We start from the raw sequence: 116350 nt of genomic DNA on the forward strand, positions 1-116350 counted from the left end.
CAAAGATGGGCAGACATGTTGAGTTCTCCGATTTAGGCTGAGGCATCTGTGGGAAACATCGCGGGAAACAGCAGTCACCCCATTTTAATATTTCGCCGGTGTGCCAGGATAAGATTGGGTTGTGTTGGACGAACCATGGTAGGCCCAGGATGATATCAACCCCAGATTCTTCAAGGATAAGGAGATTAATTTCTTCTATGTGTAGTATTCCCACTCGTAATTGTAATGGGCCAACACAGCGTTTAACAAGACGGCGGGACAGGGATTTACCTGTTATGGTTTGGACTTGATAGGAGGTTTCAGTGGCGATGGTCTGGAGCTGGAGCTGTTTGCAGAGGGGTCCTGAGATAAAGTTCCCCGCAGAGCCGGAGTCCAGGAGGGCGGTGACTGATAGGGAGTGAGCACCAATGATCAGTTGGGCATGAGTGGTAAGGGGTTTCATCTGGGGAAATTTGGGTCGAATACCACTCACCATCAGCCGGGATGGACGGATGTTGCACTCTGTGATCCGATGGGTGTTGTCTCCACAATACAGGCATAACCCCTTTTGCAAACGGCGGCGCCTTTCAGCAGGTGTGAGGTGAAATGAGTCAGTGAGCATGGGTTCAGGTGAGTTTCTAGTAGGGTATGTCGAGACGGGTGGAGCGTTAGGTTCCAACACTTCGTGGGTTTCTTCAACGCAGGCTTGCATTCTGTTGGAGCATCGTATCGCCATTTGAATGAACTTCTCGAGGCCATAGTTGTCATCATACGCCGCGAGGTGTAGACGCACAGAGGGGTTCAATCCCTGGCGGAATACTGTCAGGAGTGCAGGCTCGTTCCATCTGCTCGCCGCCGCTAGGGTGCGAAATTTGAGAGAGTATTCATGGATTGTGGATGAGCCCTGTCGCAGCCGATGCAGCTGTTCGCCCACGGTGGAATCTCCTGGAGATAGACCAAAGACTTCACGAAAATGAGCTATAAATTGTGAAAATGAGTGAGTAGCAGGACCGGCTTGGGACATAATTGTCTCTGCCCACTTCAGCGCCGGTGAGGGATGTGATGACAAAGGCGATTTTGGAATGTTCGGTGGTGAACATCTGAGGATGAAGATCAATAATTAGAGAACATTTCATAATGAAGCCGTTGCATTCCTCCGGCTGACCAGAGTAGGGCGCTGGGGTGGCCATGGGACTGGCGAACAACACAGGCGAAGAAGAATTGATGGCTGGTGGATTCGGTGGAGCGGGAGGTGAAGCCGGTGGTGCAGTTTGGGTGAGAAGTCTCTTTAAGGTGTCTACCAAGTCTTGAAATGGATCGTGAGTGCTCATGATGTTGTCTGTGTGGTCCGATCTTCTGTTACGGAAGCAGGCGGACACAGAGGTAAGTGATAACAATGTGCCTTTATTTACAGTGAATGTGCTGGAGATCGTGCTGAGAGGTGAGTAGGTGAACTTGAGGTTGGATGCCCGGGGATCTAACGACTGAACTGATATTGTCCTTTGCTTCACAGGTATGACAGGACGAGACTTGAGAGGATAGCCGGAGCCAGACGAGATGAGTCCCCAACAGTGGCGAGACTGCAGACAGGGGAGACAGACGGAACGGAGAACAACAGGTTAGACAAACAGGTAAGTTGAAGGTAGGTATACTCATCGGCTTCTGGAGACGTAGGAGAGGAGTCCACATTGAAACAACGAGATCGGACGCTGGGGTGAATCTGGTGAGTGTCTTAATAGTGCTCCTGATGATGACAGTGATGAGGTGCAGGTGTGAGTGGTTCAGAACGCAGGTGAGGCTGATCGTGGAAGTTGAGTGGGGGGAGAGCCTGGCCGTGCTGTTACAGTGGGAGATCAACATTTATTTTAGACTGCTGAAAGCAGCCATACCTGGAATTGTAAAAGACATTTTGTTCAAATTGCTTTCTACTCTTTCATCATAACAGGAATCTTGATCCACCTCATTCTTTACACATTTCAGCTTATCTTAAATGAGATCTTTGTGAAGCCAACACCTTTTTGGCCTTTCTTGGTCTCTTGCTCTTTACACAAATGGTTCTGAATTAAATCCTGTAGATTAATCTTCCATGTAACACATTTAAGTGAAGCAGGACTAATGTCATATATCAAAAGGTATTCAGCTAAACTGGAAAAATGAGCATAATTCAATGAACAAATTATATAGGCCTACTATATATGAGATACTTGAAAAACAAAACTGTATGGAAATAATATAGCTTTTACTATACGAAACTCTAATGTAATATAAATATAATATAAATCTATATTATAATACAAATTACTTTGTTGCAAACCCACAATGACCACTTATCAATGTATTTAATAGCTTTTTACATACTTTTGAAAACTATCTTTTTATATGTATTATCTTTATAATCATTATAAAGAAAACAATTTACATTTTTGGGTGAAATATTCCTTTAATGTATTATCTGTAAAAACCTTGCATCTTAACAAAAAAATACCTATCCGTGAGTAATGAATGCTATGCACTGGAAACTATGCTGTTCAAAAAGGACCCCACCTTTCCCCTAAATTTATTCTTTCCATAATTATAGCCTTTAAAAGCCTTTGTCTGCGGTGGCTTTTCTGATTTGCAAATCTGTCGCCTCTATACTATCAGTTTAAACACTAGCGTTTATTTATAATCTGATAATTACAAGGACATGACAATAAGAGAAAAGTGCATCATAACATATTTTACCAAAGAACATAAACGTATTTGCCTCTTTACATTAGTTAATCTATAAAACAATGTACAATTCCAGAAAAAGGTGAGAAAAACTACAAACAAACTACTTAATAAGAAAATAAATTGTGCACACGTGTGATTATAAATAACCAAAGGTGACATGTCAGGTTTAATTTCTTAGTCATTAAAAATGACAATGAACAAAGTATAAAAGTAAAGGGTGGAACTTTAGCAGACTTTCAACCAAAAAGCTTAAAGATCAGTTATCATCAAAACATTCAGGTGAATAGATGGGGTTTGTCAGGCCATTTATAGGCTGTTGTAATTGTTTATCCTTTTGTTATGCATTTCCGTATTCTGTATTTGCGTATATGAGAGTCTGAGTCACTTTGCATCCGTTAGCGTTCTATGTCACACTAGAAGTTTCACGTACAAATATTTTTCAATAGCTGACAGATCAAGTCTTAAGTCAGTATTTGCCGTATACCCTCTTGCATTAATAAGTAATTTACAACATCCTAAAAAAACTATTTGCAACATCCTACACTAATGGTTCAGTTAGAAATTTGCGTAACACTTTCTATGAAGCCCATATTTATAATACATTATAAGGGTATTTGTAAGGCGTTATAAGGAATCCATAATGCATTATAAAAACCTTATAATATGTTATATATCTATGTTATATATCTTATGAATATTCAAGAACAGTTTTAATGTATTATAATATTTACTTATTAGTGATTATAGCTTTTAAGAGTATGATGATTTATAACACAGTGAACTTGTTGCATCCACTTAAGTTACAATGGATTATATTTCTCATGGTTATAAAGTATTGCAAGACTCATATTTTGCCACCTTTACTTAAAGGCATCAATGATTACTTATAAGGATAGTAATAATAATAATATTTTTTTATACAGTATCAGATCAGATGAATGCATAAATTTTTTTATTTTATTTTAATATCAGCTTGATTATTTTGATGGTACCCTTTAGACAGCTGTCGATAAGTAACTCTGCAACTGCATGTCAACTAGCAGTCATTGCAGTATTAGTAGGATTAGTAGTATGATCTGCTAAATATTGTCACGGTGCACACACGAGGGAGGAACCAGGAACACGCAGACGAGGATACAAACTCAAATAACATACTTTACTGAAGAACATCAAGGCAGGGCAAGACAAGGCAGGACCAAAACACAGACAGGAACACCGGGGAGTAACGAGTAGACCAGACGAAATCTAACTAAACAGACAGGACTAATATACACCGGTAAATCATAGCTAACGAGACAAACACAGCTGAACAGAATGAACTACTAATGACATGACAGGAAACAAACCAAATATGGACACAAGGGGCAGGAACACATGACACACACACGACAGTTCCCTGACATAACTCCCCCCTCCCGAAAGGCTCGTCCCGAGCCTTAACAGTTCCATCGGGGAGGGGGGGTGGGCGCTCTGGAGGCCTCTCAGGACAGACACGGACCACAGGACAGGGACCTCCAGAGCGGAACAGACAGACAGGACCCATGGCGGAGCAGGGAGCTCAGGAGGCCATGGCAGGTGGTAACTGTGGCCATGACATCCTTCTTCAGCCCACCCACTCCACCCAGAGCTCTACTACCCCCCCCCAAAATTTCCATGGGGAATCCAGGGGGTATCAGGAGCCCTCCGGGGCTAGACAAACAAAACAGTACAAGACACGACATGAAACCCTCCAGGGTCAGACAAACAGGACAGGACATCCCACAGGAACCAGAAGCCCTCCTGGGCTGGCTAGGAAGCTGAGGCTTCCTCTGGGCATGACGAGGAGTCAGGGGCCCTCACAGGGCCCCTCAGCGACCTCCTCCACTTCTGCGACAGGGGGGGCAAGCGGCTGCGACTGGCCTCCATGGCCACAACTCAAGGAGCCGCCTGCCCCAGACGAGTCTCCATGGACAAGACATGGTAAGTTAAAATGTTCCTGTGGGCACAACGAGACATACATACGGCACTCCTGGCCGTGACGTGTGGACTTCATCCACGGAGAGGGTCATGGCGGCCGATGGGCATGAGTCAGCGGCAATCCGGCGGGCCTTGAGTCAGAGGCTGGCCGGCGGGCATTGAGTCAGAGGCTGGCCGGCGGGCATTGAGTCAGAGGCGGATCGGCGGCGTGCACAGGGGAGCCGCGGACGGCGGCGTGAACAGGGGAGCCGCCGACGGTGGGTGGGCCTTCCCCACGGACGGCGACGTGATCTCCCGCGAACGGCGGGGTCGGTGAGCCGCGGAAAGCGGCGTGATCTCCCGCGAACGGTGGGCTCGGTGAGCCGCGAATGGCGGCGTGACTTGGGGAAGCCGCCGACGGTGGGTTGGCTTTCCCCACGGACGGCGGACTTGATCTCCCGCGAACGGCGGGGTCGGTGAGCCGCGGGTAGCGGCGTGAATAGGGGGAGCCACCGACGGCGGGTTGGCTTTCCCCGCGGACGGCGGCGTGAACTCCCGCGAACGGCGGGCTCGGTGTGCCGCGGACGGCGGCGTGAACAGGGGGAGCCGCCGACGGCGGGTTGGCTTTCCCCGCGGACGGCGGCGTGAACTCCCGCGAACGGCGGGCTCGGTGTGAGCGGCGAGGTTGGGAGCAGCGGACGGCGGCGGAACATCTCCCGCGATCGGCGGGCTTGGTTGAGCCGCGGACAACGGCGAACTTCTCCCGCGATCGGCAGGCTGGAGGGATCGCGGCCAGCGGACTCGCGGCACTTGCGGTAATCCTGCCGAACTCCCACGCCGACTTGCAGTGGGCTAAGGCGGGATGTCGAGTGGCGACTTCCATGCCGCGAGAGACAGACAAAACCGGAACAAACAAAAGACTTTTCAAAAACTGAAAACAAAACGAGGTGAAGGGGCGCCGCTTACGGTTTAGGTCTGGTCTTCTGTCACGGTGCACACACGAGGGAGGAACCAGGAACACGCAGACGAGGATACAAACTCAAATAACATACTTTACTGAAGAACATCAAGGCAGGGCAAGACAAGGCAGGACCAAAACACAGACAGGAACACCGGGGAGTAACGAGTAGACCAGACGAAATCTAACTAAACAGACAGGACTAATATACACCGGTAAATCATAGCTAACGAGACAAACACAGCTGAACAGAATGAACTACTAATGACATGACAGGAAACAAACCAAATATGGACACAAGGGGCAGGAACACATGACACACACACGACAGTTCCCTGACAAATATATGCTAACACTATATTTTCATGGTTCCCCAACAGACAAACTGACTATAAGCAACTTTGCAAGTATGTCAACATTCTACCTACAGTAACCTTAACCTAAGCCTACTAATACTCTAATGAGAGTTAGTTGACACGTAGTTGCAAAGTCTCTTATAGTCAATAGACTAAGGGGACCATCAAAATAAAACGTAACCTAACATATAAACACTCAAATAAAACTCCACACCTAACCACTTACAAGATGTACTATGTACTATAGTAAGATACTATACTATATCTTGCATAATGTCAAGGTATATAGTCCATTATCAATGTAAAAGTAGATTTAATATGGTGTTCATTGTGTTATAAATAATCATAATCTTAAAAGTTCTAACCACAAATGCATAAGCATTATATTGTATTATAATTGTTGTTATGATTATTTATAAGATGATATTGTCAGGGTTCTGGACTCTTTATTCCTTGTTTTTACCCTGTCCTTCCTGAGATTCCTTATTTGGTTGTTTTCCTGTTTGTAGCAAATTAGCTCAAAAGGGAAATATTTATAATTAATAATAACTAGTTATAATTAATTGTGAATATTTAGGTCAGATCTTAGAATTAGCTGTAGCAGAATCAATATTACAATGATTTAATCTGTTCGTCCACCGACAGTATAATCATTGATCAATTCTAGGAAAGATTATTTTCCTGGCCAAGAAAGAATAACTTTCCTACTTCATACAGTACAAGCTTTAACTTAGCATGTAGTATATATCAACATTCAGAGACTCCGAATTGTGAGCAGCACACAGAGGCAAACAATTGTGAATATAATGAATTTAATAAATGAAACTACAGCTAACAGGGCGCTAGTGCGCATGTGTGAGGTATAGACGTGATTGGCTTGAGCTCCTCTTTGTGGTCTCTACAAAGTTATTATCTTACCGTGTTTTATTTAGTTTTTCGCTTTTAAAGTGTGTTTACTTGTTTCATTTAGCATAAACTCTTAATGAGACCTGAAAATGCCGAAGCCGAGTGCCTCTAATAAAGTTAAAAGCGCTGACGATCATGTCACCGGAGCTAATGCTAAAGCTAATAACTCACCTGACAAGGCCAAGAAAATTCCAGACGCTGCTCTCGTTATGCGTCGGGAGATATGTAGGGAGATGTCGGAGTCAATTTTTCAAGGAGTGAATGCCCGCTTTGACGCTTTTGAACTCAACATTCAGAAGCTTGAGACTTCTCAGGCTGAGCTACAAGCCCGTGTGGCCAATCAAGAGTTGGCGACCAGTGACTTCGAGGCGAGGATACAGAACTTGGAAACAAAGTATTCAGAACTGTCTAAACAAAACAGTCAGCTCCGTGTTAAAGTCCTGGATCTAGAAGCTCGGTCTAGAAGGCACAATATTAAGATCGTGAGGATACAAGAAGGAGAAGAGGAAGGTAAACCACTGAATTTGTTTCAAGGCTGATTCCACAATTGCTTGGGGAAGAGCATTTCCCGGTTAAAGTGGATCGAGCGCATCATTCTCTTCAGCTGAAACCTGCCGCGGGCGAAAGGCTGCGCACAATCCTAGTGCGTATCCATCATTTTCAAGAGAAGGAGCTGATTCTGCGTCGTGGGAGATTGCAGCCATTGGAATACAAAGGGAAAAGGGTCCTGATCTTTCCGGACTATACTAATGCAAAGCCTGCGCAAAAAAATGAATCAGGTTTACTCTGCGATATCCAGGTAGGCTGCAAATTCAACATCAGACGGCAGGGGCGCCTACAGTTTTCAAGGATCCGATGGAGGCAGCACAGTTCGTGGAAGGATGCGGTGAGAATTCAGGGGACTAGATCCATGCTTGAATTATCTTCCTGTGCCACTGTAGTGTCTATATAGATATACAGTTGAAACCAGATATTTACATACACTTCAGAAAAAAACACAAAAACTTTTTTTTCTTTACTGTCAAACATTAAATCAGAGTAAACTTTTTCTGTTTTATATCAATAAATATTAACATATTTTTTGCATTTGTTAAATGTCAGAATCGAGCGAGGGAGAATTTTTTTTATTTTTTTTTATCACTTTCATCAAAGTCAGAAGTATACATACACTTCCTTAGTATTTGGTAGAATTGCCCCGAAACTGTTTCACTTGGGCCAAACGTTTTGGGTATCCTTCCACAAGCTTTCTACAATAGTTTGCTGGAATTTTGGCCCACTCCTCTTGACAGAACTGGTGTAACTGGGTTAGGTTTGTAGGCCTTCTTGCTCGCACTCGCCTTTTCAGTGCCGCCCACAAATTTTCTATGGGATTGAGATCAGGGCTTTGTGATGGCCACTCCAATACCTTGACTTTGTTGTCCTTAAGCCACTTTGTAACTAATTTGGAGGTATGCTTGGGGTCATTGTCCATTTGGAAGACCCATTTGCGCCCAAGCTTTAACTTCCTGGCTGATGTCTTCAGATGTTGCTTCAATATATCCACAAAATTTTCTTTTCTCATGATGCCATCTATTTTGTGAAGTGCACCAGTCCCTTCTGCAGCAAAGCAGCCCCACAATATTATACTACCACCCCCATACTTCACAGTTGGGATGGTGTTCTGAGGCTTCAAAGCTTCGCACTTTTTCCTCCAAATATACCGTTTATCATTATGGCCGAACTGTTCAATTTTTGTTTCGTCAGACCACAGGACATGTCTCCAGAAATTAAGATTTTTGTCCCCATGTGCAGTTGCAAACTGTAGTCTAGCTTTTTTATGGTGTTTTTGAAGTAATGGCTTTCTCCTCCCAGAGTAACCTTTCAGCTCATGGTGGTACAGGACTCGTTTTACTGTGGATAAGGACACTGTCTTACCAGTTTCAGCCAGCATCTTCACAAGGTCTTTTGCTGTTGTCCTGGGGTTGATTCGCACATTTTGCACCAAAAAACGTTCCTCTCTGAGACTCAGAATCCGTCTCCTTCCTGATCTATTTTTTTGTTCAGTTTTTACAGTGTATTTTCTTGCTGCAAGTTACTTGTGTGCTCAATTTTATGACTCCCCTTTTTCCCTATGGTTATGCAGAGGTCTTCTGGAAGAGTATTGGCTGAGGGAATAAATGTGACTTTGGTCTCTTGGAATGTTAAGGGGTTAGGAAATGCTATAAAGAGAGAAAAAGTATTTAGACATCTTAAATCCTTGTCAGCAGATGTGATTTTTTTTTACAGGTGACTCATATTAAACCAACTGTGCAACATAAGTTAAGGTGCAGCTGGATATCACAAGTTGATCAATCACCGTTCACTTCTCATGCTCGAGGTGTGGCCATCCTCTTTCGGAAAAATATTCCATTTCAGTTTTCCTCTATGGTCACAGACCCCCATGGCAGATATATTATAGTTTCTGGATCCATGAACTCTTTGCCTTTGACCTTCCTGAATGTTTACGGTCCAAATACTGATGATCCTAACTTTTATAAAAAGGTTTTTGATTTACTCCCTGATGGGAGTAATTCTAATATAGTAATCGGGGGTGACTTGAATTGTTATTTAGACCCTTATTTAGACAGATTATCTACACGTCCCCCACCTGGAATTGCATCAGTACAGGCTTTAAACAATTTGCTCAAGTGCAGAAATCTGGTGAATATTTGGAGAATTCAACACCCGACTGATAAAGATTATTCCTACTATTCACATGTTCACAAATCTTACAGTAGAATAGATTACTTTTTAGTTGCTTTTCAGTTAATTTCCTGTGTTACTGAAACCAAATATTACAGTATATTAATCTCAGATCACAGTCCCCTTACCATGTCTATTGATCTTTCTCTTCCTAAGCAGTCTTATTCCTGGCGTTTCAATCCATCTCTGCTTGCTGACAGTAAATTTGTAGACTATATTACCACCAAGTTAATAATATTTTAGATTTTAACGATAATGGGGAGGTGTCAAATTCTATACTTTGGGAGACTGTAAAGGTGGTCATGAGAGAAACGACTGCCAGAGATACAAAGTGCTCTTCCTATTCTTGAATTGGCATACCAGGTATCAAAATCATCTGAAGATTACAACAAGATAGTGAAACTTAAATATGAGTATAACTGTATCCTTGGTGGTATCTTCTGTTTTTCTGTGTTTTTTTAGGTTTCTGAGAAAACACTCCAAATGTAACACATCTGTTGGGTTGTACTTCTGTGTTGTTAGATACACATTATAAAAGAAGGTGTGTCTGTGTGTACGTCTGTCCATCAATGTGTCAAAGACGATGATGTGATAAGAGTTTGTGCGTCTCCACCCAAGAGTAGAATAATACGATACAATATGATTGTGAAAGAGGGATAATTTGTTTGTTTGCTAGACGGCTCGTTTGTGTGTGAGCATAACAGATTCTGAATGTGTTCACACCCTAAAACAAATAGTCTGAAAGAATGACAGAGAATAAAGAGAAATGTTTTTAGTCAAAATAACTTCAGAGAGAAGTTTTGAAAATTTTTTAGGTCTGTTTTAATCATGATAATTACATTAAAAATTATTGCTAGAGCATGTTGACCCAACACAAAGTAAGAATAAAGTAGAATCTGCACACCAAATCAAATTGCACTTTTTAAAAAACACTGGGTTTCATGATTGTGTCAAATAATTCCTATCTTTGGGAAACCAGAAATTGAGTCAAGTGATTATGACTTATGGTTAAACAGGTCTTTGAAATAAATAAGCATTTTTTTCACATGAACACATCAAATATTATATCTACTTTATACCTTAATAGTGTGCTTTTTTTCCTCGTTATACATATTTAGGCCAAGGTGTGGCCTCTGTGACTTGTCTTCAGAATGTGCAGAGAATTCTATTGAGAATTCTCTTCCTCTTTCCTCTTTCACATACTTCCTTACTTATTTATTTGTAATGATTCACAATATTATACACAAATTATTAATTTAATTTTCACAATACAGCACTTTTTATTTATTAAACAAATGCTTTTTATATACATTTTAGAGAACAGACAATCACATTTGTCCCACCTCATGACATAACATTGTGAATGTCCTTCAAAAGTGTAACATTTCCATATTTCGATAAGTCAGTGACCTGCTAGCAGGCTTTCAGTCATTAGCTTCTTTTACATAATTGCTGAATCAGTCGGTATAGGTGTGACACCCTCAGGGCCATAGCTGGGGTATGCGGGGCCCTGGTGCAGGTTGTACCTGTGGGCTCAGGTTAAAATCGTGTTCAGTTGAAATCACATTTCGGAAATGTGGAGGAGGGGGTTGAAACTGCCGGGGACTCCTAGAAGCATCGCCACCCTCTCTCCCAGAGTGACAGCCCTGGAGGACACCCCCAAACAAAATCAAGTTGTTGCAAGTCTATTAGTGGGACTCAGGATGCTGCTTTGACTTGGCATTCTAATGCCTGTAAAACAGATGTGGGACCACACTCCTTCACTGCAGCCATGGTGGATTTCATTCCAGGGCTAGCATCAAAGCCACCTACAGTATTTCCCATGATACAAGTGGCTACATAAGTGGATTTTACTCTATATGTTTTGCCTTGAAATTCCATTCTGCCTTTTTTTCTAAATAATTGAACCTGAAATAATTGAGATACCCAGTTTAAGGTACTCTTTTTCAGGTTTATGAAAACCTGTAATGCATCATTTCCAATTTAAATTTTCCTAAAATAGATATTCATTGGGGCTTCTTCTTCAACGTGTCTTCATCTTATAAGTGAAGTACTACACATGCCACTATACTGATGCAGGACTTTTCTGTAGAGGGGGAGGTGCTGATGTGCAAGTTTTCAAGTTCAGTTGTACTCAGTTCTGTGAGTTTTTCCAGCTCATTAAGTTTTGATTTTTTCAGATTTCATTTCCCACATTGTTCCAACACACCTGCCTGTCTTCAAGTAACCCTGAACACATTGGGTGCTTCTCGATTGAGTCCCCCATTAATAGAAAGTCAGTTAATATAAATTTTTTTTAATATAAAGTATTCTTCAAATTATAATTTTAATAGAATTTTTGTGGATACATTTATAATAGTCAACATTTGAAATGGATCAAAACCTTTCATCAAAGTTGTCCTAAGACAAGAACGGGATTTGGTTTTAGGTTTTAGGACAACTTTGATGAAAGGTTTTGATCCATTTCAAATGTTGACTAGTGTATAAGGTATCCATATGTGCTTATTAGACCATCTCATTCCAGCGTTTAATGTTGAGCAGGACTCTAGACTTGAAGTCTCTGAAGGACTGGACTAGGAAGGATGCAAAGATGCAGCCTTCCATTTGAGAAGCTTGATTAGCTGGTTCAGGTGTGTTTGACTGGGGTTGAAGCTGAAATCTTCAAGACTCCTCTCCAGGAGCAGGGAGGAGACCCCTGGACTGTAGGTATGTTGAACACTTTACCTGGAAGATAAAAGTTGAATGTTTAAATCTGCATTAGAAACACCATGATCATCAGTGTCAAAGGCTGTAGTTAGCTCTAAAATGTGGCTCCAACAACTCCACCCTTGTCTAGTTTAAGTCTAAACTGCTTGGGGTGTTCTAAAAGTATTACTGTTAGAATGGGTGTTATTTGGTCACATGCCTTTTAAAGGCCTTACTGTGGGAGACTCTCTGATCTATAGTTGTTTAGCTCTAATGGATCCCAAGCTTTGTAAATAGCTATTATGATGTCTTTTGAAAAAAATCCTTGAATTGATAGACCTATTATAGGTATTTTAATTTGGAATAGACAAACACTAAATATTTTTTGGCAACACTTGGTGAATGTAACTTTTACTATGTGGAGCTTTCCCTTACTGAGTGTTAATATTCCTTTACTTTGCAGATCTGCAGTATGTGAGATAGGAAATATAAAACCGATAACAAATTATGAGGTAAATTATATTGACTTCATTTCATCATATAAATTTGCTTTATACTGCATTAATGTTTTATAATTCTAATAATCTGTTCCTCCACTCCAACAAGATCCTCAGTGTCACGAATCCTGGCCATGAACTTCCATTCGCTCACCACCAGAGGTCACTCGCTCATTGCATGGACTCTTGCACTACACTACAGTACTGGCACTTCACCATTGGACTACAGTTCCCATCATCCATTGCACTGACGACACACACAGCTGATTTCACTGATCACACAATCACACACCTTTATAAACCATAGACTTCCTCTTCCTCTCGGCCGAGTATTGTATTGCGCTTATCACTCCACTAGTGTTAGCTGCCTTACTGAGCCGTTCTGTGTTTGGTTCCAGTATTGTTCTGCATTTATAACTCCTAGTTTTAGCTGCGCTACGGAACCCACTTTCTTGTCATAGTCTTGCCTTGTGTGTTTTTCTAGTGTTTTGATTCTTGCCCGCGTTTCCTGGATTTACCCCTTTGCCTTGCCGTTTGGACTCTGTTTGCACCTCTCTTGGATTACTGCTCGTATACCTGGATTATCTCTCTGCCTGGCCCTGTTGGATATTGTTCACCGATCGTCGACTCTCGCTAGCCCTAGGATTGCTCTGTCTTGCCTGTACCATACCTGTTTGCCATTGATTGACCCTGCCTGTTTATTGACTATGTTTATAAATAAAAGCTTGCACTTGGATCTGCACGTCTCACGTCTTGTTCGCCCCGTTACATTCAGCAGTAACACATCTCATGATGTTTGCCTAAATCAAACTACTCTAATTTATAACCTGCTTCACAAAAGTTTAGGTTTTTGGAGTAAGCTGCTACTGTTAGAAGTAGCCAGTGTTTTTGGAACAGAAGGTTAGCAGAATGGGCTACCAAGGCCTTTCTATATTATACTACACAGTACTTACTATACAACAACATGACAATGTCAGTCACTGTAGAATATATATATTATTTGCCATTGCGAAATATCAACTTTCCACAGTATTTGAGTTTTTAGAAAGAAACTAAACGAAAGAAACGTTTTTGTTTATTTTGTATAAATTTAGGCTTGCTTCAAGTGAGTTCTTTATTTTGTAGGAAGTGCATAAACTATGAAACACATTTACCAAATTAATTCTTAGATGTAGGCCTATACAAGTCATATGACTTCAATAAGGGGCGAATTTCAAACGTCTTTTTTTGCGCCCTTGAAGGGCACTTCGGGAAGGGGACGCCATTTGTAGGGACGTTCCAAACGAAAGTGAACAACTTAATCCCTTCCAGAAGTCCGTTAGCGAAGGGAACATGTGATGGTCACTTCACGGAAGTGATTTCCGTTTGTTATCATGTGATCTTCAGTTAGGAGATCTTGCTATGCATTTTAAAGCAAAGTTGGAGTTAATTTTGACTTTGCATACAAACGTAAGTAGAATAGCTAATTCAATTTTTCTTATTTTCTTGTAACACAAAATATTTTCGTCAGTGAAAGAAATATGATTTAAGACTGTTTAATTTGAAAAAGTTTAATAGTAAATAAGACACAATTAAACACTATTTGAATAAAATAATAACAATAACAAGGTAACATTTTGTCCGTCAGTCCAGGGAGTTCCAAACGCTTATACGAGACAGTAATGCCCTACACCCTTCAAAGAACACACTTCAAGGGCTTTGCCCTTCGAAGGGAGTAGGATGCTCACTTCCGTTTGGAATTCGCCCCAAGATGTTGCGCTCACAGACATATGTAATGTTTTTTTTTTTTTTATCTTTGTATATTCAATTATTAGCATAACTGGATTGTTTCATCGGTATAGGGCACAAATTAAATGTAACCTGACTCAGTAGACTGAATTAATTATGTGGCATTTAGGCTACAATTTCGTGCACATTGAGGTAATTACACTTTTCATTTAACAGACAAGATATTTCTTGAACAAAATGCACCCAGCACTACACTATAATTTGTATTATATTTATGTTTTTATATTATATTATATTACATTTTTATTTATAGTTTATTATTTATTTATATAATTAATTTTTGTTTTCATGAAAGATTTGTTTTTGAAAGTCATATTCTATTGGACACATACCTTACATCTTAGCTTCAGATAAAATTTTAAGTTACAAACGAAAATATGATACCAGCTCTGGCCAACAAGTAGACCTATTTTTATTAATGTAAATGTTATAGATTTATAACAGGTAAACTTGTTTAACAGATAACAGTTATTTTGGAGGTCTGAAAAGTATTTGTGGGGGCTTTTTATTTATTTTTTATTTTATTTGCAATTCGACGTTTGTAACTGCCTAACAGATATGCCTTTTGTGATTGGCCTTTGCGGTTTGTAATTTCAGTTCTATCCTTTCAAGACATAAAGGCATTTTTAACGTAACTTGCTGGGTCCACCCTTTATTGTTGACAGAGTTAGAACGTAAATCAGATGCTGCAGTGCACGCTACGTCACGAAAATGACACCTGTTACACTACCACACCTTGCCTTACAACGTCAACACACCGTATATTTACTGGCCCGACTGTTGTCTTGTCAGTCTGTAAACTTTGAGCGAAAACGCATCACATAGAGCATTGCAAGGACTATCATAAGGAATATTGTTCGTTATTCATGGTTATGACTTTGAAGAGCGGGAGAAGGTAGGTCACTGAATAAATTAAATATTAATTTTTAAAAGAGCTTTTCAATATTATATCATGAGATCGATATAGGCGTACATTTTAATACTATTCATTTTAATTTGCATGCGTTACAGTAATATATATATATATATATATATATATATATTTTTTTTTTTTTTTTTTTTATTATTATTATTTATTTTTTTATAGGTAAAGAAAAAATATTTTCTAAAAAAAAAAATCGTTAGGCAAATATAACTGGGGGGGGGGGGGGCGTCATCCGCTTTTGCTAAGGAACATTGTTATCCAGGGTCTCCTAAAGCGCGCGTAAGGTTACACTGGACACTTGGCATCACCTAACCAGAGCCTCCACCAGTGCCAAATCTATTTCATGCATCTATATATGCATTTCATATTTGATTAAAAACATTCGCTTTGCGACATTCGCTTTTCTGACAAATTGCGAATATATAATTATTATAATTTTCTTGTAATCTGAACAATCTGTTCATGTCATCATTAAAATGACAGGCATAACATTTTGCTGCATAATGTAATAAAAATAACGTTGTAGTAATGTTGTAGTTGAGTACAGTATATAGTAATAATTCTTTTAAATTTACAAAAATTTGACCCTATGTCGTTACAGCTCTATCGCTCTATCTATCTATCTATCTATCTATCTATCTATCTATCTATCTATCTATCTATCTATCTATCTATCTATCTATCTATCTATCTATCTATCTATCTATCTATCTATCTATCTATCTATCTATCTATCTATCTATTTATATATATATATGTGTGTGTGTGTGTGTGTGTGTGTGTGTGTGTGTGTGTGTGTATTGAGAGGTTCAGCACTGAATGATCCTCTCAGCAACTCAGCACTGAAAAAAAAAAGAATCATTTAAACACTTCTGATTGGCCAAACATTCAAGAAATCAACAGATATGTCTGTTATTGGCTTCACTGTTCAATGCTGCTAGAACCCTTTGTAAACTTGAACCTTTGATGCTCTCCAGAGCGCAAACACAGACTCCCATGTATGTCTGGATTAAAAGTAAGATGTTCAGATGTTTGGCAAAACCACGATTCATCCTAGATAATTCTACCTGAAGCAGTCTGGTTTCATAAACTGTTCTTGTGAAGAGTAGGACACGCACCTATAGAGAAGCATTTTCATTGGCTGGAGTCTTCAGGTATTATGACAGTCACAGAAGTCAACATTGCCCAGCTGTAGACAAAATATCCTGTGACGTTTTTATTATTTATTGGGCTAAGTTATGTGCGGAACTCAGATCGCTGATCAAAAAGATTACTTATTTGAAGATATTCCTTTATGAAGGGTAAAATTATTCATCGTACAACAATTAAAATAATATCTAAATGTCTTGTTTTCTCTTTCAGCAGATTTTTTCTTTCTAAGCAAGATGGCGCAAAGAAAATTGTATTCACACTATGTAAGTATTGTAAATGTAAAATGTAATTTATTATGTCTGGAACATGTCTATACAATATTTATGGAATAATATAGTATGCGTTCTACAGTTTGTCCTGGAATATTTCTGTTTTTGGCTAACTATATAAAAAAAAATGAATGAAAGATTTTACAGGAATGTGTTTCTCTTTACAGTGTGTTTGTGGTGTGCTAGTCATTCTACCACTAGAGTTGGGTAGGTGGTTGTTTAGATTTCAAATATGTAACATTACTATTCATCTAATTATAAACATGTTTTTGTAAAAGGTTATAATATATTAAAAGGTATAATATTTTTCTTAAAAAAAAAAAAAATCCAGTGCTTCAGCAACGGAATCTACAACTTCAGGATACACAGCTTCAGAAACCACAACTGTATTTCCCACTTCAACCTCAACGCCATCAGATACCACATCTACAACAACGAGCGATCCAACAACATCAACAGCTGTAACTTCTGAATCCACAACTCTTACTTCAACAACAATGCCTACAACTTCAGAGAGTTCAACAGTGGAAACCACAACTACAGCCTCATCAACCACATCGACAACAACGAGCGATCCAACGACATCAACAGCTGTAACTTCTGAATCCACAACTGTTACTTCAACAACAGTGGCTACAACTTCAGAGAGTACAACAGCGGAAACCACGATTACAGCCTCATCAACCATATCTACAACAGCGAGCGATCCAACAACATCAACAGCTGTAACTTCTGAATACACAACTCTTACTTCAACAACAGTGCCTACAACTTCAGAGAGTACAACAGTAGAAACCACGACTACAGCCTCATCAACCACATCTACAACAACGAGCGATCCAACAACATCAACAGCTGTAACTTCTGAATCCACAACTCTTACTTCAACAACAGTGCCTACAACCTCAGAGAGTACAACAGCGGAAATCACGACTACAGCCTCATCAACCACATCTACAACAACGAGCGATCCAACAACATCAACAGCTGTAACTTCTGAATCCACAACTCTTACTTCAACAACAGTGCCTACAACTTCAGTGAGTACAACAGAGGAAACCACGACTACAGCCTCATCAACCACACCTACAACAACGAGCGATCCAACAACATCAACAGCTGTAACTTCTGAATCCACAACTCTTACTTCAACAACAGTGCCTACAACATCAGAGAGTTCAACAGCGGAAACCACGACTACAGCCTCATCAACCACACCTACAACAACGAGCGATCCAACAACATCAACAGCTGTAACTTCTGAATCCACAACTCTTACTTCAACAACAGTGCCTACAACCTCAGAGAGTACAACAGCGGAAATCACGACTACAGCCTCATCAACCACATCTACAACAACGAGCGATCCAACAACATCAACAGCTGTAACTTCTGAATCCACAACTCTTACTTCAACAACAGTGCCTACAACTTCAGTGAGTACAACAGAGGAAACCACGACTACAGCCTCATCAACCACACCTACAACAACGAGCGATCCAACAACATCAACAGCTGTAACTTCTGAATCCACAACTCTTACTTCAACAACAGTGCCTACAACATCAGAGAGTTCAACAGCGGAAACCACGACTACAGCCTCATCAACCACACCTACAACAACGAGCGATCCAACAACATCAGCAGCTGTAACTTCTGAATCCACAACACTTACTTCAACAATAGTGCCTACAACTTCAGAGAGTACAACAGTAGAAACCACGACAACAGCCTCCTCAACCACATCTACAACAACGAGCGATCCAACAACATCAACAGCTGTAACTTCTGAATCCACAACTCTTACTTCAACAACAGTGCCTACAACATCAGAGAGTTCAACAGTAGAAACCACGACTACAGCCTCATCAACCACATCTACAACAACGAGCGATCCAATAACATCAGCAGCTGTAACTTCTGAATCCACAACTCTTACTTCAACAACAGTGCCTACAACTTCAGAGAGTACAACAGCGGAAACCACGACTACAGCCTCATCAACCACATCTTTAACAACGAGCGATCCAACAACATCAACAGCTGTAAATTCTGAATCGACAACTCTTACTTCAACAACAGTGCCTACAACCTCAGAGAGTACAACAGCGGAAACCATGACTACAGCCTCATCAACCATATCTACAACAACGAGCGATCCAACAACATCAACAGCTGTAACTTCTGAATCCACAACTCTTACTTCAACAACAGTTCCTACAACTTCAGAGAGTACAACAGCGGAATCCACGACTACAGCCTCATCAACCACACCTACAACAACGAGCGATCCAACAACATCAACAGCTGTAACTTCTGAATCCACAACTCTTACTTCAACAACAGTGCCTACAACTTCAGAGAGTACAACAGCGGAATCCACGACTACAGCCTCATCAACCACACTTACAACAACGAGCGATCCAACAACATCAACAGCTGTAACTTCTGAATCCACAACTCTTACTTCAACAACAGTGCCTACAACTTCAGAGAGTACAACAGCAGAAACCACGACTACAGCCTCATCAACCACACCTACAACAACGAGTGATCCAACAACATCAACAGCTGTAACTTCTGAATCCACAACTCTTACTTCAACAACAGTGCCTACAACTTCAGAGAGTACAACAGTAGAAACCACGACTACAGCCTCATCAACCACATCTTTAACAACGACCGATCAAACAACATCAACAGCTGTAACTTCTGAATCCACAACTCTTACTTCAACAACAGTGCCTACAACCTCAGAGAGTACAACAGCGGAAATCACGACTACAGCCTCATCAACCACATCTACAACAACGAGCGATCCAACAACATCAACAGCTGTAACTTCTGAATCCACAACTCTTACTTCAACAACAGTGCCTACAACTTCAGAGAGTACAACAGAGGAAACCAAGACTACAGCCTCATCAACCACATCTTTAACAACGAGCGATCCAACAACATCAACAGCTGTAACTTCTGAATCCACAACTCTTACTTCAACAACAGTGCCTACAACTTCAGAGAGTACAACAGTAGAAACCACGACTACAGCCTCATCAACCACATCTACAACAACGAGTGATCCAACAACATCAACAGCTGTAACTTCTGAATCCACAACTCTTACTTCAACAACAGTGCCTACAACTTCAGAGAGTACAACAGAGGAAACCACGACTACAGCCTCATCAACCACACCTACAACAACGAGCGATCCAACAACATCAACAGCTGTAACTTCTGAATCCACAACTCTTACTTCAACAACAGTGCCTACAACATCAGAGAGTTCAACAGCGGAAACCACGACTACAGCCTCATCAACCACACCTACAACAACGAGCGATCCAACAACATCAGCAGCTGTAACTTCTGAATCCACAACACTTACTTCAACAACAGTGCCTACAACATCAGAGAGTTCAACAGTAGAAACCACAACTACAGCCTCATCAACCACATCTACAACAACGAGCGATCCAATAACATCAGCAGCTGTAACTTCTGAATCCACAACTCTTACTTCAACAACAGTGCCTACAACTTCAGAGAGTACAACAGCGGAAACCACGACTACAGCCTCATCAACCACATCTTTAACAACGAGCGATCCAACAACATCAACAGCTGTAAATTCTGAATCGACAACTCTTACTTCAACAACAGTGCCTACAACCTCAGAGAGTACAACAGTGGAAACCATGACTACAGCCTCATCAACCATATCTACAACAACGAGCGATCCAACAACATCAACAGCTGTAACTTCTGAATCCACAACTCTTACTTCAACAACAGTTCCTACAACTTCAGAGAGTACAACAGCGGAATCCACGACTACAGCCTCATCAACCACACCTACAACAACGAGCGATCCAACAACATCAACAGCTGTAAATTCTGAATCCACAACTCTTACTTCAACAACAGTGCCTACAACTTCAGAGAGTACAACAGCAGAAACCACGACTACAGCCTCATCAACCACATCGACAACAACGAGCGATCCAACAACATCAACAGCTGTAACTTCTGAATCCACAACTCTTATTTCAACAACAGTGCCTACAACTTCAGAGAGTACAACAGCAGAAACCACGACTACAGCATCATCAACCACACCTACAACAACGAGCGATCCAACAACATCAACAGCTGTAACTTCTGAATCCACAACTCTTACTTCAACAACAGTGCCTACAACTGCAGAGAGTACAACAGTGGAAACCACGACTACAGCCTCATCAACCACACCTACAACAACGAGCGATCCAACAACATCAACAGCGGTAACTTCTGAATCCACAACTCTTACTTCAACAACAGTGCCTACAACTTCAGAGAGTACAACAGCAGAAACTACGACTACAGCCTCATCAATCACACCTACAACAATGAGCGATCCAACAACATCAACAGCTGTAACTTCTGAATCCACAACTCTTACTTCAACAACAGTGCCTACAACTGCAGAGAGTACAACAGTGGAAACCACGACTACAGCCTCATCAACCACACCTACAACAACGAGCGATCCAACAACATCAACAGCTGTAACTTCTGAATCTGCAACAGTGCCTACAACTGCAGAGAGTACAACAGTGGAAACCACGACTACAGCCTCATCAACAACACCTACAACAACGAGTGATCCAACAACATCAACAGCTGTAACTTCTGAATCCACAACTCTTACTTCAACAACAGTGCCTACAACTTCAGAGAGTACAACAGTAGAAACCACGACAACAGCCTCCTCAACCACATCTACAACAACAAGCGCTCCAACAACATCAACAGCTGTAACTTCTGAATCCACAACTCTTACTTCAACAACAGTGCCTACAACTTCAGAGAGTACAACAGCGGAAACCACGACTACAGCCACATCAACCACACCTACAACAACGAGCGATCCAACAACATCAACAGCTGTAACTTCTGAATCCACAACTCTTACTTCCACAACAGTGCCTACAACTGCAGAGAGTACAACAGTGGAAACCACGACTACAGCCTCATCAACAACACCTACAACAACAAGTCATCCAACAACATCAACAGCTGTAACTTCTGAATCCACAACTCTTACTTCAACAATAGTGCCTACAACATCAGAGAGTACAACAGCGGAAACCACAATTACAGCCTCATCAGCCGAATCTACAACAACGAGCGATCCAACAACATCAACGGCTTTAACTTCTGAATCCACAACTCTTATTTCAACAACAGTGCCTACAACTTCAGAGAGTACAACAGTAGAAACCACGACAACAGCCTCCTCAACCACATCTACAACAACAAGCGATCCAACAACATCAGCAGCTGTAACTTCTGAATCCACAACTCTTACGTTAACAACAATGCCTACAACTTCAGCGAGTACAACAGTGGAAACCACAACTACAGCGTCATCAACCACATCGACAGCAACGATCGATCCAACAACATCAACAGCTGTAACTTCTGAATCCACAACTCTTACTTCAACAACAGTGCCTACAACTGCAGAGAGTACAACAGTGGAAACCACGACTACAGCCTCATCAACCACACCTACAACAACGAGCGATCCAACAACATCAACAGCTGTAACTTCTGAATCCACAACAGTGCCTACAACTGCAGAGAGTACAACAGTGGAAACCACGACTACAGCCTCATCAACAACACCTACAACAACGAGTGATCCAACAACATCAACAGCTGTAACTTCTGAATCCACAACTCTTACTTCAACAACAGTGCCTACAACTTCAGAGAGTACAACAGTAGAAACCACGACAACAGCCTCCTCAACCACATCTACAACAACAAGCGCTCCAACAACATCAACAGCTGTAACTTCTGAATCCACAACTCTTACTTCAACAACAGTGCCTACAACTTCAGAGAGTACAACAGCGGAAACCACGACTACAGCCACATCAACCACACCTACAACAATGAGCGATCCAACAACATCAACAGCTGTAACTTCTGAATCCACAACTCTTACTTCCACAACAGTGCCTACAACTGCAGAGAGTACAACAGTGGAAACCACGACTAAAGCCTCATCAACCACACCTACAACAACGAGTGATCCAACAACATCAACAGCTGTAACTTCTGAATCCACAACTCTTACTTCCACAACAGTGCCTACAACTGCAGAGAGTACAACAGTGGAAACCACGACTACAGCCTCATCAACAACACCTACAACAACGAGTGATCCAACAACATCAACAGCTGTAACTTCTGAATCCACAACTCTTACTTCAACAATAGTGCCTACAACATCAGAGAGTACAACAGCGGAAACCACAATTACAGCCTCATCAGCCGAATCTACAACAACGAGCGATCCAACAACATCAACGGCTTTAACTTCTGAATCCACAACTCTTATTTCAACAACAGTGCCTACAACTTCAGAGAGTACAACAGTAGAAACCACGACAACAGCCTCCCCAACCACATCTACAACAACAAGCGATCCAACAACATCAGCAGCTGTAACTTCTGAATCCACAACTCTTACTTTAACAACAATGCCTACAACTTCAGCGAGTACAACAGTGGAAACCACAACTACAGCGTCATCAACCACATCGACAGCAACGATCGATCCAACAACATCAACAGCTGTAACTTCTGAATCCACAACTCTTACTTCAGAAACAGTGCCTACAACCTCAGAGAGTACAACAGTGGAAACCACGACTACAGCGTCATCAACCACATCTACAACAACGAGCGATACAGCAAAATCAACAGCTGTAACTTCTGAATCCACAACTCTTACTTCAACAATAGTGCCTACAACTTCAGAGAGTACAACAGTAGAAACCACGACAACAGCCTCCTCAACCACATCTACAACAACGAGCGATCCAACAACATCAACAGCTGTAACTTCTGAATCCACAACTATTACTTCAACAACAGTGCCTACAACCTCAGAGAGTACAACAGTGGAAACCACAACTACAGCCTCATCAACAACGAGTGATCCAACAACATCAGCAGCTGTAAGTTCTGAATCCACAACTCTTACTTCAACAACAATGCCTACAACTTCAGAGAGTACAACAGCGGAAACCACGATTGCAGCCTCATCAGCCAAATCTACAACAACGAGCGATCCAACAACATCAACAGCTGTAACTTCTGAATCCACAACTCTTACTTCAACAACAGTGCCTACAACGTCAGAGAGTACAACAGTAGAAACCACGACAACAGCCTCCTCAACCACATCTACAACAACAAGCACTCCAACAACATCAACAGCTGTAACTTCTGAATCCACAACTCTTACTTCAACAACAGTGCCTACAACTTCAGAGAGTACAACAGCGGAAACCACGACTACAGCCACATCAACCACACCTACAACAACGAGCGATCCAACAACATCAACAGCTGTAACTTCTGAATCCACAACTCTTACTTTAACAATAGTGCCTACAACCTCAGAGAGTATAAAAGTAGAAACCACGACAACAGCCTCCTCAACCACATCTACAACAACGAGCGATCCAACAACATCAGCAGCTGTATCTTCTGAATCCAAAACTCTTACTTCAACAACAGTGCCTACAACTTCAGAGAGTACAACAGCGGAAACCACGACTACAGCCTCATCAACCACACCTACAACAACACGCGATCCAACAACATCAACAGCTGTAACTTCTGAATCCACAACTCTTACTTCAACAACAGTGCCTACAACATCAGAGAGTTCAACAGCGGAAACCACGACTACAGCCTCATCAACCACATCAACAACAACGAGCGATCCAACAACTTCAACAGCTGTAACTTCTGAATCCTCAACTCTTACTTCAACAACAGTGCCTACAACCTCAGAGAGTACAACAGCGGAAACCACGACTACAGCCTCATCAACCACATCTACAACAACGAGCGATCCAACAACATCAACAGCTGTAACTTCTGAATCCTCAACTCTTACTTCAACAACAGTGCCTACAACTTCAGAGAGTACAACAGCGGAAACCACGACTACAGCCTCATCAACCACACCTACAACAACGAGCGATCCAACAACATCAACAGCTTTAACTTCTGAATCCACAACTCTTACTTCAACAACAGTGCCTACAACATCAGAGAGTTCAACAGCGGAAACCACGACTACAGCCTCATCAACCACATCTACAACAACGAGCGTTGCAACAACATCAGCAGCTGTAACTTCTGAATCCACAACTCTTTCTTCAACAACAGTGCCTACAACTTCAGAGAGTACAACAGCGGAAACCACGACGACAGCCTCAACAACCACATCTTTAACAACGAGCGATCCAACAACATCAGCAGCTGTAACTTCTGAATCCACAACTCTTTCTTCAACAACAATGCCTACAACTTCAGAAATTACAACAGTGGAAACCACGACTACAGCCTCATCAGCCACATCGACAACAACGAGTGATCCAACAACATCAACAGCTGTAACTTCTGAATCCACAACTCTTACTTCAACAACAGTGCCTACAACCTCAGAGAGTACAACAGTAAAATCCACGACTACAGCGTCATCAACCACATCTACAACAACAAGCGATCCAACAACATCAACAGCTGTAACTTCTAAATCCACAACTCTTACTTCAACAACAATGCCTACAACCTCAGAGAGTACAACAGTAGAAACAACAACTACAGCCTCATCAACCACACCTACAACAACGAGCGATCCAACAAAATCAACATCAGTAACTTCTGAATCCACAACTCTTTCTTCAACAACAATGCCTACAACTTCAGAGAGTACAACAGTAGAAACAACGACTACAGCCTCATCAACCACACCTACAACAACGAGCGATCCAACAACATCAACAGCTGTATCTTCTGAATCCACAACTCTTACTTCAACAACAGTCCCTACATCCTCAGAGAGTACAACAGTAGAAACAATGACTACAGCCTCATCAACCACACCTACAACAACGAGCGATCCAACAACATCAACATCTGTAACTTCTGAATCCACAACTCTTTCTCCAACAACAATGCCTACAACTTCAGAGACTACAACAGCGGAAACCACGACTACAGGCTCATCAACCGCATCTACAACAACGAGCGATCCAACAACATCAACAGCTGTAACTTCTGAATCCACATCTCTTACTTCAACAACAGTGCCTACAACTTCAGAGAGTACAACAGTAGAAACCATGACTACAGCCTCATCAATCACATCTACAACAACGAGCGATCCAACAACATCAACAGCTGTAACTTCTGAATCCACAACTCTTACTTCAACAACAGTGCCTACAACCTCAGAGAGTACAACGGCGGAAACCATGACTACACCCTCATCAACCACATCTACAACAATGAGCGATCCAACAACATCAACAGCTGTAACTTCTGAATCCACAAGTCTTACTTCAACAACAATACCTACAACTTCAGAGAGTGCAACAGCGGAAACCATGACTACAGCTTCATCAACCACATTGACCACAATGGGCATTCCAACAACTTCAACGTCTGTAACTTCTTCAGAATCCACAACTATACCTACTTCTTCAGAAACAACTGCTGCTGTAACATCCGTAATTACACAATCCTCAACTACTGAAATTTTCACAACCACAGTGGTGAGTCCAGAAACCACAACTATTACTTCAACAGTGTTTCCTACATCTTTAAAAAGTTCAACAACAGAAACCACAACTACAGCTTCATCAACCACACCAACCAAAACAAACGATCCAACAAGTTCAACAGCTGTAACTTCAGAATCCACAACTCTTACTTCAACAACAATGCCTACATCTTCAGAAACAACTGCACCTGTAACATCATCAATAATTACTGCTTCCTCAGCTGCAGCTGTACCTTCCACTGTGACTTCAGCTCCTATGTCATCTGAAGCTCCAAATACAACAGCATCTCAAACCACTTTGTTTCTTGCAACCACTTCTACTGGAACTCTCACATCTGCTGTTGTGACTTCAGAATCAACAACTCTTACATCTACAACAATGCCTACAACATCAGGAAGTACAACTACATCTGCAGCAAGCACAACTGCAGCTTCCACAACCACAGAGGGACCTTCCACTACTGTGACTACAACTTCCAAAACTACAACTGAATCCTCAACATCCACGGCATCCTCAGCTGCGACAGTGCCTTCTACTACAACATCATCTCCAACCCTATCTGAATCTCCAGTTCAAACCACATCAACAGTTGTCAATCCTGCTCCAGTAAGGTCTACAACTTCTGAAAGTACAACTGCACATACAACCTCAACCTCAGCTACCACAATGGTACCTTCAACTGTTACATTAGCTGCAACCTCATCTGAAGCTCCAAGTTCAAAAACGGTTGAAACCACAATGACATTTGCAACCACAACTACTGAAACCTCAACTCATACTTCACCAATAATGTTTACCACTTCAGAAAGTACTCCTGCACCTGCAACATCCACCATTACAGCTTCCTCTTCTATGACTGTTCCTCCCACTGCTTTGTCATCTTCAGTCTCATCTGAAACTGCAAGTACAACAACACAAGGTCTAGCCACATCCTCAATTACAGCCACAACAACATCTGCAATTTCATCAACAACAGTCAAAACCACACCTTCAACTGTAACTCTGTCTCCAGCTACATCAAGTTTAGATACAGCAACGAATAACTATCCCACAACTGAAAGTCCAGCTTCAATTCCAGGCACAAACACTCCTACAGTGGCAAAAACAACTGCATTCCAAATAACATCTGCACCTCTATCAAGCACAACTATTGCTTTCACTAATACAGCTCCAGCTCTAAGTCAAGCAACACTCCTTACCACAACAAATGCACCTTCAATAATCACAACTGTATCTCCGGAGACCATAACTATTGCTGTAACAATTATGCCTATCTCCTCATCACATGTAACTATATTCCCAACTTTAACTCCAACAAAAACAACTGAACCACCAAGAACCCCAAGTGCACCCGTTACAACCATGACTGTTCTTCCCACCACTACCATTCCAGCGGATATCTCAGCTACAGCTCCAAGCAAAACAACAGCCACCATTCCAAGCTCAACTGCAGCTCAAACAACAGCTGCATTTCAAGTGACAACAGGAGATATTATAAAAACAACTGTAGCTTTTACCAGTACATCTTCTGCTCCAGCCACACTTGCACATTCAACCAAAACAACTTCAAGCCCAAACATGGATTTAGAAACTACAACTGCATCGACAACTACCACTGGAATTATTACAGGTCTCACTAATACAGAAGAATTTCTAGTAGTCCCAATAACATCAGGTCCAAACACAAATACGTCAACATCACCAGCATATACAATTCCAGGTCACACATCCATAAAAACAACACCAGCTGAAAATCTTACTAGCAATGCTACACCTCTCAACAACACAACAAAAGCAGATTCATTTGTAACACTTCAAAGTACTTCAAGTTTACAACCAGAAACTTCAAACATACCCAAAACATTGCCATCCAATGTGTCTGGTGCAGCAACAGTCACAACCAAATTGATATTCTCATCCTTGTCATCCCTGCCCACTGAAACTATGGTCCTAGGTGCTATCAGTACTCTTCGTAAATCTAGAGAGTCCCAATTCAATGAATCACTGAAGATTATCAGTTTTACCTATCAGAGTAAGTTTCTTCATTATGAATGAAGTCATTTAAATTATGAAAGTTTCTACCAGTGAAAACTGTCAAATTTTAACTAATCGAAACTGGATATTTCTTTCCGAACAGAAATCTCTGAAACTTCCTATGCTGTAATCTTTAACATTATTTTGAATAATATCAGCATGCCTGAGGATCCTGAGCTAAGAAACAGAAGTTATGTGCAAGTGCAAGATGTCGTCAATAATGCAGTAAGAAAGCAGAAAATTAACCCATTAGGGAAGTTTGGTACCAGTGTAAATTTTCACTAGAGGTTGATGAATGGCTTGGTTTTATTTTTCCCTGCAGCTGAACACTCTTCTGAATGAACCTGGCAAGCAAGGTTTTGAACCTAAGTCCTCCAACTTCACGTAAGAAGCAAACTCACTTCACAATCTTTATTTCATGTGTCATCACATTTTAACTTGGAAGCCATGAAAAATAAGAATTACTGAAGAAAAAAATAAACATCAAACATTTTTGAAGATGTGGATTAAAGTCCCTGACAGATATCTCCTATTTGTCCTGTAGGAGCACTTCAAACCAGATTGATGGCAGGATGGAATATACCTTCCAGGATGGAGATGCCATACAACCAGTCAGCTTCCTAAATGAGTTACGTCTGCCAACAACTACAACAGTGTTTCCAGAAACAACAACCGGTTTCTCTGTGACTCCCTCTAACCTCATGTAAGTTTTGTTTTTCTGTTTTGAGAACAAATTAAAATGGAGATGTAATTTTATTGCAAACACTTGATGCACATTAAACAAACTGGGTTTTATTTACAGATCTGGTTCAGCAGTGGTCATAAGCAAGCTGGTGTTCAACTCCTCATCTTCAGTCCCCAGTGAAGATCTGGTCCTCAGAGCTATCAACAGTCTCCGTACTTCCAGAGAGTCACAGCTGAATGAATCAGTGAAGGTGGTGAATGTCACCTATCAGAGTAAGTGTCATCCTATAAAGTTGTAAAGCTTCTGAATGGGAATCAGACAAACAATTATGAATGGAAAGATTTGACCAAAAAATTAATTATGATTTCCTTTCCACGCAGAAATCTCAGAAACCTCCTATGCTGTGGTCTTTACATTTAACCTGGTTATCATCACCATACCAGAGGTCCCTGAGCACAGAGACGATGCCTACCCGCAAGTGCAGAGTATCATCAATAATGCGGTAAATATTTAAAAATAAACAGAATGAAAAAGGTTTTAGTCCAATGCCAGTCTTCACGAGAAGTTGATGAATGGTTTGATATTTTTTTCTGCAGCTGAACACTCTTCTGAATGAACCTGGCAAGGAAGTTTTCAATCCCAAGTCCTCCAACTACACGTAAGACTCACTTCACAATCTTTATTTTTTGTGTCCTCACATTTTAGCTGGGAAGCCATGGAAAATAAGAATTACAGGAAAAAAATCTAAACTTTTTGAAGATGTGGATTAAAGTCCCTTAAAGATATCTTCCGTGTGTCCTGTAGGAGCTCTTCAACCCAGATTGATGGCAGGATGGAATATACCTTCCAGGATGGAGATGCCATACAACCAGTCAGCTTCCTAAATGAGTTACGTCTGCCAACAACTACAACAGTGTTTCCAGAAACAACAACCGGTTTTTCTGTGACTTCCTCTAACCTCATGTAAGTTTTGTTTTTCTGTTTTGAGAACAAATTAAAATGGAGATGTAATTTTATTGCAAACACTTGATGCACATTAAACAAACTGGGTTTTATTTACAGATCTGGTTCAGCAGTGGTCATAAGCAAGCTGGTGTTCAACTCCTCATCTTCAGTCCCCAGTGAAGATCTGGTCCTCAGAGCTATCAACACTCTCCGTACTTCCAGAGAGTCACAGCTGAATGAATCAGTGAAGGTGGTGAATGTCACCTATCAGAGTAAGTGTCATCCTATAAAGTTGTAAAGCTTCTGAATGGGAATCAGACAAACAATTATGAATGGAAAGATTTGACCAAAAAATGAATTATGATTTCCTTTCCACGCAGAAATCTCAGAAACCTCCTATGCTGTGGTCTTTACATTTAACCTGGTTAACATCACCATGCCAGAGGTCCCTGAGCACAGAGACGATGCCTACCCGCAAGTGCAGAGTACCATCAATAATGCGGTAAATATTTTAAAATAAACAGAATGAAAAAGGTTTTAGTCCAATGCCAGTCTTCACGAGAAGATGATGAATGGTTTGATATTGTTTTCTGCAGCTGAACACTCTTCTGAATGAACCTGGCAAGGAAGTTTTCAATCCCAAGTCCTCCAACTTCACGTAAGAAGCAAACTCACTTCACAATCTTTATTTCATGTGTCATCACATTTTAACTTGGAAGCCATGAAAAATAAGAATTACTGAAGAAAAAAATAAACATCAAACATTTTTGAAGATGTGGATTAAAGTCCCTGACAGATATCTCCTATTTGTCCTGTAGGAGCACTTCAAACCAGATTGATGGCAGGATGGAATATACCTTCCAGGATGGAGATGCCATACAACCAGTCAGCTTCCTAAATGAGTTACGTCTGCCAACAACTACAACAGTGTTTCCAGAAACAACAACCGGTTTCTCTGTGACTCCCTCTAACCTCATGTAAGTTTTGTTTTTCTGTTTTGAGAACAAATTAAAATGGAGATGTAATTTTATTGCAAACACTTGATGCACATTAAACAAACTGGGTTTTATTTACAGATCTGGTTCAGCAGTGGTCATAAGCAAGCTGGTGTTCAACTCCTCGTCTTCAGTCCCCAGTGAAGATCTGGTCCTCAGAGCTATCAACACTCTCCGTACTTCCAGAGAGTCACAGCTGAATGAATCAGTGAAGGTGGTGAATGTCACCTATCAGAGTAAGTTTCATCCTATAAAGTTGTAAAGCTTCTGAATGGGAATCAGACAAACAATTATGAATGGAAAGCTTTGACAAAAAAATGAATTATGATTTCCTTTCCACGCAGAAATCTCAGAAACCTCCTATGCTGTGGTCTTTACATTTAACCTGGTTAACATCACCATGGCAGAGGTCCCTGAGCACAGAGACGATGCTTACCCGCAAGTGCAGGGTACCATCAATAATGCGGTAAATATTTAAAAATAAACAGAATGAAAAAGGTTTTAGTCCAATGCCAGTCTTCACGAGAAGTTGATGAATGGTTTGATATTGTTTTCTGCAGCTGAACACTCTTCTGAATGAACCTGGCAAGGAAGTTTTCAATCCCAAGTCCTCCAACTTCACGTAAGATGCAAACTCACTTCACAATCTTTATTTTTTGTGTCCTCACATTTTAGCTGGGAAGCCATGGAAAATAAGAATTACAGAAAAAAAATCTAAACTTTTTGAAGATGTGGATTAAAGTCCCTTAAAGATATCTTCCGTTTGTTCTGTAGGAGCGCTTCAACCCAGATTGATGGCAGGATGGAATATACCTTCCAGGATGGAGATGCCATACAACCAGTCAGCTTCCTAAATGAGTTACGTCTGCCAACAACTACAACAGTGTTTCCAGAAACAACAACCGGTTTCTCTGTGACTCCCTCTAACCTCATGTAAGTTTTGTTTTTCTGTTTTGAGAACAAATTAAAATGGAGATGTAATTTTATTGCAAACACTTGATGCACATTAAACAAACTGGGTTTTATTTACAGATCTGGTTCAGCAGTGGTCATAAGCAAGCTGGTGTTCAACTCCTCATCTTCAGTCCCCAGTGAAGATCTGGTCCTCAGAGCTATCAACACTCTCCGTACTTCCAGAGAGTCACAGCTGAATGAATCAGTGAAGGTGGTGAATGTCACCTATCAGAGTAAGTGTCATCCTATAAAGTTGTAAAGCTTCTGAATGGGAATCAGACAAACAATTATGAATGGAAAGATTTGACCAAAAAATGAATTATGATTTCCTTTCCACGCAGAAATCTCAGAAACCTCCTATGCTGTGGTCTTTACATTTAACCTGGTTAACATCACCATGCCAGAGGTCCCTGAGCACAGAGACGATGCCTACCCGCAAGTGCAGAGTACCATCAATAATGCGGTAAATATTTTAAAATAAACAGAATGAAAAAGGTTTTAGTCCAATGCCAGTCTTCACGAGAAGATGATGAATGGTTTGATATTGTTTTCTGCAGCTGAACACTCTTCTGAATGAACCTGGCAAGGAAGTTTTCAATCCCAAGTCCTCCAACTTCACGTAAGAAGCAAACTCACTTCACAATCTTTATTTCATGTGTCATCACATTTTAACTTGGAAGCCATGAAAAATAAGAATTACTGAAGAAAAAAATAAACATCAAACATTTTTGAAGATGTGGATTAAAGTCCCTGACAGATATCTCCTATTTGTCCTGTAGGAGCACTTCAAACCAGATTGATGGCAGGATGGAATATACCTTCCAGGATGGAGATGCCATACAACCAGTCAGCTTCCTAAATGAGTTACGTCTGCCAGCAACTACAACAGTGTTTCCAGAAACAACAACCGGTTTTTCTGTGACTCCCTCTAACCTCATGTAAGTTTTGTTTTTCTGTTTTGAGAACAAATTAAAATGGAGATGTAATTTTATTGCAAACACTTGATGCACATTAAACAAACTGGGTTTTATTTACAGATCTGGTTCAGCAGTGGTCATAAGCAAGCTGGTGTTCAACTCCTCATCTTCAGTCCCCAGTGAAGATCTGGTCCTCAGAGCTATCAACACTCTCCGTACTTCCAGAGAGTCACAGCTGAATGAATCAGTGAAGGTGGTGAATGTCACCTATCAGAGTAAGTGTCATCCTATAAAGTTGTAAAGCTTCTGAATGGGAATCAGACAAACAATTATGAATGGAAAGCTTTGACAAAAAAATGAATTATGATTTCCTTTCCACGCAGAAATCTCAGAAACCTCCTATGCTGTGGTCTTTACATTTAACCTGGTTAACATCACCATGGCAGAGGTCCCTGAGCACAGAGACGATGCTTACCCGCAAGTGCAGGGTACCATCAATAATGCGGTAAATATTTAAAAATAAACAGAATGAAAAAGGTTTTAGTCCAATGCCAGTCTTCACGAGAAGTTGATGAATGATTTGATATTGTTTTCTGCAGCTGAACACTCTTCTGAATGAACCTGGCAAGGAAGTTTTCAATCCCAAGTCCTCCAACTTCACGTAAGATGCAAACTCACTTCACAATCTTTATTTTTTGTGTCCTCACATTTTAGCTGGGAAGCCATGGAAAATAAGAATTACAGAAAAAAAATCTAAACTTTTTGAAGATGTGGATTAAAGTCCCTTAAAGATATCTTCCGTTTGTTCTGTAGGAGCGCTTCAACCCAGATTGATGGCAGGATGGAATATACCTTCCAGGATGGAGATGCCATACAACCAGTCAGCTTCCTAAATGAGTTACGTCTGCCAACAACTACAACAGTGTTTCCAGAAACAACAACCGGTTTCTCTGTGACTCCCTCTAACCTCATGTAAGTTTTGTTTTTCTGTTTTGAGAACAAATTAAAATGGAGATGTAATTTTATTGCAAACACTTGATGCACATTAAACAAACTGGGTTTTATTTACAGATCTGGTTCAGCAGTGGTCATAAGCAAGCTGGTGTTCAACTCCTCGTCTTCAGTCCCCAGTGAAGATCTGGTCCTCAGAGCTATCAACACTCTCCGTACTTCCAGAGAGTCACAGCTGAATGAATCAGTGAAGGTGGTGAATGTCACCTATCAGAGTAAGTGTCATCCTATAAAGTTGTAAAGCTTCTGAATGGGAATCAGACAAACAATTATGAATGGAAAGATTTGACCAAAAAATGAATTATGATTTCCTTTCCATGCAGAAATCTCAGAAACCTCCTATGCTGTGGTCTTTACATTTAACCTGGTTAACATCACCATGCCAGAGGTCCCTGAGCACAGAGACGATGCCTACCCGCAAGTGCAGAGTACCATCAATAATGCGGTAAATATTTTAAAATAAACAGAATGAAAAAGGGTTTAGTCCAATGCCAGTCTTCACGAAAAGTTGATGAATGGTTTGATATTTTTTTCTGCAGCTGAACACTCTTCTGAATGAACCTGGCAAGGAAGTTTTCAGTCCCAAGTCCTCCAACTTCACGTAAGATGCAAACTTACTTCACAATCTTTATTTTTTGTGTCCTCACATTTTAGCTGGGAAGCCATGGAAAATAAGAATTACAGAAAAAAATCTAAACTTTTTGAAGATGTGGATTAAAGTCCCTTAAAGATATCTTCCGTGTGTCCTGTAGGAGCGCTTCAACCCAGATTGATGGCAGGATGGAATATACCTTCCAGGATGGAGATGCCATACAACCAGTCAGCTTCCTAAATGAGTTACGTCTGCCAACAACTACAACAGTGTTTCCAGAAACAACAACCGGTTTCTCTGTGACTCCCTCTAACCTTATGTAAGTTTTGTTTTTCTGTTTTGAGAACAAATTAAAATGGAGATGTAATTTTATTGCAAACACTTGATGCACATTAAACAAACTGGGTTTTATTTACAGATCTGGTTCAGCAGTGGTCATAAGCAAGCTGGTGTTCAACTCCTCATCTTCAGTCCCCAGTGAAGATCTGGTCCTCAGAGCTATCAACACTCTCCGTACTTCCAGAGAGTCACAGCTGAATGAATCAGTGAAGGTGGTGAATGTCACCTATCAGAGTAAGTGTCATCCTATAAAGTTGTAAAGCTTCTGAATGGGAATCAGACAAACAATTATGAATGGAAAGATTTGACCAAAAAATGAATTATGATTTCCTTTCCACGCAGAAATCTCAGAAACCTCCTATGCTGTGGTCTTTACATTTAACCTGGTTAACATCACCATGCCAGAGGTCCCTGAGCACAGAGACGATGCCTACCCGCAAGTGCAGAGTACCATCAATAATGCGGTAAATATTTTAAAAATAAACAGAATGAAAAAGGTTTTAGTCCAATGCCAGTCTTCACGAGAAGATGATGAATGGTTTGATATTGTTTTCTGCAGCTGAACACTCTTCTGAATGAACCTGGCAAGGAAGTTTTCAATCCCAAGTCCTCCAACTTCACGTAAGAAGCAAACTCACTTCACAATCTTTATTTCATGTGTCATCACATTTTAACTTGGAAGCCATGAAAAATAAGAATTACTGAAGAAAAAAATAAACATCAAACATTTTTGAAGATGTGGATTAAAGTCCCTGACAGATATCTCCTATTTGTCCTGTAGGAGCACTTCAAACCAGATTGATGGCAGGATGGAATATACCTTCCAGGATGGAGATGCCATACAACCAGTCAGCTTCCTAAATGAGTTACGTCTGCCAGCAACTACAACAGTGTTTCCAGAAACAACAACCGGTTTTTCTGTGACTCCCTCTAACCTCATGTAAGTTTTGTTTTTCTGTTTTGAGAACAAATTAAAATGGAGATGTAATTTTATTGCAAACACTTGATGCACATTAAACAAACTGGGTTTTATTTACAGATCTGGTTCAGCAGTGGTCATAAGCAAGCTGGTGTTCAACTCCTCATCTTCAGTCCCCAGTGAAGATCTGGTCCTCAGAGCTATCAACACTCTCCGTACTTCCAGAGAGTCACAGCTGAATGAATCAGTGAAGGTGGTGAATGTCACCTATCAGAGTAAGTGTCATCCTATAAAGTTGTAAAGCTTCTGAATGGGAATCAGACAAACAATTATGAATGGAAAGATTTGACCAAAAAATGAATTATGATTTCCTTTCCACGCAGAAATCTCAGAAACCTCCTATGCTGTGGTCTTTACATTTAACCTGGTTAACATCACCATGCCAGAGGTCCCTGAGCACAGAGACGATGCCTACCCGCAAGTGCAGAGTACCATCAATAATGCGGTAAATATTTTAAAATAAACAGAATGAAAAAGGTTTTAGTCCAATGCCAGTCTTCACGAGAAGTTGATGAATGGTTTGATATTTTTTTCTGCAGCTGAACACTCTTCTGAATGAACCTGGCAAGGAAGTTTTCAATCCCAAGTCCTCCAACTTCACGTAAGATGCAAACTCACTTCACAATCTTTATTTTTTGTGTCCTCACATTTTAGCTGGGAAGCCATGGAAAATAAGAATTACAGAAAAAAAATCTAAACTTTTTGAAGATGTGGATTAAAGTCCCTTAAAGATATCTTCCGTTTGTTCTGTAGGAGCGCTTCAACCCAGATTGATGGCAGGATGGAATATACCTTCCAGGATGGAGATGCCATACAACCAGTCAGCTTCCTAAATGAGTTACGTCTGCCAACAACTACAACAGTGTTTCCAGAAACAACAACCGGTTTCTCTGTGACTCCCTCTAACCTCATGTAAGTTTTGTTTTTCTGTTTTGAGAACAAATTAAAATGGAGATGTAATTTTATTGCAAACACTTGATGCACATTAAACAAACTGGGTTTTATTTACAGATCTGGTTCAGCAGTGGTCATAAGCAAGCTGGTGTTCAACTCCTCATCTTCAGTCCCCAGTGAAGATCTGGTCCTCAGAGCTATCAACACTCTCCGTACTTCCAGAGAGTCACAGCTGAATGAATCAGTGAAGGTGGTGAATGTCACCTATCAGAGTAAGTGTCATCCTATAAAGTTGTAAAGCTTCTGAATGGGAATCAGACAAACAATTATGAATGGAAAGATTTGACCAAAAAATGAATTATGATTTCCTTTCCACGCAGAAATCTCAGAAACCTCCTATGCTGTGGTCTTTACATTTAACCTGGTTATCATCACCATACCAGAGGTCCCTGAGCACAGAGACGATGCCTACCCGCAAGTGCAGAGTACCATCAATAATGCGGTAAATATTTTAAAATAAACAGAATGAAAAAGGTTTTAGTCCAATGCCAGTCTTCACGAGAAGTTGATGAATGGTTTGATATTTTTTTCTGCAGCTGAACACTCTTCTGAATGAACCTGGCAAGGAAGTTTTCAATCCCAAGTCCTCCAACTTCACGTAAGATGCAAACTCACTTCACAATCTTTATTTTTTGTGTCCTCACATTTTAGCTGGGAAGCCATGGAAAATAAGAATTACAGAAAAAAAATCTAAACTTTTTGAAGATGTGGATTAAAGTCCCTTAAAGATATCTTCCGTTTGTTCTGTAGGAGCGCTTCAACCCAGATTGATGGCAGGATGGAATATACCTTCCAGGATGGAGATGCCATACAACCAGTCAGCTTCCTAAATGAGTTACGTCTGCCAACAACTACAACAGTGTTTCCAGAAACAACAACCGGTTTCTCTGTGACTCCCTCTAACCTCATGTAAGTTTTGTTTTTCTGTTTTGAGAACAAATTAAAATGGAGATGTAATTTTATTGCAAACACTTGATGCACATTAAACAAACTGGGTTTTATTTACAGATCTGGTTCAGCAGTGGTCATAAGCAAGCTGGTGTTCAACTCCTCATCTTCAGTCCCCAGTGAAGATCTGGTCCTCAGAGCTATCAACACTCTCCGTACTTCCAGAGAGTCACAGCTGAATGAATCAGTGAAGGTGGTGAATGTCACCTATCAGAGTAAGTGTCATCCTATAAAGTTGTAAAGCTTCTGAATGGGAATCAGACAAACAATTATGAATGGAAAGATTTGACCAAAAAATGAATTATGATTTCCTTTCCACGCAGAAATCTCAGAAACCTCCTATGCTGTGGTCTTTACATTTAACCTGGTTAACATCACCATGCCAGAGATCCCTGAGCACAGAGACGATGCCTACCCGCAAGTGCAGAGTACCATCAATAATGCGGTAAATATTTAAAAATAAACAGAATGAAAAAGGTTTTAGTCCAATGCCAGTCTTCACGAGAAGTTGATGAATGGTTTGATATTTTTTTCTGCAGCTGAACACTCTTCTGAATGAACCTGGCAAGGAAGTTTTCAATCCCAAGTCCTCCAACTTCACGTAAGATGCAAACTCACTTCACAATCTTTATTTTTTGTGTCCTCACATTTTAGCTGGGAAGCCATGGAAAATAAGAATTACAGAAAAAAAATCTAAACTTTTTGAAGATGTGGATTAAAGTCCCTTAAAGATATCTTCCGTTTGTTCTGTAGGAGCGCTTCAACCCAGATTGATGGCAGGATGGAATATACCTTCCAGGATGGAGATGCCATACAACCAGTCAGCTTCCTAAATGAGTTACGTCTGCCAACAACTACAACAGTGTTTCCAGAAACAACAACCGGTTTCTCTGTGACTCCCTCTAACCTCATGTAAGTTTTGTTTTTCTGTTTTGAGAACAAATTAAAATGGAGATGTAATTTTATTGCAAACACTTGATGCACATTAAACAAACTGGGTTTTATTTACAGATCTGGTTCAGCAGTGGTCATAAGCAAGCTGGTGTTCAACTCCTCGTCTTCAGTCCCCAGTGAAGATCTGGTCCTCAGAGCTATCAACACTCTCCGTACTTCCAGAGAGTCACAGCTGAATGAATCAGTGAAGGTGGTGAATGTCACCTATCAGAGTAAGTGTCATCCTATAAAGTTGTAAAGCTTCTGAATGGGAATCAGACAAACAATTATGAATGGAAAGATTTGACCAAAAAATGAATTATGATTTCCTTTCCACGCAGAAATCTCAGAAACCTCCTATGCTGTGGTCTTTACATTTAACCTGGTTAACATCACCATGCCAGAGGTCCCTGAGCACAGAGACGATGCCTACCCGCAAGTGCAGAGTACCATCAATAATGCGGTAAATATTTTAAAATAAACAGAATGAAAAAGGTTTTAGTCCAATGCCAGTCTTCACGAGAAGATGATGAATGGTTTGATATTGTTTTCTGCAGCTGAACACTCTTCTGAATGAACCTGGCAAGGAAGTTTTCAATCCCAAGTCCTCCAACTTCACGTAAGAAGCAAACTCACTTCACAATCTTTATTTCATGTGTCATCACATTTTAACTTGGAAGCCATGAAAAATAAGAATTACTGAAGAAAAAAATAAACATCAAACATTTTTGAAGATGTGGATTAAAGTCCCTGACAGATATCTCCTATTTGTCCTGTAGGAGCGCTTCAACCCAGATTGATGGCAGGATGGAATATACCTTCCAGGATGGAGATGCCATACAACCAGTCAGCTTCCTAAATGAGTTACGTCTGCCAACAACTACAACAGTGTTTCCAGAAACAACAACCGGTTTCTCTGTGACTCCCTCTAACCTCATGTAAGTTTTGTTTTTCTGTTTTGAGAACAAATTAAAATGGAGATGTAATTTTATTGCAAACACTTGATGCACATTAAACAAACTGGGTTTTATTTACAGATCTGGTTCAGCAGTGGTCATAAGCAAGCTGGTGTTCAACTCCTCATCTTCAGTCCCCAGTGAAGATCTGGTCCTCAGAGCTATCAACACTCTCCGTACTTCCAGAGAGTCACAGCTGAATGAATCAGTGAAGGTGGTGAATGTCACCTATCAGAGTAAGTGTCATCCTATAAAGTTGTAAAGCTTCTGAATGGGAATCAGACAAACAATTATGAATGGAAAGATTTGACCAAAAAATGAATTATGATTTCCTTTCCATGCAGAAATCTCAGAAACCTCCTATGCTGTGGTCTTTACATTTAACCTGGTTAACATCACCATGCCAGAGGTCCCTGAGCACAGAGACGATGCCTACCCGCAAGTGCAGAGTACCATCAATAATGCGGTAAATATTTTAAAATAAACAGAATGAAAAAGGGTTTAGTCCAATGCCAGTCTTCACGAAAAGTTGATGAATGGTTTGATATTTTTTTCTGCAGCTGAACACTCTTCTGAATGAACCTGGCAAGGAAGTTTTCAGTCCCAAGTCCTCCAACTTCACGTAAGATGCAAACTCACTTCACAATCTTTATTTTTTGTGTCCTCACATTTTAGCTGGGAAGCCATGGAAAATAAGAATTACAGAAAAAAATCTAAACTTTTTGAAGATATGGATTAAAGTCCCTTAAAGATATCTTCCGTGTGTCCTGTAGGAGCGCTTCAACCCAGATTGATGGCAGGATGGAATATACCTTCCAGGATGGAGATGCCATACAACCAGTCAGCTTCCTAAATGAGTTACGTCTGCCAACAACTACAACAGTGTTTCCAGAAACAACAACCGGTTTCTCTGTGACTCCCTCTAACCTCATGTAAGTTTTGTTTTTCTGTTTTGAGAACAAATTAAAATGGAGATGTAATTTTATTGCAAACACTTGATGCACATTAAACAAACTGGGTTTTATTTACAGATCTGGTTCAGCAGTGGTCATAAGCAAGCTGGTGTTCAACTCCTCATCTTCAGTCCCCAGTGAAGATCTGGTCCTCAGAGCTATCAACACTCTCCGTACTTCCAGAGAGTCACAGCTGAATGAATCAGTGAAGGTGGTGAATGTCACCTATCAGAGTAAGTGTCATCCTATAAAGTTGTAAAGCTTCTGAATGGGAATCAGACAAACAATTATGAATGGAAAGATTTGACCAAAAAATGAATTATGATTTCCTTTCCACGCAGAAATCTCAGAAACCTCCTATGCTGTGGTCTTTACATTTAACCTGGTTAACATCACCATGCCAGAGGTCCCTGAGCACAGAGACGATGCCTACCCGCAAGTGCAGAGTACCATCAATAATGCGGTAAATATTTTAAAATAAACAGAATGAAAAAGGTTTTAGTCCAATGCCAGTCTTCACGAGAAGATGATGAATGGTTTGATATTGTTTTCTGCAGCTGAACACTCTTCTGAATGAACCTGGCAAGGAAGTTTTCAATCCCAAGTCCTCCAACTTCACGTAAGAAGCAAACTCACTTCACAATCTTTATTTCATGTGTCATCACATTTTAACTTGGAAGCCATGAAAAATAAGAATTACTGAAGAAAAAAATAAACATCAAACATTTTTGAAGATGTGGATTAAAGTCCCTGACAGATATCTCCTATTTGTCCTGTAGGAGCGCTTCAACCCAGATTGATGGCAGGATGGAATATACCTTCCAGGATGGAGATGCCATACAACCAGTCAGCTTCCTAAATGAGTTACGTCTGCCAACAACTACAACAGTGTTTCCAGAAACAACAACCGGTTTCTCTGTGACTCCCTCTAACCTCATGTAAGTTTTGTTTTTCTGTTTTGAGAACAAATTAAAATGGAGATGTAATTTTATTGCAAACACTTGATGCACATTAAACAAACTGGGTTTTATTTACAGATCTGGTTCAGCAGTGGTCATAAGCAAGCTGGTGTTCAACTCCTCATCTTCAGTCCCCAGTGAAGATCTGGTCCTCAGAGCTATCAACACTCTCCGTACTTCCAGAGAGTCACAGCTGAATGAATCAGTGAAGGTGGTGAATGTCACCTATCAGAGTAAGTGTCATCCTATAAAGTTGTAAAGCTTCTGAATGGGAATCAGACAAACAATTATGAATGGAAAGATTTGACCAAAAAATGAATTATGATTTCCTTTCCATGCAGAAATCTCAGAAACCTCCTATGCTGTGGTCTTTACATTTAACCTGGTTAACATCACCATGCCAGAGGTCCCTGAGCACAGAGACGATGCCTACCCGCAAGTGCAGAGTACCATCAATAATGCGGTAAATATTTTAAAATAAACAGAATGAAAAAGGGTTTAGTCCAATGCCAGTCTTCACGAAAAGTTGATGAATGGTTTGATATTTTTTTCTGCAGCTGAACACTCTTCTGAATGAACCTGGCAAGGAAGTTTTCAGTCCCAAGTCCTCCAACTTCACGTAAGATGCAAACTCACTTCACAATCTTTATTTTTTGTGTCCTCACATTTTAGCTGGGAAGCCATGGAAAATAAGAATTACAGAAAAAAATCTAAACTTTTTGAAGATATGGATTAAAGTCCCTTAAAGATATCTTCCGTGTGTCCTGTAGGAGCGCTTCAACCCAGATTGATGGCAGGATGGAATATACCTTCCAGGATGGAGATGCCATACAACCAGTCAGCTTCCTAAATGAGTTACGTCTGCCAACAACTACAACAGTGTTTCCAGAAACAACAACCGGTTTCTCTGTGACTCCCTCTAACCTCATGTAAGTTTTGTTTTTCTGTTTTGAGAACAAATTAAAATGGAGATGTAATTTTATTGCAAACACTTGATGCACATTAAACAAACTGGGTTTTATTTACAGATCTGGTTCAGCAGTGGTCATAAGCAAGCTGGTGTTCAACTCCTCATCTTCAGTCCCCAGTGAAGATCTGGTCCTCAGAGCTATCAACACTCTCCGTACTTCCAGAGAGTCACAGCTGAATGAATCAGTGAAGGTGGTGAATGTCACCTATCAGAGTAAGTGTCATCCTATAAAGTTGTAAAGCTTCTGAATGGGAATCAGACAAACAATTATGAATGGAAAGATTTGACCAAAAAATGAATTATGATTTCCTTTCCATGCAGAAATCTCAGAAACCTCCTATGCTGTGGTCTTTACATTTAACCTGGTTAACATCACCATGCCAGAGGTCCCTGAGCACAGAGACGATGCCTACCCGCAAGTGCAGAGTACCATCAATAATGCGGTAAATATTTTAAAATAAACAGAATGAAAAAGGGTTTAGTCCAATGCCAGTCTTCACGAAAAGTTGATGAATGGTTTGATATTTTTTTCTGCAGCTGAACACTCTTCTGAATGAACCTGGCAAGGAAGTTTTCAGTCCCAAGTCCTCCAACTTCACGTAAGATGCAAACTCACTTCACAATCTTTATTTTTTGTGTCCTCACATTTTAGCTGGGAAGCCATGGAAAATAAGAATTACAGAAAAAAATCTAAACTTTTTGAAGATATGGATTAAAGTCCCTTAAAGATATCTTCCGTGTGTCCTGTAGGAGCGCTTCAACCCAGATTGATGGCAGGATGGAATATACCTTCCAGGATGGAGATGCCATACAACCAGTCAGCTTCCTAAATGAGTTACGTCTGCCAACAACTACAACAGTGTTTCCAGAAACAACAACCGGTTTCTCTGTGACTCCCTCTAACCTCATGTAAGTTTTGTTTTTCTGTTTTGAGAACAAATTAAAATGGAGATGTAATTTTATTGCAAACACTTGATGCACATTAAACAAACTGGGTTTTATTTACAGATCTGGTTCAGCAGTGGTCATAAGCAAGCTGGTGTTCAACTCCTCATCTTCAGTCCCCAGTGAAGATCTGGTCCTCAGAGCTATCAACACTCTCCGTACTTCCAGAGAGTCACAGCTGAATGAATCAGTGAAGGTGGTGAATGTCACCTATCAGAGTAAGTGTCATCCTATAAAGTTGTAAAGCTTCTGAATGGGAATCAGACAAACAATTATGAATGGAAAGATTTGACCAAAAAATGAATTATGATTTCCTTTCCACGCAGAAATCTCAGAAACCTCCTATGCTGTGGTCTTTACATTTAACCTGGTTAACATCACCATGCCAGAGGTCCCTGAGCACAGAGACGATGCCTACCCGCAAGTGCAGAGTACCATCAATAATGCGGTAAATATTTTAAAATAAACAGAATGAAAAAGGGTTTAGTCCAATGCCAGTCTTCACGAAAAGTTGATGAATGGTTTGATATTTTTTTCTGCAGCTGAACACTCTTCTGAATGAACCTGGCAAGGAAGTTTTCAATCCCAAGTCCTCCAACTACACGTAAGACTCACTTCACAATCTTTATTTTTTGTGTCCTCACATTTTAGCTGGGAAGCCATGGAAAATAAGAATTACAGAAAAAAAATCTAAACTTTTTGAAGATGTGGATTAAAGTCCCTTAAAGATATCTTCCGTGTGTCCTGTAGGAGCTCTTCAACCCAGATTGATGGCAGGATGGAATATACCTTCCAGGATGGAGATGCCATACAACCAGTCAGCTTCCTAAATGAGTTACGTCTGCCAACAACTACAACAGTGTTTCCAGAAACAACAACCGGTTTCTCTGTGACTCCCTCTAACCTCATGTAAGTTTTGTTTTTCTGTTTTGAGAACAAATTAAAATGGAGATGTAATTTTATTGCAAACACTTGATGCACATTAAACAAACTGGGTTTTATTTGCAGATCTGGTTCAGCAGTGGTCATAAGCAAGCTGGTGTTCAACTCCTCATCTTCAGTCCCCAGTGAAGATCTGGTCCTCAGAGCTATCAACACTCTCCGTACTTCCAGAGAGTCACAGCTGAATGAATCAGTGAAGGTGGTGAATGTCACCTATCAGAGTAAGTGTCATCCTATAAAGTTGTAAAGCTTCTGAATGGGAATCAGACAAACAATTATGAATGGAAAGATTTGACCAAAAAATGAATTATGATTTCCTTTCCACGCAGAAATCTCAGAAACCTCCTATGCTGTGGTCTTTACATTTAACCTGGTTAACATCACCATGGCAGAGGTCCCTGAGCACAGAGACGATGCTTACCCGCAAGTGCAGGGTACCATCAATAATGCGGTAAATATTTAAAAATAAACAGAATGAAAAAGGTTTTAGTCCAATGCCAGTCTTCACGAGAAGTTGATGAATGGTTTGATATTTTTTTCTGCAGCTGAACACTCTTCTGAATGAACCTGGCAAGGAAGTTTTCAATCCCAAGTCCTCCAACTACACGTAAGACTCACTTCACAATCTTTATTTTTTGTGTCCTCACATTTTAGCTGGGAAGCCATGGAAAATAAGAATTACAGAAAAAAAATCTAAACTTTTTGAAGATGTGGATTAAAGTCCCTTAAAGATATCTTCCGTTTGTTCTGTAGGAGCGCTTCAACCCAGATTGATGGCAGGATGGAATATACCTTCCAGGATGGAGATGCCATACAACCAGTCAGCTTCCTAAATGAGTTACGTCTGCCAACAACTACAACAGTGTCTCCAGAAACAACAACCGTTTTCTCTGTGACTCCCTCTAACCTCATGTAAGTTTTGTTTTTCTGTTTTGAGAACAAATTAAAATGGAGATGTAATTTTATTGCAAACACTTGATGCACATTAAACAAACTGGGTTTTATTTACAGATCTGGTTCAGCAGTGGTCATAAGCAAGCTGGTGTTCAACTCCTCATCTTCAGTCCCCAGTGAAGATCTGGTCCTCAGAGCTATCAACACTCTCCGTACTTCCAGAGAGTCACAGCTGAATGAATCAGTGAAGGTGGTGAATGTCACCTATCAGAGTAAGTGTCATCCTATAAAGTTGTAAAGCTTCTGAATGGGAATCAGACAAACAATTATGAATGGAAAGATTTGACCAAAAAATGAATTATGATTTCCTTTCCACGCAGAAATCTCAGAAACCTCCTATGCTGTGGTCTTTACATTTAACCTGGTTAACATCACCATGCCAGAGGTCCCTGAGCACAGAGACGATGCTTACCCGCAAGTGCAGAGTACCATCAATAATGCGGTAAATATTTAAAAATAAACAGAATGAAAAAGGTTTTAGTCCAATGCCAGTCTTCACGAGAAGTTGATGGATGGTTTGATATTTTTTTCTGCAGCTGAACACTCTTCTGAATGAACCTGGCAAGGATGTTTTCAATCCCAAGTCCTCCAACTTCACGTAAGATGCAAACTCACTTCACAATCTTTATTTTTTGTGTCCTCACATTTTAGCTGGGAAGCCATGGAAAATAAGAATTACAGAAAAAAAATCTAAACTTTTTGAAGATGTGGATTAAAGTCCCTAAAAGATATCTTCCGTTTGTCCTGTAGGAGCGCTTCAACCCAGATTGATGGCAGGATGGAATATACCTTCCAGGATGGAGATGCCATACAACCAGTCAGCTTTCTAGATGAGCTTCGTTCACCGACAGGTTTGTCAAAACTGACAATGGATTGCAAATGTTGTAACCGCAAGCTTCTTCCATTAATCATTACTTTCTTTTACAGCCTTAACAACAGCCAGTACTCTGACAACTGCTCCAGTGATAGTGTAAGAGCAGTGATTTCAGTTTGGTATTTACTTTTTTCTTTAATTTTTATTTTAATTTCCTACCTTAATGTATATTATTTATCATCTTTGTAGGCGTGGCAGAGCACTTATATTCATTCGCCTCGTGTTTGTCACACTGGGCCCCCTGCCAAATCCAGATAAGATTCTTGAAGTGGCCAGCACTCTGCTGAACACACGTCTCTCAACTAAACAAGACACCACAACACAAGACCTGAGTGATTCTGTGAACTTTGTCAGTGTCAATTATACGAGTGAGTTTTTCTCTCCTGGCTTTGCTTCTTTTTGTTCTGAATATGTCATTAAAATTCTAATGTTGTAGATCTGTAGCTTTTATAGCTTATTTTGAAGAAAAAAAATAAGTAAAATTAACAAAGAAATAATATTAAGGATAAGGAATGCATAGTGAAATTTCACCACCCACATATAACCACACAACTAATTCATTTTATTGTATGTTTTTAAGAAATAAATGAGACGGCCTATGCTCTCAACTTTGGATTTGAAATCAACAATATAACCATGACTGAGAAACCTGAACTCAGGAATGGCACCCACTTGGTAATACAAGACTCTATAAACTCATTGGTGAGTTTGAGACAGTAGTCTTTTACAAACACTTTTTTTTCTTCTTCTCTCTCTCTCTCTTTATCTCATTAACCTTAACCTATTTATGAACAAATTCATCTATTTCAGCTGGGTAAGATCCTCCTCAGTAACTCCTCAGCTCCTCTCATTAAGTTCCAAGCAGCTGATTTCACGTAAGTTCTGACTCACTTTTTACTTTAATTTGAGCAAATATATCCTGATGACTCTTCTTTGGTGTTAGTTGGGAAGTTTAAAATAATTTTTAGTTATTGACTTTAGTTTCTCATTGCATATTTTAATCTCCCCACAGGGGTAATTCTACTGTGATTCAGGCCAAAGTAGAGTATGTTTTCTCACCAAGTGAAATCATGCAACCCAGCATCTTTGTTGAATTTCTTACCGGAGGTATTACCATATTCACACCTGCTGCACTATCAACCATCTGTTACCTCACAGTTTATATGGCTAAACTGACAATTAGATGTTAAACTTCCATTTTTTTTTTTTAAGTTCTCATGTTTTATATGTCTTACACCAAATGTTATAATTGAAAATCCGATTCTCCTTCATTCATGATCATTTTCTTTTACAGCGAGCACTCTGACAACAAGCACAACTTCACCACCGATCTTGTAAGACCAATGAGTGATTTGTTTTAAAAAGCTAGTTGTTTTCATTTTTTGTGTTTATATTCCAATTATTTATCATCTTTTTTTATGCAGGAGTAGGAAGGCAATTATTACGATTCGTCTCGAGTTTATCACACTGGGCCCAAGACCAAGTGAGAATAGTGTTCTAGAGGTGGTTAAATCTATACTGGCCAAAAATATCACAACTAAACTAACCACCAGAACAGTAATCGTGAGAGAACCTGTGGCCTTGGAGAATGTCATCTATTTGGGTGAGTTTTGCTCTATTTTCATGCTCCATTTTTGTTGTGAATATAACATTTGTATGCAAATGGTGTATCTGTTGTAATCATGTATTCATTATTTATGACTTCCTTTGAAGACAAATTATAAAAAAGTCAATAATTATGCATAATGAAAATGGATAATGAAATACCATGACCCATATATAGTCACACAACTAATTATATTTGTCATATATTTTAAAGGAATTAATGACACTGCCTACGCACTCATCTTTGCATTTGCAATCAGCGAAGTATCACTGACAGAGTCAAGAAGGAATGAAACCTATCAAGAAATCCAAAAGAAGATAAATGACTTGGTGAGTTGGAGAGGCTTGGATAATGTTGTCCTGAAATTGCCTTATTTTAATCATTAACCTATTGTTTTTTAATTGATGCACTCTACAGGTTATCCAGATCCTGAAGGACCCATCAGTTAAACTGCTCATTCCAGCCATTTTCAAGTTAGTTCTGATCCACTGCTTTTTACTTTGTCTTGAGAAGAAATGTTTAAATGAATTGAAAGAAACTGCTTTTATGATACATAGGTGAATGAATGGTAAGATCATTTTAGATATTTCCTTTTGTTTCTCATTGTACGTTTTAATCTCTCCACAGAGATAATCTCACTGTGATTGAGGCCAATGTTACGTATGTTTTCTCACAACATAACAATAACATGGCTGCCGGTTTCCTGGTCGGTACCCTTTTCACAGTTTTTACCACACCAGTTCCAACCACCGTGCACACTACAATCTCAAACAATGCTACAAACTCAGCATGGATTGTGGCTATCATTGTCCCCTGTGCTATTGTCATCGGGCTTGTACCGTGTTGGATTCTCCTTTGTGTAAGTATTATGATGACTGAATGTCAAATATGTGCGTTGGTAGTGAAGCAATAAACAACAGATGTGTTATTCTTACGGTAAAAACAGACATAGATCCGCCTTTTAAATGTGGTATATAATTGTGTATGTACAGCTGATTAAAAGTGTTTTTAAAGTGTATAAAACTCCCTTCTATGATGCTAAATCACTTTGTCTGTATTCTGTGTTTAGTGTTTGCTGTGTGGTTGCTGTGCAGCAATCAGGAGACGTTGGCACAGAAGACAGTCGTACAATGTACAGTACACAACTCGACACAGCCTCTTCTAGAGACTTCAGAGATATTTCACTAAAACCGGACTGAACACCAACAAAAACATAAAAACCATGGATTTTGGATACTCAGGATGCAATTCAATACTGTCTCTTTTGTAATAATGAAAGTACAATATTAATGCTTCTTTAATAAATTATTTATTTTATTATGCTGGTATTGCTAGACAAACAGGTTCTCTATAAAATGTTCCTAAATGTGATATTTAAATTTTTCCCATAGTGTATAATGAAATTGAATTGTTATTTATTTGTATTTATTGTAATATTCTGTTTACGTTTGCAATTAATAAGCTTTAGCAAATCATTAGTCTGCTTGACATTACACAGTTTAATTTAAAGGGACAAAGGTAGAACATTGGAATTAAAACTAGTATTTATTCATACTCCATGCACTTTATAAATGGAAAGGTAAAAATATAAAGGTAAAGCAAGCTCATGATGTAAAGGAAATTTAAATCAAATTCATGTAAGACTTTGGCATGAACATGTTAAACTGCATAAAACTGTAATAAAAAAATACTATAGATCAATAAAGAATACAGAACAATAGAGAAGTTTGTTTTTTTCTTTGTAATGCAAATATGAAGGCTACTCATTATTGGCCTTAGTCTTGAACATCAAAGCTGTTTATATGCACTGTAAAAACAAAAAAAGAGTTGAGCTAACTTAAAATTTTAAGGCAACCAGCTTCAGCAAATTTTTGAGGTTTCTCAACTTGTTTTAACTTCATTGCTCAGGTCAAGTAAAGGTTTAATGTCAGATGTGCAACAAAATTGCAGTCAGGCTTCTTTGGTTAGGTTAAAATAAAGTGAAATACAATCAAATACATAAAATAAAATAAAAATAGTTGTCTTGCAGTAATAAATACATAGTGGTAATGATACATGAAAGACAGAAAAAAAAGTCAACCATGAATGCAATAAACTGCATTTAAAATCTATGTATTTTATAATTGATTTCTGTAAGTTTCTTTTATGGCAAGACATCCCAGGTGAATAGGATAAAAAAATGCATGCTCCCCCAGTTGATTGATTGTATTGGGAAATCGCATTATTTATTTTGCATTAGAAGTTTTTTTTTAAATCTTAATATAAATAAATATGAAAATTAGCATACTTTTCCAGAAAATAAAACTGACCACTGGATAAAGCCAGTAAAAAAATCTAGTTTCATTTTGTTTACATGGCTACTTGAATAAGGTTTTATTCATAAATCAGAAAATATTGTCAACAGCCAGAAAAAAAGAAAATGCATTTTTATCTTTTCAGAAATAAAATATTGTATGACAGAAAGAAGCCTTTCAAAGTATGTATTATAATTGAAATCCACCGCGATGTCCACTCTTATATTGTGCTAAAGTAAAAATAACTAATATTTATGCGCACGTGAAAATTGCTTGGTAGCATGAGAGCTTTTATTTTAAAAAGCACAAGCGGATGTTGTCGACTCATTGGTCAGCTTCGCGTTTGAAGAGAGCTCTAGACCCGTGTTGGATGGACTGATTCACTATTATTAAAGGAGCTTATTCTAAATAGATTCCAACGCAATGGCAAATATTGTATCGTTTCAGACGCAAATCGCTTCAGTTATGGAAGTACTCGCAAACGCCGCTGTGGCAGAAATCTGCAAACTTGTTGAGGACAGCTATACCGAATTACAGCTTGAAATATCTCAAACAGAAAAGGAGAATAACCTCCTTAAAAAGAAACTGAAAGTGCTAGAAATCAGGGATTCGTTTTATAGAAGAGCGCTCAAACTGAGAAACGAGTCAACTGCCTGGACAAAAACAGATGTTCACGAAAAAGCATCAGGTAAAGGGGTGATCATGGTCATTTAGACAATAGTGATGTCGGATATTAAAAGTCACTATTATAACTCCTTCATTACTAATGGAGAACGTATATGCTTGTTTCCAGGGCGAATTAGAGTGAAAATTGCTTCGATGTGTAACGAGGGTAGGGATGAAGATAAAGCTCGCTCCGGTAAAGGCTCGCATCTTCAACCCGAAAGACTAGACCAGGTCTGCATAAACAGTGAAGGGGTGTATCTCCTTGCCTTAATCTTTAAAAGTTTGCATTCATCACTTTTGTCCTCGAGCTTTGTACACTTCGAATGGCAAACCTCTGTTGTCTGTTCATTCAATTTCCACTGAACCTTGTTCTTTGTTCAGTATTTTACAGCACTCAAAGGGGATATATATATATATATATATATATATATATATATATATATATAATCTCCTTAGGATAATACATTTCTTAAAGTTTTATGGTGATTTGGCATAAATATTATGTCTATTTCCTTTCAGCAACTTCAGGTACTGTATGTTGCTTGCTATTATTCAGTTGTGTTTTGTAAACCGATTCATTGCTTTAAAAAGTTTGGGGTTGGTGAAATTTGTTTAATTTTTTGGAAAGAAGTCGCAAATCATACTCAAATGTCTTGTACTCAGATTCTATTACTAATTTGCTGATTTGGTCCTCAATAAACCTTCAAAAGAACTAAATTTATTTCAAATAGAAAACTTTTGTAATGTAAGTGTCCTTTTTATCAATATAATGCATGCTTGCTCAATAGAAGTATTAATTTCTATTAACGGTGCTGTACATATCTAGATATGCTGGCATAGGCCATTGAACAACCCATGTCAGTTGACCACTTATTGCAACTGTTCAGAAACCAATATTTTTCCAATAAACATTTACTCTCAGGAACCATAACAACATTGTGCTTTTTATCAGTCTGTAGAGGATGACGAGCCAGACGTTCTCCTTATTAAAGAAGAGAGACCTGGCAACATGAGGTGTGAACAGTCAGAAAGAGAAACCGAGACTACTGAAAAAAGTGAGTATGGTGTATTCAAATTATTTTCTCTTTTTTTTTTTTTTTCATCCAAATTATTTAAGGGAATAAGTGCAAATCCTAATCTCAGATTTGTGATCAGTTAATGTCAACAGAATGGCAAAATATGGATTTTAAAGGAGAAATGTTTTTAATGTTTGTGTGTGTATGCGTGTGTGTTTTTTGTTATTTTTAACTTTTGTTTGTTTTAGTTGTCCGCCAGCAATATATATGGATGGCAAAATCAGTGTGAGGATTTAAAATTAATCCAGATGAGTAATTAGAAATCAAACATTATTTGATTTCTAATTACTTATCTGGTAATATATTGTGGAATAGATTCATAAATTGTCAAACATTAAAATTTTAGTATTAATGATCGTGTTATTTATTGTATCTATTTATTGCATATTTTATTTTATATTTCCAGTGAAAATAATTAAAAAAATTACAAACATTTGAATGGATATTGAGATTGAGAAAATTAAAATTCAGCCTTGTTTACCGTGTTTTATTTTTACAATTTGCTTTCCTGGTAAGACAACACACAGTACGGGAGTACAGGTGTTTTTGCAACAGTCCACAGGGATAACTTCATAGACCAGGACACGGTCCAGCACTGCCATCAAGAGGTTAGTATGAGAGATGCATTTGAACATACCTGTATTTCTTTACAAATCAGGCTCATGACAGACTCACCGTTTTTCTCCAGCAGCAACAGTTTACATAATGCTTCCCTTTTTTGTTCACGTAGGATTAATATTGTTACCTATTCCTAGGAAGCTTGTTTGTTGTGGTCTAGTTATATTCAGGTTTAACATGAACAAAAGCATTTATTAATATAATTTACGAGTACATTATTAAAATCAAAGTTAAAAATAAAGATTGAGTGTTTCGTTACAAGAAAATACCATTTCTATTGAAGCCCGTTTCAGCCACTGAATAATAAAAAAAAAGGTTATTGCGACTTTTTATCTCACAATTCGGACTTTTTTCACAGAATTGTGAGATGTAAAGTCACAGTTGTGAGGTATAAAGTCAGAATTACAAGATATAAACTCAAAATTAAGTCCAGTTTTGAGGAGGGGGGGGGGGGGGGGGGGGACTGATATGTTCTCAGAATTGTGAGTTTATATCACGCAAGTCTGAGAAAAAAAGTCAGAATTGTGAGATGAAAATTGTGATTTTTATTTTTTATTCAGTGGCGGAAACGGGCTTCCATACATTTCAGCTTCTGCTTCAAAATGTCATGTTTTTTCAATGTGTTACATTGTGTGTTTACAGTGTTTGTTTGTTTTTTGTGACATTTACTAGCGATTTCTAACATGAACAGTTGTATTTTTATTAACTAACATCTAACAGTTTTACTTAATGCATTAATATTAACTAATGGGACCTCATTGTAAAGTATTACCAGCAAATCATATTCAGTCTTTATATTTCATGGTACAGAGATAGTATGTCTGGAATACAGACAAAATTGCCTTTTAAAAATCATAAAATTCACCATCAATAATCTGTTCCTCTGGCAGTCCAATGGAATGCGACCTGATCTCATTGAGGACGAAAACCCAGAAATAAATGAAATAGGTGAAGATGCACATTTATTAAGTAGTAACTAGAAAATTCTTGTTGTAACTGACATAATTACTAAATACAGTATTTGCTCTTTTTTTTATTGCTTACTAGTTTCCATTTAAGCATGTTGTATTTCCAAACAGGTGAAATTAGAATGGAGAGACCTTGTGATGGAGATGCAGGGACTAACCTGCAGCCTGTCCCTTCCTATCCCTCATGGGTTTCCAGGAGATTTAACAGAACCACAAATCATGCCTCCTATGCTGAATCTGAATGCAACGGAGGACCTTCTGGGGATCAGTTTTTGATGTACAGAGGGAGCGCAGATCCCACGTGTTCCTATGCAACTCCAATGGACTCTAATGGCTTGTCTATGCCTGATATGGAAGGCCATTTAACACACGACGGTGAAGGTAATGTCAGTTCTCAATCCGAACGGTCCCCTTTCACATCGTGCTTTTCTTTCAAACAGTTAGACTTGCCTCAGATGCAAAGGAAAGACAAGTTTATGTGTAAACATTGTGGAAAAGCATTCTCTCAACCCAGCACTCTCCTATTGCATCAAAAACTTCATAACAGGGAGAGGCATCACCACTGTACACTCTGCGGTAAGCGATTTAGTCAGGCATCTAGTCTCAAAAGACACCATAGCATCCACAGAGGAGAAAAACCATTCAGATGCGTGCACTGTGGCAAGCAGTTCACAGATCAAAGTAACCTAAAAAAACATGTGACTGTTCACACCGGTGAAAAGCCTTATGGATGTAACCTTTGTGGGAAAATGTTCAACCAGTCTTCAAACCTCAAAACACACATGAGGATCCACACACGTGAGAAGCCTTTTGGTTGCGATCGATGTGGACAGATGTTTGCTCACAAGTATATTTTGGTGAAACACCAACAGAGAATGTGTGTGTCTACTGGACAATTCTAGACTTCACGAGGTAGAGAATACTCACATTGGTACCTATCATTAATCTAAATATTAATTTACAGAGATTATATTACTGCTTTGTTCTTGTGGCTGATTACATTGGAATGTAAGATGCATTGGTGCACAGTATTCCAAAAAGACAAAGTCTTTTATCAAGTGTAATAATGAAAACGGTTTCTTTTTTGGTGGTTAACATTATACTTCCTGCAAACCACCTGGTTCTTTCCTGAAACGGCCACTTTTGATGATCCAAGCAATTCCTAATAGATAAAATCAAGTCCCTACACTTTTTCTCATTGAATATCCTGTTTTACTGGGTAATAGAACAGATTTCTGAAGAACACTGGGTTGCAATTAGCGTTTCATGTTGCATTTTGTTTTTAGCTAGGTTGCAGTGTAGCTTACAGTAATGACACATAAGATGAAACATAAGCTTTTAAAACTCAATTTTAAAATCTCTACATTAATTCGAAAAAGTGTGAAAGACTTTTGTACTCATTTAACTTAAAAGACTGCTTAATCCAGTTATGTAACATAAGTAACATTAATGTTAATAAATTCATGCACCTTCAGCAAAAGATCTCAGATAATTGCACAGAAAATGACGTGGTTCTCAAATATTATTCTAGTATAGGTTACTTTGTCTGCATTAAAACTGCTATGTAATTTCTGATTTAAAGTTGTCCATTTATGGTGAATAATAGTTTCAAATTCTGTTATTCTATTGTGTTATTTATAGAAGCTGTGATTGGTTAAGCCTGGTTATAGTAGAAGTTCTTGTTCTATGGAGTTTGAAAAGACATGTTCAACCCACATGTCAGCGTGAGAAGTTCTTTAGCATTAGTAAAATTATACCCAGGTTTTTATATATAGGTTTTTTTCACTAAAACAATAATTCAAAACCCATTAAGCAGTATTGAATATAGTACATTTAATATAATTTTCATACATGTTAAAGATTATAAAAGCAGATTAATATATAAATATAATAAAAACTGCCCCTTTTCATAAATACAAATATAATTTAATACAAATTCCCCTTTTCATTTGTATTAAAGTTGTCAGTAAGTTATAATACCATCACCGTTTGTCTGTTCAAAAACAATCAATTTAATCCGTCAACCTAAATTCAGATCTGAAATTACGATTATCTTAGGTATGCATATTAAATTAAGTATTCATAAAAATTAGTCAAACCACAGACTCTGTTGATAATTTCAACAAATGTTTGGCAGGGGTGATATAACGTTAGTGTTAAGGCAATAATAAAAGTTACAACCATAATACATGGAAAAGCAAAATGGCTCCCACACTAACCCAAAAACTGATAGGTGGATAAAAATAGTGTGCAGCACTGTCGGTTGTGGTATTAGTGGAGGGAGAGGAAGTTACTGTTGTCGTTGCTTTAGTTGTAGCTGATGTTGCTGCTGTCGCTGTAGTCATGCTGTTTGTTGCAGAAGCAGTAGACATGGAGGTGTTGGGTGTGGTGGTGACAGCAGATGTTACTGGTCTTGAGCATATTCCAACATTTCCAGCTCGGGGGGGGTTGGAGTTTGTATGATTTTTATCACGATTTTGAAAAATGTCTTGTATGCTTACAAAGGCAGCATTTATTTGGTCAAAATACAGTAAAATTTTAATATCGTCAAATATTACAATTTAAAAGATCTCCTTTCTATTGTAATATATTTTAAAATGTGACTTATTCCTGTGATGGCAAAGCTGAGTTTTCAGCAGCCTTTACTCCAGTCTTCAGTGTCACATGATTCTTCAGAAACCATTCTATATTCTGATTTGCTATTCAAGATACATTTCTTATTGTTAACAGTGCTGAAAACAGCTGCTTAGTATTTTTGTGGAAATCTTGATACATTTGTTTTCAGGATTCTTTGATGAACAGAAATATAAATCTTTGTTAGATTATAAATGGCCGATCAATTTAATATGTCCTTGCATAATAAAAGTATTAGTTTCTTTATTAAAAATCTTACTGACCCCAAACTTTCATGGATAAATATTACATTTACATTTCAGATTTATGGTCCATTATCTTTATATCATTTGTGTGTTCTCAAATATTTTTGCTTAAAGGGGTCATATGACGTTGCAAAAAAGAACATTATTTTGTGTATTTGGTGTAATGCAATATGTTTAAGCGGGTTTAAGGTTCAAAAAACACATTTTCCATATACTGTACATTATTGTGCTCCTCTATGCTCCGCCTTTCTGAAACGTGTCGATGTTTACAAAGCTCGTCATTCTGAGAAGCGAGGCGTGCTGATTGGCCAGCTATCTAGTGCAATGTCAATGGCCGAATACCTCAAGCGTGTGGCAGAAATGTTATGCCCCTTACCATATTGTGATGCAGTGTCCCGGTGTGACGACACAAAAACAATAAATCTCATTATAAACGAGGCAGTTGTTGCATCCAGTGGGGACATATTTACTGATTATAATGACTTATACTTTCTTTTTACGCATTGCGCCACGTAAACATTACCATGTCTGCATTTGTGATCGGAGAAACGACAAACAACAATCGCTACTCTACATTGCTCAAAAGTTGCGTTTGAATAGTCATGGCAAATTCTTTAAATAAGAAAACGTACTTAAAGGCTGTGAGTCAGAAGTGCCAGACTGTCTTTGCAAAGTTGGAATTGCCCCACTTTATAGAAACAGCCTACAGTGGTGTGAAAAAGTGTTGGCCCCCTTCCTGATTTTTTATTTTTTTTTGCATGTTTGTCACACTTTAATGTTTCAGAACATCAAACAAATTTAAATATTAATCAAAGATAACACAACATGCAGTTTTTCAATTAAGTTTTTTTTTTATGAAGGGAAAACAAAATCCAAACCCACATGGCCCTGTGTGAAAAGTGCTTGCCCCCTAAACCTGTAAGCAAACACTTTTTCACACCACTGTATGTGCACAGCTAGCAGGCTACTCCCAGGTTCAGGAAATAGTCCTCCGTAAAATGCACTGCACACACTCTAATAATTGGGTTGAACTGTTCTGGAACAGTGTTGTAAATACAACTTAACCACTGATTTCTAGTTGTGTCCTCTTTTTGAAGCCCAAACAGCGTCTCCACAACATGGCGCCGGTGGCAACAACAATACTAAAGCGAGAATAATAGTTCTGACTTCTTTCATTGCGTATACATTTGGGCAGTGTTTTGCAAATCTTCCCACACTGTGACGTAGACATGTTAACTTTTATAGAATATCTCTTTGGTTTTGAGACTTTAGTACAGGGGTCGGCAATTAAGTTTGGCCTCGGGCCAGATTTTTTCCAAGCCATTACATGGCGGGCCACAACCAAAACAATGGCTAATTTATTGAGTTAATAGGGGAGGATGAAAATGGTAGGCGCTCGTGAAATGACAGAACAGACGTACTGAGACATTCAAGCTGGCTGATGTAGGTTAAATTTGCTGACTGGGCATTGGGGGCGCTATTAATTATCTGCACGTTTGTTAAAAACAACAACAACAACCACCCACACACACATTTCCACGTGTTGCTGTTAGCTGCAAAAAAATGGCACTATCAAAAAATCTAAAGAGAAAAGTTAGCAGTGAAAACAGGATCTTTCATGATGAATGGACAGAGAACTATGCATTCATCCTGCCCAGTTTTATTAATACAAAGCCCACCTGCAACGAAGTTGTCTCGGTATGCAAAGAATACAATATTAGACGGCACCATGAAACGAAGCATGCTAACTTCAAGGTTGCGTTCCCTCAGAAGACAGAGGCACGAAAGCGCAAGATCGAAGCCCTGAAAGGTGCTTATGCACACAGCAACAGGATCTTGGTGCGAGGTCTCACATCCCAACAGAAGGTAACTAGCGCATCTCTAAAAGCGTCCTGGGTGCTCGCAAAGCACAACAAGCCATTCACTGACGCAGAGGTCTTCAAGGAGATGATGGTGACCGTTTTGGAGGAACTTGATGCCAACAAGTCGATGGATGGTGTGATCGAGTCAGTGAAACAGATGTCGCTCTCTGCCAGGTCAGCTGCCCGCCGCATAGAAGCGCTGTCTGATGCGGTGCAGGGTGTAAGCACGTCTGCTCTGTCGTTTCAGGGGCCGAGCCCGGCAGCCCATGGTCGAGTAGATTCAGCCTTTTAGCTCTGATTTACTCCGATTTGCTTCCGACAGTGCAATGCATTATTATTGGTTTATATTTGTTGCGCCATCACAGTCATATAAAGGCCTAAATAACACGCACGCTGTTTAAAACTCGTGCTACTCCCATTTCTGTTCCTACGTATACCTATGTTTGATGTCTGGCCTGTTTGAAAGAAGTGTTTTAATTTTCACAATAATATGACGCCTATGTCCGTTGTTTGAGTGACAACTTGTGTTTTAGAGACTATTGGAATTTCAGCACCAGACGCTGTCCGCTGACGTCATTTGTTTTTGCATGTTGAGCGTTCACTCTGCACCTCGCTGATGCGCTTATTCACCCTCGTATCCAGATATAACAAATAAGAATTTAGATCGATTGAAATGTTTCTGTTCTGAAAAATGAGGTTTCCAAATAAAGAGCTTTTTTGAGACTGTCAGTCCGATTTTTAAAAAAGTATCATTTATTTTTTTTTATTTTCATTCTCTAGTTCAAACAATCTCACGGGCCAGATGTTTTTGCTTGCGGGCCACATGTGGCCCGGGGGCCGCTAATTGCCGACCTATGCTTTAGTATTTGCAACTTCAAGGATCTTACTGTATCTATGTACAAACAGCTTGTAAAACGCCAAAGAGAAAGGAAAACTTGAAATCGCATCGTATGACCCCTTTAATATAACATGATTCAGAAATGCATATTTTAGATAGATGGTTACCAGAGAAACAACTGTAAGCTTAAACACAGCATAGTTGAAGTCACTTTTGCCTGATGTTTCTGCCTTAATAGTGTGAGTCACTTCAGTGCCTGAAGGGGTGTCTGAGGGTGCAGTTAGTTTTACTGTGCTATTTCCACTCATCTCACTTCCAGCGGACATGATGCTGGGAAATTCTATGGCAAACCCACAGTCATTCCTGGCATTAATATTCAGCTCATCAGAGCCATTGTATACCACCGTAAAAGGTATGCTCAATGTCTTCCCAGGCTCCCACACCTCATCTGTCCAAGCCTAAGTGTATAAATATGATGAATAGTTATAAGTATAGTTTGAGAAAAATACTGTCCGAGTATTTTTTGAGTAATGTTAGAAAACCTGATCTTACAGTAATAACCACACTGGAAGCTCTGTGTTGAGTGACGGACTGTCTCTGAAAATGATAATTTGATGAGCGTGAGGAAGTCCTCTCCCCCATTACACGGACAACAAATTCTCCTGCTGGGACACTGTTCATTGTGACTAGGAAATCCCCATCTGCAATCTTTTCTAGGGTTCCAATAATAATCTGGGATCCTGATGCTTCCACAAGAGCCACCTCTGTGGGGGTAACAGAGTCCCCTCCCATGACGGTAAGCAGTAGTGTGACGTTATTGTCTGTAGCAGAGAAAGAGCAATAGAGAGAGTAAAAATACGAGTTGTTGCATAAGTTGCTTATTGTTATAGGCTATGCTTTATGTTCACTCACTTGGTCTGCCGTTTAATTCACTGTAGCCTGCATGAGCGCCTTCACTTAGCTCCACAAAGTTGAACAGGAAGTCAATGTCACGTTGACCTGGCAATTCAGTAAGTAAATTAAAGAGATATACTTCCTGATCAAAAAAGGTGCCATCTGGATTTAAATAAGCAGATACTTAAGATTTTAGGACTGGATCGTTTTTGCAGCTATTATTACGCTTCTGGCATGTTGTATGTTTGGCGAAAATTATTTTTATAACCCTAATTCAATTCAGTGTGTAGCTTTTTTTATTTCTGTCAACCATTGTTACAGTTCGACTCACAACTGAAACAAAAGAAGGCTATCACAAATGAAATGTTTCAACAAATATATTTATTATATATTTTCTCTAGGTGAATAAAGAAAGGAAATAAAGAAGACAATAAAAAATGCAGAAGTTCTCAACATGGCCACAGAAGAAATCAGCGAGGATCTGGTGGAGAAGTTCTAAGCCAAGGACACCTGCCACCTGTACCCATTCCTGCAAAAACAAGGAAAAAGAAACAGAACAACTCCACACACACTGCTAGTTAGTAAAACAGACATTTAAATATCCGAAGCCCAACTATACCAGGTGTTCCCAGTCACAAGCGGACAACTGCTAATGACAAACAGGAAACAAACCAAATATCAAAACACGACAAGACCGTGACAACCATGTTGTCATATCCATGACGTACCCATGTACATATTCCAGCATGACAATGACCAGATTCATCAGCCTCAATCTGTGAAAGATTGGATAGCACAGAGTCTTGACCTTAACCCATTGAAAGTCTTTGGGATGTGCTGGAGTCAAATTTACCGTCCCTGTACAAAAAAGTGGCACACTCTCAACAGTTACTTCCTTTAAGAGTTGCATAAATTTTTTGGCTCAGATCTTATATTGGCAATTTGAATATCAAACCACTTTGTAAAGTCAACTTTCAATAGGGTTACGGTCACGACTCTATGGTAACAAATTCATGTATGAAAATGGTTCCGATTCTTCATTGAACCACTATTTCACAATTTGGCTACAAAGTGAACCTTCCAACATGGCTGTTTGAGAAATAAAAAGCTACACACTGCATCATTTAGGGTTTCAAAGAATTGTTGCCAAATATACAACATACCAGAAAATTATTTGTCACAATAATGATTCAGTCCTAAAATCTTAAGTACTTGCTTATTATCCAGACAGTGCCTTCATTTGTTTACGGTCATGTAATTCCGAACCTGAAAGCCCAAAACTGGAAAAATGTGCCTTTACCTACAGTGCGCTTTTTTTTTTTTTTTTTTTTTTTTAGCAGAACTTAAACCAGTCACCTATATAAAACTGATTGTAGTTTCCACTTGAAATCAACACTAGTGGCAGTAAACCTCTAACTTCATTGTATTCATTTTCAAATAAATTTAATTTCATTTGACATTTCACTTTCAAAGCATTACAAAACTTGCAGGAAGCAACAGTGTCAGAAAGAGTAAATAGATGATGACAGAATTGTACTTTTTGGGTGAACTACACTGTAAATAAATTTCCTGTAGAAATGTAAAACTCTAACTTACAGTAAAAATACTGTATTAATGATTACAGTCCTATTTACCTTAAAAAATGTGCTGTAGCATTTTTACTTGTGTATATATATATATATATATATACTGTACCTCTAGTGCCTTGTTGACATTTGTAAATGTATGAGAGAGAAAAAAGTTGCCAAGGACTTTGATGGTGTAGGACTTTAATGAGCTAATGTTAATGTTCCAAAGGCTTACTGGATCAAGGACAGTCAGACGCACTGTGTAAAAGTTGCCCACATGCTCAACCAACCCCAGTTTTGTGAAAAACTTAATACAACTACTACACTGTGTGAAAGTTTTGAGATATTGATTTCATTACTAGAGCAGATGTGGAGGCATCCGCTATAATGCTGGTGGCTTGAGGAAGCGTTGCTTTAGTGACCTCAATCGCCAGTCCTCCAGAGACCAGAGCGAAATCCAAATAGACCTGTTTTAAGAGATTGGAGATCCTGGTGGAGTAATACTGAGTCTGGCCCTGATTCGGATCCTCGCTCCTCCTCCGGCGAGCAGCAAGACTGTTAGTCGACATGAAGTTCACCTATAAAAAAGTAGCAAAGGAAATGTGATTTATTGACTTACACACTTTAGCAACTCATCTATTTAGACCTACCAAATAATTTACAAATAAATGTGTAACCAATCAACCAATGAGTAACCAACACTCTTATAAGGACTTCTTTCATTTTTCATGTACTATTTTCAGATCAGAGAATAGTGTGCAAATGTTTAGAAAAAGCATGCATAACTCAATACCATATTTTTACAAAACGCTTGCATGTACAAGAGCTAAATGTATGTACATCTTCAGAGTGTAAAGTTTGTCAAAATAGAAAAGGTGGTTTTGTTTTCGAGAAAGTAGAAAGTACATATAAACAAAGGATTGTTCAGAAATGTTTTAGAATAGGCCTACTAAACACTGCTTCTTATTCCTACCCGATTGCATGAAAGTGCGTTTAAATAGTATGGCAAAAAAAAAGCGAAAACTCTTTATATGGTATTGATACGCAAAAATGGACTTTGGTGTGTATATGCTATGCGATGGGTAGGATTAGGGTTGTGGGGTAGATGCATATATGTACATGAAAATGTCTCGGGTTACCATGGTTCCCCGAGAGGGAACGAGACACTACACCCCCTAGGGGGCACTATGGGGAATGCAGCCTGCATGATTGGTGTCTAAAGCACATGTGAAACAACGCCAATCTATTGGCCCACAACATCATAGGCGGAGTGCCCGGAAGTATAAAAGGGCACCTGCTGAATACATCATCCACTTTAGCTGTCTGAAGGAGATGTAGACAGGCAGGCCGAAGGCATGGCAAGGGGGAGCAGCATCTCGTTCCCTCTCAGGCAACCATTGTTACATGCGTAACCCGAGACTTTCCCCTACTAGGGAACTTTACGATGCACCCCCGAGGGGGCACTATGGGGAGCAACATCCAACCATGCCATGCCGAGGCACATGCCTGTCCACCTGGTGAGAGAGCACCAAGGAAGCAACATACATACACGTAAGGCTTCCCTTAGAAAGGGGCCATGCCACTGACACCAAGGGTGCAACTTGGCAGAAATGTGGGAACCCAAATAAATCAAAGGGAACATCCTACCCAAGTTAAGAACACAGCTATCTTCAGATAGCTATGCTATGTGAGCAGAACTAGCCTGGATACACAAGACCACTGAAGAGGCTACCTAGAAAGCCTCTAGAGGAGCTCAAGAGATCGCTACTTAAATCCCAGGTAAAGAGAGTAGCTGCTGAGCTAGAACACAGCTATCCTCAGATAGCTATGTCCCTAAAGTCTTATGAAGGCTGGTGGACCAGAATAAAACAGCTGAGATAGCCATCCTACAGAGCTGCCCAGACCACAGAGAGTGGGCCATCTACTTACAACCCTAACCGGGGAGATAGTACTGTCTAGGCAAGGGCTCGAAGGGACCGCTACATAAAACCCTAAGCAGGGGAGAGATCACTGAGCTAGCACATAGCTATCCTCAGATAGCTAGGTTCTAGGAAAGGGGACATCTCCATAAGAGGGCTCACCGCAACTGCAGTAGAACACAGATAGTCTCAGACAGCCGTATTCCGGTAAGCCCGTCCTGCCATAAGAATGGCTGGAATATAACCACCCTCAGATGACTATACTAAGGAGGACCCTAATCCTTGTTAGTCCCAAAGTAAACAATACACTCGTTGATAGCCTTCCTGCAAAGTTGCCCAGACCATGCGTTAGGACTCTCAGATGGTTATACTAAGGAGGTCCCCAATCCATGTCAGTCCCACAGTAGGCTAACGAAGCACCGTGTTATTGACCAGGAGCTCACAAGAGGGAGATCCAGACCCTCAGTTCAAGTTCAAGTTTATTTATATAGCGCTTTTTACGATACAAATCGTTGCAAAGCAGCTCTACAGGAAATTAAGTTTCCACAATATATTGCAGAACCTTAATATATTGTTATATATTGGGATGTTAATCCCGTGGCAGAAACAAATGGAGACATAATTAGCGTAGCTGCTGTTCCATCGAAGCAAAAATTATTTGTTCAACCCAAGCTAAAGAATAATAATAATGTACATTTGATCAGATATAACTGCAGTACAAGATTATAAGATGCATTATGTGAATGCTTGGCTAAAGTGATGTGTCTTTAATCTAGATTTAAACAGAGAGAGTGTGTCTGAACCCCGAACGTTATCAGGAAGGCTATTCCAGAGTTTGGGAGCCAAATGTGAAAAAGCTCTACCTCCTTTAGTTGACTTTGCTATCCTAGGTACTACCAAAAGTCCAGAGATTTGCGACCTTAGGGAGCGGGTTGGATTGTAGCGTGGTAGAAGACGAGTTAGGTACGCAGGAGCTAAACATTTAGGGCCTTATAGGCAAGTAATAATATTTTGTAAATGATAAGGAACTTAATAGGTAGCCAGTGCAAAGACTGTAAAATTGGGGTAATATGATCATATTTTATTGACCTGATAAGAACTCTAGCCGCTGCATTTTGGACTATCTGTAGCTTGTTTATTGAAGATGCAGGACAACCACCTAGCAGTGCATTACAATAGTCCAGTCTAGAGGTCATGAATGCATGAACTAGCTTTTCTGCATCAGAAAAGGGTAGCATGTTTTGAAGCTTGGCAATGTTTCTAAGATGGAAGAATGCTGTTTTTGTAACATGGGAAATATGATTTTCAAAGGACAAGTTGCTGTCTAATATAACACCCAGATTTTTTCATTTAGAGGACGTAACAGTACATCCGTCTAGTTGCAAATTGTAATCCAAGAGATTCTGTGTACTGTTTTTTTGGTCCAATAAGTAATATCTCTGTCTTATCTGAATTTAATAGGAGGAAATTATTGGTCATCCAATCTTTTAAATTATTTACACAATCTATTAGCTTAGATTGTTGAGGAGTTTCATCTGGTCTTGTTGAGATATATAGTTGAGTATCATCAGCATAACAATGAAAACTAATCCCGTATTTTCTAATAATATTACCAAGGGGCAACATGTATATTGAAAATAGCAGCGGACCTAGGACAGATCCTTGTGGTACTCCATACTTTACTGGTGATAATTGAGATGACTCCCCATTTAAATGAACAAAGTGGTAGCGATCGGACAGGTAGGATCTAAACCATCTTAAAGCCTGCCCTTTAATACCAGTATAGTTTTGTAATCGATCTATGAGTGTGTCATGGTCTATAGTGTCGAACGCAGCACTAAGATCAAGTAATACTAGCAATGAGATGCAGCCTTGGTCTGAAGCAAGAAGCAAGTAATTTGTAATTTTAACAAGTGCAGTTTCTGTTCTATGGTGAGGCCTGAAACCTGACTGAAATTCTTTTTTGCAGGTAGGAACACAATTGAGCAGACACAACTTTTTCTAAAATTTTAGACATAAACGGGAGATTTGAAATGGGTCTGTAATTTGCCAGTTCATTAGAATCTAGTTGTGGTTTCTTAATAAGAGGCTTAATAACTGCCAGCTTGAATGGTTTTGGGACGTGACCTAAAGATAACGATGAGTTAATAATATTGAGAAGCGGTTCTTCTGCTACAGGTAACAACTCTTTCAGTAGTTTAGTGGGTACAGGATCTAATAAACATGTTGTTGGTTTAGATGCATTGATAAGTTTATTTAGCTCTTCCTGTCCTATAGTTGTAAAGCACTGCAGTTTTTCTTTGGGTGCGATGAATGAAGCTGAAATACTAGACGCCGTAGAATCTACATTTGATATTGTATTTCTGATGTTATCTATTTTATCAGTAAAGAAATTCATAAAGTCACTACTATTAAACTGTGAGGGAATATTTAGATCAGGTGGCGTGTGTTTATTTGTTAATCTAGCCACTGTGCTAAATAAGAACCTTGGATTGTTTTGGTTATTATCTATGAGTTTGCGGCTATGCTCTGCCCTGGCAGCTTTTAGAGCCTGTCTATAGCTGGACATACTGTTTTTCCACGCAATTCTAAAAACTTCTAAGTTTTTATCCATTTGCGCTCAAGATTACGAGTTTCTTTCTTGAGAGAATGGGTATAACTGTTGTACCATGGCGCATTACGTTTTTCTCTAACCTTTTTCAATTTGAGGGGGGCAACAGCTTCTAATGTATTAGAGAAGATAGTGCCCATGTTGCTAGTCATTTCGTGTAGCTAGTTCATGTGCATTTATGGGTACACAGAGCAGTTGAGATAAATCAGGCAGGTTATTTGTGAATCTGTCTTTGGTGGCTGGAACAATAGTTCTGCCCGGACGATAACACAGAGCCATATAATTAATATCAGTAATACGCAGCATGCACGATACAAGGAAATGATCATAATCAGAATGAGCTTTATTGGCCAAGTATGTTTACACATACAAGAAATTTGTTGTAGTGACAGAAGCTCCACAGTGCAACAGAAAGACAGCAACAGGACAGGATAATAAAATAATAATATACAAATGACCAAATAGGCAATGTACAAAGCAGCAAAAACACAATATATAATATAGACAACTATGTATGTACAGGTGAAGTATGTGCAAATTAGAAATGAGAAAATAAAATAAGTGAGTGTGGTGAATGGATAATGTATTATAGTTGTGTGTTCCACATTTATTGTTGAGTGTTCATGAGATGGATTGCCTGATGGAAGAAATTGTTCCTATGTCTGGTCGTTCTGGTGCTCAGAGCTCTGTAACGTCGACCAGACAGTAACAGTTCAAAGAGGGAGTATGCTGGGTGTGAGGGGTCCAGAGTGATTTTACCAGCCCTTTTGCTCACTCTGGATGAGTGCAGTTCTTGGAGAGTGGGGAGGGTTGTACCAATGATTCGCTCAGCAGTCCGGACTACCCTCCGTAGTCTTCTGAGGTCAGATTTGGTAGCTGAGCTGAACCAGACAGTTATTGAGGTGCAGAGGATGGATTCAATGATGGCTGAGTAGAACTGTTTCAGTAAGTCCTGTGGCAGGTTGAACTTCCCTCTGCTGGGCCTTTCTGACAATGGAGTCTATGTGAATATCCCACTTCAGGTCCTGGGAGATGGTGGTGCCCAGGAATCTGAATGACTCCACTGCAGTCACAGTGCTGTTCATGATGGTGAGTGGGGGGAGAGCAGGGGGGTTTCTCCTGAAGTCAACAATCAGCTCCACAGTTTTGAGCATGTTAAGCTCCAAGTTGTTAAGACTGCACCATACAGCCAGCTCCTTAACCTCCTGTCTGTAAGCAGACTCGTCACAGTCCTGGATGAGGCCAATCAGTGTGGTGTCGTCTGCAAACTTCAGGAGCTTGACAGAGGGGTCTTTAGATGTGCAGTCGTTGGTGTACAGGGGGAAAGAGCAGTGGGGAGAGTACGCAGCCCTGAGGAGCTCCAGTGCTGATGGTACGAGTGCTGGATGTGAATTTACCAAGCTTTACTAACTGCTGTCTGTCTGTCAGGAAGCTGTTGATCCACTGACAGACGGAGGTGGGGACGGAGAGCTGGGTTAGTTTATTCTGAAGGGTGACTGGGATGATGGTGTTAAAAGCGGAGCTGAAGTCCACAAACAGGATCCTCACATAAGTCCCTGATCTGTCCAGATGCTGCAGGAGGAAGTGCAGTCCCATGTTGACTGCATCATCCACAGACCTGTTTGCTCTGTAGGCAAACTGCAGGGGGTCCAGTGAGGCTCCAGTGATGTCCTTCAGATAAGCCAAAACCAGTCTTTCAAATGATTTCATGGCTACAGACATTAGAGCCACAGGTCTGTAATCATTAAGTCCAGTAATTTTGGGTTTCTTTGGGACGGGGATGATGGTGGAGCGTTTGAAGCATGAGGGGACTTCACACAGCTCAAGTGATCTGTTGAAGTTCTGTGTGAAGATGGGGGCCAGCTGATCAGCACAGGATTTCAGACAGGCTGGTGACACACCGTCTGGGCCTGGTGCTTTCCTTCTTTTGTTCTTCCTGAAGACCTGGCACACATCTTCTTCGCTGATTTGAATTGTAGGTGTGGGGGAGAGGAGGGTTGCTGGAGGTGTTAATGGTTGTGTGAAGAGGTGTTCAGAGCGGGTGTGGGGTGATTTTTCAAAACGACAATAAAACTCGTTCAGGTCGTCTGCCAGGTGTTGATTCTCCACAGTGCTGGGGGATGGTGTCTTGTAAGTAACTGGTGGTATCCTTCAATCCTCTCCACACTGAAGCAGGATCACTGGAAGATATTTTTTTCCTGAGCTTGTCAGAATAATTCCTCTTTGCCACTCTGATCTCCTTTTCCAGTGTGTATTTGGCCTGTTTGTACAAGACTTTATCCCCTTTTCTGTAAGCATCTTCTTTGGCCTGACGGAGCTGTCTGAGGTTTCCAGTGAACCATGGTTTGTCACTGTTGTAGATTAGACGAGTCCTGTTAGGAATGCACATATCCTCACAGAAACTGATATATGATGTTACAGTCTCTGTGAGCTCGTCCAGATCGGTGGCAGCGGCTTCAAAAACAGTCCAATCAGTGAGAGAGGAAAATGATCAGTAACATCACTTTGACGTACGATATCTATATTGGTAAGATCAATTCCATGCGATATAATTAAATCTAGCGTATGATTAAAACGATGAGTGGGCCCGTTGATGTTTTGTTTGACTCTAAAAGGGTTGATTAGGTCAGTAAACGCAACTCCTAATGCATCATTTGTATTATCAACGTGAATGTTAAAATCTCCAACAATTAGCACTTTATCAACATTCAGATCCAGACCCTCAGTAAATGTTTCGCTAAAGAGCGAACACATAAACATCATAGTCAGCGATCAAAGCCTGATGTAAGCTGAGGCCATACCACTAGAGGGCTGGACACAGCTATCCTCAAATAGCAGTTCACTCAGATAAGGCTGAAGATGGAAGTGGGCCATTTACTTAAAACCCTGAAGGGGGGACAGCACAGTCCATGCAAGGAGCTCACAGAGACCACTATTTAAAAACCCCTAAAAGGGAAGCTGTCTACGAGCTGGAACACAGCTATCCTTGAATAGCAGATGCCTAGACAAAGACTTCAGCACTTAATCAAGAGAACTTGTGCCAAGGGGAACCCAACCTAGTTAAGGAGCCAGGCTAGAACATGGCTGCCCTCAGACCGCCATATTCCAGAACAAAGTAAGCTTAGGCTGGAGCATAACCATCCGCAGACGGCTACACTCCAGCTTAACACAGGAAGAGACATTCCCCATAATCACTCTAGATGCTGAAAACACTCGGAGAAAAAGCTGGCAAACCTCTCTCCACAGAGCATTAAAATATATTCACGCCCAGCAAGGCTTTACACACACACTAGCATGCATATTAGAGAGGCATGGCTGAGCTGAATATAGCTCCACCCACAATCTTGCAGGATCAGGGCTGAAATGACTCCGTGCTCACACTTCATTACTATAACAACCCAATAGTATCTGTGACATCCGACAACCGGTTTAGAGAGGGTGTGTGGATCTTGCAGATCAAAGCGATGACCGCGAGGTGAGAAACTGTGCCAAGACACAAACACTTTGTTCCGCATCCCTAGGGAATAGGAACAAACGCGAGCGGATCCTAGACACTGTGACTCATCATGATACACGAGTAACTGAATGTGCATGCTCTTCGCTGAGACAAACGCAAAAGCAGAACATGCCCTTGAGTGTTAGAATCCAAACATGGAGGCACACATCCCCTAAAGCGCTGCTCAACTCGAGTGCTATCAGCAGGATCCGAGTCTTTGCCGTGCCTTGGCAACATTGGGACCCGAACCGCGAGACACAAACACTTGTCACTTATCTCTCAAGAGGAGGGACAAACGCAAATAGAGCTTCTCATCGGATAACACTTCAATGTGTGTCAATCATATGCACGGCAACAAATTTTATATTATATGCATGTGAAAACTGCGTATTATATGCACGCCAAAATTTGGCGTATTTATATTTATTTACTATTTATATGCATTTTTATTAGACCAGGCTGCTTATTCTTATTAGTTAGTAAAAATAAAATGAAAACATACATTTATTTTTACTCAACATGCATTAGGTGAGATAGTGTCAATAAATTATAACTTGATACTCTTTGCAGGTGCAGGAATTCAGCTTGTTTCATTGGCAAAATATATGTCTATGGCCATAATAGATTCAGAATTAATTCTGTCCATAATATTAACAGAAGTTTTAATACATACCACAGACTTTGTACTTTCAATCAGTGCCAACACAGTGTTGTTTAACTCTATGTCATTTGCATCAGCATCTGTGAAAACAAATATCTTAGACTGGGGAGGTGAACCAGTCAGAGCCAGCTGGGAGAAAATAAAAAAATAGTTTGAAGTCTGTTGATTGGGATGCAAAATGATTAACATATATATATATATATATATATATATATATATATATATATACATATGTTCACAAATGTAGTAATACAATATATAATTCAACTGTATATGATTCAAATGCATACCCTGAGTCCCAAGAGGCTGAGCTCTGGTGTGTCTCCTCCATCATGTGGTTGAAGGGCATTAATTTGTCATTTAAACTCATCCGGATCTGTTGTTCTTATCAGTGGTCCAAAGTCTTTGGGAGTGTAATAGGGTCAGTTAATAATATATTATTATAGATAATAAGATACTATGGTAATGTAAATCAGGTCATGTTTTCCACACATAATTACTAGTTGTTTATATTCTTGAGTTTAGATTTTTGAGTAATTTAGAGCCATCATTTCTTCAGAGGTACACACACATTCTCTGTGAAATAAATTAAAACAAGTAATAAAAACGTCTCTAACCAGGATCATTAAATGGCACCAGGATGTACTCTGATACAGCGTCTCTCATCTTGTCAGTGATGTCAGAAGTGACTCGTCGTACTTCATCAATGTCATCTCCCATGCTGCCTGTGGTATCGATTGCAAAGCACAGTACTGAATTCTGAGAAAATCCCATCAAACTAAGGGAGAAAGACCAAAACGAGGCAAGTAGTATTCATGATTGCCTGAAAAGGTTGCAATCTATTTTTCAACTAAGTCTGTTTTCATTTTAATTGTTCATTTTTGCCCCATTTACACTTGGCATTGAAATGCAACCTGTATCCAGATGTTGTCCACATATGAAAAGACAATTGTAAACATGTTTTTGATCAGAATGTATTCGGATCTGCTTGTCCTGATGCCAGAGTAGTCAAGGATGTACTGAAATTCTTACAGACACATCTGTCAGAAATTCCCTTGAGGAAGTTTTGTTGATTGTTCTCGACTCACCAACTGATTAAGGTATTGACAAACATATATATTTAAATAATTAAAATCTAGTTACCTCTGTAATGGTTACCTAGTCTTCTGCAATAATAGAAATAGATATTTGCTTTTTGAATGCATATGGTGCCTGACATCTAAAACAATTTGAAATGTCAAAGAAAGTTCCGTGGCTACATTTTCCTGTAATATTCAATATGCATTGATTAGTTTAAACTGGATTGATTGATTGATTGATTGATTGATAGGATATCAAGATTTCAATACCAGATGGTTTGGAGAATCCAAAGTATCCTGATGTCAGTTTTTTTCTCTTGTATGGTGTCTTCCAGTATATTGTTTCTACAGTTGCCTCCATCACAGTTTCTACAAGTGGGTCTTGTAGGTTCTTTAAATATAGAAAAATAAAGAAATCCAAAAAGACTTCTGAACTGATATTTTGCACAGCATACGAATCAACGGTTTTTGCTTGTTTTGCCAGAGAATTTGCTTACATTCTGGATGTGGGGCATTTTGAATTAGTTTTATTCAATTATTTGATTTAGTTTAGTGTTCATTTAACTTGTGAGTTCAGTTCAGTTAGGTGAATAATTTAAGTGAATCGTTTCAACTATTAATTAAAAGCTACTAAAAAGCACCTATTCAAATATTTTTTTCATGACTCAGACATCACTGTATGTATGAATATATGTATTGTATGAATAATCATTAATGTATTAATGATTTGCAACAATGTGAACTGTATAGAACAGAAAAATAGATAATGCCACTTTAATTGTTTGCCATATCTGCAATGTTGTTTATCAGGTCTGATCAGGTTGGAGTATGGGAACTGGTTCCCCAGTTCTATCCAGTTGCTGTGACTGTAGAAATCATTTAAAGACACACAAGGAGGCCAATGGCACAAATGGTTTTGATTACACATTTATGTATTATTTATCTTGACCAGTTTTAAGGACAGTTTCTTAAAGTTTGCAAAGTCTATATAGCTCTGAGAACAGAAAGAAAGTCATACAGCTTTCGAATGACATGAGAGGGATTAAATTATGGCATGATTTTTATTTTTGGTTGAACTATTGCTTTAATCAATCAATTTGTATAGTCTTTGGTTGTGTGGGCTCTGCTAAATCACTTAACCCTTCTTTGCCTCATTTTTACTTGACTCCAGAATACCCCTTTTATTGAAATTCTTCACATAGATATTTTGAAGATATTTTAGAGCATTTTAATCAAAAAAATAAAATAAGAATAATGAATCAGATTGACGCCATTACTTAGTTTGCATCTGTTCTGTCAGAAATGTGTCCTTTTCTACAAAAGTCATGAAAAGGCTGGGACAAATGATCTAGTTCTTTCTACTGACACACCTGTAGAGTATGTAGAGCCTCACCCAACCACTTTCTTGCTGTTTCATAATTACCCTGTTGGGCAACAGCTTTGACACCTTCTGTGATGAGGTCTCGGCCCTTCAAAAAAGTCTCGCCATCAAAGTGGTGTCTTGCACTCATCAAATATTTTCCATCAACCCAGGCATTTTTATTGCGAACTCTACTAATGGCTTTTTGGAAACCTTTGGTTGATGCTGGAGATGAGCAAGCTTTTGTCAGAGACTCAACTGTCAATACGCTTGGCTGAAACAGAAAAGACACGCAAACACTGACATGAAGTGCTTTCCTTTTGAATAGATTGTGTGTCTCTCACAGTCTTCATTCGTGAAAATGAATGGATAGACATTTGATGCATCAAAGTCCTTCTTTTTTAATATTCAAGCTGTTTGCAGACATCAGCAGACTGTGACTTTGGTCTTTCAAAAAAAAAAAGTTGGTAAAAGAAAATTCTGTTCAGTCATCTTTAGCCCAGCTACCTTTCCAGCTTACAATGTTTTAAATATGTTGTCATTATGTGTATTTCTAATGTAGTAATTTAATTATACCCTCAAAATGTAAAAAAGAAAACAAGCAGTTTTTGAAGTTAACGAATCAACTTCATAATCACAACAAAATAATGACTCCTGTCTTCACCCACCAGCACAAAATCTCTTCCTTGTTAAAGTGCCTGAGCCTTAGAGACTTCTGCTGTTGTTTGAAAAATTGTTTTTTGGGTTATTTCTTGGTGGGTAATGGAACTAGTTAGGAGAACCTTGAAAGCCAGAGACCTTTCGTCATTGTGCAGAATGACAAAGAGGATGATAATTTTATAGAGCGAACTTTGAGTCATTATGGCTTAATCTGAAAAATAAATAAATAAAACAATAAGATAGTGCATAGTATATGCATAGTCACAAACTTAAAGACATATAAGATAAATATTATAAAAAGGCTATTATACCAATATAATAGCCATTATACCACAATATTCTTGATAACAGCCTGAAGAGGACTCTCGCTGGTTATCCACGCCATGCACAATTCTACTGTAAATCGCTACCCTCCTTATGATGGACCATTATATATCAGTCTAGAAGGTGGCCCTTAAATAAAGGAATGTACCTCAAACAGATTTTACTGTTTTTATCTGTACTACTTTTGTCTGGGCAGTCAATTAGGTTACTTTCAGTAGAACGATTTGCACAAAAAAATGTATGAATAGAAATCACTGTTTCACAACCATACTTTCACTTTTGCACAAAAAAAAATAAAATAATAATAATTGTTAGATGTTTTCTGTTACGTTAAGCTGGTTGCAAAGCACTACCAGTTCCTGCCTGAACTGAAAATTACATCTGTTTTGGCATATGTTATGTTCTGAAACATTTTTGTAATATTTCTATAACTTTTTGGAATTAAGTATAGAAATTGATTAGGCTATTGATAACATTCAATGTTGTAGACCATTTCCATGTTTGGGAAAATGGGCTTCTTGTTTTACTGATTATCTATGATGAATGATTTAATTACTATTAATGTCAGAAATGTGGCTGAATTTAAAATACTAATTCTAACATCGTTTTCTCACCATGTCATTCATTCCAAACATGCAGTCTACATATAGCCTAAGACAGTTACAAAAGAAGAGGTGAAGGTCTTTCGCTGTATAGTCAAAAACATTTGATCAAAAGACATTTAGCAAAATATCTTATTTTGTATTCAACAAAAGAAAGAAAGCCATTTAGATTTTGAACGACACGATGGTGATGACTAAAGGGCGATGAGTAAATGCTGACAGCGCTTTCATTTTTAAATTTTCAATGATCTGCAGCAAAAGTATGCCGCTGGAGGACTTTTATTTTGAAAACAGAGCCAATGCATCTATCATTGTCGTCAGCTTCTCAAAGAAATGCGGAAGTGCCTGTGCTGCTGATTAAGTTCAGTAGAGTACTGACACGTACATAAGGTAACATAAGGTAAAATATAAAGTATGCTTGGATGTTATAGTTAATTTGCCCATTGCATCGTTCACATCTATTACAGAAATAATGCTAACTGTAGACGTGCTAAATAGATACTGACGAGCTGAATCTCATTCATTCATTCATCCATCCATCAGTTCTTTCGCTCGCTCGTTCATTTCCTCATTCTTTTGTTTAGCTTGCCAGTAATTCATGCAATTTGCAGCATCTTGTACATATGAATGACTACATAAACCCGGTTAAGTGCTTTGACACAGTCTGTATTGTTAAAAGCGCTATATAAATAAAGGTGACTTGACTTGATAGACGGTGTAAAATTATATTCCTGTTATATGGGCAAAATTAAAATGATAGTCCTGTCTTATTCCCGTAAATGCATTATTGTAGGACAGAAATGTATATACAAGTAGTCTATGAGCATCTTATGCTGTAATCACTGTTAACTGTAGTCAACACCTCTGGACTTGTGGTGATTTGCAGGTACATTTGAATGACTGTCGTCCCCAGACCAGCTTGCTCCGGTCAAAAGAAAGATGGGTAGGCGGAGGAAGAGGGTTTCAACAGGTGATGGTGTACCTAGCCCAAGAAAGGAGGATAAAACACCAGCTCCCCCACGCAGGGAGAAGAAGAAGAAAACTGACATCGGGAAGGTGTTTATCAATATATCCATCGGCCTGTGTATCTTCAGTCTTATCTGGTTCTTCTATGCCCTTTATATGCGCTCATCCTTGGCCAGGAGGGTTGTGACCTTGCACCCCTCTCCACGGGTCTTGGATGCTAATAGCTCAAGTCCTGCTGTGTCTCCTGAGAGATATTGGGGTACCTATCGGCCCCAGGTGTACTTTGGGATGAAAACAAGAAGTCCTGGATCTGTTGTGACAGGTGGGGTGTTTCAGATTCACACTTTATGCACCATTTCTATATTTTTACTTCTCTTTGTGATGATTTGAGGTTATTACAAGCCCTTCTATTTCTATTGATTTAATTAGGCTTAATGTGGATGCGTCAGTTTGCTGAAATGGATGGAAATCTTAGGCACACTTGTGAGCAAGGGGACCATTTGCTGGGCTACGGATGGCTGATGCATGACGGAGTCTCTTTTGGAGTCCAGGAGGTCCATGACCGTGAATTCACCCTGACCACAGAGTTTGTGAAGCGTATGGGTGGAGATCATGGTGGAGATTGGACGTGGAGGATTACTGCAAAACAACATGTAAGCAAAGAGTAATGCTCTAACAGTTTATCCCCCGGTTTCACAGACAAGGCTTAAGCCTATTCCTAGACTAAAATGTAAATCTGAGCTGTTTCAACTGAAAGAAACTTGCACTGACTGATCTTAAAACATGTCAGTGCCTTTGTTTTGCCTTAAGATGCACACCAGTAATGGTTTTTTCTAAGGCATGTTTATAAAAATGACTTAAATGTCCTAATTGAACTATGGCCTAATCCTGGTTTAGTCTAAGCCCTGCCTATGAAACCGGGCCTATGTGTTTAACAGCCAGCACTAACTGATTTATTATTTTAATATTTTCAAATACAAGGATATTTCAATTTTAATATAGTGGGAGTAAAATAGCACAAACATGTTAGTTGTTTTCAATGCACATAGTCAGGGGATGTCAGAGTTCTGGAAAACCTGGAAATATCAGTGCATTTTAAAAATGAGGTATTCAAGAAAGTAACCAATAAAAAAAAGTAATGGAGCTATATATTTATTTATTTGTGTATCAAATATTCCATTTCAAGAAATTGCTCCTTATTAGAACAGTCTCTATAAAATATTTATCCATTAAGCAGAAATGACTTCAAACGTCATGACAATTCATTAAGTAAAACATTGTGGCAATGTTGATATGCGAACAGGTCTTTAAGAGGGTCACAGATTGAAGGCCAATCAAATACATAAATTTAATTTAATAGAATATATACAATTTGCATTAGTGCTGTCAAACGATTAATCGCATCCAAAATAAAAGTTTGTTTACATAATAAATATACACAGTACATGTATAGTATGTATATATAAAAGCACACACATACAGTATATATTTTGAAAATATTTACATGTATTTGTCACGGCGCAGTAAGGGAACACTGTGGAAAGAACAGGGGTCTGGGTCCAAACGCAGGTAAGAATATCTTTTAATAAACAAAAAGGCAAAAACAAAACAGGTTAGGGATTGAGATACAGAAGTCGGCAACACAATGCATGTATCCCCAGAGTTAAACAGCACTACAACAAATAATTAAGCCAGGCAGAGTGGTAAGTGAGAGGAGATCTACAGACGATGCCATCTCTCACGTCCTCCACTCTTCCCTCACACACTTGGACAGCAACAATGGGAATTATGTAAGGCTGCTATTCATTGACTATAGCTCAGCTTTCAACACTATAGTCCCCATCAAGCTGGCTTCTAAACTCACAGACCTCAGGCTAAACTCCTCACTCTGTGACTGGATTCAAGACTTCCTCACCGGCAGACCTCAAGTGGTGAAAGTTGGCCAGTTCACCTCTAACTCCATCACTCTGAACATAGGAGCCCCACAGGGCTGTGTCCTGAGTCCCCTGCTCTACTCTCTCTACACGCATGACTGCGTGTCTTCTCACAGCTCCACATCTATTATCAAATTCGCTGATGATACTGTGGTTCTGGGCCTCATCTCCAACAATGATGAGACCGCATATTTGGATGAGGTAGAGAGACTCACATCATGGTGCCAGGACAACTGTCTCTCTCTGAATGTGAGCAAAACTAAAGAGCTGATCATGGACTTTAGGAAGAGACAGCAGCAGCCCTACACTCGTCTCATGATCAGTGGGACCCCTGTGGAGAGGGTGAGTAGCTTCAAATACCTCGGTGTAAACATCTCCGAGGACCTGACTTGGACTACACACATCCAAACACAGGTTAAGAAAGCCAGGCAAAGACTGTACCATCTGCGACAGCTGAGGAAATTCAGGGTCTCACCAGCAATCCTGAAAACATTCTATTCAGGGACCATAGAAAGTGTATTGACTCAGTGCATCTCAGTGTGGTATGGAAACAGCTCCAATCAGGACTGCAAAGCATTACAGAGAGTTGTGCGCTTAGTTGAGCGCATCTCAGGGTCTGCTCTCCCCTCTCTGCAGGACATCTACCTCAAACGTTGCAAAAATAGAGCGGTCAAAATCATTAAGGACTCAAATCACCCTGGTAACCGACTATTCACTTTGTTTCCATCTGGTAAGCGCTTCCGTAGCCTGATGGCAAAAACTGAGAGACTTAGGAGGAGCTTTTTCCCCCAGGCCATCAGGCTCCTAAACTCTAACTGTGTCATAACATCACTTGACTCCATGTAAATATCACCATATCAATAAGCTATTCATAACTTTTCTCTACCTCATATTGCTGTTATTTACATACCCTGTACAACTTTTTTTGCACATACCTCTTTATTACTATTTAAGTCAACAACATACTGACCTGCACATTTATATTTTTTATCTTTTATTTTATTCTTTAATTTTTTTCTACTTTGCTTTTCCTTAATATCTGTATTCTATATAATTGCACTGTCCTTGGAGCGGACCTGACTTACATTTCACTGCTGCTTATACTCTGTATAATTGTGTATGTGACAAATAAAAATCTTGAATATATAGTCTGTGACAATGGGAAACAGCTGAGGGTGTAATAATGAGTGTCAGGTGAATGGAATCTGGATAATTGAGTCCGGGAGGATGATGCGACCTCTTGTGGTGAGAGGGAGAAGCGCAGGACCCGGACTCATGACAGTATTTACATGTATATATTTATATTCATATAATTTCTATTACATATAAATAAATAAATATATATATATATATATATATATATATATATATATTATATAAACATAACATGTTTCTTAAATGTATAAATACATGTTTTATTTATATATACATAATTAATATACCCAGTACACAGACAAAATGTGAACAAAAACTTTTATTTTGGATGCGATTAATCGCGATGAATAGTTTGACAGCACTAATTAGCATGATTTTCTGAAGGTCAGATACGGTAAAGTATGGTAGAAGACAAAGTTTATCAGATCCACATAACATCACCGCTTTCTGGTAGCTCCATTAATATGATATAAAGTGGTTACTTCTGAGAAACACAAAATCATACAAGCATTTAGAATTATAGTTTATCTCTGTATCGAAATTGCCTCAACACATCAGGTCTGTCTTTGTTTCTGATTGGCAGAGCACTGCTTCCTTGGCTCCTGTGATCTCGCTGATGTTCTACGCTGCTACAGATGTTCAAGGTTCTTTGCAGGCCCATGTAGAAGAGAAAAATCGCTTGAGCTCTGTGACTGGAACATCTGAGGAGCTTGGCAACTTCAAGATTACGTTTGGCAAGCCCACTGCAGGGGAAGGTGCTAGTGGCAAATATGCCAGGTATCTTACATTTCTTGTGCACTACAAGCTTTTGTAGTAAGTAGTATTAACCATAGTAATAGAGAGGATTGTAGGTTTTTAGCAGTAGTTTACTGCAGCAGAATAAATAATATAACAGTAACGAAAAATTAAAGCAATATTTATTGTAGTGTTTTATTATTAATAGTTACTAATTGTTCATATATTATTTCATATATTATTTTAATTTTTTTACAAAAAGCAACAAAACAAGATAAACAATTTTAGTTTTGGAAATTAGTGTATTCTAATATACAAGAACTCTTACTATTAGTATATAGATACTATTAGTAGTAGATAAAATAAGGTTTTCTGTCTTATTATTTTAACAAGTTACTGTATTTTTACTGTTTTTCTTTTCAGATACAATTACTTGCAAACTAAGAGCCCTGGTCTTGATAAGCTAACAGATATAGTGAAGAACAGCCTAAATCACAAGTTTAATTTCAGTCCTTCCAAAGGTGAAAAAAGATCATATTTTGCTGTGGATTCTTACAAAGTCACTAACCACCAGAACCAACAGAAAGATCCCAAGATGGAGAGTGATTTTGTTGTCCATCAGGTGACTGTTCAAACCCCATTCCAGATTGAAGTTTTGCTTGAATCTGGAAGCTTCCGGGAACGGCCGAATCAACTTGTGGGCTCGGTTCTTACGGACGAGCTGGAGAAGCGTAAGGTGGCGTTTGATGAGAAGTTTGAGAGTTCATTTGGCCTCCAAGCTAAAGGGTTCACATCTTCACAGATTGAATTTGCTAAGGCAGCTTTAAGCAACATGCTTGGTGGCATGGGATATTTCTTCGGACAGTCGGTTGTCCAGTCGGCTTACAACGAGCACCCTGTGCTTTACCCTGAGGGGCCGCTGTTTACGGCAGTACCATCTCGCTCTTTCTTTCCAAGGGGCTTTCTTTGGGACGAAGGATTTCATCAGCTTCTCATCAGCAAATGGGACACTCAGTTAACACAGGAGGTCATTGCGCACTGGCTTGATCTTATCAATGTAGAGGGCTGGATCCCACGCGAACAAATCTTGGATGATGAAGCTCGTAGCAAAGTGCCATCTGAGTTTATCGTGCAGCACAATGAAAACGCTAACCCTCCCACGCTCTTCCTGGTCCTACAAGAGTTACTGGAACAGCTGGATGCTCAACCAGAGTTGTCGTCTTCTCAAACCATGATTAATTTCCTGAGAAGGTTGTACCCAAGACTGCAGATTTGGTTTGAGTGGTTTAACACCACACAAGCTGGACCAATTGCCAACTCCTACCGCTGGCGAGGCCGGGACAAAGACACCAACCTTTTCCTAAATCCCAAGACACTGACCTCTGGCTTGGACGACTACCCGCGGGCTTCCCACCCATCTGCTGATGAGAGGCATGTGGACTTGTATTGCTGGATGACCCTGGCCTCTGGCATCATGGCAAATGTGGCACGAATACTTGGGGAACCCCACCAGGTGTACGAAAACACCCATCGTACTCTCAGCGATAATGATCTGTTAAACAAACTGCATTGGTCTGAGAATCTGCGTGCCTTCAGTGATTACGGAAATCATACTCAGGCAGTCTCACTTCAGCAGGAGAAAGTGTTCGTGCCTCCTGGACAACCACGGCACCAGTTCCCAGTCGCACGGTTAGTTCGCTCTGTTCGTAAAGCCCCTAAGCTGCAGTACGTGAATGCATTAGGCTATGTTAGCCTTTTTCCATTGTTGCTACAAATTCTGACACCAGACTCGCCAAAAATTGAGCATATTTTGCGGGACATTCAAGATCCTGACCGCCTTTGGACACCCTATGGCCTGCGCTCGCTCTCCCACTCAGATCCCCTCTACATGAAGAGGAACACGGAACACGATGCCCCCTACTGGCGAGGAGCGATCTGGATCAACATCAACTACCTGGCAGTTAGAGCACTGCATCACTATGGCAGCATAGAAGGTCCATACAAAGAGAAGGCAGCTACCCTATACCAAGAGCTCAGGACTAACCTCATCAATAATGTTTACAAGCAGTATATGGACACTGGATACATCTGGGAACAGTACAATGATAGCACTGGAAGGGGGCAGGGTAGCCACCCCTTTACTGGCTGGTCGGCTCTGACTGTACTGATAATGGCTGAAGAGTATTGAAAACCAGTAGCAGGCCAGAGTCAGAATGCTAAATTAAGATGCTCAACTGGTGCCATATGTTTGTTAAAACAGTGTAATTCATTTTTACATAATTTAGATAACTGGTGGACTTTTTTATTTGTTCATTTAAATAATAATGAAGAGTCCTGATTAAATATTTCACTTTTACATCCAGTTTAATGTGATTGTATCCTCAGGTTTGAAAAGCCACAGGCTTTTTTTGATCATACAAAACAATATCATCTGTTTGAACCACGAGGAGACAGTGCACTTATTTTGGTCCATTGCTGTTTGGCTTCATTTAACAGAATAAATTAAAAACTCCTTATAAAATCATTCTTCAGTTGAATACTTATACCTATACTTTATACTCAAATCATATCTATTTATGGATGATTTTTCACTAAGTAATTAGTGTAATTTACTCTGATTATAAACTAGGGTTGGAGATTTGCTTGCTTTGTAATTCTATATGTAATTCATGTGTTAGAATTTGAATTGAATTGGCCACACTTCACCGGAAGATGAGTTACAATGACAGAAAAAGGAATATACTGAATTGCAATCTGTGCATCATTCTTTCTGTTTGTAAGGTCTAAACCTTTTTAAACTTTTTTTTGTCTTCAAGGGATAGTTCACCCAAAAATGAAACTTCTGTCATTAATTACTCACCCTCATGTCGTTCCAAACCCATAAGACCTCTGTTCATCTTTAGAACACAAATTAAGATATTTTTGATGAATTCTGAGAGCTCTCTGACCCTCCCATAGACAGCAATGTAATTACCATGATAAAGGTCCAGAAACATGGTAAGGACATCATTAAAATAATCCATGTGAGATGTGAATCCATGTTTTTTAATTATTATTTTTTAAGAAAATTAACAATTAAAAACATAGATTAACCTGCTATTTCTTGAAAATATAAAGATATATTTAAAAATATTTATTTATTTTAAGATGTTAAAATGTTGGTAGTTCAAGTAAAAATCTTAACTTCCTGATTGAGTTAACAGAAAAAATCCTTATTGATTAGCTCTGTTTAGTGCTTTAGGTCGAGTGCAGATGTTCAAACATGTTCATTAAGTGGCATGACTTACAAACAGTTATTAATTAAGAGTATTTGCTTTCTGCTTTCATTCATCTGAGCTTCAGAATCTTTAAGTAACGTTTTAACATAGTTTACATATATATTAGTGTATCAACTTACTGCAACTTACCTAAAGTGTCTTTTCCATATTGTATTCTTATTTGTTATTCATTAAGTAGGTTTACAGTTTGATGAAGCAACACTTTTGGGGCCTGTAAGAGAAAAGGTAGCTAAGCTTGTAATTGTAATCGTTTATGTGTGTTGATGATGATGATCGGTGGGAAAGTTCAAAAGTGTTGACATCCCTCTGTTTACACACTCCTGGTTGCGTCAGCAGTGTTTTGGAGACTTAAGCCTGTTGATGAGTCATGCTGTATTTGAGATTTTTATTTATTTAATTTTTTACTTCATCTTTTTAGACAATGAAAGAACCATGTGGCAACGTGAGCAACATGACGAATGATGATGAGAGAGGAGATAAACACACATCTTCCACTATATTTTCATTCCCCTTGGGCATCATAGCATGTGTGCCCTCATAGCTATTGCCATTTGAAATGCATCTCCCAGCCTTTGTAGTTTTTGGTTGTTCGGTGTGACTAAAACACTCAATGCGCAATCCCCCTACCTCTCCTCAGATGCACGGTAGCTACAATGGGATAATAGCCAAAACAGCATTAGCGAGATCTAACGCACGGGCATAAATAGATGAGTCAGAGTTCCTCCATTTGCGCATTGATGAGATCCCGAACCTCTGTTTGCATCCATTGTGTAAGAGTAGTTAGGGCATATTTACGTGAGTCACACTTTCTTTTGCCCCGTAATGGGACAATTATTGCATTACATTCTCTAAGCTTCCTGTTTTATGAAGTGTGAGAGTTTCATTTGCTGATTTTATCAACTGATGGATAACAATGCAGCTGTTCATTCACACCTGGTTCAGTCAAGCTCTAAAGAATCAATATCATAGCTTGGAGAGTGTAATGACTGTGTACGACTGCTAGGGGGAGCCATTTAGTCACGCTCCTTGTGTCAAACAAATGTATTTTGCGACACCAGTTCTGACAGTGCTGTCTTTCAAACAAGCTACTGTATCAACTTCCTTTTAATAAACCTGTTTGTATCCACACTCTCCCTCAATCCTTCCACATTCATTAGCCAAACAGACTGTGACGTTGTCGTCTCAGGCCCTCAGCTGTGTGCTCTTGATTCTGTGTGAAATGTAGTGAGTGTGGCTCACAGTGCCGGTGGGTAAAGTCTTGTGTTTGTTATCCCTGACAGCGTTCTTTCCATCTGTCATGAGCACTTGTTACCTCAGTGAATCGAGTGGTGATGTTATCGCAGATACAGTGACGTTCAATGGCGAATATCTCCCACCACCACAGGCTGATATGCGTCCCATGGGAGCTTGAGTTGCAAATCAACAAGCGCATATATGCTGAGCTTTGCTAAGCGTTCACCCTTTAGCAGTGCAACCATCAAATCCAACCCACCGTCGTCTTTTCCCTTCTCTGTTCAAACTCTTTCTTTCCAACTACTCCCCCTCCTGTAGCCTTTCATGCTTGCTCACAATCTTCAGTGTAACCTCCAGACACCACTCTCGCACACTCGATTCTAGGGCCAGTGCCCCAGTGCCACTCACCCCAAAACCCAACCTCCCTCGGCCAGTGCTGGTCTGTGTGGAGATTATGTAAGCCTGTCTCTATAAATAGTGGCACCCAGGATCTTTTGTCTTTACCTGCTTGCTCTTAGCCCAACAATTTTATTTCTGGAGAGCTTGTGGAAGCAGTGCCATGCAGAGCGCCTGTTACCATAGTTACTTATGTTAGCGAGGAAAGAGAGAGAGAGAGATGCCACATTCTTATTTGGTTTCCTCATAGCAGCAGTGCAATCTGTTTGAATAGACTCATTCTTTTTCAGTCTGTAGTTGTCCCTCAGAAAAGGAGATGAATTCATTTATAGGCTTTTACTGAATCACCTTGATAGGGTCAGTCGTTATGAAGTCTGCCTCCTGAAAGAATACACAGTGCTAACTGCTCGAATTACACAGTGGGAAGAGGACCGCCATGCAAGTGCACAATGAGCTTGTTGATTTCTCCAAATGGCTCAGGTGGCAGCTGGGGAGTTGAGGAAAAAGTTATGGGCCTCGTCCCCATAACAAGCAAGAGTGCTACAACATGGAGCGCCCTGCTGCGTAACAAGAAGGAGCCCTGTCGCCGTGGTGTTAAGCTAATTTATCCTCATTTATCATGATTAGATAACTCCAGGTAGCTGGAGGAGAGCCAGATTGGCCTGCTGGTTTGCTCTGTAGCTGTGGCTCAGAGTAGAGAAGAGGTTGCTGGGAATGTGGGGGTGTCAGTCAGAGCGGGCGGGGAACTGCTGGAACCCTCCGCAGTCACGATCAGGAAGAAAGCCTAAGCTCCGGCCCCTCCCAGCCTGAAAGGCGAGGATGGATGTCCGGGGACAAGGGTGGGCGAGCACAAGGGTGTATTTCTGGAACTGCAAGGGAAACCTGCAGCTCGCTGAGTGGGGTTTCGGTTCTGCAATCGGGCTTCCCTATCCCCACTCCCACACTCTGTAGACGGAGGAGAGTGATAAGTTGCCGGTTCAAAAGATCTGTGCTTTCTGAAAGGGGTTCAAGCGCTGGGGCGTAGTCTTGGATGGGATTGTGAGTGAAAGGGAAAAGAAAGCTAAATAATTTGGCAGCGTGATGCAAGCTTGCATTGAGTCGTGTTTCCGGTCGTGGAATCTCTGATGTTAGCTCTCCCAATCCCTTTTTTCGGTTTCTCATTGTTGCTATGGTTTGAGGGAGATGAGTCTTCATCCGGTGCCTTTGGGGGTTTGTAATATGGGACATACTGCAGAAATGTGATGTGGAGGGCGTATGATTCCTCTGCCTCTTAAAAACCTACCAGACATTCTTGAAAGTACTCCAAAGCCTCTCTTTTCAGAACATCGTCATGCATTTCAAGCCCATAAGCTTGAACCTAAGCTTTTTGCAATAGTAAACAAGTTATTTTATCATAATATTTTACATGAATCTTTGTTGCTCCTTTTTAGTGCTCTGTTTTTGTACTGTAAGGTATTGCATTATTTTCCAACTTTCTGTTTGCAGTGCTGCTTCTTCCCTCAGCTCAATCATTGCCTTGGGAATTAGTCAAATTATGTGTGGATACGATTATGCCAATTGATAATGGTGTTGTTGAGCTTTCTACAAAATGCTGCTATGAACAGATGGATCACGAGCATGAAAGAAAGTGAGTGAAGACATAGTAGAAACACAATATTCATTTCATTTTCACATGCATTGCACTGGCAGGATCTTATCCTGACAAACCAATATTATCTATAGACATCTATTTTGTCATTTGATTCTATTCAAAGACCGAATGGGCTTGAAATATCTGTAGATATTGCAGTGCAAGTGATCATCTGACGTTTCCTTTCAAACAAACTTTTAAGAAAATACTGATAGATCGATGGTCTCATTACACTTTTACCTTCATTGCATTTCTTTGGTATAATAATCTTGGTAAGTGCAGGAATTACATAAATCCATTACTGAGCTCCGTGGCATTTTGCAGAGGCGAGAGGTGAGCGCTACTCGGCAGTTATCACAACAGCGTCTCAGTGTTATGAACTCTTTAAGAGGAGAGCTTTTTAATAGGTTTAGGTCAACTGGGAGAGACCACTGGAGAGGGGGATATTAGGGGCTCGAATAGGGGAAAGTAGCGTAATGTGAACAGTTACCTCCAGAAAATGTCAAACTCGTTGTTAAGTGCGATTTTGTATCATCATAATAAGAGGAATATTTCGTGCACCACCAAAGCCAATTCCATCGTGCATATGGCTGCTTCTTTGTCATCGTGCATATGTATTTATGGAAACCTCGCCTAAATGGGTTACATGGCTAGTCTTTTTAATCAAGGCTGTTCCAAAATATATTAAAAATACTGCAACTGCCAATATTTTTCAACTATTCTGTGCACATGCTGTTCAAAAAAAAAAAAAAAACATACAATAAAATAAGTCCATAAATAGATTTGGTGAACAAAGGATACTTGAGTAGGCATGTGCTAAATGAGTGCCTCGCTTTTTTCAGCCCACTGCTCAACATATTCTTCCTCGTCTCTTTTTGTCCTCCATTGGTGCTCCAGTGGCCTGTGCAAAGTAATATTGCACAAGAGTGGCAGTCACAGCTATTACTGCTCAGTTGGATGGGGCAAACCACAGTTCTCAAGTGATTTTAAAGCCACCTGAACTTCTCATAAAGTTTACACCTACCTATTACAGGATAAGTGGACATCATTGTCCCCAGTGGGTCTTTTTTGCAAACCATGCCATAAAATACTGCTTAAGCTTGAGGCAGTGTTTTGGAACATGATAACTCTGATCATCAGCTGGCAGACCAGCTTGAACCACAGTTCAAGATGTTTTTTGAGCGTGCTGGCTGGTCAGCGAGCTACTATGTTCCAAGGCACAGTTTCCAGATTAAACTGGATTTTGCTACAGGGAATTGTAGTTGTAGAGAGTAAAGCCACCCGTGTAGGAGTTTCCATGTGTTACTGTTGTAATTTTTAGAACATTTGGCTAAGAAGCTGTAAAACATAACTTTAATTTTATTAATCTACAATCTAGGCTACTTTTTTGTTCTTGTGAAATGCCTTCTTAGAAAAGCTGCTTTTAAATATTGTTCAATAACTTTCAATAGTGCTGTAATTTCTTGTCGAAGAGGCAAAATCCTAGAAATTGACCTAGATTTGACAGCAGTACATGGGTCAATGACAAATAAAGATGTCCAAAATCAAAGGGAAAAATATTAGCTTATAGAACTGTTCCAAAAAAAGTTCAAAATCTTATTTTATTTTATTTTGTAAAGTGTGGTGACCTTCACACAGCCTTTTTAAATTGTGACTCTGCTTATCATTTTTAAAGAATAATTAAGCTAAATTTTGCACTTTACTGTAACCTACAAAAAATTAGAAAATGACTTTCCATTCAGAAATTGAAAACATGATCATGAAGAGATCTTTAAGTATTTGAATGAATTGCGTTTAATGTATGTTTACCAAAAAAAAGTTCGACTGTTACATTAGGCCAACAGCAAGAATGTCACCGATATAGCAACGTACATAGACTGCAGGCCGTGAACTATAATTGTAGAATGGAGTAGCCTGCTATTTCAAGTGGCGCTCTCCATGGTGCTGGACAACAGAGCACTTTCACCGCTAGCTCTGCGCGACAGGATGGCAGAGCGTCTCAACAATCTACTTGTTTGAGGAAAATATTCACATTTGTCTCAGGGCCGTTTTACTTAATGTTGTACATTATAATTAGTTTCGTTTTCTATCTATTTTATTATGTTCTATAAAGTGTGTTTTATCTGTATCAAAGTAGGCTATATCTAGTCTACAAGCAGTCGAGCTTCTGCATTTTTGGACTGCAAGGATTTTACATCCTGGTCACTGTTAATGTCAAAATTTAATGAGGTGAAAAAAGTTAATAAGGTGATACTATAACTTTAGCTAAAAAAAAAAACGAAGGTGATATTAATGAGAGCTGCTTTCCACGCTTTATGCTACATGTTGTGGTGTACTGCATTGCCTTTGTAGAACATAACTTATTTGCATTTCCAAACAAACTCTCAGTCAGTTAATTGTTACGCAAATATTTCTTATGTCGCAATGAACAACAGCATGTAGTCAAAGTTTGTGATGTTTATCTAGTAGTAAATTAGTTCAGTTTTACTAGACGTTCATAAAACGAAATTAAAGCAAATAGGCTGCAATTCGATGTCGAATTTTTAGAGGTTGATTTGACGGCGGCTGAAAATAAAAAGGATTTTTTTTTTATTGAACACTTTCCGTTCATTTTCGTTAGGAGCGCGTTCAGATGTCTACGAAAATGCAGCCTAATGCATTTAGTTTTAATTAGCTAAGAAACATTCATAGCTTAAGCCTTGCTTTCCGTCGTTCCCTTACACTTAACCACAGTCTTGTTGAAGCGTCAGAACCGTAACTCTCCTTTTTTGGGGAAGCCCGTCATATCCTCTGTCCATATATGGTCACGAAGATGACACGCAGCGGGGAATCCTCTCACTGGAGACAATGAATGGGGAGGAGGGCTGATCGGTGAGACGGAGTGTATAAAAGCCGAGCGAAGGGAAGCCGTTGGTGTGAGAATCAACAGATCTACACATCTACAGATAGCTGGAGAGCTATATTACCTTGACGCAGATCTCAAAAGGGGGGAATTCCAAAGTAATTACATTTCCTTTTTGGACGAACGCCTTCACGGACTTAACTATCGGATCGGGTTTTGCTCTTTCTTGTGTTTGCAATACCCCCTTATTAATAACCTACTCGGACTGACAGCCATTGGAAAGCCATTCACGGAAAGATGCTTAACAACATGGATTTGAACTCTCAAGATTCTTTTTACTCCCAGTTTGAAAACTGTAACAGTTCTGCGACAGGGATGGAAACGCACGTCTCCAAAGACAGCCAAGATGTTTTCATGGATTCTGGAAGGACACCTGCCCAGTTTGCACACGGTGAGTTTCTGACAGATCTTTAAAAATCTTAGCGCTTTTTGTTATAGGCCAGATTTCAGTACTGCTGCATGAAAAATTATATAGTGCAAGTTAATTTACGCCACTCACGAAACTATGTAGTTATATAACTGATTGCACATTTTACTTAAGGCACTGACGCATGCCTGTTTTTTTGTTTGTTTGTTTGTTTTTCTCCATCCCAGGGGCGCCAATTACCCCCAAAACGGAGCCCACGAGTACAGATCAGTATAACTCTTGTCAGGGTCCGAAAGAAAGCTACGCAACCTCCCTAGCTTACTCAGGCAGCTTCTATGTGGAAACATCTCAAGAAACACCTTGCAGCACAGAAACACTGCTCAACATGATCACCGAAATCGTTGGCATCTCAACTACCCCTGTGTCGGATGCGCATCAGTGTGCAGACGGAACGATGAACGCGAGCCGTAGCAGCTTCGGCGACGAGGGGGTCCAGACGCAGGCCACCACCTGCACCGCCACCCCTCCTCCGCTGTATTCCCCTGGACAGCCAGGCCACAGCTACCCGGACTCCCAGACCGCCACGCAGGCCCAAGACTCGGCTGCATCGCATTTAAACTTTGCCTCCTCAGCGCAAGACGCGGAGCCGCTGTCTGAGAGCGCGACGTTCCCGGTGGTCATCAAAAATGAATTCGAGAGCAGCTGCTACGAGTGGGGGACCTTCAATAAGTCGTACTTGGATGCAGGCTTCCAGTCAGAGCCGTTCTCCATGTCGAATAGTTTTCAAGCTGATCAACAACAGGTGGACGTGAAAGAACTTTTGGACTCTTATTCTCCCATTTGCACAAACCCACAGACTGAATTCAAAGTGGAGAGTACCCTTAAACAGGAGCAGCGCTTTGGAGATACTTGCACACAGGGCTTCAGCGCTCCCATGTTTAACTACTCCACTCCAGTTATGGATATCCCACCCACCAGTCTTTTAAAACCGACCATTTTTCCAAATATCGAACTCCAGTCGAGTTGCGACACAACCTACTCGACTTCCACAATAGACTCGGTACTGTATTCATCATTATTGCCGGAGTCTTTCAGTCAAACTTACACACGGGCTCAGAAGCCTAGTCGTGTAAGAAAGAGTCCCGCTTCCTCTACCGGACCGGCCAAGGAGAAACCCTTCACGTGTCCGATGGAGACCTGCGACCGGCGCTTCTCACGGTCGGATGAGCTCAACAGGCACATCCGCATCCACACGGGACACAAACCTTTCCAGTGCCGCATCTGTTTGCGGAGCTTCAGCAGAAGCGACCATCTGACCACGCACACCCGCACTCACACCGGCGAGAAACCCTTTTCTTGCGACGTGTGCGGCAAACGCTTTGCCAGGAGCGACGAAAGGAAACGGCACGGTCGGGTGCATCTAAAACAGAAAGAAAAGATGGAGTTGAAGCCACAAGTAGTCAACGCGTGGCCGTTCACTTTGCCCGAGGCCATTTAAGCGACAATTGTGGAAGGCGTAATGAGCGCTCGTTGTGCGTGATGTCAAATCTTACCGTCTTGGAAGATTCAAGCTTACTAAAACAGTTGCTTAGGCTACAGATTACAACTCCACAGCTCAATTGAACGTCGTGGCAACTGATTCAAGTGACCCGCATGAGCGTAAAGGTCCACTGAGGTGACGGATCCCTTTTTCGCGAAATAGGGAATAGCTAGAATTTTAAAACTGGACCTCCCACATTGAACCTTGCGTGCAGCTTGGGGTGTGTGCAGCAAACGCATAAACTTAAATCGAGTGTTTTTTTCTTTTATTATTTATCATTTGTCCTCGACCATTATATCACTTAATCGAGGAGCGTGTTTTGCAGAACACATGAACTGCAGTTCAGCACTTTCAACAGCTCCAACCTCGACCTTGCATTGTAACGCAGCAGTAAAACGCACAGCTGGAATGTATTGCACTTATCTCCACTTTCGAACTTAAACATGGTTTTAATTCGTGCTTTTTGGTCTTTTCTATTCTAACGCTGTCACCTGTTTGAGAATTCTTTAAAAAAATGCATGTAAATGTTTACGTGATGTTAATAATCACTGATAGATGCTTCATGGCACAAGTCAGATTTACCTCGTTTTACAACATGGTGGCATTATTGATTCATTTGTGCCAAGGTTTTTACAACGTATTTTCCCCTTTATATCTGTTTCATTTTGTTGCTATGCTCTATCAATTAGTAATTGTGTTGTACAATTAAACAATCCAGTTCTACTGTTGTCAAATTTACACAGCGAGTGGGAAGAAATAAATACATTTATATGCCAATGATCATTTGTATTTTTCTAACAAGTGCTACTTTTTACATTTTATTTGGAACTGAAATACTATTTATACCTTTATTTTCAATGTATCCCTTGTGTTATGGAAAACACAGGGCATGCATAAATTATCTTGAATTTCTTCAGTGCATAATTTTGAATGTATTAAGCCGTTTTTAATACCATTGTCTGCCCTAGGTATCTGCTATTCGATAACAGGTACTCTCGTTTTTTTACCAGACCACAGTTGTGTGTTATTGTGTGACCATGTGACCCTAATTCATGAAATATGAATTATCCAGTTCACATGGCTCCTATATTGTGTGATGTGTTGAGAAAAAAGTAGAATAGCACTGGGTTCCACACTGCTGTTGAGTGATTAGAAAGCATACGTTGCTGCAGTTTTCAATAGTTCTTTCACATGATGCTAGAAGAGTTTCAACATGCCTTTCAGTCTAAAAGCTTTTGTATTGTACTAGCTGAATTATTCAATAGAGGTAATGGGGAAAATGTAGAAAATGTGAACTTGCCTTAAGTAATAATTATACTGCAGAAATGATTTTGTACATATCAAGACCGTTTATACGCAATACTTTGGATGAACATTGATGTTTGTTATTTTTATGACAAATATTTATGAATAAAACAATTTCTTGAGGTGTTTAAGGAGAAAACTTTTCACTGAGAATCATCATTCCAATGGTACAGCAAGCAACATTTGCTATAAATGTTATTTTGTATATACTCCTCCCATCTGTCCTGCCCTTCTCATGCAAACATCTACACTGGCTCTGAGATCTTGCAATCTGTCGGCAAGTGCTAAGCAGCAGCGATAGGGACTCCTCAGCATCTAGGCTGCCCTGTACGCATGACGCGTCCCGCTGGCAGTACATCATTGGCTCCCACTCCAATGCGTAAGAGCCTGTGCTGTCTTCCTGACACTCTAGCTACTGTCAGTGATCAGCGTGTGATTGACCGCAAAGCGTTACATTACACCGTAATGTGTTTGATCAAACTGTGGCATAGATCTCTTCTGATGTGATGCCATCACTGTCCTCTTCGGAACAGGGTGTGTCATGCATAAGTGTTTAAGTGCTGCTTTTGTACTGTAGTGGCTTTCTATGAATGATATTCACATTTTCAAAAAGGAGGAGAAGAGATGGAAGCCTACACTCTTTAAAATAAAGGTTCTTCATTGGCATCAATGGTTCCATGAAGAACCTTTCAAATTCAAGGACCTTTTTTATTCCACAAAAGATCCTTTAGACTAAACTCTTGAAAATAAATCTGGGTTTTTCACAGCAATGCCAAACAAGAACCACTTCTGGTTCTTTGAGTGAAAAATGCCTTTTTTTCAGTGTGAAGAACATTTTAAGAATCTAAAGAACCTTTTTCACTTCAAAGAAGCTTTTGTGGAATGGAAAGGTTCCATGATGTTAAAGGTTTTTCATGGAATCACAGATACCAAAAAAAAAAAAAGTATTGGAATATTCTTCACGCTAAGAATTTTTTTTTTTTTTAATGATATTGCTGTGTAAACCCCCTCATTTTTAATATTTAAACCAGAAACCACACATGCTATATTTTCTAAATATAGTCAAGTGAGAATGGGAGTTAGGCTAAAATCCAAATGAACCCCTATAGTCCCATTAGCTCAACTCATTCTATTCTCTTCAATAAGTAAAAAAAAAAAAAAACTATTAAAACTCAAACTTTCGTGAATGTTTTCCTTTGGGTTGATGGTGCTCCATTCCATGTTACTAAAAAAGAAACAGCCTACGTTAGGCAGCCATATGTCTCATACAGATATCAACAGCCACATAATTGGTGTGTCAGAATCATTCAGAATCTTCACTGTAATAGTGCTGCAGGTATGATGTGTTTTTAGTAGGCCAAAACAAGTTAGCATTTAAGCACTTATGGTTCTATCGAAGTAAATGGGATGTTTGAACTGATCTTTCATTGAATGCATGAAATAAGGGGAATATATTTACACATTTTATTCTACAACATAAAACATATCAATAATACCCCCTGGTTTTTTGTAAGCTTTCACTTGTCCTAAAAAAGGCGAATGCTAAAAAGTGGCTAAATGAGACAGAGGTTGTCGGTGACGTTGTCAGTGATCACACCAAGCAGAGAACCTCATCTACTCTCTTGTCCATTTTCACAGCTTCATTGTCTTTACATGCACACTCATACGAACTATTCAAACTCAAACTTTCAGGAAAAATATTTTTTAAATAAAAACCGAAACAGCTGTCGGAAGCTTAGTGATGATGACTTTGAAGTGGCGTTGTTAATTTTTAGCCTATGCTTAGCTTCCTAAGTCTACCAATTGTATTTAGGCCTCAAATAATAAAAGTTGAGTTCATTTGAGAAGATTTGCATAATGAACAAAACCAAAATCTTACTCTGTTTTTGTTGAGGGAACCAAAGTGACGCAAACTTTTGGGCTCTGTAGAACAGAGTGCATAGCAAAAGCTTGTACCTTTAACCTCCTAATAAATACCTATGTTGCCAGAAGGCAGTAAATTAGAAGTAATATTATATGGAAATATAAGCTGGGGCAGAATTACTTCTTTAAATAAAGCTGCATTGCATGCGTTTTTTTTTGTTTTTTTTTTAATCAGTGAACACAGTAAACTATTTACAGTAAAAGGGGATAAAAAGTCTAGTTTGTTGTTAAATGGTCTGCTGTAGTTAAATTTAGCCCAAGAACGACTGATCAAAGGGCCATTCTAGCCTATAAAGGCAGATTCATTGTCTGTTTCAAGTCGCCAGTTCACAGTCATTGAAATTTCTCCATGTCCGTCAAATTAAGTGTTTGTTTTATGACGCGTAAAGGCCCGACTTTTAAAAGCCTGAGGTCTCGTTAAGTGTTACTAGCTATATAGGTCTCAAGTACACCTTATTAATCATAGTTGCACTTCAGACTAAGCTAAAAGACGATGCGGCCGCTAGATTGATCCGTCCCAGTGCAATCATTGCATGATTTTATATCTACCTTGACGATGTGTAGCCGGCGTAGCGTGGTCCTCGGGTGGGCTTCGTAATCAGGGTGCATAATCATAAGCTACTGATGGCAATCAGCCTTAGCGGATTAATTCGTCGGATGGCTTCCCGGCCCGACGGTCCTGTCTCTGATCCTGAAGAAGGGTGTGGGTGTTTTGGAGAGTGCAAATGATTAAGATGGAGAAGTGGCGAGGTAAAAGAGCTCGTTATGCAAACATTTAAGTGTTTGATTCTCACCATTGTTCCGAAAGCGAATTTCTTCATTAGTATTACTGGTCAGGGTAGACACTAGTGGATGGATTCGAGAACTTGCCGAGGTGTTTTTATCCCACACTAAATGGCAAGTTAATCCAAAGGGTCAAGGAGTCTTGTCCAGGCTACCGCTGTTATCCACGGTGAAACATCACTATGGCAACAAGGGTTAAGCGTCACGGTGCGCCAAAACGGAATGGAGAGGTGAATGTTTTGAGTGAGATGAATTGCCTGAAAGCAATTCAATCACATGGTGGAACAGTTCGGAGCTGTCCTTGATGGTGCGGTGGAGGCAAAGAGCCTTTAGACCCCCAGAACAGTTCATTTTAAACTGATAGGCATTTTAAACTTAATGCAATTCAGTCGGTATAATAATGAAGCAGGAGAATGGTGATTGCAAACAAATAGGCCTGACACGTGTCTTTTTGTGGGTTAGACTATCTTCTGGAAATGAAATATTGTTTTGTGTTAGTTTTGAAAGGGTGTAGCAAACAAATGAATGCAATTTTATGTAAAATGTTGATGTCCTGTAAGGATTTTTCTTTTCATTTTCAATGTATACTATTATAAAGAATCCATCTTTTATTTAACTGGAATATGTGTGGAATATAAAGTACAAAAAAGTATACAAATCCCTAAAGCACATGTGCAGTGCGGTAGCTACATGTCGCCAGGTGGATTGAGTTGACAAAGAATGAATATTTGTACCTAACAAAAATACATAGAAATAATTTTCTGGCATATTTTTTTTTTAGATATGTCATTGAGGTAACACTAATTGCCTTTGGTTACTGCCAGCTGTGGCTTTCTCTGAGTTTGTAACTTTCATCTGAGCACGACTACAGATGCTTTGCATGTGTGTAAATGTTTTGCCTCATAATATGATAATATCCATAATATTTTTTTAGAAGGCAGTGATGTAATACTTGTGTCTGTCTCAAGTCCAAGTCTAAGATGTTTTCAGGAGCATTTAGACTCGGCCAGAACTCTTGTCCTGACTTGAGTATTACAACACTGGTAGAACTAACTGTCCAGTAGTTATTATTAAATTGAATAATGCAACATAGGATTTAAAGCCTTAAGACTTAATTTTGGACCTACCTGGGCAATGAATCTGATGTGGGGTTAAATTACAGGATACAGTGTTAAGAATAGACGGGTAATGAGTGTGAATGCCATTGTTAGCATGTTAATTAAACATTTCATAAAAAAAAAAAAAAAAAAAAATGTTCAGATTGACGTGTGAGTGTGCAACTGATGCAGCCAACTTTTTGAATGACCTTTTTAGTCGAAATACAAATTTGATAAGCTGCATCAATTTACTGACATTTGGATAACAGCTACAGTTTGTTATAAATATACAGTATAAGTTGTATACTGTCTTAAAGCCCAGTATAAAGATATTCGTCCCGGTTACTCAACACAAGAAGCTTAAATGCAAAAATACCCATGGATCCATAGCACACATTCAAAGTTAAAAGTCAAAAAAAGGCTTGAGAAGAGGCCGTTACCCTGTCCTCAGTGGGACAGTGATTGTGGTGTGGCTGACATTTGTGCTGCGGTAATGAGGCTTGGCCAGCAACGGCTATGTCACTTTGGGCCACCCATGTCAGCGTGTGTCAGAAAGAGAGGAAGAGGTAAAGAAAGAGAAAGAGAGGATGAAATTGGCTAAGATAAAAAGAAAGAAACAGCATGACATGTATTCGGATATGGAGAGAAATTGAGATTGTTAAGTGTGAGAGAGAAAACAATATTGTCAGTCACAGTCACACCGCTGCCAGTGGTTTCACATGCCGTGTCAGACTACTGAGTGCCACAATGAGGCAACAGTTACCTCAAATGAAGTTTACCACATCTGAGCACACTGGAATCCAGTATCAGAAACAGGCTCCAGTGCTGTGCCGCTATAATCATTGCCAAAAAATGTGTTCTTTTGAAACCTATTATTTTGGCCTCTGCGTTTTGGGTTAATAGATTTTTTGCTTAATATTGTTTGTAGATTACATTTCTATATGGCAATAGATTCCTGCATGTTTATCCATTTTATTTTTATACCACCCCCCCAACCCCCACCACCCCCACACTATCGGAATGTAATAGTTGAAATCCTGTTTCAAAAGGGCATTAGCAAATGAGTGGGTTGGCTTTGCTTAACTCACACCGGCAGGGCTCAGCAGGAGTAGTCTATACGTACAGTTGCTGTACTATTCCTCAACGCTGCCTGTGAATCATGGTGCCATTATATGTGTAGCTGTATGTGTGTATATATATAAACATCTATTTCTCATATAGAAAAACATCTGTTATAAGAAAAACATTAAACTACGTCAAAGTTCTTATATTAATGATATATTTATAATATGATAATTATATCACATCATAATTAATCATATATTTTATTTATGATTTATAAATCTATTAACAATATATATATATATATATATAATATATAAAATTATATATATATAAAATTAAATAAAAAAAAAGACAGAGAAAGAAGATAGATTTTGCATTAAACTTTACATTACACTGGGGTTTCCCAAGCTGGACTTAATGTAAGAACGCCATCAGGTTTAACCATAAAAATGTAAAATAAAAAGAAATATCCAATTAAAAAAATCCAATTAAAACACTTAATTTGTTTACCTGCATGTCAGTGTGACTATTAACTGACACGAAGAACTATGAACATGCAAATGTCTTGTTCAATTATTGCAATAACTTCCTCGGGGATATTTCAAGTGAATATTTCAAGAGGGGTTTGGCTGACAAAAATATTCGGGAATCCCTGCATTAGATGAACATTAATAAATATTGCAACAAAAATGGCATAGACTCCCAAAATCTCCTAGGTTTTAAAAAGATTTTTGTCCAGACTTCCAGAACTAACAATTACTGAAGGTCACTGGCTATGATGACGACATAGAATTTCACAGCTATACATTACCAGTGTTTAGTAACTTGCATAAATATTTGTCTCATACATAGACTAATTGCTTGAGAGGTGCTGTATTTCCCCTCCAAATTCAGATGCATGGATCACAAATTTATTTACATGACATTTACATGGCCATATATATATTGTGAATATAGTCTAAGCCAAATTGTATAACTGTTAATTATTAACTACTGTTTTTACATTGTATTTATCATTTTTAAAAATACCTGCATGTAATTACATCTGTAATTAATTTCTCCAATTAGATTTATAATTACACTGTTGGCCCATCTCTTACACCTTAACCTACCTTAAACTTACCTATATCACCAAACCTGTCCCTGACCTTACCCGTATTTCTCCTCAATAGCAGTAAAAGTGTTTTACAATACAGTTACATCAATATTTGAGGTAAGTACATAGTTATTAAGGCCACCTAATATAAAGTGGGACCAAAAAAAAAAGAATGGGGGAGAATCAATAAATTATTAATATTTTACTACCATTGTGTGACAAATATGTTATCATGTAATCCATAAAAGTAATTGTGATCTAATTATGAAAATTTTGAATGGTAATATAATCCAATTATCCATACTCATTTTTTGGAATCTGATTAAGTAATCCAAATTACATTACATTATGTGTGTGTGTGTGTGTGTGTGTATTGGTAACATTACACTATTAATATGTTCCATATAATGAATTGAAATCTTCTTTAATTTGTTTTTCAGAAGTCACCAACTGTGTCTCATCTGTGTTACATATTATATGGGAAATGTAGGACCATTACAACGTCATTAACCATCCCTGCTACACACTGATGACCAGAAATATTAAATTCTTTGTTTAATCTGGTTCTTTTTGGTCTTGTTTTCAAGCTGTGTTATTTGTTATTGGTCTTTGGAGAGTATATGCAGGGTATTGTGAAACAAACTAAGATTTCCTTCTTCTGTTTGAGCATTTGAGCTTGTCACTCCCCACCCCCTCTCCCTCACGTTGTGGTACACTCCCTCCCACTGTGGCTTTTTACTGAAAATGGATTGTATCTGAGAGCGGGGGGGGGCATGAAATGTGGGAGGTGGTCTGTCTTTTTGGGGACCTCGCTGTGAAAACACAGTAGCTCTTGAAGGACTCTCTACTTGACCAGTAGGTAGGCAAGACCATGATAGAGGATGAAACTGACCTCCGCTAGTATCCTGCAGTGCTTGAGCACTTAGAAAAACCTGTCATTATGTCCTTAATTAGCAGGCCATTATAAATTGTATAATTATTTGACTTCATCTAAAGCATGTTGATTACTGAAATGACATAGGCTGGGTGTTTGGTGGATGTGCAAATTAAATAGGACTTTAACTTTAAAAGCAGAGCAGGAAACAATAGTTGCTCTCTCTTTTTAGAAAACCTAGGTTTCTTACATTATCCTCACGAGGCTGCGTAAGGTGAGATGTTTGTGAACCAGTGGGAAGACACATGAAGTCTCTTCTCTACAGTAATTATCAGCATTTACTGCTGAGAGGAAGTGTTTCCGATAGAGATTTAGCTTCTCCATTCTGTGTATGAAATTACATTAGTATATATATATAGCCAGCTAAGACATTGTCACTCCCTGGACTCAACACAATCTTCACCTAGGAAAATGTGATATTTTCTCACAGTAAGGACACTTGAGGTATTTTTCACAATTTTTTTTTGTTTTTTTTTTAATCTAGTTCATTCTGCTGACAAATCAAAGAGTTTTGGGCATTATTTCTGTTCTCAAGATATTCCACATGAAGGGGTGCCATACATCTACCAGCAGGAGCACCTTTGATCTCCTGATGTTCACCGCTTGTTAGATACCGTTTACATCCTCTTAGAGTCGACTGGCCATTCTGATCTATTAGAAGTCAACGGGAGACCGATCTCAATCCTGTTTCTCTCGTCCTTCTCTCAGTGAGCGCCGACAGCCGACTGGATTGATGGCTTAATGCATTCATGAAGTGTCAGCCTACTGCCATTGGTGATCAGTTGAGTGAGGGAAGCCCATTCCTTCACTGGGCTGCTCTACGCTTTTTGCTTCTTTGTGCCTAACAGGCTGGTGGCAGGATGTGCTGGTTAGTATTAACCAAATACAGTGTATCAGGATGCCAGTGGTAAAAATTATGGGCATCCTGTTTGCTTGGTCTAACAATTGACTACGTCAAAGTTCTCCATAGGCATGACGTTCGTCGTCCATCTTTATTTCTACACTGATTATATCTGCATTTAAGTCGCTAGTAGCCTATAATGGATCTGGATACTCTTATATCATGACGTTTAACTTACAATGTACAAGCTTTGATAGATATACTGTTAACAACTGAACACTGTAAGATATAGCCCATTAAATTTATAGCTGTGCCAGAAATTCAGCTGAAAAAAAAGACAATTACATTGTTTGTGTGTGTGTGTTTACTGTATTTTAAGTTATACAGGCAGAAATATTGATGACCAGATTTATAAAGCTGGTATATAACTGCTTGAATCAGGTTTTCATTATAAATTACATGGTAATTTGATGTTTTTATTTCCAAAAAACATAATTTTGGAAGCCCTTTACAATAAAATGACATATAATGTGATGGTAAACCATTTATATTTTTTCCCACATTATTTCGTTAAAGTAATTTACAGTACCCAATTAACAGTTTTTATTGTAGAATATGTATATATACAGTGGGTACGGAAAGTATTCAGACCCCCTTAAATTTTTCACTCTTTGTTATATTGCAGCCATTTGCTAAAATCATTTAAGTTCATTTTATTTCCTCATTAATTTACACATAGCACCCCATATTGACAGAAAAACACAGAATTGTTGACATTTTTGAAGATTTATTAAAAAAGAAAAACTGAAATATCACATGGTCCTAAGTATTCAGACCCTTTGCTGTGACACTCATATATTTAACTCAGGTGCTGTCCATTTCTTCTGATCATCCTTGAGATGGTTCTACACCTTCATTTGAGTCCAGTTGTGTTTGATTATACTGACTGGACTTGATTAGGAAAGTCACAAACCTGTCTATATAAGACCTTACAGCTCACAGTGCATGTCAGAGCAAATGAGAATCATGAGGTCAAAGGAACTGCCTGAAGAGCTCAGAGACAGAATTGTGGCAAGGCACAGATCTGGCCAAGGTTACAAAAAAAATTCTGCTGTACTTAAGGTCCCTAAAAGCACAGTGGCCTCCATAATCCTTAAATGGATGACGTTTGGGACGACCAGAACCCTTCTTAGAGCTGGCCGTCCGGCCAAACTGAGCTATCGGGGGAGAAGAGCCTTGGTGAGAGAGGTAAAGAAGAACCCAAAGATCACTGTGGCCGAGCTCCAGAGATGCAGTCGGGAGATGGGAGAAAGTTGTAGAAAGTCAACCATCACTGCAGCCCTCCACCAGTCGGGGCTTTATGGCAGAGAGGCCCGACGGAAGCCTCTCCTCAGTGCAAGACACAAAAAAACACCTGAAAGACCACAAGATGGTGAGAAATAAGATTATCTGGTCTGATGATACCAAGATAGAACTTTTTGGCCTTAATTCTAAGCGGTATGTGTGGAGAAAACCAGGCACTGCTCATCACCAGTCCAATACAGTCCCAACAGTGAAGCATGGTGGTGGCAGCATCATGCTGTGGGGGTGTTTTTCAGCTGCAGGGACAGGACGACTGATTGCAATCGAAGGAAAGATGAATGCGGCCAAGTACAGGGATATCCTGGACGAAAACCTTCTCCAGAGTGCTCAGGACCTCAGACTGGGCCGAAGGTTTACCTTCCAACAAGACAATGACCTTAAGCACACAGCTAAAATAATGAAGGAGTGGCTTCACACCAACTCCGTGACTGTTCTTGAATGGCCCAGCCAGAGCCCTGACTTAAACCCAATTGAGCATCTCCGGAGAGACCTAAAAATGGCTGTCCACCAACGTTTACCATCCAACCTGACAGAACTGGAGAGGATCTGCAAGGAGGAATGGCAGAGGATCCCCAAATCCAGGTGTGAAAAACTTGTTGCATCTTTCCCAAAAAGACCCATGGCTGTATTAGATCAAAAGGGTGCTTCTACTAAATACTGAGCAAAGGGTCTGAATACTTAGGACCATGTGATATTTCAGTTTTTCTTTTTTAATAAATCTCCAAAAATGTCAACAATTCTGTGTTTTTCTGTCAATATGGGGTGCTGTGTGTACATTAATAAGGAAAAAAAATGAACTTAAATGATTTTAGCCAATGGCTGCAATATAACAGAGAGTGAAAAATGTAAGGGGGTCTGAATACTTTCCGTACCCACTGTATATATATATATATATATATATATATATATACACAGTAGTCAACATTTGACTTAGGACAGCTTTGATAAACTTTTCTGATCCACTTCAAATGCTGAGTACTATATATATGTGTGTGTGTGTGTGTGTGTATACACATATATATATATATATATCTTTTTTTATACATTTTGACCCCATTAACATTCATTTTATGGACAAAAATTTGTTCTTCTTCAACATCTTCTTCCGAGATCCTTTAGCATTTCATTTATGTATTGGAAATCATTAAATTAAGCAGATACTTTTCTTCTAAAAACAATATAAAGTTCATAACTTTGTAAATGTAGTGTATAGAGATCTCCATTAAAATGGACTCAAATCTTTTGTCCAGGCCAACAGGGCTCAAAGTTTCTCCTGCAGCGGTCCAGCATAGGCCAGATGTACTTTTCTGTGTTCAGAGCAGCACGCCTCATTATGTACCAGAGTGCCCTCACATCAAGCACCCTCATTATATTTGACAATGGGATGTGCGCCAGGCGATTTCCTGAGCTGAGCGGGGGCTATAAAGTCTAACAGGTTCAAACAATTTAGTCTTTATGGATATGCAACAAGGGCCACGGGCCACCCGTCTTGTTTTATGCAGAGATTGTTGAATTAAGGGGTAAGAAGGGGAAATTCATGAACGTCGCCTTACAGCTCTCAGCAGATTGTATGAGCATCAAAGCCGTGGATTGGAACAGTTTCACCTGTCAATCATCCCTGCCTTGGATTGTCAGTTCCCTCAGGATGTGCAAAATTTCAATCAGTACGAAACTGGATGTATTTTTTTTCTGAGGTGTAAAAATTTGCGAAAGTACTGGCTTAATGTACAGTTAATACTACTGGCATTGCAACCATATCCACCCCAATGCTGAATTGAATCGCTCCCATCTGAAGCGACTCTATTTTTAGTTTGCAAGTATCTTATACCATTTACATAAAAGCCCATACTGATCCTAATTCAAGCTATATGACTGCAATTGTTTTGAAACCTTGCTAGGGGTTAAACAAGCACATCATAGCTGTTAAATCTATTAACATGCAAATCAGTGTAACAACTCAACAGCCTGTTGTCATACCTACACTGAAAGCCCAAATAAGTTCCAGAAACACACACACACACACACACACAAGAGCCATACTTGATAAGATATACTCTGTTACTATGGCAACATCTGTGGTTCAAGCTAAGAATGCGGAGGTCTGTACTATTGTCATTGCTGAACGTGATTTCACACATTTATCTGCACAGTGTCATTAACAGAGAAATATTACTTGAATTTTTTGTGCACAAGTTTCACTTGATGTGTTAGTTTTAAAATTGCCTCCCTGTGCAATTACAAAGTCTTCAGTAAGCCAACATTCCTTTTTGTGGCATTTAGTGCCTAATCTAGGTTGATATGCATATTGTGTGCCGGTTCTAATCATGCCCTTCACTTAGGTCTTGTTTGTTTATTTTATCCTCTCAGTATGTTCAGTGGCCACTTGAGTCGTATTATTAGCACATACTTGCGTTTTCATTGTTTGAACACAAAATTCCACAGAGAAAACAAACTTGTTTGCATTTTCAGTGCAGCGAATTCAGAAACTGAATTCTGGATGATTTTTGTATTTCTATTATCTTCAGATTTTAATGGCTTATTAGGTGTCTCGGTATATCTGTTGGCTGGCCTATGACAAATATTGATGTGAATATTGCAGATTTTTTTCAGAAATATTTTACATTTTGCATTTATATTTTTTATAATTAATTATTTTCTGCAATAAATATAATATAATGCCAATGAATAATACAATTGTGTTGATTATATACATTAGCACACAATATTGAAGTAGTTGTACTCTGTGCACATTCATATTTCAGTGATATGCAACAGCACTTTTGTGCTTGTAGTGCCTGCAGTTGTTTGCCCCTTTGAGAAACTCTATCTTTTGCTGTCCCCTGTTGATAGTACTCTTGTAAGACAGGATGTGAGTAATGCATATTGTTTGCAGGTGTATTGATTTCCATTTGGCTTTAATAGAAATGCACTTATTATTATTATGGGGAACATACCATTGCACAGATACGCAATCAAGCTCAGTGTAGCTGAGAGATTTCATTCTAATTTCTTGCTTTGCTTCAATACTGCACGTCTCCAATGTCTCAGTGTTTAAATTACAGAGAAAAACAAAAACAAAAAAACGACACATTTCAGGCACATGCTATCGTTGCTAAGCAAATAGAAGCTAATAATATCCTCAGTAAGCATTTATTGCTAAAAAGCTATGGAAAAGCACAGCACATCATGAATGGAATCCATCAAAATACAAAGGTAGATGACAGGCTAGCAATTAGCCCATAGTGTGGTTGTCACTTTTTGAAATGTCTGAATTAAAATGACTGTAGAGAGAATGTGTGTGTGTGTGTGTGTGTATGGAAGGGTTAGGGGAAAACACGTCCTTTAATTGAGCTGTGCTGAAGATGACAGCGTTTCATCTACAGCAGGTGTTTAGGAATTACTGGTCTCATTAAAGTCTATTCGAGGACACCGGAATGCACACGGCCATGTAATATTCCCTTGCAGATAACAAGATAGAACATTGTTATCTGTGAGGGAACAGATGAAGGTCTGATGAAACTCCTGGTGCTGTAAGTCATGTCTGTTATGACATGCTGTGTTCATTGTGGGACCAAACTGTAGTGGCTTTAGATAGATAGACAGACAGACAGACAGATAGATAGACAGACAGACAGACAGATGATAGATAGATAGATAGATAGATAGATAGATAGATAGATAGATAGATAGATAGACAGACAGACAGACAGACAGACAGACAGACAGACAGACAGACAGACAGACAGACAGACAGATAGATAGATAGATAGATAGATAGATAGATAGATAGATAGATAGATAGATAGATAGATAGATAGATAGATAGATAGATAGATAGATAGAGTCCAACAAGTCACCCATTTAACTGTAGTTTTACTACAATTGAAACGAACAAACAAACAAAAAAACAATGTTACTATAGTTAAGCTATGGCAACCACAAATTAACCATGGCTTTGCTCCACTAACCATAGTTTAACCATGGTATTTGTGGTAAAGCGGTGGTTATACAAATTGTAATCAATATGGCAAAAACCTTTTCCACAATAAACCCATGGTTAATTTTAGTAAGGGCACCCACGGCTTGTACTAAACACTGCTGAACACATATTACACTGATATGCAACCCAGAGATAAAATTTCACTGTAGCCTACATAAATGATTTAACTCCTGTAATAATGGGTGTTCACGATACTTTGTCACTGTGGATAGTTTTTCACTGTGGTTCCTCGTGCGTATTTACAATACAACCACAAGATGGCGGTAATGTTTTACTGTAACGATGTCTTCAAGTCTCTGCACTTGTTTCAGGGTTTAGACCAGGGATGCCCTGTAGACCTTAATTAGTTCAGGTGTGTTTCACCCCGGTTTAGACTGAAAGGTTGCTTCTCAATCACGGACTTGTTGCACATTTGATCAGGTGTTTAACATTGCCAAATAACAAAACCTCAGGACAACAGGCCAGTTCTGAAATTATTATTTATTCCCAAATTAGACAGGTATGATGCATAATTTTTCTATACGCACAAACACGTTTATTAAAAATTATTAAGCCAACAGGATCTGAGTTAACGAGTAATTGCTTTTACATCAGAGCCCCATATTTCTTTAGACATAGGTTGCACTAGATAGAACCGTCTCTGTTTGGTTCAGAAGGGTTTTTCTTTTGATATGTCTGACCAGGTTGGGAAGTAAAGCTGGAAATTCAATGTCTTCTTAACTACATATAAGAAGGCAAACGGTTTGTCCAGAGGAACTTATACATCTGATGTGCAGCAAGTTTTATTTCAACCAGCATAAATGTTCACTAGCTATATTTCCAGTGAAACGAACCATTGAGTTACTCTTTGTAAATCTGCTATCCAATACATTTCAACTGAATTGTTTATTTGTATTTATTTATTTATTTATTTATATATATTGTTTATACCTACATATGCCATTGCTCCAGTGGGTAGGGAAAAAATGCGCTGTCAACGTAATACAAAGTACATATAAGGAAATATTTAAATAATATTTTTCAGTTAATATTGAAATAATTTGCTTTGGCTCTAGTGTAATATCAATAGAAAAGCAGATATTAAATTCGTCTTTATAATGCAACATTTGGTATTTTCTTCGCACAGTATAAATAGTTTTTTTTTTTTATATATATATATACAAATGTGACCCTGGACCACAAAACCAGCATAAGTAGCACGGTTATAATTGTAACAATTGCCAACAATACACTGTATTGACATTTACTACCGTAAATATATGAAAACAATTTTTTGACTAGTAATACGCATTCCGGATTTCATTTGGATAAATTTAAAGGTGATTTTCTCAGTATTTTTTTTGTTGTTGTTGTTGTTGTTCCAGATTTTCAAATAGTTGTGTTTCAACCAAAATATTGTCCTATCCTAACAACAACTAAAAAATATTTTTATTCAGCTTTCAGATGATGTATAAATCTCAATTTCAAAAGAAAAAAAAAGTTTGAAATCCTTTGATCTATATGACTATAAGACTGAATGTTATATGTAATAAACATAAAATGTAGTCTACACTGCGTGGCGTACCTTCTTGATGTCAAAACCATCCGCAATAAATGTTTTTTTATCTTCAGTAGGCTACATTGCTAAAAAAAAAAGCTGAATCACAGTCACCTTACTTAAAACCCCGACTCCAAGCGGGACAAGTAGGGCATGCATTCAGCGCGTTGCGGTGAGCGTCACACACGCCCCTTTATTCATTTATTTATTTATTTTTTCTTTCCCTGCGCCGCGCGACGCGTGTTGGTTCGCGCTCGTCTTCTGCTGCAGAGAGTGGCGCTCGTGACGTCATCCTGCTGGAGAGGCTGCTGAGCACGGGCGGAGAATGGGCACAGATCTGCGAGGTGAGAGGCACACTTTCTGACACATGTAACATGTTTTGGATGGTGACAATGGGAGCTGCGTGTTTCTAGTCATCGGGTTTGCTGATGTTAGCAAGCGGCGGTCATGTGAGGGGCTCGAGGAGACGGATTTGTTCCGCGACTCGCCTACGTTATTGGAGAAAAATGGTGAAAATCTGTTGAACCGTGGTTGCGCCGTCGGGCACGATTTTGCAGCGAGGTAACATACCTCCAAATATATACCCGTGACCGATATGCTTGAATCGCGTTTGACATTATTATTATGTATCTCATGAAATGTGGCATCTCCATGGTTAGTATGAAAAGCGGCAGAGCCGCATGCGGTATCATTTCTCACATCCACGAACCAAAGAGAGTGAGAGCATGAGCTCCATTTCTGATTATTTAGCGCCTCCACCCTTAGCATACATGACATGTTTGCCCACGAACGCATCAACTGTCAATGACACGCAGCGCAATCCCGATTATTCAGGGAGAGATCCCCTGTCAACTGATAGGTCGCGTCTCAAAGCCTAGTGAGCTGCCTAACTAGACAGCATTTTAGCTGCCTATGCAAACAGCCATGACGTCGCCGGCCTTTTTCTTGTCTCCAGTTACAGTAGCCTAATCAGTATAACAACACTTTGTTTTTTGTTGTTGTTTTTTTTGCTATTTTACACTTTTGTTTTGATAGCTGGCATAAAAGGCATTTTTCCAAATACACGGAGTAGGCTGCTGACAGGTTATTATGGATAGTTAAGTTTTGGATTGTCTAACTAATTTATATGCTAAATAAATGCAGTTCTCACTTGGCAGTGCATGGTTACAAAATGTTTTTTTTTTTTTTTTAGACTTGAAGAAATGGTGGTCTTGGTAGAAGACCCAACATTATACAACCAATAACCAAGAAAATTGTTAATATTGTTCAAATATTGGTCAAAACAATTCATTGCACTTATTTCAATCAATTTCAAAGAAAACCGATGAAGAGCCATTGTAGATGTAATTTCCCTTATTATTGTAAAGAAGCCCAGGCTTGTCAATGCTGCCTCTTTCTTCAGCACTACATGATGATAATAAGACTAATGACAATAGACAATGAGGCATAGTGTTATTTACTGCTTCAGACATTGGTGGTCCCCTGTGTCTGATCTGCCATTGATCTCGAGCATGCTTGGGACTGGTTTGTTTACCTCCTGTGTGGAGTCAGGTTTTCTCAGATTTCACAAGTCCTGTTTGGGAAATGTGTAACAAATTGCTTTTTAAAATTAAGAAAGAATATTTGCATTATAAAACCTTTACATCATATGCAAGACTATTAAAGTATGTAATGAGTAGTGTTTTGACAGGGGTTCAGGGAGCCTTTTGGTAGTTATCGTTAACCTCAAAAATGCATTAAAGGGTTAATTCACCCAAAAATGAAAATTCTGTCATTAATTACTCACCCTCATGTCGTTCCAAACCCGTAAGACCTTCGTTCATCTTCATAACAAAAATTAAGATATTTTTGAGGAAATCCGAGAGCTCTCAGCAATGCAACTACAATGTTCAAGGCCCAGAAAGGTAGTAAGGACATCATTAAAATAGTCCATGTTACATCAGTGGTTCAACCGTCATTTTATGAAGCTACGAGAATACTTTTTGTATGCAAAGAAAACAAAAATAACGACTCTATTCAACAATTTCTTCTCTTCCGTCTCAGTCTTTGACACGGAGTCGCACATTTATCAGTAGGCCCTATGCAAAGTTTTAAACCATTATTGTAGTGCGATGATTGTTTGACAGGTGACTAGATCAAATTGTCTGGGATGCATGAACGTTTACACTACAAATGCCGTGTGGTCGCCAGTTTTTCACTGATCAGATCACAGAACATTTTAGACCCCAATTTAGTGTATTTAGCATAGCCATCTGTGATCAGATCGTTCAAAATGGAAATTAGCAATCAGGGTTATAAAAGTACTGTATTTATGCCACTTTAGACAGCTGATTAGGAGGCCCGACAGACTCAATTAAATCAATTTGGTTGGTGAAAAATTCTGGAATAATTATTGTTTAGCAGAGCTGCACAAAGTGTAATTCTATAGAGTTCTTATAAGGCTTAAAATCTATCAGCAGTTTGAATGTGTCTAAAGTACACAGAAGAGTGACCACAGGCTATTGATGTTGATTAAACCCAAATATTAAAATGGAAAGCACACAGAGTTATATTTAATTGCATCTGTTAACACAATAATAACGTTATTTTAGTTTGTCTCCTTTCTAGCAACTGAACCACAGCAAACTGTGCACTAAGTGGATGCAAATGTTTGCTAACCTGTATGGAAAATAACATAATTGTGAAATCGATTGGCCTGCATCAGCTAGTGGTACAGAAAGGGAAGTGTGAGAGGGCCTTTAGTGTTTTATTGGGATGCCTTCCCAGACTGGCATGTGATGAGCTGTGGGTAATGAGGGATAATTGGCTCTGTGAAATCCCATGGATCAATAGGAGCCAGACGAGTCTTTCGCCAGTGGAGCTTCAGCTTTTGGAATCAACCATCCTGAGCAGCCTTGGCCTTCACTATCTTTGGTTTTGCTGAGGGAGCTACGAGGATGCTTCATACAAGCATTAGCATTGTCCTTGTGATTCTGCTACTATGCCAGCTGTCTCTTCTGGTTGTGCTCCTTTATGTTATGTTCATACAGTGCTATATAGCACCATATCTTCAAAGGTGCTATGTAGAACCATAATAGGTGCCATATTGCACTGGATTTCTTCAACAAAAATTGTGCTAAACAGCACCAACAGTAGTTCTTTGGCTCATAAAGAACCTTTAAAGGAGCTTAACAGGTTCTTTGTACAGCAGTGGTGCTATATAGCACCTTAATCACCCCAAAGAACCGCTGAAGAACCATACAGGAGCTTAAGGTAGCGTTGCCAAAGAACCATTGAAGAACCACTGAAGCACCAAGATTTGGTGCTATACAGCACCAAAAGTGGTTCCACTATGATTACGAGCCAAAGAACCACTTTTAGTAATATATAGCACCATTTATTTTAGAGTGTATGCTTGAAATGGCATTCACAACCCGTTTTACCTCTGGGTTAATATCTCAGTTGGTCGAGTGGAGGTCAAAAGTTTGTTTTTGTTCCAAGAAGCTCGAGACAAGAATGTAAATGTCTATATACCTCAAATTTGTTGTGGGTCTGGATACAAAGGTGGCAAATGTGGTTAAACCAAGTTTTAAAAAAGTGGGTTTTGCAAAATACAAAAAATACCATTCTTGAAACTTCAGACGTTTAATGAGACAAACCCATAAGGCAGAACTTGATTTTATCAACTGAAAATTGATTGAATGGATTAGAAAAATAAGACAGCTTGGCACAAATGGAAATCATTTCAAAGGCAGAACAAGTTGTTTGATTATGATGAAGGAAGAATACTTTTTTTTTTTTTTTTACTTTAGAATAATACGCACCGATGATGAATTGTACATGGTAAGATCATGAATATATAATGTGAAATATGTATTATGCAAATTGGGTTTTCAGGTACAGATAATTTGTGGCCTAAATTTGCATACTGGGCTTACTTTGAAATTCCTTTCAAAACCCCATGAAAATGCTTGTCATTTATTATTATTATTATTATTTAAACTGGAAGTTTAGATGAGGAAGTAATACTATAGATTTTTCCATGTCTTCAGTTTTACAAAAAATAAGTACGTAAAAAAATAAATAAATAAATAAACGTAGGCATAACAGTATGTTTATGGAATGTTAATATGCTTGTGGAATTGCATAACAGTAGCGTTACTAGAGTCTGAGTTATTTGCTTGTTGTGATGCTTTTGTGATACAACACAGTGGACTCTAAGAGCTGAGCTATTTTGGCTACTACATTTAAATCACAGGAGCATTGTGTGATCATCCTAGCACGTCCGGCTTTACTCACTGAGGAGAAACCACTACTTCCAAAGACGAGAATGAATGCGATTAGGAATCGATGTAGCATTTTCAGAGAGGTCACTCACTGGCTCAAGATTTGTGAAATGTGGCTTAAAAAAGTGAAATGCATGGAAATGCATTATACATTTAGCTAACAACTACTACTACTGCCTGTTACGCCTACTGGCGTGTAGGGCAGCAACAAAGATCATCCACTTCTGCCTGTCTTTGGCCAGCTTTTCAATGGTGCCCCAGGTGTGGTTCAGGGTTTTCAGCTCTGCCTCTACTGTTCGCCGCCATGTGTTCTTTGGTCTTCCCCTCTTTCTTTTCCCCTCAGGAGTCCAGTGCAGGGCTGTCTTGGAGATGGAGGTGCAGTCCCTTCGCATAACATGGCCAATCCAATCCAATTTAGCTAACAAGGATCAGTCAAAATCTTATTATAGGCCTAATCATAGAATAATCTGACTTCAGTTCATTTTAGACTAAAAATGTATATAAATAAATGTTACTGTGTTGACTCAATGAGTAAAATGACAGCATTCAGCTTGTACAAAGCCTCTTTCTATTCCATGAATAGAATTCAAATTTCATCATGAAAATTATGTAATACACTGATGTGGCAAGAAATACAAAGACCATTGCTCACCATGACCTGATATAATAATGCACTATGACGTACACACATGTGATTTGCATATGTATGAATCTTTCAGTAAAATGTTAACACCGTGTCCTAACCAGGAACAATGCCATAAGTTTTTTTTTCCCCATTCATGTTTAAAACTAAAGTGACGTAATAACATCACAGCCAATAAGTTCACTAAAAATAAGACATTATTATTTGTGTGGTTTTTCACACAACACGTAATTTCACGACACACAGTTTCACAATGTCCCTGATGCTTTAGATGCCACCCTTTTTATGGTTTTCCTTGCTTTAAAAAATCCTCTTAGAATTGGCATGTAATATCTCATGTCTCGCAAAAAATAAATTTGTAAGCAGGAGCCCCAATGAGTTTTGAAATGGCCATGGGCAAAAATGAAAATCCTGTCATTTACTCACCCTCAAGTTACTTTCTTCTGTTGAACACAAAAGAAGCTATTTTGAAGAATGATGGTAACTAAACAGTTACTGGTACTGTAGCCATTGACTTCCATAGTATTGAAAAAATACCATGGAAGTCAATGCCTACCAGCAACTGCTTGCTTACCGATATTCTTAAAAATACCTTCTTTTGTGTTCAACAGAAGAAAGAAACTCATACAGGTTTGGAGGAACTTGAAAGTGAATAAATGATGACAGAATTTTCATTTCTGGGTGGACTATTCCTTTCAGTAAGTATTAGATGACGGCAAAATCAATCTAAGTGTAAAACTAATATATAGAATTAAATTTAATAAATAAAAGAAAAAACAATAAATCAAGCAATAACCAATATATCCCTAATACAAAAATATATGTTGTTTATTTATATCACAATATTTTAATTCTTTAATTGCTAATAGCATCTTCTCTTGGAGTTCCCTGCATCCACCCATCTCTATGAAAAGCAATCCACTGTCATTCACTCTCTTCTCAGTCCATTCCAACATTCTTCCTGCATTCTTTAACTCATCCTCCTCTCCCATCCTCCTCTCCTTGTTACCTCCCTCTGATGATTCATCATTACTGGATGGCTTGTTTGTATCCATTTATTACTGTGCTTCACATTCTAAGCTTGTATCCGTGGCAACAATAAACCTCCATCTTGGAAGCAGCAGTTTGTCTGCAAGACTCAAACGGCTCTCTGTCATCAAGGTCAGAGCTGATTGCAGGAATGTTGATCGTGATGCAGCGCTCTTTCATAACCTTTGATAGCACCGGGCTGTTTCCTAGGCTTAAATGGTCGCTGTTAAAAGAACCCTTTAATGGTTTTAGTTATGTTTTTACTGCTAATGCTTGCTAAGAGGGCCTTAATCAAATGTCTTTTGTTATCCCATTACAGATCCGAGTCTTCAAGCCCTATTAGTAATGAAAAGGTTTTCTCTGTCTCCTCAGCTAAGGAGGAAGGAGGTTATAGAGAGAGACAAACCCAGACAGAGATCATTTGTGGCACAATAGAGACAGACCAAGAATGATACCAAGTGCTTATAATGATCCTGACAGAATGACATATGAAGACATCCACATAATGAAACTGATTGCACAGATTCTCATGCGATTCTGCTTTTTAAATTGTGTGTCACAATAGATGATATAATGATGATGCTCTTAAATCAGCAAGCACCCTCAGGGAAAGAGTCCGTATTTTGTACCCAGTGGGAGAAAAACGCCACTACGGTCACCCATCGTGATTTGATGAGCCAAGGACAGCAGATGTGGTCTAGGTTTTGACATGATTGTCTAAACATGCTGTCAGATTTGTTTTCCTTCTTTCACTTTTCTGCAATGAGAGATAGTCCAGCCAACCCAACTCAATGTCACTCTTTCTGAAATCACACTCCGTTTATTATCTCAGACTAAGTGCTTCTTGCATTGGTCACATACAGGAAATAGTAACAACATAAACCAGCCTAAGGTGGTCTTACTGGTCTTACCTGGTTTAAGCAGGTTTAGCATGCCTCCCAAACTGACTAGCTGACATGTCTAAAACCATCAAATCAGACAATGATAGTCATGAAAAATGGAAACCTGTATTGTGATTTATTGAAACATTTCTTTTTATAATGATTATTGAAAATACCTCTGCTGCTTAATATTTTTGTAACAATGTAAAAGTCAAATTTTTATCGATTAAATGCATCCTTGCTGATTAAATGTATTCATTTATTTAGAGCTTACTGATTTCAAACTTTGGAATGTTGTATTTGCATCAATTATTGTTTAATATCTTTTAAAATCGCTATTTTTTTTGTTATATAATGTTTGTTACAAAATTATTATTTATCATTTTACGTTGTATCATTGGGGATTTGTTTCCGTAAATTATGAATGACCACTCATTTATTCCTTTATAAGGGCACAATCTTTTTTTTTTTTTTTGCCAAATACTGGGAATCAAATATATTTTGTGATTCATCTGTAAATTGATTGGCTTAAAAATAATTAATGAATAATTTCTGTTTGGAACACGAACAAGAAATAAACTTCCGAAGCCAAGACTACTGGACAATTTAGCGATTTCCATTCTACTCTGTAGTATAGCTTGTTAAATGCACTGTGCATGACCTACTATGGCATATTATTTGATTCAGTATCTTGGATTAATTTTGGGTAATTGTGCTCGTCTAATCCCCAGTTGAATGAATATGACTGGCTCTTTCAATGCAGTCTCAGCCTGAAATTCATTCCAGGATCAAGTGTGCAGGATAAATACTCATCAATTCAGTTTCATGCCCATTCTTATCTGCAGTGTTCGCAATACTGTGGGAATGAAAAGGATGGGAAATGGAACGGTATAAAAGACTGGAGAACACTAATGGTGATTAATTACACCCTAAGACTTGTTTTATGTTGATGAAGTACCTCTTTGTAAATAGTTAGATGAACTATCAAGCCACGTGACCTACTACTAATAATTTCACACAATAAGCACCTCCTTTGCGGTGTTAAACTTTTAAGAGACTGTTCCTTGAACTATTGCCAAACATCACATTGAGTAATAGCCTTGTAGCGTGGCATATTGAAAGATATAAGATATACTTACTTGACAGAGGCCTGGACATAATATGTTAATTTCCATTAGTGCATAGAAATGCATATTCAGCAAAAACAGCTCCATGCGAGTCCATTCTCAGTTCCTTAGAGGCTGAAGCTACTCAGAGAGATTAGTCGACTTAAAATCTTTGACTTCTTTAAATTGTCCTATAGTTGTCATACACTTGCATGCGCTGTTCATTTTACTATACACTCAGCCAAGTGGAAATTGTTAGAATTGATAAAAGGAATTATTTTCAGTTAGTGCAGATTTCAGGAACAGAGGTTTATATTTAACCCATGGTTTTATTCAGCATATTGCAATGCACAATTATTGCAATGTATGCCTCCAGTGAGCTGATATCAGCTTTTATGTTTTAAGTGTAGAATGATGTTTGCCCAAAAATTTATTTTCCTGTTAAATGTTTTAGTTTGAGTTCAACAAGCATAAAATATCACTTCATCAATATATCAATTTCATTTAAACTATATTTGATCAAATTGACGTTTCATCATATGTATTTGTTTTTTATGAGTTGGGGCTACACATATTTTTTGGATGGAAATCCTGCCCTCAATTGAGTTAATCCAATGAATTATTTTTTTGAGTGTACAGTATACTCACATAAAGCGATATATTCTAAATATAAAATTTCCAAAAAGTCTTAAGATGTCTTACATTTCTTAATTTAACAGCGAGGGAACGATGGTAAATGTAACATTTGAACAGACTTGTAAAAATGGTCTATTGTTCATTTGTATCTCTGTTGAGCAGGGTGATTTATGTGTCTTTGTATAGAAGCTATAGAAGCTATGTTATGAGCAGATCTTAAAGGGATCATATGTGACCCGGGCCCCAAAACCTTAAGTCTTAAGTCGCTGGGGTATATTTGCAGCAATAGCCAAAAATACATTGTAAGGGTCAAAATTATCGATTTTTCTTTTATGCCAAAAATCATTGGGATATTAAGTAAAGATCATGTTCCATGAAGATATTTTGTACATTTCTTACCATAAATATATAAAAACTTAATTTTTGATTAGTAATATGCATTGCTGAGAACTTAATTTGGACAGATTTAAAGGCGATTTTCTCAATATTTAGATTTTTTTGCACCCTCAGATTCCAGATTGTCAAATTGTTGTCTCTCGGCCAAATATTGTCCGATCATAACAAACCCTACATCAATGGAAAGCTTATTTATTCAGCTTTCAGATGATGTATAAATCTCAATTTCGAAAAATTGACTGGTTTTGTGGTCCACATATAATGTGATTTTATGTTTTCTTTTCTCTTTGGACTGTTATAAGCTGTGTAAGATCAGTAAAGTCGTAAAGATTAAAGTCTCAAATCCAAAGAGATATTCTTTCTAAAAGTTAAGACTCAACAAGCCTTCCTTAAAATGTCTAATTCAAGCACACCCCTACATATCTGCGTCACTGTTGGAAAATTAGCATAACACCGCCCAAATGTTTGCGCAAAGAAAGAAGGCGTAACTTTTATTCTCGCTGTAGTATTGTAGCTGCCATCGCAATGTCGTGGAGACGCTGTGTGTTTCGAAATAAGGTAAACGCTTGAGGTATTCGGCCAATCACAGTGCACTGGATAGCTGGCCTATTAGAGCACACCACACTTTTTAGAACGATGATTTGTAAAAATCAACACGTTTCAGAGAGGCGGGGCAGAGAGGAGTAACAATAATGTACGGTATGTGGAAAATAATGTTTTTTGAACCTTAAACCGCATAAACACATTGCATTACACCAAATACACAAAATAATGTTCTTTTTAGCATATGACTCCTTGAAAATATTTCAAGATCTTTAAAATAGTATTAAAAAGTAATAAATCCAAAGTGCTGATACCTGCAGATACCCCGAGCTGCAAGCTTTAATATTTGTTCATTTTGTGTGTCTTTTCTCTCTTTTACTAGGACAAAAGTTTTGGACTGTGAGGAAAACTGATTAAGTGCC

The 116350-nt window shown here is 39.1% G+C and overlaps 4 protein-coding genes and 1 pseudogene across 6 annotated transcripts; 4 read left to right on the forward strand and 1 right to left on the reverse strand.

The window, feature by feature from the left end:
* Positions 1 to 39163: 39163 nt before the first annotated feature.
* LOC306872585 (uncharacterized protein) lies at positions 39164 to 49696 on the forward strand. The gene is made up of 42 exons (XM_079421201.1): positions 39164 to 39279; positions 39374 to 39435; positions 39596 to 39754; positions 39854 to 40008; positions 40117 to 40238; positions 40333 to 40394; positions 40546 to 40704; positions 40804 to 40958; positions 41067 to 41188; positions 41283 to 41344; positions 41505 to 41663; positions 41763 to 41917; positions 42026 to 42147; positions 42242 to 42303; positions 42455 to 42613; positions 42713 to 42867; positions 42976 to 43097; positions 43192 to 43253; positions 43405 to 43563; positions 43663 to 43817; positions 43926 to 44047; positions 44142 to 44203; positions 44350 to 44508; positions 44608 to 44762; positions 44871 to 44992; positions 45087 to 45148; positions 45295 to 45453; positions 45553 to 45707; positions 45816 to 45937; positions 46032 to 46093; positions 46246 to 46346; positions 46423 to 46465; positions 46559 to 46737; positions 46950 to 47071; positions 47180 to 47244; positions 47382 to 47476; positions 47664 to 47703; positions 47794 to 47972; positions 48189 to 48304; positions 48393 to 48448; positions 48603 to 48834; positions 49045 to 49696. Exons 1-42 carry the CDS (start codon positions 39214 to 39216, stop codon positions 49138 to 49140), a joined length of 4938 nt encoding a protein of 1645 aa, XP_079277327.1. The 5' UTR covers positions 39164 to 39213; the 3' UTR covers positions 49141 to 49696.
* An 878-nt stretch (positions 49697 to 50574) lies between these two features.
* LOC306872177 (uncharacterized protein) lies at positions 50575 to 56912 on the forward strand. The gene is made up of 6 exons (XM_079420624.1): positions 50575 to 50957; positions 51063 to 51166; positions 51888 to 51990; positions 52528 to 52619; positions 53520 to 53577; positions 53709 to 56912. The coding sequence occupies exons 1-6, from the start codon at positions 50693 to 50695 to the stop codon at positions 54497 to 54499; spliced, it is 1413 nt and encodes a 470-aa protein (XP_079276750.1). The 5' UTR covers positions 50575 to 50692; the 3' UTR covers positions 54500 to 56912.
* Positions 56913 to 59221: 2309 nt separating this feature from the next.
* Positions 59222 to 73809, reverse strand: LOC306872312 (von Willebrand factor A domain-containing protein 7-like; annotated as a pseudogene). Its single transcript has 12 exons — positions 73756 to 73809; positions 72775 to 73038; positions 72178 to 72281; positions 70943 to 71103; positions 70616 to 70728; positions 70338 to 70454; positions 61998 to 62216; positions 60581 to 60599; positions 60089 to 60175; positions 59729 to 59997; positions 59344 to 59634; positions 59222 to 59230 (listed from the first exon to the last, which is right to left on the reverse strand). The product of its transcript is annotated as a von Willebrand factor A domain-containing protein 7-like (transcript).
* Positions 73810 to 74660: 851 nt separating this feature from the next.
* Positions 74661 to 81867, forward strand: LOC306872433 (mannosyl-oligosaccharide glucosidase-like). 2 transcript variants are annotated; one of them, XM_079420982.1, is made up of 5 exons: positions 74661 to 74740; positions 75237 to 75638; positions 75746 to 75969; positions 78989 to 79182; positions 79564 to 81867. In XM_079420982.1, exons 2-5 carry the CDS (start codon positions 75290 to 75292, stop codon positions 81326 to 81328), a joined length of 2532 nt encoding a protein of 843 aa, XP_079277108.1. In that variant the 5' UTR covers positions 74661 to 74740; positions 75237 to 75289; the 3' UTR covers positions 81329 to 81867. The 2 variants fall into 2 exon arrangements, with proteins under 2 accessions (XP_079277108.1, XP_079277107.1); XM_079420981.1 differs by having other exon boundaries at positions 74678 to 74750; positions 79564 to 81658.
* Positions 81868 to 88816: 6949 nt separating this feature from the next.
* LOC306872768 (uncharacterized protein) lies at positions 88817 to 90444 on the forward strand (the record flags this gene model as incomplete). Its single annotated transcript, XM_079421536.1, has 2 exons — positions 88817 to 88970; positions 89174 to 90444. 2 exons carry the CDS (start codon positions 88817 to 88819, stop codon positions 90442 to 90444), a joined length of 1425 nt encoding a protein of 474 aa, XP_079277662.1.
* Between the last annotated feature and the right edge of the window lie 25906 nt (positions 90445 to 116350).

The sequence above is a fragment of the Barbus barbus genome (genome assembly GCF_936440315.1).
Source record: "Barbus barbus genome assembly, chromosome: 7".
Taxonomy (NCBI): Eukaryota; Metazoa; Chordata; class Actinopteri; order Cypriniformes; family Cyprinidae; genus Barbus; species Barbus barbus.

Excerpts from the sequence above, each read along its gene's own strand:
- LOC306872433 (XM_079420982.1), top strand. The coding sequence starts at position 75,290 with ATGGGTAGGCGGAGGAAGAGGGTTTCAACAGGTGATGGTGTACCTAGC. Across the intron at positions 75,639-75,745 it reads TCCTGGATCTGTTGTGACAG|GCTTAATGTGGATGCGTCAG; the intron begins GTGGGGTGTTTC and ends TGATTTAATTAG. Across the intron at positions 79,183-79,563 it reads GCTAGTGGCAAATATGCCAG|ATACAATTACTTGCAAACTA; the intron begins GTATCTTACATT and ends TTTTCTTTTCAG.
- LOC306872585 (XM_079421201.1), top strand. The coding sequence starts at position 39,214 with ATGCCAGAGGTCCCTGAGCACAGAGACGATGCCTACCCGCAAGTGCAG. Across the intron at positions 44,048-44,141 it reads AGAGTACCATCAATAATGCG|CTGAACACTCTTCTGAATGA; the intron begins GTAAATATTTTA and ends TTTTTTCTGCAG. Across the intron at positions 46,738-46,949 it reads TGTCAGTGTCAATTATACGA|AAATAAATGAGACGGCCTAT; the intron begins GTGAGTTTTTCT and ends TATGTTTTTAAG.
- LOC306872177 (XM_079420624.1), top strand. The coding sequence starts at position 50,693 with ATGGCAAATATTGTATCGTTTCAGACGCAAATCGCTTCAGTTATGGAA. Across the intron at positions 51,991-52,527 it reads AACCGAGACTACTGAAAAAA|ACAACACACAGTACGGGAGT; the intron begins GTGAGTATGGTG and ends TTTCCTGGTAAG. Across the intron at positions 53,578-53,708 it reads CCCAGAAATAAATGAAATAG|GTGAAATTAGAATGGAGAGA; the intron begins GTGAAGATGCAC and ends ATTTCCAAACAG.